General features: G+C 40.5%; 12 protein-coding genes across 21 annotated transcripts; 6 read left to right on the forward strand and 6 right to left on the reverse strand.

Annotated features, from left to right (window-relative positions):
• Positions 1 to 1,873: 1,873 nt before the first annotated feature.
• Positions 1,874 to 7,975, reverse strand: LOC143877186 (TRIGALACTOSYLDIACYLGLYCEROL-like protein). The gene is made up of 5 exons (XM_077379078.1): positions 7,642 to 7,975; positions 6,291 to 6,540; positions 4,904 to 5,285; positions 3,457 to 3,800; positions 1,874 to 2,208 (listed from the first exon to the last, which is right to left on the reverse strand). The coding sequence occupies exons 1-5, from the start codon at positions 7,911 to 7,913 to the stop codon at positions 2,011 to 2,013; spliced, it is 1,446 nt and encodes a 481-aa protein (XP_077235193.1). The 5' UTR covers positions 7,914 to 7,975; the 3' UTR covers positions 1,874 to 2,010.
• A 9,361-nt stretch (positions 7,976 to 17,336) lies between these two features.
• LOC143877187 (vesicle transport protein GOT1-like) lies at positions 17,337 to 22,927 on the reverse strand. Of its 2 annotated transcripts, none has more exons than XM_077379080.1 (7): positions 22,850 to 22,927; positions 21,339 to 21,419; positions 18,224 to 18,315; positions 18,030 to 18,110; positions 17,837 to 17,934; positions 17,675 to 17,756; positions 17,337 to 17,588 (listed from the first exon to the last, which is right to left on the reverse strand). In XM_077379080.1, exons 2-7 carry the CDS (start codon positions 21,367 to 21,369, stop codon positions 17,550 to 17,552), a joined length of 423 nt encoding a protein of 140 aa, XP_077235195.1. In that variant the 5' UTR covers positions 21,370 to 21,419; positions 22,850 to 22,927; the 3' UTR covers positions 17,337 to 17,549. The 2 variants fall into 2 exon arrangements, with proteins under 2 accessions (XP_077235195.1, XP_077235196.1); XM_077379081.1 differs by lacking the exon at positions 22,850 to 22,927 and adding an exon at positions 22,772 to 22,830.
• A 1,723-nt stretch (positions 22,928 to 24,650) lies between these two features.
• On the forward strand, positions 24,651 to 32,895 carry LOC143877188 (SH2 domain-containing protein B-like). The gene is made up of 12 exons (XM_077379082.1): positions 24,651 to 24,933; positions 25,969 to 26,160; positions 27,065 to 27,274; positions 27,401 to 27,499; positions 29,760 to 29,837; positions 29,939 to 30,106; positions 30,248 to 30,643; positions 30,750 to 31,033; positions 31,132 to 31,294; positions 31,391 to 31,734; positions 32,432 to 32,497; positions 32,603 to 32,895. Exons 1-12 carry the CDS (start codon positions 24,742 to 24,744, stop codon positions 32,643 to 32,645), a joined length of 2,235 nt encoding a protein of 744 aa, XP_077235197.1. The 5' UTR covers positions 24,651 to 24,741; the 3' UTR covers positions 32,646 to 32,895.
• Positions 32,896 to 35,483: 2,588 nt separating this feature from the next.
• LOC143877189 (Intron maturase, type II family protein) lies at positions 35,484 to 38,393 on the reverse strand. The gene has a single exon (XM_077379083.1). The coding sequence runs from the start codon at positions 38,064 to 38,066 to the stop codon at positions 35,889 to 35,891; it is 2,178 nt and encodes a 725-aa protein (XP_077235198.1). The 5' UTR covers positions 38,067 to 38,393; the 3' UTR covers positions 35,484 to 35,888.
• A 9,680-nt stretch (positions 38,394 to 48,073) lies between these two features.
• On the reverse strand, positions 48,074 to 48,803 carry LOC143877190 (large ribosomal subunit protein eL27y-like). Its single transcript, XM_077379084.1, has one exon. It carries the CDS (start codon positions 48,718 to 48,720, stop codon positions 48,313 to 48,315), a length of 408 nt encoding a protein of 135 aa, XP_077235199.1. The 5' UTR covers positions 48,721 to 48,803; the 3' UTR covers positions 48,074 to 48,312.
• A 1,882-nt stretch (positions 48,804 to 50,685) lies between these two features.
• Positions 50,686 to 54,969, forward strand: LOC143877191 (putative purine permease 11). Of its 2 annotated transcripts, XM_077379086.1 has the most exons (3): positions 50,723 to 50,830; positions 51,493 to 51,643; positions 53,702 to 54,969. In XM_077379086.1, the coding sequence occupies exon 3, from the start codon at positions 53,884 to 53,886 to the stop codon at positions 54,781 to 54,783; it is 900 nt and encodes a 299-aa protein (XP_077235201.1). In that variant the 5' UTR covers positions 50,723 to 50,830; positions 51,493 to 51,643; positions 53,702 to 53,883; the 3' UTR covers positions 54,784 to 54,969. The 2 variants fall into 2 exon arrangements, with proteins under 2 accessions (XP_077235200.1, XP_077235201.1); XM_077379085.1 differs by lacking the exon at positions 51,493 to 51,643 and having other exon boundaries at positions 50,686 to 50,830.
• A 1,429-nt stretch (positions 54,970 to 56,398) lies between these two features.
• On the forward strand, positions 56,399 to 58,749 carry LOC143876504 (putative purine permease 11). Its single transcript, XM_077378207.1, has 2 exons — positions 56,399 to 56,576; positions 57,531 to 58,749. Exons 1-2 carry the CDS (start codon positions 56,540 to 56,542, stop codon positions 58,619 to 58,621), a joined length of 1,128 nt encoding a protein of 375 aa, XP_077234322.1. The 5' UTR covers positions 56,399 to 56,539; the 3' UTR covers positions 58,622 to 58,749.
• Positions 58,750 to 67,756: 9,007 nt separating this feature from the next.
• Positions 67,757 to 69,286, reverse strand: LOC143876944 (uncharacterized). The gene has a single exon (XM_077378621.1). The coding sequence runs from the start codon at positions 69,284 to 69,286 to the stop codon at positions 67,757 to 67,759; it is 1,530 nt and encodes a 509-aa protein (XP_077234736.1).
• An 8,013-nt stretch (positions 69,287 to 77,299) lies between these two features.
• On the forward strand, positions 77,300 to 82,159 carry LOC143877192 (putative purine permease 11). Of its 2 annotated transcripts, none has more exons than XM_077379089.1 (2): positions 77,300 to 77,521; positions 80,973 to 82,159. In XM_077379089.1, the coding sequence occupies exons 1-2, from the start codon at positions 77,485 to 77,487 to the stop codon at positions 82,070 to 82,072; spliced, it is 1,137 nt and encodes a 378-aa protein (XP_077235204.1). In that variant the 5' UTR covers positions 77,300 to 77,484; the 3' UTR covers positions 82,073 to 82,159. The 2 variants fall into 2 exon arrangements, with proteins under 2 accessions (XP_077235204.1, XP_077235202.1); XM_077379087.1 differs by having other exon boundaries at positions 77,302 to 77,521; positions 80,970 to 82,159.
• Positions 82,160 to 88,698: 6,539 nt separating this feature from the next.
• Positions 88,699 to 95,919, forward strand: LOC143877193 (putative purine permease 11). 3 transcript variants are annotated; one of them, XM_077379092.1, is made up of 4 exons: positions 88,701 to 88,905; positions 92,817 to 93,661; positions 94,443 to 94,845; positions 95,700 to 95,919. In XM_077379092.1, exons 1-3 carry the CDS (start codon positions 88,869 to 88,871, stop codon positions 94,524 to 94,526), a joined length of 966 nt encoding a protein of 321 aa, XP_077235207.1. In that variant the 5' UTR covers positions 88,701 to 88,868; the 3' UTR covers positions 94,527 to 94,845; positions 95,700 to 95,919. The 3 variants fall into 3 exon arrangements, with proteins under 3 accessions (XP_077235206.1, XP_077235205.1, XP_077235207.1); XM_077379091.1 differs by lacking the exons at positions 94,443 to 94,845; positions 95,700 to 95,919 and having other exon boundaries at positions 88,699 to 88,905; positions 92,820 to 93,953; XM_077379090.1 differs by lacking the exons at positions 94,443 to 94,845; positions 95,700 to 95,919 and having other exon boundaries at positions 88,700 to 88,905; positions 92,817 to 93,953.
• A 3,300-nt stretch (positions 95,920 to 99,219) lies between these two features.
• Positions 99,220 to 102,619, forward strand: LOC143877194 (putative purine permease 11). The gene is made up of 2 exons (XM_077379093.1): positions 99,220 to 99,467; positions 101,056 to 102,619. Exons 1-2 carry the CDS (start codon positions 99,431 to 99,433, stop codon positions 102,150 to 102,152), a joined length of 1,134 nt encoding a protein of 377 aa, XP_077235208.1. The 5' UTR covers positions 99,220 to 99,430; the 3' UTR covers positions 102,153 to 102,619.
• LOC143877195 (UDP-N-acetylglucosamine transferase subunit ALG14-like protein) lies at positions 100,805 to 111,895 on the reverse strand. Of its 5 annotated transcripts, none has more exons than XM_077379098.1 (9): positions 111,082 to 111,895; positions 110,284 to 110,567; positions 110,062 to 110,201; positions 105,971 to 106,120; positions 105,796 to 105,855; positions 104,880 to 105,080; positions 104,708 to 104,753; positions 104,446 to 104,557; positions 100,805 to 102,099 (listed from the first exon to the last, which is right to left on the reverse strand). In XM_077379098.1, exons 2-6 carry the CDS (start codon positions 110,450 to 110,452, stop codon positions 104,904 to 104,906), a joined length of 696 nt encoding a protein of 231 aa, XP_077235213.1. In that variant the 5' UTR covers positions 110,453 to 110,567; positions 111,082 to 111,895; the 3' UTR covers positions 100,805 to 102,099; positions 104,446 to 104,557; positions 104,708 to 104,753; positions 104,880 to 104,903. The 5 variants fall into 5 exon arrangements, with proteins under 5 accessions (XP_077235213.1, XP_077235209.1, XP_077235210.1 ...); XM_077379094.1 differs by lacking the exons at positions 100,805 to 102,099; positions 104,446 to 104,557 and adding an exon at positions 104,136 to 104,445 and having other exon boundaries at positions 111,082 to 111,334; positions 111,411 to 111,893; XM_077379095.1 differs by lacking the exon at positions 100,805 to 102,099 and having other exon boundaries at positions 104,136 to 104,557.
• Positions 111,896 to 135,921: the final 24,026 nt, after the last annotated feature.

Below are 135,921 nucleotides of genomic sequence, written 5' to 3' on the forward strand. Positions count from 1 at the left end.
CGATTTGTTTCTTAAGACAGATCTAATCCGAATCTAGTTCTAGGATTCAATTAATTGAATTGTACCCAATTCGATTTGAAGAGAGTGAGGGCCTAGAAAACTAAGGAGAGAAACTAATCTTAGTTCTTAAAACCTTTTCCACGCTCATTTAAGCAGTGCTAATGAAAATCTGGTCCAATTTCTGGTAAACATGGAAAATACATTAGTTTATCAAATTCTCTATCTAGCCGTGAAAAAGAATCGGTTTAGATCTCAATTAGCGGAAAAAAGATGAATTTTCTCTACTTAATGTAAGGTCACACGGTTGTCTTCCAAGCAGCTTCCAAGCAGAAGTATAAGAATTCTAAGCTCAAATCTTTCCAAAGTAGAAAGTTTATTCAACAGATGCAACTTAACTAGACCTATGATTGAAGGGGACGTGGCCACACCAAAGTGGCTCTGGGAAGAGTCATCTTGTGATGGATCGCTGAAGCCAACTTGAGTAAATAGGCCTCGTGATCCATGAGTAAACCTGGTAACCAAGTGCATGGAGAAAGAGATCTTTGCGATCTTGTTTAGTTTTAGTACATATTGTAGTAATTTCTTTTTGAAAAATATAATTTGCATTCATGGTAGCCAAACGTGCCCTAGACTTATATCACTAGCATTCCCGGGGCATGCTTGAGATGGCAAGCCCCACCCAATGCAAGGGTTGGGTGGAGATCATAGGCCCAGGACATCGAAACGTGAGCTGTAAAATGGTGGGCCTCGCCTATGCTATAGGTGGTGTAAAATGGGGGGCCATGCCCCATGAAAATATGGTGTAAATTAGTGGGCCCCGACCATGCTATGCATGAGGTGTAAAAAATCCATTGAAAAAATATTCCATGGAAAAATCCCAGATCAATTGTCAAGCAAAAAATGCTTAGCAACTTCCAGTGGCTGGATACAGCCAATGCCGAGTAGAGCTTGCGCCAGGCCAATAAGGAGTTAGAGGAAAGTCTAGATGGCAAAAAGGCAGTGCCATTGGCAGAAAAAGAGAACTAAAATCTAATAAAATATTTGGCTGATTACCAACCTTTTGCCCCCAATCAAGCATTTTTTGCACAAGGCGACTGATGACAAGTTTGGTAGATATGACATTAATTTGAAAATTTAGGCCTTAAACAAGGGTATTTTGATCATTTACAATTACGATCCTAGTTTTTATTTTTCCAGAGTGGAGAGCGCTCTAATTAGAAAACTGTAAAGAGGAGGAATGATAGATGCAAGGGCCGTCTTTATGCAAGGGCTAAAGAAGGGCCCTCGAATAGATCCACATCATTAAGTGCAACCAAATTCAGTTTCTCAACCGACTTTAAAAATGACGTGGATCTATTCAAGGGCCCTTCTCCGGCCCTTGCATCTATCATTCCTCTCCTCTAATTAGTTGTTACGATTTCGGAAAGCTATTAACGTCCAATCAGAAAAAACTTTCCTTGAGTCGTGGCATGTATTTTCCTAGTTACTTGGAAAAAACTGCACCTATTTTCACGCCTTGTCGTTGAGGAATCAATGAAACCGCAACTGCTATTCAAATCACTCCAATTTGAAAACATGTGGGAGAGACTCAAAAAATGGAACCAATAACAAAGAAAATGAAGACCAGTTTCACAAGTTCTCAAATTATAAAGAGGGAGTAATAGGAAAAAACATGAGATATGAAGATGATTTAGTAATGACTCTCCCGAGGAAGAGCAGAGGAAAGCTGGGTTTTCATCAAGATAACACTTTGATTTTGTACCTAAGAAATGACTATCCAGGAACTAGTTACAATTTCACCAGAGAATGAACTGAACAAAACCATATTTGCAGTTCAACAAAAGAACTCTAAAAATAACAAAGAACTTGGAAAAACTTCAAATTTCTACTCTATTTTAAATGGGTAATTAAATGAAGATTGAATTGTTCTGATCAAAATAGAAACAGAAGCTGCAAAATATTCCCGCTTGATTTCATACTTTGTTCACCTAACTGAAAGTTTCACAAGAGTCAGAACTCAAAAAGGCGAAGCTCTACCATTCCCTCTTTTCTCTTTGGTGAATACCAAAATAAGACTTTCCCGGACTTTAAGAGCCTCAGCGAGTAACTCAAGCTGTATACAATATCCTCGACATGAGGAACGTGCCTCCCAGATGGGGAAGCAAATGAAAGCCCTGAATCCACTCGAAAGACAATCGGCCCAGCAACCTGTAAAACAAAGGATAGTATATCCACATTAAAAGAAAGAACTGGCTAAATGGGTTGAAGAAGGTTGCAACATTGAGGGCACAGATTCAATGGCAACTTACCTGCCCACCAAAATAAGTAAACTGAAGAACTAATGAGCTAAATATAATATTTCAGCAATAAATTGCAGTACTAGTAGCAACCACACTTGAGAGTAGCAAAAGCAATGTTGAATTCTCATGCTGCAGTCTTTCACTCTTTGGTTCAATTCTTTTCGGATAATCCCGATTAAGGTTTATGCATGACCTATGTTTTAAGAGATTTAAATCCTAGGATTTGATTTGACTGGCCAAGGATTCAACTAGACTCCGACTTTTTGACAACGGGCATGAATCTTACAATTCACTTGAAAATGGAACTTTAATGCATAGTTGCCAGGGTGGGAAACGGATTCAGGAAGTGAAACGGGAAACGGAAATGGGAAACAAAAGAAATAAAATAAAGGGGAAACGAGAAATGAGAAAACAATAAAAAAAATTACGAGAAACATCTTAGGAAGCACATTAGAAACGTTTCAGAAACGATAGAGAAACGTTAATGAAAACGCATGTGAAACACACATGGAAAGCATGAAATATATGATTTTGTAGATTTAAATTTTGTTAAGTTCAAATTTCTACTTGGATATTTCTTACTTTTAGTTTTCATTACGGTATACGTTGTTGTTTTCCTTTTCAATATCCATTCCACAATTTTTTGTGTGTTTTCTTTAAAATGATTTTCGGAAGTTCCACACATATTTTCCACACGTTTTACATAGATTTTCTACAGGTTTTCCATATGTTTCTCATGTGTTTCACTTTCATATAAGTTTCTTATATGTTTCTCATGCATATCGGAAACGAGTTTCCCACCTTTCCGAAATGCGTTTTAGGGGAAACGAGTTTCCCACCTGCCCACGGAGTTTCTGGCTACTATGTTTAACGTACTAACTTCTTCCCAATGTCTGATTAGTGTGGATACACTACATGTATTTTTACATATACCACAGAACATTGTAATACATTAATATTTACCTTCTTTTTCTCACATTCACATTTTTTATATTTTTATAAAATCTTATTATTTAAGATCTGGTTTTTAGGATTTGTAGCCCTCGGTGTTTTAAGAACCAACTCGAAGTTTTAAAAAAAAAACAAAAAAACAAAAACTGCATATGAGGAATGCATTTTGCAAAATAATGACATGGGAAGCATATAATAGAAATACCTGCTGCTGAAGGATCACATTAAGCCTCGGGGATGCAAGTGGATTCATCTCTCGCTTCCCTGGTCTTTTGAAAACATCCATAACCAGATGTGAGGCACCCTTGACAAATGCTGAAGCCGAAGAGATATCTAGCCGTGCATCTATTCGTGTCAGGTCGAGAAAATCTTTTCTGAATTTCCCATGTTGAAGTGTATAGCCCACAGAGCCAAACAAATCGGCATTATATGGATATCGCTTCTTCGAATTAGAAGTGGGAATGGAAGCAACCTCCTCGTTTCCCAATTCAGCTTTGGAATCCGCACCTGAGTTCACTCCGCCTCCAAGCCAGGCAGTACATGTACCACCTAATGAGAAAGGAAAAAACCAATCAAATGAAGCTCTATACAGGTGTACATAGCGTACAGACAACTGAGCATGGTCAGTAGAATGGTTCGAGAGAGCAGAGAATTTAACTAATGGCTTTTTCAGTCACTTTCCAAGAAACTCTGCACATTTGAAAGATAATGTAAACATAAGCACCACATCTGATTGTAATATCAAAATTTTTTATAAACAGTTTAACTTTTATGTGGATCATTGCTCTCAATTGAACTCATTCTCACCAAAATGGAACCGATGTGATGCAAGGAATGCACTACAATCAACTGTATCCGTCACTATTAAGGTTATTGTGAGAACCCTGGACATATCATTCTAGTTGTTACTATGAGCCTCAAGTATGGGGCTTTTCTTCGAAGAATGGTTATGAGCAAGATCAGTTTCCAACGCATTATCTCCAAGGGGTCCTCAAATGACCACCAGAGAAATTGAATGACCGCCTCTGGCCTACCCATGTGTAATTTGACAGATATAAAGATTTTTTTTAATGGTAGACAGAAATAAAAACAAATTAACATATTTTAATGGTCAACATAAAACCATCATTGAGGTATCGACTATGGACAATGGATTTATAGAAATCTAAAAAAAGGTAACTATCTTAACTTACCCCAAATTTTTATCGATTCAAATCCACTTAGCAAATTTTTTTACCACTCGCTCTGTTTTAAAACACAGACATGTACATTTACTAGACTACTCCTACAGCATTTAAGTAACAATTATAGGTTCAGTACTTACATGAATGTGCAAAATTGCACATGTAAACCTATCCATACAAATTATAAGAGGATACAATCTAATAAAATCAATAGATAGATAGGCATCAAATTGTAGGAGAGGATTACATGATGAGCAAAGCTGTTAATGTTTATCGCTGAAAATAGGTGATGCGGTAATGCCCACTTGACAAAAGAAAATGCACCAGAGTGCGTATTTGAACTTACAATATACATGCTGAAGTAAAAAGTAATCAACAAAATGGCAAAAAACATACTAGAAAAATATTAAATGAAGATATAGGCAGTAGAGTAGATGGATGACTAATCCAGTAATACAGCAAAGTTACCAACAAGTCCTGATATTGCTGCATGAGGTTCTTGGAGGCGCGTGTCATATGATAACCACCAAGCCCGACCCTTGGCAGTTTCTACTATCATATCCTTTTTCTTCTCCTTTTGTCTCCATATGTCCCTGCTCTTCTCATAAGAGAAAGCAGCTTTGGCACATAATCCAGGCATCAGAGTTAAAGGTATGTCACCACATGAGGCATTAAGAGCCCGAGGATGGCCACTATTTTTGTGTATACCAAAACGATACCTTAACCCAGATTCAGAAACAAGAGATGCCAAATCTAATGATACTGACACAGGCACATCCCAGTATGTTCCTTTACTGTCAATGAATAGATCCGGCCATGCCGCTTCCAGTGTAAGATCATGGTGACGGAGCTGCATGTATCCAATAAATTTTTAAGCTATAGCTAAATGAATAATCATGCAACATTACTAGAGAAAGCAAAAAAGACTGCAAAGTGCAGCCACATCAGATGAATTAAATGAAAAAGAAAAAATCTGAGCCTATGTCGTTGTCGCTGCTCTCACATGCAACAGCCCAGGCGCACAATGCCTTCTGCGATGGTTCCTAGCAAATCCCTACTATATACATAACATTCTAAAAGATGTCGCATTGTTGCTATACACACACACACACACACACACACACACACGCACACACACACGTGTTTACCATTTTATATATACATTGTGTGTGTATGCATTGCATATAAAGTTCAGCGAATTTATATACATAAACTTGTATGTGTAATATTATCATAGATGCATATGAATCTAATATATCTATCTTACTATATGTTACTAAAAGTTTAAAATGGTTCTTAAGGAATAAAATGTATAATAATTATATTGAAAGTCTGTTACTCTTTTTATATATCTTTCAGCATTCAAATGTCTCTGTGCTACGAGGAATGTGAGACCATAGGTCCAGTTGTTCTGTTTTTTTTTTTTTTTTTGACCAGCTGATTCTGGCTCCCTCACATTGCTGGACACTGGCACTAATGTCTGTTGTTGTAGCACGAGTCAATATGCAACTCTATATTAATTCAGGATGACATGAAAAATATAACTAGCATCACTAGACGAGCTGAATTACAATGTCATCTTGGAAGCAACAAATGAAATTTGTGTGTTGCTCTGCATTAACTCAAGATTAAAATAACATCATAGTTAACAGGGGTTAACTTTCAATACCACCATTAGAGTTTCATTACAATATGATTATGGAAGTAACGACTGGAAAAGAAAGGCACTAGAGTTTACAATATGATTATGGAAGCAACAACCGGGAAAAAAAATGGCACTGGATTTTTTTTTCAACTAATTCAAAATAGCTACGATCCAAATTCTAGAGGATGAGAGAGATGTTTGAAGGCTTGCCTTATGAAAGAACATTGCCTTAGAGCGGCGACTCTCCTTCTCACCATGTGCTTCTGTGCTAAAAAATAAGGATGAAGCAGGCGTCAGAGAAATTTGCGAGCACAAACCAAGTGAATATAGTGACTTGTCCAAGAAATGCTTTCCGATGTCTTTAAATGCAGGCAATTCCAGCTCATCACCACCTACCACTTCCGCTTTAATAGAAGATATCAATTTCTTCGGACGCAACTGCCCAACTAATCCAACCCACCTACATAACATTCGAACAAAATGAATTAGTTGGCAAGCAATCCTGGCTCGCTCCTCCAGACGGTATGTTAAAAATAAATTTTGATGGTTCGTCTTTTGGTAATCCTGGCGATGCAGGGATTGGGGGGTTATGCAGAGATTCCAAGGGGGATGTCCTTTGGGCTTTCTCGGGCCTCATTGGAGTAGCAGATGCTAATGAAGCGAAAGTGAGAGCCGTCCATCGTGGGATTAAGTTTTTGGATATTTCTTTGTTAGAAAAGGTGATAGTGGAAGGGGACTCCTCTAATGTTGTCCGATGGCTTCTCCTCCGTGACGTTTTCTATCTTTCTTCGGGGAAATTGATGATATAGTTCTTGACTCGTTTATAATGTTTAAGCATGTGAGGAGATCTGCTAATTCAGAGGCAGACTCCCTAGCAAGGGTTGGTGTTTCTAGGTCTAGCTTGGAGTGGTTTGATTATCTCCCACCTTGATTTTGTATTTTGGTTTTTTTTTTTTCTGTAATTTGCTAGAACCATCTTGGTTCGTCTTTTAATATATTCTCAGTTTTACCGTCCAAAAAAAAAAAAAAAAAAACATTCGAACAAAACAATAAAAGATCCATACAGCATGGAGAACATTTAACACACCAATGGAAATGGTGAGACAGACTAGATTTAAAAAAGCATTTCTGATGAAATAAATGTCAATGTAAAGCTCCCATTAGGGAACAGATATTTATAGACCATAATACCCACTATTCAAAAAAAATTGACCATAATACCATTGGTGCTGTACCAGCATTCTACCTTAAGAAGGTGAGAAGATAAAGCAGTCTAACTTAAACCATCCAATCCACATTGAATTGAAACAGAAAATCATAGAATTCAACATAATGCATTGTGGTACTTAAACTTTTGCTTATTGATATTTATTGGAATTTTATTTTTTTATTCTTTCACATTTTATTTGCATTTTCTTCAATTTTTTCTTTTATTATAGTTTCCTAGTTTGAACTTCAATTTACACCTTCCAACCCATTACAAAAAAAAAAAAAAAAAAAGAGTATCAAAACCCTAGAATGTTAGGGTTTTGGTCCTCTTCTTTTTTGTACTTATTCTTACCATTTGGGTGTTGCGTATTTAACGAGGAGGGATTGAAGAGAGAATGATCCGAGTTCTTTGGGAGAAGTGGGAGATATAGAAGGGATGAGTCCGAGTGGGAAACCATTTCCCAATAGTGAGAGCTGTTGTGGGCGGAGGGTCCTACGGACTGAGGAAGCGCCAAGCGGGACGGGTTCTCCAGGAATGGACCGGGCCGACCCGTCTAGGGTTTGAGTGCTCGGCACATTCAGATCCCAAAACCCAGCATCCATGGCCAATCTCAGATTCCCCATTTTCCTTTCTTCCTTATCTGCGTTGTAAGAAAATGGGTTGAGTTTTTTTTGTGTGTGTGTGTGTTTTAGGCGGCTTTTTAAAGAATCTTTCGCATGTTGCGCACATTAGAAAATGAATGACTCGTATTGCTATCTTGTATCGTATTACGTTTTGGTTTTGGTACCGAGTACTTTACTTCCTGTTTAAAATATGGGACAAAGTGGAGGTAGATCTACCAATCTCTACCGTACAAGTGGTGTGTGTTTGGTGATCAGAACCTTTCATCTGGTAGGGGCCCTACGCCTACGCTTGGCATGGTCCAAAATTCACATATAAGATGGATCCTAGCCATACATTCAATTTACATTTAGCTAATGAATATGAATCGTTGATCATGTTTGTTAATCTGCCTCCTTCATTGGCAATTAGGACGTAAGGCCATTCAATTATGCAGTTCCTCTACAGATTGGAGGGTTTGGATCATCCTATAGAAATGATATTTTGGGCATAGCCTATTTACGTTGTGGCCCATCACATGGACGGTTTGGATCATCCTATAGTGTGGTCCGTACAGTACTTTTTGAAAAATCCGGGGCTATAAGGGCTTGCACCATATAATTTCTCTTTCTTTTGTATGTTTTAAATTAGGCAACTGATATTGGCACTACCATGTTTTGATAATTACTCCAAATTCTTGCTATTTTAACCGGCTTCTCCGAGCTTTTATGGGAACTCTAATAATACCCTTTGACAGCTGTTTAAATAATAAACGACAATTTGAGTTTGTGCAATTATCACAGCAAGGTAGTGTCAATATCAATTTCCTTTAAATTATTTTGATAAAACATATTAGTGGAACGTTTTCCTAACACAACAAAAGTTTGAAGAAAAATATGTTGTAATTACTCTTTCAAAAGAAATTTAGAAAAACTTTGGAATGGAGGAGTTACTCTCTCAAGATTTGTTTTTCTCCCACCCTTTTTACTCTTTTCTTCTATGTCTATCTATTTTCTTTTTTACTGAACTGGACTTTTGTGGGTTCTTAGATAAAATTTGTGATGTGTTGTTGAATTGAGGTCTAGTGTTGGATTTTTTACTTCTTATAAATAATCTAATTTGATTATATGGTAATGAGCTCCAAGTACATCTTCTGATTTGAACTACAAAAATAGGTTTCTTGTGAAGGTCCTTCTAAGCAAATATTGATTAGGGTTGTTTAAAATTATCTTTTTTTGTGCATAAAAAAATAGGATGATTTAGAAAAAAAAAAATCTCTTTCCAAACTTTCTAGAAAATTCCTTCAATCCAAAGAGGGACCAAGTGTAAAAACATTTTATTAGTTAGTTAAATATAGGGTATTTTGATGATGGCACTCCTCACTTTATTAAAAGTACCGTATGGCCCACACTATAGGATGATCCAAACCGTCCATTAGATGGGCCACAGCCTAAATAGGGTGTGGCCCAAAAATTATTTCAATAGTTTGATCCTAACCCTTCGATCTATAGTGGGTTCAGATCAACCCTCTAACATTCAGATCGGAGGGTTAGGATCAACCTATGGAAGTGATTTTTGGGGCACAACCTATTTAGGCTGTGGTCCATCTAATGGACAATTTCGATCATCCTATGGTGCGGTCCATACCGTACTTTTAATAAAGTGAGGAGTGCCCTCATCAAAATATAAGCAGAAGTTGTTATTGACGACTTTAGAATTTGATAGCATGCATTATGTATGGACAAGTATTTAGAATTTTGGATGTATAAAATCAATTTTTTATATTAAATGGCATATGTTCAAACTCATTTTCTTCACCCACCATTTTCTGTAGTCGTTCTCTAATATTATTCCGCTCAGCCTTACTAAGGTGTTGTTCGGCAACCATTCTCGGTCCTCTTCCTTTCATGTGGTGAATGTGAAATCCTGAAAATCTCTAAAAATGAAGTTCGGCAACTGGGCCATTCTGCCCGTTTCAATCTTTTCCATTTTTTTATGCGGCTAAATAATGCGGATGAATGAGATTTTCGACTCTGAGCAGCTTCAGAAGATTTTCATTACCCCGTTTCCACCCGTTTATTCAGGAGAGAATGAGAAGCATTGTTGAACAAGCCTGAAGACATAGGAAAATGCTTAAAAGAAAGCCATCTTTAAGCACCTGCCTCGAAGAGACTTATTTGGCCCCACTTCCTAAACATCTATTTGATCAGATCCGTTGATCCGAACAGAAACTATAAGGTTGGCCGGATGCCAATGAAAACACCTTGATCGGATGATCCTAAGCCCTCGATCCACGAGGCTTATGTCAGGCCTTATTCAGTGTTCTCCTAAGAAAAGCTAAACCGTAGATCTTTGTATTATTTTTTCATTCTAGTTCATTCCCCCTCCTCTCTTCTCTTCCTCTTCATCTATCATCACACCTTCAAACAGAGACAAAATAAATTCGTCAACTACTTTTCCAAATGTCCATGCTAGAGTAAATACATTAGAGGGGGCTCTCCCAAGTAAAAAAGAGGTGAATGTATCACTTCCCTGCTTTTATACAGCGACCATTCATTTACTGGACTTTCGCCTAGTGAAAATGGGCAAAGGAGTTCCACGATCCGCCATTCCACCCCAACGACAAAATTATCCAGGTAGTGCAACTAAAGGCGATCTGCCTTCTATCTAACTAGAAAGGCAAGATTTATAAAACTAGTATTATTTCTCTATCCAGGATCAATGCATTATTCGTGTACGACCAATTAAGCTTTCCACCACGACCGATTACTCCAATACTATAAATAAATACAAGGAAAAAACACACAAACGCACACACATTCAAGGAAAAATAAAAATAAAGAGACATGAGGCATTTCATGTCTATCTTCTCCTATCGCCTCTTCTTCTTTTTCAACCTCTTCTTATGTTTTGAAGCCTCAACCATCCAACTCATCCAAAAAACCTGTAAAAAATCAGCACAAAGTGATCCCAGTATTGGCTATGACTTTTGTGTGACCACTCTCCAGTCTGACCCAAGAAGCCGCAAAGCAAACCTACATGGACTAGGCATAATCTCAGTGGAGTTGGCTATAGCCAATACCACTTACACACGCTCATACATAAAAGTTCTGCTAAAGAAGAAGAAATCCGATCCGTTCATCAAGGAATGCTTAAGGTCATGTCTTGATCTCTACTCTGATTCAATCCCTAACCTTAAAGACGCAGACAAACCCATCAAATCGAACTGTTACAGCAATGAACGGCGCTACGACTTGCGAAGATGGGTTCAATGAGAAGAAAGGTTATGTGTCACCATTGACAAAGGAGAATAACAATCTCTTCGAATTGAGTGTCATTGCTCTGGCCATTATGTGTCTTCTTAAGTGATTTTCGTGGTTTTGTTTTTGTTTTTTATTTATCTTGTTAGTTAAGCTGATTTTTTTCCCTTTGGGAGGGTAAGCTCGGGTTTGGCATGATTTAATAATGTCTGGTTAGTTTAATAAGATGATATTTCCGCTCCCTTTTGTTTGTCTTTTCCTTAAAATGACTTTAATGTTCAGAAAAGAAAAAGAAGAGGGTCGGAAATAGTGGGAAAAGGGGATGTAAATGTCATTCACTGTTTTAGCAATATGAAAAAATAAACTTTTAGAATATTTATAGCTATTCTCTTTCCCTTGTTGGCTATGCTTTGTTTGTTAAACTATAAAAGATAAATAACGCCTTTCTCCAATAGCTTAAGCTTCTGGAGAAGTTGGTAAGTTAACATGGTATCAGAACTAAAGGTCTCGAGTTCGAACCTCCCGGATAGGAAAAATCCACATGCGATGGCCAGCCCAAAGTGGGACCACATGTGCCACATATTTGCCAAGTGAGCCACACGTGCGGGGAACATACACAGCAATCATGCCTTTGTTGTTTGTATTTTTACCATTTTGCCCGTTCACTTTCTTTGATTCTTTTCTTTTTTTGGAAAATGAATCAGGATGATAAAAATCCATGTGGCGAATGTGGTCCGCAATTGGGACCATTGATCTGATGAGTCATCACAAGGCAACCCAGTGAGTCCAGGTCGATCTGATGCCAGACGGAGATCCCATCCGTAGGATTGAGGTGTGCTTGATCCATGGCTGATGCACCAATTCAATCATGAAATTGATTATAACAATTTAAACTAGACAACTAGATCGATGGTAAAATTGAATTTTTTCGCCTCACAAGGGGACATGTTTATGGAATCAAGACCATTGATCTAGTAGAACATCATCAGGTGGCCCACGTGGTCTTGGTCCCATCCCTAACAGATTTCCCATATGTATAAGCTAAAGGGCTAGATCAAGGCTTGATGGATCAAGCGTTTTTTAAGCATTTAACAATCCCAAACCGAATACCATGGTCTGAATAGGATAATCAAGCCGGGCTCAGGCCCATTACTTCTTTTTTTTTTCATGTGGATGGCCCCTTCCGACGGAAAAAAAAACCGTTACAAGGACAAAGCTTCAGTTGTTCCCGCACCTTCCGCGGTCATCTCTTAAATACCGATTCAAACAATGTCTCGGTTGACCGGACCCCCCCTAAAATCATGCTATCCCAAGTCTCCCCATCAGATGATCCCAACCGTTCATCCAACCACCTCGAGGCCCCAAACCATATGACACTAGTATAAAAAAATCAATTGGAAGAAGAGGAGAGACACCCAAAACATAGAAAATTTTAAAAAAAAATGAGGCATTTCATCTCCCTACTCTTAGTCTTCCTCTCTCTCCATTATCAAACCTTGCCTTGTAATGGCGAGGATAATTTCATCAAACAAATATGCAGGAAAGCGGGCCAAAGCAACCCGTTATTGGACGTCCCATTTTGTGTACACTCTTTATACGGGGATCCCAACAGCAATAATTCGGATGTTCGCGGGCTCGGAGTCATCACGACCCAATTAGCCCTAGCCAATGCCACACAAACATTGGCCTACATAGAAGAGTTAGTGAACAAATCCAGTCCCGATCCAGCTTACAAGAGCTGCCTACAAGATTGTAAGGAACACTACGAAAATGTCATTCCCGTGCTAAAAGACTCAGTTTCGGCATTTCTAGACGGACGTTATTATGATGTAAATATATGGGTTTCTTCTGTCTTGGACGATTCTTCAGATTGCGAAGATGGATTTAAAGAGAAGAAGCTTTTCACTTCACCATTAACGAAGCAGAACAATGATCTCCACCAATTATCTGCCATTGCTCTCGCCCTTACCCATCTCGTGGCTTCTTGATTTTATTTTTGTTGCTGTTTTTCCTTTATTTAATTTGTTGTTTCTAGAACGTAAATAAGTACGCATGCATTAAAGAACATTGTAGAACATATAATTAATTGCAGGGGGTCTGTGAGGCCTTGTAACTGTGAGATTTATCCAATAATTGCTTCATTTTTTTTATGGTCTGTGTGGGCCTTGTAACCATGAGATTTATCTAATCAGTGTTGTTTTATTTTGGGATTTGCTAGGGACCATTGCAAAAAGGAATTTTGCAGCTGGCCGTTGCATGAGAGAGCAGCTACGTACGCTCACTTTTCAGCAGGTTTTGTCTTATTCATTTAATTCATCTGAGATGGCTGCTCTCTCATGCAACGGCCATCCGAGGAATGCCTGTATGCGATGGTTCCTAGCAAACCCCCCTTTTATTTCTTATCTATATTTTGCATCATGTCAATTTATTTATTTATTTATTTTTTGTGTCTGTGTGTGAAACCATTACAATATATGAGGTATCCAAACGGGCAAGATTTAGATTTAGATTTGGATTTAGTTGATATTTTGAACTAGATCAGATCCTTAGAATTTCCAAATAAGTTACAACAGTGCAAAAACTCTTTATAAAACGGATCAAGACACTCTCATCCCACCGAATTTGAAACGAGATTTCTTTCCCCTGGAAGAGAATTTGAAGACCTCTAATTGGAAGAAATTTCACCACTTTCAGAATTAAAATGAGATAATTGTGGAGGTTTTAATTTTAGGTGACGTTTCTCACACTCTATTTGTAACGGACTAACACACTCTCATCCCCCTGAATTTAGAACGAGATTTCTTTTCCCTGAAAGAGAATTTGAAGACCTCCGATTGGTAGAAATTTCACTACTTTTCGACGTAAAATGAGAGAGTTATGGAGGTTTTAATTTTTGCTGACGTTTCACACACTCTTTATAAAATGGATCAAGACACTCTCATCCGACCGAATTTTGAATCGAGATTTCTTTCCCCTCAAAGAGAATTTGAAGACCTCTAATTGGAATCCTCTAAGCCGTGGTGGTGCCACGTGGCAATCCCTCTCCATCCCGTATCTATCTACAAGGTATTTACTCAAAATTTAAAACCGTGTATGCAGGGAACAAAATCGGTTTTCTCCCAAAAAACGTTTATAAAGAAACTCTCTATCTCTATCAATATGCGAATTAAATGGAAAAAGCAACCCCTATTATCTTCCCCAAACGACAGCTATGGAATCTCTTCCCATTCTACAATTAGCAGCTTCTTTTAATTAAAACGCCCCCTTCTATATAATAGATATTACTGGATATTAATGAATCTAAATGAATTCATTCCTAAATGCAAACCTCCCGTTTCGAAGACCAGAGATTTATTTGTTAAAGCAATTCCATTTTAAGTCTCCATACTATATTTGTAGAAACTATGGGTGGTTTGTAGTTTACATCAACCCCTCAAAACCTTATCGGAGAAGGCCACTACTATTTCAGGCAATGCTGCTAAATCTAAATCAACCTGTAAATTTCTTTTCCCTTCCTTTTCTCTGTGTACTGAAGTTTTCAATACTAGCATTTTTTACTTCCAACAAAAAGAAGCCATTAACCCTGATAAAAAAGAGCATGAACTCTCTCCATTAATTTGTTTGCATAGAGTGTTCAATTCTTCCAATCCAAAGAAAAATCATTTTCTTTTCTCATTCTTATGACCACATGAGTTTCTTTATTTTTGTATATATATATCTGTTATCTATTATGTTATATATTATATGAAACTGTATTGCCGAAATAAGAAAATAGCGACGAAAATAGAACTTCATATTCTATGTAAAATCCATAACATTGATTCACGCATCTATTTTGTTCTTGAATCAACTTACAATTATTTATTTTTGGGTCTCCCATGCATTTTTAATTCACTCAATTGAAAAGGGTGTAAGACAAGGAAGAATTTATGGAACTAATGCACTTCATCCTTGGGCTGCAGTCTATGACCAACTTTCTGACATCTCTATCAGTCATAATAATATGTATGAAATCTGATAATTAGTTTTCTTTTTCTACTACATGCTTCACACAATTTTTTTATGTGAAAGAAGATAATAATGGACCACATGATTGGTTTCATGGTATTGGTAGCACCGGGGCATCATTTTTATTACATTTTTTTTTATTTTTGTATATTAATCATACATGTTCTCTTCAATTCAAAAGATATTTCAACTTTTATTTTATTGACTTTTCTGAATTAATTTGATTTTTGTCCACTATCACTTTCACGCCGCGGCACGGGTCTGCAACTAGTCTAAGTAAAAACTGAATAGGGATGGTTCCAGTTTTCGTGTGTAAAAAAAAGAAGGAAATTTAAAAATAAAAAAAATTCCTTTCCAAAGTTTTTCGGAAAATTCCTGCAATCTAAGCATACCCTAGTCTATGTAAGGCACACGTCTCTTAGCGGACTTGTAACATACTAAGAACGAGATTTATCTAATAATTGTTTCATATTTTATCAAAATTTTGCATCATTTCCTTTCCTTTTCCCTTTTTTTTTTTTTTTTTGTTTGAAACCATCAGTCACACATAAGGGACGAGTCTCTGTTTGGGGCCAATGTAACAATGAGATTTATTTAATAATTGTTTCATTGTTTATCTTCTTTTTTTGCAGTTCATTTTTTTACATCATCTCCTTTTTGTTTTTCCCGAAACCATTATTAGTCTACCTAAGGGACATGTGAAACACTCGGGCATCATTATGATCTGAACAGTTCATCTGCGATGACTTGCACCAAGGAGATGGCATGTGTTTTTTTTAAATTGGGATCTTTGGATGATCCTACAACTCCAATCAGAGAATCTGAACAGCTTTTCCCTCAGTTGTTCTTAAACATATTCAATTGGAAGCCATGCTTTGGATGGTTAGGATCGTTGGATGAGTGCAATTTTTAGGCTATGGCATCCGTACAGTGGGGTCCATCAGGATATTGATCCGGATCATGTTGATGTCATGTGGGTACAGATCAAATCATCAAGATATAGATGGATGGTGAGTCTAATGATCCAAATCAATCAATTGGTGCCCTAGTTGTTGTGTGGATTGGTCATTGCTTTATAATCACTTTCGCATGACAATTCACACGATTAAATGAATGAATTCAATAAATGGTCATTCATCCAACAGGAAAGATGTCCATTGATTTAACGATCAGGACTTGATCAATGTGAATTTTGAACCATGGCCAATCTACAATGGTCCCTACCAACATGAATAATTTTGACCGTAGCATCACTCAATTGTGTTTGTTAATTTGCCGGTTCAAAATCGTAGTGGCCCAAGTAATGGGATCCACATTTTTTTATTTTTTTGTCTCCATCAATTCTTGTATTTTTCTCTCCCCGAACATCAGCATTTTCAAGATTTTGTCTTTCATCGTCTTTGCACACATTTCATCGATCGATGTGCTGATTTTGTTCTAAGCCATTTTACAAATTGTCAATGTCCCTCCATCAATTTCAAAATAAGTGCTTTGTTCTTGCGAAAATCGTCACGTATGGAATCCAAAATCTCCTAAGACATAGTCCCTCCTGACATACGACCATCCGTTTTAATACAACTTGTTAATACCATAACACACATAAACAAAGAAAAAAGACAGCAAAGTAGAGAAATAGTTGATTCGAGGCAACCGGATCTCCAACAGGTTCAATTCGAGAGAACCATGACTCTCCTAAATAAGATTTATTTCTTGTAAACTTCTTCATTTCCATTGTAATACAACTACTTAAATACAACTACAACGGCAGTGCAACATCACAAGCACATTTACCCACTTACAAGACAATTAATAGCTAACACCCACAATCCTAAAACACATAACCCATAACCACATAATAACTACATTCTAACTAACCCCATACACACCACCGATATGCACATATCATATTTCCATGGTAGCCACCTGCATAAGTGAGGATATCAAAGTCATGAAAGCCTCGGCTTGCCTTGCATACCTCTCATTTCCAACCCTCTTTCTATTTTCTCTCTGTTACTTTGATTATTTGCGTCTCCACGGCTCCACCATTTGATTATTCACAGTACCAATTTGTCCCAGTCCAGAATACAAAATTTCTTGGAAACATTTTTCCTTGAAAAATAAGGTTTCAAAGGTTGCTAAGAAATTTGTGACGAAGACAATGGGAGACAGAAAAGAACATCATTGAAATTGGCATGACAAAAAAGCTGAATTATACAAATATAAGGTCATCCATATCTCTATCTTTAAAAAAAAGGGTCCAACATCTATCATGTAGAACATTTTCTAAATGACACCAAAAAAAATTCAAGAGTTCAAATCTTGGTCAGATACTATCTTACAGGAGATTCGTCCCATGTGTTGGATCGTTGGGTCCACACTGATTTGGAATTGTCACACAGGTACTCGTCTACTTCTGTAGCGGTCGAAGAACTGCAAAACATAATAACGAAATCTCAACCACCATGCAGAGATGAAGAGACTTTTCTTGGTATGAAATATTTGTTAAGTTTCCTTACCGATGTTACAAATGGTTGCTGGAATATCCAACCAAGAATTGGTATCCTCTGCAGAAATACTGCCAGAGTCGGCCAAAAGCCACTGTCCAATAGACCAAATCAGCAAGCAAATATATGAAACATCAATAGATGGGTCAAAACTTGGGAAGAAATTTCTCAGACCTGAAGAGTACAAGGAACCCATATGACTCCAAGATCATGCCCATGACAGGCCATCCCACGAGGACCAGAAAGAAACCAGCACCAAATGAAATCGTACCCTGTCCAATCATCGGAAGTGCATAAATGACAAGAGAATATGAAAATATAATCGTTCAATAAGTATGCAAAAGTAGGCTTGAAAAGATTATCACACTTTGTAGTTCTGGCGCTTCATGAAGAATTGCATGGTAGATTTCAATCCGATGGTTAACATCACCCCTGATAAGAACAGGATCTGATAAGTGCCACACAAATAAGCCAATCGTTAAAATCAGCACAGGAAGAGTGAATTTGAAAAGGAAAAGGGAACCTAAAACAAATAAGCATGAAACAGAAATGCTAACTTACATTTCCCATGGCAAGAAGCCCCTTGTCAAAGAAGAATATAATTCCCAAAAACGAGAAAAATACACCAAAGCCCGTCAGCCCAAGTCCAATCTCTGTTTCATTTTAGATCTCACACAGTTAGAGAAAAAGTACATACTGGAGATCGTGATGAGTGGTGAAAAGACTAAGGAAAAAAGTGGTTAAGTTGAAAAAGTACATACTGGAGATGGGGATGACTGATGAAAAAACTAAAGAAAAAAGTGGTTATGTTTACGGTCTTCTTAAACATTAAGGCCATGTTAGGCAACCATGAATTTTTTTCCATGGAATAGTAGTTTACCAAGTGGTGAGAGAGTAGGGAGAGTGGGAGAATTGAGAGAGTAGGGAGAGTGGGAGAATTGAGAGGGCATGATTGAGGAGATGGTTCGAAGTGGATGAGAAATAGGGAAATAATTTGAGTATTCAATCTCCCTTGGTTTTCAGTCACTTCTCACCCTCTCCTCACTCATGCATGCCCTTTCAATTCTCTCCCTCTCCCACCCTCCTTGCCTCTCTCCCACCACTGGATAAACTAATATTTCATGGCTGCCAAACATGGCCTACAAGTATCATTTATCAAAAGAGAGTATGCAAGAAACGGGTAAAGCAGGGGAAAATAATAGCACTAAGAATAATAATAGTAATAAAATGAATTATTCAAAAAAAAAAAAAAAAGTAATAAAATGAGTGTGTGAACACATGCATGAAGAAAAGGATTCAAGAGACTACAATAAGTTAACATTTAGACTCAAAGAAAACTAGAAAGCACTGTGGAATGCAGAATCCTACAGATTTCTATAAAGTATAAACTATGCATGGAGAAAAGGATTCTACAGACTTCTATAATTTACCATTCAGAGTCAAAGAAGCTAACACTTTTAAGCATGAACTGTGACTGTGGAATGCAGTAGAAGCGGCTATTCTCTTGTTAGAGAACATTTTGGCTTCTTATGTGATGAGTGAAGTCAACCTTATCAACCAGAGCTATCAGTTACGACTCAGAAACCTTTAGGTTAATATTAGACAGCCCGACTCCAACAAGCCTCAAGCGGACAGGCCAATTGTGCAAATTTATGCTGAATGGACGACGGCCCATCTGCTTGTTTGCTTACTTCTTAAATTACAGTAATTTTGGCCAAGGATCTTTCAGAGCTTTTGAACCTCTAAGAATTAAAGCTCCCTCGTATTGCATCTTAAACGTTCACTCAAAAACTGAAAAGGATTTCCGGACATGAAAAAGACCAGAGCTTAGGGAGGTCAATATCATCTGTATCAATGCATGGGCTGTATTTACATAATTAAGATGAAAGCTCCATTTAAATGATTAAAGCAACAACTTGGATATGTTTCCCTTAGGATGCTTTCCCTCTGAACTCAACTTCTACAAAGACTAGCAAAAATCGGATGTGGTTATCAAATTCAGCAAAATGATGGCAACAGCTAGTGAAAGTCGGAAACATGTTCAGCTCAAGCATCTTAGGGAAATTCATATTGTCACTAGTGAAGTTATGGTTGTCAATACTCTTGGTTTCGTCGTATAAAGTCTCTGTTGATTTCCAGTAGCCATAGTCCAATTCTTCTTCCTTTCTCGGGCTTAGCATGTCCCTCCACTAAAACGCCTGCATGCCTACTTCTATGCAGGGTAGATGCGCTATTCGGCAATATGGGAAGCACCTGCATAACTTCTTGAAGTATTTCCCACATAATTGGTTCTTTTCCCAAATTTTACTTTTTGCAATCACTGTGTTGGAAGCAATATGTTATTTGATTAGACCACAAATTACAAATGTTTGGAAAAGTTCTATTGGTATTTCTCAAGGCAATCCACATCGATGTAATGAAAGCGAAGGGCCCACGACAATGATGGAATGCCCGGAATAATCGACCTGTTTACCGAGTCTCACAAAATCTTCCCTCTGCCTTCACTTACATCTGAAATTGACTTTTAAATTTTATTATGACCATCCCTAATTGGTTGCCCGTGGGATCCCATTATAAAGAAGTGTACCCACGGCTTCTTGAAGCAATTTCTCCTGACACTATTGATTCCCCTAGCAGTAGATCTATCTACTTTTTGTTAATGAATCGTTAAGAGTATTTTTATCATAGACATGGTTTTAAATTTCCACCCACAAAACGACTAAAATGTTTATGTTTTCATCCCCACTGAAACCGAAATCGAAACGGTCAAAATACGTACGAAAATCAAAACGCATACCAAAATCAAAATTGTAAACGTAATAGTGGTATACTATATTAGTATGTGTTACAAAATTATATTTATATGAATTACATGTGAAATGTGGTGCATATATTATGTATAAATATTTATATGAATTGCAAGTAAGATTTGGTAAGTACTGAATTCTCAGACATGCACGACATTACATGTTACTAGGTGTTCAATGTTGTTAAATCAATATGGATGATTCCCAAGCTTATGTGAGAGTTCATAATTGTGTATGTGTTTATTCTAGCATTTGCTGAAGTTTCATCTTTAAATTATATCATTTGCATATGTTTCCAAAATTTCAAACTCCAAGAAGTGGCCCTAAATTGACGAAGTGTGAACATATCTAAAAATATCAACTGTTGAGCGTATCCATTCAATTATTTTAGGGAAGGGAAGAGGACCAAAGTGTGGGCATACATAAAATATCGTGTTGAGTGCATCCATTCAATTATTTCTAGGGAAGAGGACCAATCTCAGAAAGAAAACAGTGAAATGTGATCGTTACAAAATTTGGCTTATACTTGAAATAAGAGCTGGCATGCGACACAAGTGCTAAACTAAATAAGTCTCAAAAGAAAAAGGAAGATACAATTACCAAGACAGCATGTACCTATTAAAAGATGCTACTAAGAAATATTGACCCTGGTCAAGAGCATGTTTCATACTAAACAGATAAGTAAAGTTCAGGAAACATAAAAACAGTTTGGCCATCTCATATCCACTATGTCAGGAGAAAAATAAATAAATAAACGTGAAAGAACTGCATAACTTCAAGAGTGAATTCAATTTCAACAGGATTATGTCATTTATAAAATATTAATCATTGTGGGAAAGAGTAAGAACATGCTACGCGAGACTGCATACTTTTCCTGTCATTCATCTCAAAAGAAACCATTGTGCTGATTTTTAGACAGGGCTGGTAACGTCACACGTGAAAATTCTTAACTGCAGAAGAACAAGTAATCAAAGTTAAGCTTATGTTTCACAAGGGGGTTAAAATATCAATAAATAAAAAGCATCAATTTGGACATTATTTGTGTGTCTGACTCTCGCTACATGAAAGATGAACTGTTCAGAACGAGGAAATTGGCAACAGTAAAAGCCAACAGCAGTCAAGAAACCAAAATATTAAAATCCTTCAGCCGGCCTTTAGCCAGAAGTGATAAACAGTATGTGGATATACATTGCAGAACCCACCGTAACTTGTCCAGCCTTAGCAATGAAGGGAAATGAAAGCAGAATTAGTTTGGATTCCTCACACATGTTCAATCAATTTTTGGTGGTTTCCTCCAGACATTTTTACCATTACTTAACCAGCTGAGCTAACAAGGGCTCTCTCTCTCTCTCTCTCTCTCTCTCTCTCTCTCTCTCTCTCTCTCTCTCTCCTTAAAGAAAGACCATCAATTTTATGTAACCCTCCAGAGGCTACAACCATCTAGGCTATATTCTAACATCTGGACACTGTTTCGTCAACCTATGCTGATCAATTCATGGAGAATGTTTTCAGGATCACCATGTCACTGTGTAAAATCAATAGGCGAGAAGAAGAAGGCCATGTCCGTTTAAGATTATAACAACCGATTGTGAGTGCTAAACCGATTATTGGACTCAAATTTAAATGTAATTATGAGTTCAATAATAGGCTTAACACTCAAAGTCAGTTGTCATAATCTTAAACGAACAGGACAGAAGAAAGAAAGAAAGATAAACCAATCTCGAGAAAATCATTTCATAAATAAATATAAGATTTTAGCATCGAATATAAAATTGGAAGAAATATATTCAAGAATTGAAATAAAATACGACAAAGAAAGCAAAAAACTAGAACAAATACGAAAATCCAAGTATTAAGAAAAGAAAATACGAAAAGGCAATTTCTTGAAAACGATTACAGTTTCAAGGTTACAGAAGACCTATCATGCCATTGATTACCTCGGTGAACTAGGAATTAAAAAGATAAAAGAACATTGAATAAATACAATCACCATCAAAAGTAAATACTGCTAATCGAATAGAAGAGGCATCATAAGGATTGCAAATCCCAACATCTAATAAGCGAAGAGCCTTTGAAATACCAAATCAGTCCGTCTAGGGTTTAGGGTTTCGAATCGGAGATTTTACACAACATAATTCGTTCGATCTACCAAGAATTGCAACATGCGAAACAGAATCAAAACAGGCAAATGAAATAGAAAAGGAACTGCGTAACAAATTACGATTATCCATTCAAGAAATTCAAGTTCTTCTACATAAAAAATGAAAAAGAAGAGGTAAAAAAATAAGAGAGAGATTTTGACCTGTTTCAGAGAAAAGAAACGCGACTAGAGAGAGAGAGAGAATTGTAGAAGAAATAATAAATGTTTTATGGTGCGTACCTGCTAAGTAACGAGGGTTTCCGCGAACTGCAACGGAAGTGTTGAAGAAATCGGAAATGTTAGCTATATTATATTAGATTTTTTAGTCAAATAATAAATAGCTATTTATTGTGAAGTAAAAAAAATAAAAAAAATAATGCATTGCAATCGAAACCGTTCATCTGGCAATCCACACTGAAAATGATATTATCTTATATGCAAATGGAATAATAATCCTTATTTATACTATTTGTATGGAAGATTATATGCAAATAATGTTAGTCTCTCTTTCATTGGCTGTGACAACTCATCACAAACCGTAATAACCAACTAAAGAAATTTAAAAGCAAATAGTGGGGTGATTAATCGTACTAAAAGAAGGGATCTTGATATTACCTAAGATGAAACAAAGCCCTTTGGCACTGTTTGGATTGCAGGAATTTTCTAGAAAAGTTTGGAGGGGGAAAAATATTTCATACAAAAAGATGATTTCAACTAGCCCTATTTAGTGGGAGCTCCAATTTATGTTGATACCCCTCTAGATTAAACATAATTATGTGCGTGTTTGGCGTACCGTTTAAAACACCGTCTGGCGTTTGAAACACCGTTTTGAACTCATTTTTACATATATGCGTGCGACTTTATGCTTTACGTCAAATACAAAAAAAGTAGGGGTATTAATATCATTCTTGATGACACAAATTTGTTAAATTGTTAATATTTAATTCAAAACAATGGGGCTGCTGATATCATTATATGATATCTTAATTTTGATTTTTTAAAGATAAAAGAATTAAAAGAAACCCTAATTTCTTACTTTCTTCATATACTTTGCAAAGTTGCAAAACCACTCGTCTGCCTCAGCGCCTCCACTCATCCGTCAAATCCGGCCGTTAAGAAGAAGGAGAAGAACCCCAAATGTATAGCCATTTTTATTTTATTTTTTGGCAATGATGTTTAATTTTAATAGTGTTTGAATGAGATCCTAATGACCTTTTAATATTGGGCCTAATGAGAGAGTAGTTGAGTTACATTGAGGCCAACCAAACAATGCCCTTTTTGGTCATTTTACCACTAAAACTCCGTTTTGGGGCATTTGCAACCAAACACACAATATCTCCGTTTGCCGTTTAAAATGTCGTTTTGATCTAGCGAACCAAACATGAAAACGCCGTTTGGCAAAATGCCATTTTGAACAAAAACATTGTTTTGCAAAACGGCGTTTTAAACGCTATTTCAAACGGTACGCCAAACACACCTTATGTCTTTTCCCTCTTAATTGTGGAAAGTTCTTCCATCAGTTAGGTTTTTTTTTTTTTTTTTTTTTTGGGGGTCAAAGTTTTGGGGAAAAAAGTTTTCAATAATTTTTGGGGCACAACCTATTTAGGCTGTGGCCCATCTAATGGACGGTTTAGATCATCCTATGGTGCAGCCCGTACCGTACTTTTAATAAAGTGAGAGTGCTCACATCAAAATACAGTAGTGTTGATAACATTTCCCTAGATCGCATATATGTATTTTTAGGAGATTTTATATGGTACGTAGCCGTATAGTCCAGTATTTTTAATAAAGTACTGTGCATCCCACTCCATAGGTTCATCCAAACCGTCCATTTGTTATGACACAACATATATATAGGTTGTGCCCCAGAAATAATTTCCATAGGATGATCCTAACCTTACGATCTTGATCTCTCCATACTATTTACTCGTATTTTTTATAGTATCTGACGAGCTACGTATTTCTACCGTACATGGGGAAGGAAAGACAACACCAACCGTTTATTAACGGCCGTCAAGGTCAAAACAAAGGGTAAAGAAATGTTAAAACCCTCTCAACGAAAAGTCCCCCCAAAAACCTCCGTCCTTGGACAGGGTGTGAGGGTTAAGCTTTCTCACAGAGGTTTGTAAGCTATGATCCCTAACTCGATTGAACTACCTACTAGAAAGCCCATGGCAGCTCAAGTCTCCGTTATAGATGATGACGATTACTCATTACTGAAAGACCTTCGAATAGACATCGATCATGAAGAAGGTGGTTTCTCTCTATGCCTTTGGATTTATTTGTTGAGCTCCACACGCTATCCCTCCACGATCATTTCTCAGGTCTCTTTTCTCATCTCTCTATTCATTTTTCATCATCAAAGACAATACCCATTTACCCTTTTTTCTTATTTCCTCGTCTGATCAGTCAATTTGAGAAAATGATTGTTTTGTGTTTTTTTTGGGTATCCAAACGCATTTGATTTCAAAATGTAATTTTTTTCCCTTTGCTCTGGTCATTTTGTAATCAATTTTCGCCACAGATTGTTTTGTGTTTTGTGTTTTGTGTTTTTTTTTTTTTTTTGGGTATCCAAATGCATTACGATTGAAAAATGTAATATTTTCCCCCCTTCTCTTGTCATTTTTGTAATCAATTTTCACCACAAAAGGATACCCACTTGCTGATTTCATGATTTTTTTTTTCTCAGACTCTCAGTTCCATTGTCTGGAAAAAAAAATGACGTTTTATATTTTTTCTTGGTTTTATAGAAGGATTCTGAGGACTAGAGGATTTATCTTCCTTTCGGCATTCTTTCTGCTCATTTTACATCATAAACTTCTCTTTCTTTCTGTCTCTTGGTATTGTTGGTTGCTGAAAATTTGATCAATTTGGGGTTTCTTAGGGGTGCACAAATGCATTTCAATCATAGGGCTATTCATTAGCCTCTCTGCATATCTATCCATTTTTCACCACCAGATGCAGTTGTCATTTTCTAGTTTTGTGTTTTTTTGCTGTTTATTTTGGCCTTTTTTCGTCATGAACCGCAATACCCATTTTCCATTTGTCCAGATTTTTGTGTTTTCTCCAAAATTAGTTGCAGATATATGAACGAGTTTGCATTTATTTTGTTGTTAACCGGATGGATTCCAATACCGAAGGCGATATCTAACCTTCTATACCTGTATCTCTGCTAGTCTTTCAATCATCATCGACACTTCACGGGGATCATGTTTTTCTGGGTACCAGATTCATTCAGGCACCAAATACGACATCTCTCCCTACTCCATTTTCATAATTTAGAAAAGTCTTATTTCCTGCTTTAGTTTATTTTTTAATCATGCAATGGTGAATGAATTTACATTTTTCTGATTACCCAGACGCATCCTAGTATTGAAGGCAATGTTCCTTTTCTTCTATTGAACGATGAGAAGAAAATGACATTGTTTCCGTTCCTGTTCCTGCACGAAGAAGCTCCCCATCCCAACACATCTGCTTCCTGTGGTGACTTGTCATGCATATCTGCGGGGATCGAGTTTCCACTAGAGAAATGGGTCCATGTCGGATGTGAGGTTCGTTGTTATAAACTTATAATGCAAGTGTTTTGGTTATTTAAATGGGAGAACCAATTGGTATTGTTATGGGGTTTTTTCCTTTAGTCAAGAGTTATGTGTCAGAAACCTCTTCTGATTATCAAATACTTAAAAAGGATCTAGGTATGCCAATAGTTTTCTTAGTTGTAGTGGTTTCATGACATGGGTAATACCATGATCTTATCATCAGAAACCTGTTCTGATCATCAAATACTTAAAAGAGATCTAGTTATGTGATATCCTTCCTAATTGTAGTGGTTCCATGACATGGGTAATAGCATATCTCATTCATGAGTTCACAAGCTTTATTTCTTTATATTCTATTGAATTTGAAAGATTAGAATCGATGGGAATCATGAGGAATTCTTTTTTTTTTTAAAGAAACTATGCAACAGTTTATATGCTTAATGAAATTGCATTTCATCTTTTATCAGATTGGATAAATATCCATAACCATAATGGGAAGGCAGATATAGAATACATAATGCCCTTCTCAAAGTCTGAGAGCTGAAACACCTTCTAGAACGTGAAGTTCTCTGCAACAGTGAATGGTACTTTCAAGGGGTTTCAGGGACCTATTTAACCTTTTCTGGAATGAAAAGTTACAGTGTTTCACCAAGGAGTTTCCAAGCTCCTCTTGAACTCTTAAGTAGAAGTTTTTGGGGGATTTCAAGGTTTTTATTTTTTGTTTCTTTTCTTTTTCATATACTCTGATCATGTTTTGAGCTGGCAAACTGTTATCATCAAACGGCAAAATGTAGTTTGGCTTGTGGGCCCAAAATCCAGCTCAATATACTATGCTCCGAATTCCGCATGTAGTTTGAGATAATTTTATGTTCTCTTGTTGAGTAACTTGTAGAATTGATCAGTGTGCTTACATTAGGTGGCTACAAATTTTATGCACCTTCATATTGATGGAGTAATGGTTAGAGAGAAGACCCTATCATCCTCAGCAAAGAATGATTCTGAACAGGACAATTTTCAGCAAGTAATTTTGGTCGGTAATGACGGAGTTGATGGACGGCTACAGGGCTATGTCCATTATGTTCGAGTCTTGTCTCTATCATCATCTGCTACAGACCACTTTCTCAAGGTATGTAATAAGGAGAGGACCTGTTTTCAAACATGATATCACTTGAGCGTAGTTTCAAACTTCCTAAGTTCATTATAGAGTCATATTGTACCTTCATATCTAAGAAACACATTCATTTGATTGCAGAACCCACCTCTAGAATTATCTCTTGATGGTTCATGTGTCTCTGAAAATCATGAAGTTGAGGAAGGTGGTGATGGTGTTTGGAGCGTAGTAGGTGGAAAGGTTAGAGATTTTTTCCATTCCAAGAAGCATCTTTTTTTCCTGCCGTACCGTATCTTAGCGTTTTGTGGTTGGCAAAAATCATAAGCATAGAAAAGGAAAGGACCATCAAATAATGAGCTAGAATGAAAAAAAAAGAAAAAAATTTGAAGTGTAAAAGCATAATTCTCTTGAGGTAATAATTTTTCCTGTAATTCTCATTAGCCTTCATGTTTGAAATGCCGTACTTATTGCTACCCATCTTTACTATGAACCCAAAATGGTATCATGATGAGGCAATGCCATTTTTATAGTTGCAAACATCCCAGCCTCATCCGTGAACATTGCACAGAAATCTATTAGTAGTCTCTAATTTCCATAGACAAAATCAATCCATATGATACAATTGGGTATGTGAGGTATGTGTGTGTGTGTGGGATTTGCTAGGGACCATCGCATAAGGCATGTCGCGGAACGTCTGTTGCATGAATGAGAAGCCACCTCATTAATAATGACAAGATCTGTTGAAAAGTGAGCCTATGTGGCTTCTGTCTCATGCAACAGCCATTCCACGAAATGCCTTATGCGACGGTCCCTAACAAATCTCTCTCTCTCTCTCTCTATATATATATTATATATATATATATATATATATATATATGGGATTTGCTAGGGACCATTGCAGAAGGCATTTCACGGGCGGGCTGTTGCATAAGAGAGCAGCCACCTCAGATGAATTAAATGAATATTTATTAGAATAGAGTACATCTTCAATAGGTTAATTTTCCTTTTTCCTTATAGATTGCTATGCAAGATTCTGCATGTTAGGATCGTTCCATACAAGTTTGCCTGGTTGAAGCATTTCCTATCCGGCCGGTTGGATCCGAGAAGATGTTGACCAAATAAAATCTCCTTACGGATTCTTGGTTGATGAAGTGAGTGTTATCTTTTAATCCTTATATGAATGACCAAATAAAATCCAAAGTATCCTTTTTTTTGGAATCCATTTTCTTATAGTCTGTACTCTGTACCAGACTACCAGTTAAAGCAATTTTATTTAGGGCTCGTTTGGATACCTCATATTTTGTATTTGGATTTGGAATTGAGTTTTGAATACAAAATGAATAGATCCGCCAGCTCATGTTGAGGGAGACAGAGAGGAAAGGGGGTACTTCCTAATAGAGGGGAGAGGTTGAGGAGCAAAGAGGGTCGTGGAAACTGCCAGATCTGTGGATTTCCAATTACTTATTTCCACAGCATATTTGGAATATGATTTTTTTCACTGTCAGCCGCTGATTTGAAAATCCAAGGATTTGATCCAAATCACAATGCAAAAAGGGCTGCAAATATGAGAAATCCAAATCAAAATCTTCTCGGCATCCAACATTGAAAAAAGAAAAAAAGAAAAAAAACTTCTCGGCATCCGAACGGGACCTTATTTATTTCTCTCTTCCTAGTCAGGTGATGTTTTCATTTGGTAACCAACATCTATCATCTCTGGAACACCTGGGATAATAACTACATGGTAGAAATTTTTTTTGTCTGGGAAAGTAATGTTGACAGAAAATACCGTAGTTACTTTCTCCTATCAATTGGATTTCTATTCTGTCCAAAAAACTGCAAAATGATAATCATCCTTATTCATGCACAAATGTTTTGTTGTAGCTGTTAACCTCTCTTCCCAGCAATTGGCCAAAATCTCTTTATCATATGAGGGAAATAATATTTCAACCAGGTTTAGTCTCCTCTGCAGTTTTGGGGGTATTGCCAATTTAGTTCAGAAAGAAAACTTTTATATATCCTGTGTTTCTCTTTATCATGTAAAGGAAATGATATTTTAACGAGGTTTAGTCACATCTGCATTTTTTTTGGGGTATGGCCAATTTAGTTCAGAAAGAAAACTTTTATGTATCCTGTGTTACCATATAGACTCATCAACTTGTAGGTTTCATGGAAGGCTACTGATATTCGGATGACCTTGTTTTGATAATGGGAAGAACTTGTTTTTCATTCTCTTATTGGCTGCTAATAACTTTTTGGTACTTGTAATAGCCTTCGACAGATGGTTAACACATGTAAAACAAAATGAGTCCGTCCCATTATGAAAACATGGGCACACATATCAGTTGCCTTCTTCGAATCTTTTATATTCATGCAAAAGAAAAAGGCCATGTATTTGGCCTTCACTACTACATATTCTAATGTTCATGACGTACAAGAGAAGCCAATTGGTTGCACTTATTTCCATTCTATTTTCTGAACTGATAGTTTCACTGAATTACAGGCATCTTGTCGCAGAAATTTTTCTCTTGATGTTGTTTTAGTTGATGCCCTTGGCCGCTCAGTAGACAAGGAAATGGAGGTTATTGTCTTTAGTTTATGTCTCACAAATTTTCTGTTGACCCTGAACTTTGACTGGGACTAGATATTTCATCTAATTATGATGGGTTGGTTTGTTTTCAGCTAGTTGCTTCACTTGTATATGCTGATAATGGAGCACCTGTTGAGAAACCAAAAGACAATGCAGAAGCCCCTCTTTTGACAAGCTACGATGGAGTTGAATTTCCTTCTACTGATAGACCAATTAAACTTCTTAATGGTCGTGCATCCTTTAAACTTAAAATTTCTCAGGTGTTTATTACAATAAACCTTGTCTAATTCAAATCCATTTAGTCGATAAGCAACAATTTGCAGAATATACTGTGAGCATATACTATTTTGTAGTTATTTTTAGCAAACTTCATTAATGACTTGCTGCTTTTGCCATTTCAGCTTTCTTCCAAATGTGAGAATAGACTATTCCGTGTACGTTTTGACTCCCCAGGAACTCGAAAATATCCTTTTCTTGAGGCGTACTCCCGTCCAATTCGTTGTATCTCACGCAATCGCAACAACCGACCATCGTCCATCATGTGGAAAAAGCCGAGTTCCACTTCTCAGCAACTTGATGGACCCCAGTCATCAGGAGCAGATGAGGGATCACCCGAAATTCAGCATAATAATGGAGATGCTAATTTACAGACTCCGATTCAACGTGAATCGAAGTACAGCCACTCTCCCAAACGTGCTAAATTAGCACCTGAAAAATCGTCAATGAGAACCTATGCTAACACTACCTCAGAACATCCAAATGATGGGTCTAACCCTCATGCCTTTACTACCCATGATGTATGCATCCAATTTTCTGAACTAATTTAACTATTCATAGCTATTTTTGTTTCACCATGATTTATTTCTTTTCCATTGGTGTCTCACTTGTTCAACATTAACATAGGATGAGACTACCTTAGAAACAAATTTGGAGGACAAATTAGAAAATGTCAAAGGAGCAGACGATATTCCATCCGATTCCGAGAGTGTTCATGCCAGAAACTCTGCCTTCAAAAGGATGGCTGATCCTAGAAATCCAATTTCAGACTTGACCCTTTTCAAATATTGCCTAGAAGGCATACATGGGCGCTCTATATTACTCAGAGAGGTTGTAACTTCTTCTACTGACCTAGATATCGCTGAGTTTGCAGAGCAGGTTTCCTTATACACAGGGTGTTCTCATCACCGGTAATGTTAAACAGATTTTATCTTGAAACTCTTGGTGCACTGCAACTTTAGTTTCTCTCTTTCAGAATGCATAGTGACTTTAAAGCTACTCTTTTCAGGTACCAAATATTGATCGCAAAGCAATTGGTCCAAGAGGGGGCTGATATTTGGAAATTGGTCTCACAGAACAATCACCATATTCTTTGGAAAAATGCAGCTCGGGAAATTGAGAAGAGATTCAGGAAGATCTCTCGTTGCTCTGGTAGAGGTCTATCAGGACAGGTTGCATCTGAGTTTTCATTTTTTTTTTCTCTCATATGGATACATAGCTGATTCAAAGTTATTTCTTCTAAGTATTAATCTCACCCATTATTTCAGGACATGGATCTTTTACGTAGAATAGCTGGATCCTGTGACAATATAACTCGTGAGGAGTTTGATAAGATGTGGCATTGGTTATATCCTGTAGCTCATTCCTTGTCAAGGGATCAAATAAATACGATCTGGGAATGCATTTCACCCAAGTGGATAGAAGGATTAATTACGAAGGAAGAAGCAGAAGCTTCACTTCGAGGGCCTATAGGACTCCAAAAACCAGGAACCTTCATATTGAGGTTCCCTACCTCGCGGAGCTGGCCTCACCCAGATGCTGGCAGTCTGATTGTCACCTATGTTGGTGCCGATTACACACTCCACCATAAGCTGCTTTCTCTTCATGATAGGTGTGTTCTTCATTTTCTTATTGGATTTGAGCATTTTTATCTCACTAGCATTGTGTTTTCTCCACATACAGTTACAGAATTGTGATTTTAGACTCATTATACTTCTCTCTTGAGATGATACCATTCAAAAAAAAAAAAAAAAATTCTTGATGATGTGTGATCTTTATTTTCTTATTGGATTTGAGCATTTTTATCTCACTAGCGTTGTGTTTTCTCCACATATAGTTACAGAATTGTGATTTTAGACTCGCCATATAGTCCATTATTATACCAAGTGTAGTCTCATATAGTCATATTAGAACTCTAATTATTCCATATATTGTCTTACTATGTTGAATTTGAGCCATTCTTCGCCACAAAAAAAAAATCATTTTTAGTAACTAATGCTTATCATTATGGAAAAATTCATTGAAAGTTATCATGACGGTGCAAGTAATTAGCTATTGATTATAATTTCTGGTGATTTTTCATTCAAAAAATAATAATTTCTGGTGATTTTCTATATTCTCTGATGCTGGAGCTAAACACTTTTAGAGGCTGCTTCGTCGGTTCTTTTATTGTCAAGATTGGAGTTCCAGCATATGATCAGACTCTAATTCTAACCCTATTATGCTTCCAATATGCTACAAAAATATGGTGCAGAATCCTGACTCAAATCTTAATCCACCCTATTCCTTTTTTTCTCTGGTGGTAACAGGGAAATTAATCAAAAACCACTCCACCAGTTGCTATTGGCGGAACCCGAACTCTCCCAATTGGGAAGGCAAGCTGACTTTGATAAATACATTGATCTCTATGTGATGCTTAAATATGTCATTATTTGTTCATTTCTTCTAATGCTTTTGTGATTTGACAACTCTTATTGCAGGGTAACAAGACTAGTAACTCAGTGCGCTGGAAATGTAGTCTAAATACTCCTTTCCACTTGGCAAAGATGATTGACCTTTGTGTTATAGTTTTATTTTTTAAATGTAACCTTTTCTATTTTGTTTATTTGTAGTCTGTTCCATGTATTCTAGTGCCAGACTGAAGAGTGTATTGTTTCCAATTTGAAGTTATTGGCTATAAGCCATTTACATCCAAAAATATCAAACAAACCATTTCTCCTACTGGTTGGGTTCAACCCAAACAAAAGAAATTGAGCGTGGTTATCATTCTTTCCTTCTGTTGTGACGACTGAAATGGAAATCAGGTTAATTTTTAAAACCCAAATCAAGGTAGATGAGCTCTAAAAGCTGTCATCACCCGGACTGTTAGTCCTTATTTGCATCTCTCTCTCTCTCTCTCTCACTCTCTCTCTCTCTCACTTTTAGTCCTTATTTGCATCTCTCTCTCTCTTTGCGTCTCTCTTAAGGTGGAGAATTTCTTGCCGAGGACGTAGAAGATGGCCTATAGGTATAATTTCCTGCCACATAGAAGATGGCCTCACGCTATTGCATGGGCCACAAATAGATGCCCGGGTCCATGGAGATTAGCCGGCAAGACGCATGAGATCCGTGATCTGGTTAGTCTAATCTGCCGCTGTTATAAGGCGGGCACCACCTTGATATTCTATTAAATTGTTGTTATTCTGACCGCTTGCTCGGTCTATGTTTTATCGGGGACAGCTCGTCCCTTTATACTCTTTTCTTTTATTAACTCAAGTTCCGTTATCTTTCAAAAAAAAATAATAGAGGATAGAATTATATACATGTGAATGGGATTATGGGACTATGGGAGGATTCAATGCTAAAACAATTTTTATCTGAGATCAAATGAGCAATCATTTAGCATTCTATCTCTCAGAGTAGTGGTATTACATCCATCGTTTTAACTTTTAACAAGTAAAATTTTATTACATCCTTCGTTTCAACTCTTGCAAAGTATTGACCTCTGAGAGTAGTGGTATAAGTAGTCAACAAGGATACAAGTTTCGGATTTGCACTTACCTTGTAAAATAGTGGTAAGAGGGTTTGGTTGTCAATCTCGTAGTGGTAGGGAGTGTCATTACCAATATGAGAGAGAGAGAGAGAGAGAGAGAGAGAGAGAGAGAGAGAGAGAGAGAGAGAGAGATTCTACCTTTTTAGTTTTAGGCTTGAATTTCTTTGGGAGGATGCAAAGTTGACGTATGAATGGACATGCAATGATTAAGCAGGAGATATCCCTTGTAGTCTCCAGAGATTTCAATGCTATATTAGCAACCAAAAGAGGAGTTTTGCTGATGTGGCACTTAAGTGCCAAGCAAAACCCCTAAGCCATTCTAGCTTTTGTGCAACCAATCATAGGTTGTAATAGGCTGAAAATGTAACACAAGTTTAATAGGCTGAAAAAACTAACATAGGTGCAAAAATCTGTGTAATTAACACAATCAAGTAACTTGAAGAGTCTAGCCAGGATGTCAGTTTGGATTTGCTTATCATTATATATTTCTGTAACTACAATATGAAATTCAGTAATAAAACCTACCCATGTGATCAAAATGTATGAGCAGAACCGATTTCCAAGCAATTCTTGAAGCTACTTTTAGAATGTCCGATCAAAAGACTAACTTGCACAGGAAGCATTCCTTCCACATAGTAGGTTTTCAGTCTCAAATTATCAGATTAGAGTTCATTTCTGCTGTCAAGTCCTTCTACGGGTTAGCTCTGTCATTGTATAGCAAGAGAACGAAACAGTAACACTAGCATGAAGCCTTGCTAAATTGATAAACGTTTCTCATTTCAATTAATAACAAATAAAACCATTAGACACTGCAGCCTGCACAACAAGTTTACCAAGTTACCTTTTTGAAACAGTAGAAAATTGTACTTCAAACAGTAGAAAATACCGAGTTACTCATGAAGGCGCAGGAGATTGCCCCACAAAAAGCAAGGTCTAGAGACACCCCATTAGCAAGGGAGTCCGCACTGTCATTACAGCTGAAATGGATATGGAAAAAATACAAGGGTTGAGGACATCCATTCAGAATTCCCATGATCTCATCAATTACAGCAGCAAGTCTGCATTGGCCCCTGGTCTCTCTTTGCCCAAGAGATGACTTTGGAGAAGTCACCGTCCATAAGTAGGTGATAGGTGCTTGAGGTTGGTAGGGAAGAGGTAAAGACTCGTCAAGAGCTAGTGAGCCTCCACTTCATTCCAAAGAATCCTAATCAACGGTAAGCTTAAGCGTATTTGGAGGAATAGTGTTTCTACCTGGGCCAACTCTTCTCTTCCTAGCTTTATCTCTAATGATCATCTTCCAGTTGCGATATAGGTCTAGTGCTCAGAAAAAGAAAGCATTTAATCTCCATAACAATCCAATGTTTGGAATTCTCATTTCCTTAAAAGTTCTACTCTCTGCCAACCCAAACAAACCCAAAAAATGCGCCCTTTATCTCCGAGATCTGTGCGATGCAATCTTAAGGGGCTGTTAGGATAGACTGATCATGCTTTTGCTGAAAGTTTCAAATTCACTAGTTTTTAAATCCTGGATTATAACAAATATTGTTTGGATGGCATCCTGTAATTTTCAAGGATGCAGTTTTACCCTGTTTGGATGAAACCCTGGATTCTAAAAAACACTGATTTTGAATAAGTGTTTAATTTCTTGAACATTATCAGTATAAACCCAACTTGTCTGTGATTCTAATTCAGAGAAATTCCCATTCCAATCCCAATAAAGTAAAAATAATTCCTGAAACAATACATTTTTAAGTGAAAACTTTCAGATAAATATGAAAGTAAAACCTACAGAGCATATAAATAAAACTTAGTGTGTGCATATATATGAATTCAAGCAAACAAAAAAGATTATTTATAAGTTAAAACTTACAGAAGCACAAAAAACAGGAACTCAAAAGCAATAAATAAATTACCCTACTCAAACAACATCATGAATGACACAGGCTTTGTTGAGTTGAGTTGAGTTGAGAAACAGCTTCATGAATGACACATATAGAAGTTTTGGAGAGAAGTGGATAAATATCTAGCAAGCAGCAATTGCAGCAAATATGATGAAGCTCATTTGAGGTATAAAGTCTGAACAATACATATTGGGATTTTACAAGCTACCCTTTGTTCGCTCTAGGGTAGTTTCTGAAGTTGTTAATCAGGCCATCATGATAGATGTAACCTGCTAACTCCTCTCCTAAGATCTAGCACACTTTTGCTTCAAGCATATAATAAACACATGCTTCTCACATTTGTGCTGCCTGTATAATGCTTTCTCCACTTTCTTCATCATCTCCAATCCTGCTTTTAGAGTCCTCTCCACTCGGTCCCAAGAGAAATTCTTTAGCTCTCTGGGCATTATTAGCCTCTAACAGCGGCATCTGATCTGCAAAGCTGGCATTCCTTTTATAATTCCAAACAAGCATTGAAATGTAATCCTGTGGTGTGATAAGACCCTGTTCCCTAAGACACTGCCTTTGCTCCTCTAGAGTCTTTGTATCCTCAAGCCTTATATATTCAAGCAAAACCTTTTCATGTTCGGGCCTCCAACCACTTGGGAAAGGCGTATAATCAGTCTCAGGCACAAGAGACATCCGTGTATACTGGAGACCGTCAATGGAATCCACAAGACCCATCCTCAATAGATTATGGTACTCTGGAGACTGCCCCTTTTTCTCCTTCAAAGGCCGACTGAGATTCCGTGACGCGATCTTATAAACCTTTGCTCGAGAGCGGAGCTTGTACTTGGCAGCATAAAGCTTAGCCAAAGAGCCCCTTAGGATGTATGAACAAAAATTGACAACTTTCTTACGGTTGTCGGCATATCTGTACCATTCCACCATGGTTGACAAAAACTTGTTCATCTGTGCATTGGTATGTGCCTGTGTCGCATGAAACATTCGGAAACAAGGCTGCGGGTCAGGATCTCTATCCCCCTTGAGAAAATCCAACTTTCTAAACTGCTTAATGCATTGTTTCAAGCTAGCTGTAACCGACAAAAGGGTGCCCACACCTTTCTCGCTAATGATCTTTCCCCCCGTTGCAGTGTAACGAAGTGTCGGATAAACAACTCTGCGACACAAGACATGGTCTAGAAACATTATACCTTTTGTAATGTGCTCTATGGGGAGACACTCATTGTATAGCTTGAGAAGATACTTCTGCTCACAAAATTCAATCAATTGTTTCCTCAATGTTGCAGCATCGGCTCGTGGGCCCCTGACCCCAATCAATATGTGACCACCATAACGAATGTAATCCATTTTCCGGGTCTTATCTGGCCCACTTGTTGGGACGAACTCAGGCCACGACGTGTTGCCCTGTTCATCTTCCCCATCTGGACTATTCCAAATGACGTCCGACTTAGAAGGATGGAAAAACTCCTTGATCTTACCTTCCATCCAATGGTCTAATTCATCCAAACAGACATTTGCAAGAAGAGGACTCAAAATCCCACAATGGCCCCATGAAGGGAGCTTCTCCGCCTCCTCAGGTGCAAACCCAAAAAATGTCTGCAACCAATACGGGTCGGGCTTTGGCTCATCATCTGCAAGCACCCTCTTCTTCTGATACTTTCTCTTCTTCTTCTTCTTTTCCCCTTCCACAACACGGCTCGTAATCACTGGTGACACAAGCGCGGATTTTATCAAATCAATCACCTTCTTATCCCTAACATCCCTCAAAAGAGCATTGATCACCATACCCACCTTGACACCATCTAAAATGGTACTCACATCTCCCTTTAAATACCATAAATAACCCGCAAAACTCCTCCGAATCACTCGCAAAACCGTATGTGCATTCCTCCCAGGCCTAAACGCAAATGACTTTTGCGAAAACCTAGACTCATAAATAGGCTCCAGAATCATAAACAAAACTTCCTGAACTATTCGATCCTGAAATGCAGTCGGCTGTGTGGTCGTCAACAGAGCCTTAATTTTCCGCTTTGATAACGATTCAAGGTCAATCTTATCCTTCGGAGACCTAATGTAGAATTCTAATCTAGAACCCCATTTAAACCTAGAATCAAGAACCGCGTTTCTGAGTGCCAACAAATCTTCCAATGCTGATTTCTGGATTGCACTCCTAGGCATGTAAGAGCCCATCTCATCAGCACAAACTTTCTGATAAGCAATAACCCAAAGCTCGAATCTTCGCAGAGAGGTCGTGAGATTCGTAACCGTCTTGTTAGGTTCTCGAAAGCTCTCAATCCACATCGCAGAGCAGGTGGCAATGCCATCTTCTTTCATTAGGGAGGATGGATCATCAGGGTCTGGATTTCGATGTGGATTCGCCATTGTTGAGAGGAAACGGGAGAGGAAAAACCCATTTTTTCTAGGGTTTGGGGGATTTAAGGGTTTGGAAGGAAATGAGACGAAACAAGTGAAAATCCTCCGTCGAATGACAGAGAGATGTCGATGCATCTGGCGTATGAGAATTCACTTATTTAGGCCATTTTCGAACTAGATGAGGAGAAACTAGTGAGTATATAAACCCTAAAATGTGTTTATTTGGTTCCTTTCTGGTAGAGAATTAAATAGAGGAGAGGAAGCCCTAGGAACACTTAAAGAACCCTAGAAACAGTTCATCTCGTGAGTTTTGAGAGGAAACGGCACATAGAGAGAGAAACCCCCGCTAAAACCCCAGAATCGATTCAGCCGTCTGGCAGAGGGAAATGCTCGGAGGCCAAAAACCCTAGAATCGAATTCAGTCGAGATTTAGATTAGATTTTGCCCTACTTGGAAGATAGAGGTCATAAGTCATAACTACACTAGATAGGGCTGTCCTAAGTAGAAAAAGGGTGCCGAATATCACTTCACTTTACATCTTTGGAAAGCTGGACCCACCATAGCTTTAAAAAAAATACATACATCTACATGCTGATATACGACACAGTTTGTTCGAAATCCAAACTATACAACTAGGCCTTGCATGAAAAATCATCTCCATAGGATTATCCTAACCCTCCAATCTATTCATGGACAACACCATATATAAACCTCTATAGATTGAAGAGTCAGGATCATCCTAATAACTCATACTTTCAAAAAGTAATATACAGGCCACACCATCAGATGATCCAAATCATCCAAATGGGCCACAATGTAGATATGTTGTGGCCCCAAAATCATTTCCATAGGATGATCCCAACCCTCTCATCGATGGAGGCTCTAAAGATCAGAGGGTTGGGATTATCCTATGGAAATGATTTTTGGGCCACAACCTATGTTGTGGCCCCTTAAATGGACGATTTGGATTATCCGATGGTGTGGCCCGTATAGTAATTTTTGAGAAATACTGTATAAAAGGGGCTTATACCATATAAAAACCTTGTACCCCCATTTATCATATAATTTCTCTGGCTCGTCCTATGGTTTGTGCCGGACAGTATTGTTTGAAAAATACTGAACAATAGGGGCTTCTCAGCTCAAAACTCAACTCAACTCAACTAAGTCTTTGTCCTAAGCTAGTTGGAGTCGGCTAATGAATCCTTTAGAAAATTTTTATAAAGAACAATAGGGGCTCAAACTGTTTAGTGTTCCACCTTCTTCCAAAAGATTAAGGATTTAATTTTCTGGAATGTCTCCTCTCGCCTAAGTGCTAGCTGCCCAAATAAAAGTACAAGCTGGTTGTTACTCGTTAGGGAGCGTTTGATCACTTTTTTTGAAATTTGTTCGGAAGATCCGATTAGAATAATTTTATCTGATTGTTTTAGGTCTAGAATGCTTCATTTTAGTCTAGTCAGCTGCAATTTATTTTGTTTCGTGCATTCTTATGCATTATGGATGAAATTTAGGCCATGTCTAGAAGCCAGGAATTACTTTTCATGATAAATCGGTGTTCCCAAGTGGTGAGAGAGAGGTAGGGCATTGGGAGAAGGAGAGAAATTTGGGAGGGAACGATTGGGATGAGCTTGAGAACTGAGAAGTCTAAAAAACAGGAACAAGTCATTCCTATAGTGTAGTTTTTTGTTTCCTGATTTTTAGCCACTTTCATTACTTGGGGACAGCAGTTTCCTGTTTTTTGTCTCCTGATTTATAGCCACTTCACCCTCATCTCCACTTCGAGACACCGATATATGGTGAAAAAATATGGGTAATGATAAATTCCCACCCATTTAGGGGGTGCGAATTATCCTACATGGGATGCAAATTTATCTTCACCAATAAATTCCCAGCCCATTTAAACCTGTCCTATTATAGTAGGCTGCTAAGTCCCACCTAGTCCGCATCCATGGTCCTTAACTGCCCACAACGTAACAGCTTTCACTCTAGCTTTCCTGATATTTAGCCACTTTCGTCACTTGGTGACAGTAGTTTCTTGATTTTTAGCCATTTTACCCTCATCTCTCCATGGACATGGGACATGATGGCTGTCAGATACCAAATGTTGGGTACCTAACCAATACGTCAAAAGCTTAAGAGTTGATGGAATGTGTACGGCTAAGCCCTTTAGACCTGCCCCATACCAAGCTGGGTCCAACCTAATCCCATACCTAGACAGGGCCCCACTCAGGACCATAATAGGTGGCTGGATCTCTTTTATCTGGAAACGGATGGATTCGGCAATTTATGCTGCAACATCTAGTCCATGGCCTGCTTATGGCAGTTTTTTATGTTTAGTAAAATAAGGGCAGTGATAAATCGACTCCCAAATATCTTAAATTGACCCCCCATGTGTCTTTCTGGAGGGATCGAGAAAGACACATCTCTCGAGAAAGACACATGGGGGTGATTTAAGATATTTGGGAGTCGATTTATCACTGCCCTAAAGTAAATATCACAAATTTTAAATAAACTGTTTTTTTTTGTTTTGTTTTTTGTTTTTTGTTTTGGACAGTAATATTTCTACCCCTCCTTGGGGATGCGTGGCAGAAGCAGCCAAAGGAACTTGAATGGAGATCGTATGAAAATTCCAAGGGAGCAAAACACTTTTAATTTTATCACGAGGCATATTTCATAACTAAGAATGTGGACCATAAGTCGGGCCAACGGCGTTCAGAACCCCTTGATCGAATGAGATCCTTGAACCCATCATGCATCCTTTCAAACACCAAGGGCCGCCTCATGATGTTCTACAAGATCAACGGTTGTGATTGCAAAAAAGGACATTTTCACTAGTTCATAATTTTCAATGAACAACTTGAAAGTCTTTTCCAGATTTAGTAGGCAAAAATCCAAAAAAAAATAAAAATAAATTGCCCCCTTTCCGATTCAAGATATGCTAGAACTTCCAACCAATCCAGATAAATGAAACATCAAATTTTAGAACTCCTTAACTAAATACAGGAGTTATATTTGCATATTTAGCCTTTCTGATCCATGATCCATCCCTCGTCATTGTAAGTATTGCCATGTGCTTTTATTAGAAGGGTTCGCACAATAAAGAGACCTAACAACTATTTCAAACTGAGCTGCTACAAACTTTCCAAATTCAAATCCCAATTATGGGTTGTGAGAGTTGTTGACAAAGCAAAAAGATCAGAAGGCAAACCAACAACTTAACCCACAAATAAGCTGACGAATAAATGAATAAGAGCGGGTTCATGACCCCAGGGAATGCAAGTGAACGAAATCCAGCTAACCCAGGTTCAGTTTGGTTGCACATAGTTGCCTCGTAGACTGGTCGAGAATTAGAACGTAAGTAGTCAATAGGTGTCATAGCAAGGAAGTAGTCTCCTCGTAGTGGTAAGTAGTGTTTGGTTGTCAATTGAAGTAGTTTCATGGAGCGGTGAGGAGTGTCTTTACCAAAACAAATGGGCAGTAGTGGTGTCATTACCAAAATAGACGGCAATGAGAGGGAAGGAGAGGAGTGCTAAATCCCAAGACTCTACTAGCCAAAAAAAAATCATCTAATTTCAATTACTTTGGAGGGGACAAAAGTCATGGCGCACATGGGCAGACAAGGGAGAAAGAAGGCTAGAAGTCTTCTAGCAGTTTGAATCAAGGCATGCAACAAAACACCACTAGTAGATGACGTGACACCTTAAAACCAGTCATAACACATGGTAAGCCCCATAAATTGTGAAACCAAACAGCCCAAGAGTAGAGGTAAATGAGTTATCAGGTCAGCTGAACTGACTACTCGATCAAAATGAAGAATCATAATAAACAAGTCCTTCTAGAATGTTACATGGGCCATCAAAATACACTTAAATTTCAAAAAGTTCTGTCAAGAAATTATGTATGGACGGGTAAAACCCTCAAAATCATTCCTATCAATCGCTTGCACAGATGCTAGGCTACAACATGTTTCCAGCGAGAAAATTCACCAACCTCTAATCCAACCACCTTCATAATTGGCAGATTTGCAGCTTCTCTGCCACCAAGTGACCCAAAGAAAGAAAGCAAGATAAGATCTTAAACTGTCAAGTTACACTTTGAATTTCCAAAAGTTCTGTTAAGGAAAACGTAAAACAGGGCACAGCTTTCTGTTCACTTGTCATCCCAAAAAGAGTTTAGAAAATAAACCCACTAAAAGTCACGCCCTCCCTCTAATCTAATCTTCATACCTTGGTACAATCAAACATACAACAGAAGGGTTTTCATTCATTTAAGGGAAAAAACATTTAAGAAAGCAAAAATGAGTTCTTATAACATTCCAATATGAACTTTGTGTTCCCTGTTCTTCATATGCCAGAGGTTGCAACAAGGTCTGTCCTTTCCTCTTCCCTTCTCTCCTTGTTTGGTCTATCTTTTCCCTCCACCAATAGAATTGTTGTATCTTTGCTATTTTTCTTTTCAATAGATTTCTCTTACCAAGCCAAATAATTTAAAAAAAGACCACCCCTTCTCAAGTCTCCTCATTCTCCAAAAAGAATACAAGATGGGTTTTTAATACACTTTCCCCGTTATTTTATCTCCTTTCCTGAAGCGCTTCGAAATCTCTTTCAAACTTTCATCATTCTCAATGTTTTCAGCAATCAAAGAAAAGCCACTAATTTTCATTCACTTTCCAAAAGAAATAAGTCCTACACTAATATAGCACTTTCCTCAACGATTCCCCCAAACCAATCCCTCATCCCTTTTAAGCTTCTACTAATAAAAGATAGGGCATGACTTTTCATCAATCTTCCAGTGAGAAGAAGACATGGTTTCTCATCCACAATCACCTTGTCCAATAGCTTGGGTGACCAATCCTAGAAAACCTTTGTGATTCTCATCACTCACTAGCTTCCCCGAAAAAAAAGAAAACCCCTTTTCATATCTTCTTAGGAACATCCTCTTGGAAATAGCTCAACTATACCTACATTAATTGATTACTTAATCAATAAAACCCTAGTATATTACTGTATTATGATCTGAATTTTCTTAACCTGTGAACGGTTTACAAGTCATAGCTACCCGAGTATCATGTGGCAAGAAGAGTGTCAACCTCTTGGGTAAACCTTGATTAGTTAATGGCAATGTCCTCTTTTCACTCCCACGGTTTAAAGTTGCCTCAATTCCCAAGCGGGGGAATTTGGAGGCTGAAATAGGGCCCTAGAAGCTTAAGCAACATGCTAACTTGACTAGTGTGTCATGAGATAAATTTATAGGAGAGTTCCCATGAGAAATGCAGTGTTTTGGGCCCACCCACCTGGTATCAACATGGTTCGGATGGGTCATTTAGTTAGCCCGCCATGAAGATGCCATAGCCTAAAACCCATCTGAATTGGACAATTCTAAGCATTTGATTGGAGAATTTTTCACACTATGGATCATTGCTCCATTTCTTTCCTCAAACTCACTATCTGCAGGCTACTATCCAAGTGGGAGACCAATTCTACATAGGAGGTTGGTGTTTCTCAGCATGGTGTATAGCATGAAAAACTGTTCGATACAAGATAGGGCAGTTTGCATGAAAGAAGAGACTCAACTCCTTTCTTCTTTTTTCTCTTTCTCGAAAGAGGAGGAGAGGGGGTGGGGGTGGGATGCTTTGGCCTACCTATCCCGATAGGACCCCATAAAGGAACGGGAGCAGTTGCGAGGTTCCATATTGCCGAGCCGAGACAAGTAAATTAAAAAGAATGGAAATTTGCCAGGAGTTTGAGACACAAGTCCAAAGGCAAAGGGTCAGAAGCCACTGTTGGAATGAATCCTCTTCAAAGTGGTTTTTTTTTTAAAAAAGGAATCGAGAATTTCATGAACAAAGATAGAGTCCCATGACCTCATGGGTTCACTTTTGCATTCTACTGAGAGATGCGGAAAGCTCTAAGGGCAGAGATTATGAAGGTAGTGTAGGAATTTTCACCAAGACTTGAGAGTCTGATTCAATCCAAATCTTTTTGAAGCCTCGAGCCAAGGCAATCCGGAGACCAGTACGGAAAATGGAACACACTCTGCAACTCTTTCACCGTGAAATGTCTTCTAAACTTCGGAGACCTATACTCTTTTGTTTTGTCCCATTTCTAACAAACTGAGAGGCCACAGTGGCTTTCTTATTCCAACAAAACTGGAAATCTGTGAGCTGAAGGCATATTCTCAATCCAGATATCTGTCGATCTCCGATTCTTTAGGTAGGGATCGATACACCTACCCTTGTGATAATAGTCGGGGGGAATCGATCTATCGATCTTTATTCTCTCCAGTTGTTGTGGCGATACGAGATTCCACTTCTAATACAATAGAGGGCTCCCACAACCACTTCGCTTCTCTTTGGATCTAAAGCCGGCACCATATTCAAAGAACTCCGAAAGGTCGGGGCTACCTACTGGAGCTTCGACCAACCACCACCGGTCAATTCCGCTTTGGGGCCACCCCTTACTCTACCATTATTATAGGGGGGTATGGGGTCCGAGACAAAGAAAGATCAAGGCAGCATATCAGTTTTTCCTATATACTTCACTTGGACCTGTTTTTATGCTATTAGCTATTCCGTTGATTCTTCTCCAAACAGGTCCGTAAGGAGACTTTCTTTGAAAAAGAAAGTAGAAAGATCACACTTACTTACTGATCTTTTAAAGCTAGCCACTAGTAACACCATAGCCAGTCCTAAAGACCGCAAGTCACCCCATGGCAAGTAATTACCTTCCAGCTATTTCATCTTTCATTGCTGGTCAGCTCTCTCATCTTTCACTGAGCTACTACTCTCTTTTCTTCCCGATTTAGTTGCTTCAGCTGTGGGAAAGCTTTACTTAGGCATTTTAGGGAGGGGTTATTTATTAGCTGCGGATGAAGCACATTACTATTACTATATTTCATTGATCTGGGGAGACCATTATGATAGTTGAGGGCGGGAGATGCAAGAATTGCTGCCTCTCATTTAGCTCTATTCATATGTACAAATACATTTCCAGACCTGACTGTTACTACACTGATACTGACTCCGCAATTCTAGGAAGTAAAGAAAGACATTGATATGGATGTGAATGATTTTTGCCGAATTAGTTTGGTAGGCAGCATTTACAAAATAATTGCCAAACATAGGTTTTCAACTCCTCACTAATTACAGCCCACTATACCATGTGGTTAGCTTTTTTCAGTGAGAAATGATTGGGCAACACAGAATATACTCCCAATGATGTAGTGTTTCTTAAAGAAGGATTCTCAAAAACCCATAGGTGACCACAAGATTTAACAAATGTAAGGAAATTCAGAGATTGCACAAATAAATCTAGTTCCTAAAGGTAACCAAAATAGAATTAGAATCAAAACAGAATTTGACCAAACAAGAAGACAACTCAGATCGGTGAGTGGACATCAACCTTCGGATTATAAGAAATGAGTTTAAGTCAACGTACAAGGAGATATTCTGCTGTACACAGACGTGTACAACACAGTTTTCTGTTGGGATAAAGATTGTACGATTAAAACTGTAGCAGGAGCTTAAGAGAACACATCAGTTGTCTTTCAAAACGCAGATGCAGGTCAAAGCGCGGTTGAAGAAAATCCTAGTCAACTTGGCCCAACCCAGTCGAGTACTTGGTTGACGCGGCCACAAATAGGGAGAGTCAAAGGAGTTTTATTGACTCTGTAGGGCAAAACACGGAACGCGACCAAGGGAAAATGGAGTCGAATCAGAGGACTCCATGATGATGCGGGAGAGTTTTAAAACTATGCACATAGATATCCCACTGATGTAAACAGCAACTGAGAAACAAAATAAACTGGAATAAAAATAGAGATAGAGTATATGGAAACTGCAGGGTGACAATAAAAGATAGAAAGAAGGTAAACACTCTTGGAAGAAACTAAAATCGTAGGATCTTGAAGAAAACAAGAACCGATCAAGAATGTGTGTGTGTGTGTGTGTGTGTAAAGAATTAAAATTGATGAACAGGATTTAATTAGTTAGAGAAACCGTATAGGGATTTAACTTGCAAGGAAAACATGCCACAAGTCCATAAAACACAGGGATTTGGGAAAATAAAGAGGGAGGTTCAAGAAAGAAGACACAGAAAAGAAACAAGGGGTTTAATGTAGAATGCAGTAAAGGTAAGTAAGATGAACCAAGTGATGAAGGTGAAAACGAATGAGAAGAGATAACCAATGAATTCACCTCGGGTTTCCTGAGAATCCACCTAGGAGAAGAAAGTTAAGAATCCACTTGACTATTTGGGCAGGCTTTCAAAGCATTCATTCATAAAAGATTTTTTTCTTTTTTTCTCGTATGCGTACAAAACTACAAACCCTTGCCTTTATAAAAGAAAAGTAAAGTGACTCCTTCCAAAATAAATCTTTTAATACTATTGAGACTAACTCTTTCATCTTTAAACTGAACTAATCTTACTACATCCATTGCCATTAAAATAAAAGACTTTTTCATAACTAGGTATGCAATGCTAAAGACCAGGTGACTCTTTCCTTACAGATTGTTCCAAAACTGGTGGCATGAGCTTGTCCCCTACTATCAAATGTATTGATTTCATAGATTGAGATCATATGAGTCAGTTTTTCCTTGTACTTCAGAAGGTATAGCTTGAATCAACCAAACTGCAGCTTCATTTGGTTCCCGGGATTTTAACCATGCATCAATAATGACAATGGAAATTGCATTCCCTAATCTCTCATAAAAAGTAAATAATACTAATTATATGAGCTACATCTTGCCTCTTCTCTAACAAAAGCAGTTCTAACCTAAAGATGTTGCATCTATTAGTTGGGAATCTTAGTAAAAACCTGCCTGAACGTTACCGCCACCACACACACATGCATGCACGCACAAAAAGTAGTAATAATAAATCAAATTAAATCAAAGAAATAGGCACCCTTTTATGAAAGTAACCAGTTGGTATACTAATTTCCCAAGGCAACCCATTTGTCAAGGACCATTACCACATTGTCCAGTTTGGACTGTTCCTTGTAGTGTATGTTGTCAAAGGCTCAAAGGAGCTCACTTAGGGGGTGGAAGCTATCGCACCTCCAAGGCCAAAATACTCATTTCTGAAGGCAACCACTCCTACTGTAGATTAGTGATTATGGAGAAATTATATGGTGCCTGACCGTCAAGTAGCGTGAAGGTGGTACTTCAAAAGTACCACCCTTGATATTTGATCCAACAGCAGCCTATTAAAAAGTGGGCTGCTGTTGGATCAAATATCAAGGGCGGTACCTTTTTTACGGTACTTGACGGTCGGGCATCATATAAAAACTCGTGATTATAAACCCATTTAGACACAAAAGACACGAACTTTGTTGTTGAGTAATTGCTACAGTTGGGTTTTAATGATTTGATTATACCTCAAACAGTCTCTTTAGTGTCGTACTCATATTTACTTTCTACATAGCCACTGCTTTCAACTATCCACGTTAAATAAAAAGTTCTTTATCTGGTAAGTAATAAAGTAGTTCATTGACATTATTCATTTAATTTGCTTAAGTACTGAAGTTTCTCAACTACACACTCTTTACCCCTCTTTTTACATCTAGTTATTAAGCTCTCAAGTTCAACCTCCCTCAACAATACATGTAAACCATCAATGACTCAGCACAGGATGTTGCCTTTCTTTGTTTCATTTCTATCATCCTAATTTCTCCCAGTAAATAACGCTCATTTCTACGTGATCTTAATAAAAGAAAAAACAACAGAACCATTTTCCCTAGGACTATGAAGAATGCCAGGTAATACAAAAATTGAAAGGCTAAACACCAGAGATACACTATTTTGTGTTGTTACAAATTCATACTAATAGAATTTCAAAGCTTGGAAAGAACCTAATGAAACTATCAAACTCAAATTGTACCTCACTAGAAATGAAACCTCATTCTAGCCTAATGAAATAAAATTTAAACTAAACAACGCAAACCCACAAAGACCAGTCTATGTTTTATATGACAACGCCACAAAATAGGCCCCCACCTACCTTCCACCATTCCTAGTCAAATAATTCCTAAATGGTCATTTCTTCATAAATACTAATACGAAAAATGAACACGCAAAAAAAAAAAAAAACAACAATAACAACAATCTATAATCAGAATAAATTTACTAAAACAACCAGAAAATAAAATGAAGACAAACAAATGGAACTAATTATAGGTAACAATTGCGTCCAAAACCACAATTCATTTGAGAAATTTCGCATCCAAATTAAACAGATAAAATCCAACATCAAAACTAGAAAATAACACACACCCATTTCACTCCTCCATCAATCCGATCCAAATATCCCACCCAACAACCTCAAACAAAAAACCCAACAAAGAAACATCAAAACAGAGCTAAATAAAAGACCTCCATCAGCATAGTCTAGAACCTGAGCTTGGTGAAGAACCACCTGTTCTTTCCAGTCTTAAAACGCTCCTGGAATCGAGCCTTTGTCTCCTTAGCAGCAGTCACCTTCTTGTCACGTGATTGAAGGGCATCAACAGTAACAACATCCTTCAAATCCACGTCTAGGGTATAGCGAGTGGGCATTATGTGGTTGTAGTTCACAAGCTTTATGAAAGCTTTCACGCGAGATTTCTTCGCGGTCTTTTTGGCAGAGTCCTTACGGATTACCTTCTTGGGATATTTGGCCACGCCGGCCACCAGACAGTGACCGTAACGACGGTCTCGCGTCCCTTCGTCGAAGGAACGAACGATGACTGCCTTCCGTCCGGCGAACCGGCCTTGAAGGACGAGCACCGCTTTGTTTGGTTTCAAAAACTTCACCATTTTTTCTTCTCTCCGCCTCTTCCTCCTAGTCCTAGCAGTCGCACACCTTTGCTCGGAGGCTATCTACAGAGGAGAAAGTTAGAAACCCTAGAATTCGTTTATAAATAGTTATAGGCTACTGATATTGGCACTATCATGTCTTTTGTTAATAGAACGAACTCATCTTGTCTTCTGTTATTGAAACAGCTGCCTTTCGTTATTGCAGGGAGTCCTTCGAAACTAATTAAAAATGAAAAGACAAGCTGATTTTGTGTAGCTATTAAAACATGGTAGTGTCGATGACATCAATAGCCTACTTATCACATCATTGATGGGCCATCACCCATAATTAGGTATGTATATGGACCGTCGACGGACCATCCGAATCCGAAATTAAACGACAAGACCCGGATACATTACAGTATCCATGGACACATTTGGGGACCCTATCATAAGATCAGAAATTATTACCCATTACAAGCCCGAGGGATTGTCCTAAATCCACTTTACTATACTCTGTTATGAAAGACCCTCTAATTTTTTATAACTTCAAGTAATATTATAGGAGTATTTTAGTATAAAGGGAAATGATAATTTCGCCCCTTTTCATCACATGGGACACCCAACTGCACTATATGTGGCAATCAAATTCGTATAATCCTTCTTACGTGAAGTACATCAGCCCCTCTCCAATCATTGATACAGGGTGTCCCTAGTGACGAAAAGGGGCCCATTTATCATTTCCCTAGTAGAAATAAGCCATATGCATCTGTTAATCTCTCTCAAGTTTTAAGTCACCCTCTTCTCTTCCTTCTCTAACAATTGACCTTAAGTCTATAGCCCACTGAATCACAGCTCACTCTCGCAACTATCTGTCACGTTTGCATTTAACATCTCATGAGAATTTTAACTGTGTAAAATACAAGTAGAAACCTACTAAGACATTCCAATGGAAAACAATCCGATTTGAAATGGATCGTAACCAAGACAAGGATGTAGGATCCAAAGAATACTCCGAATCCGATCTGACTGATAAGAGATTTGAATGGATTGTGACTAAGACATAGGTGGATCCGTTGATATCCTTAATGATAGGAGGCAATTTTTTGGCCCGGCAAAGAAACACGTATGTGAAATCAAAATCATTGATCTTGTAAAACTTCATTATCCAAAAGTCTACCAATTAAAAAGGAGCTCCTTATGTTTTGATCGCAACCATTGTCAATCTGTGATCGAACGATCATGATCATGGTCATCCATTTAGTATGGCAGTATCATGATCATGATATCCCTCGATCACAATACATCTGTGCAATGTTTCATCAATTCGGAGATACAATGGACGCCTTCCTACTCACGAAAAACACGAGAAGACAAGGATACCAACTTTGCCGTATTGGCTGACTTGAAAGAGAAGCCGCCTCAAATGACTTCACTTAGTCTCTAAACCAACAACTTCCTTGGCACAAGATGGCGACTTTTTATGCAGGCTCGGAATTATCAAGTCTGCACGCCTCTTGTTCGATGAAATTCCCCACTTGGCTCTTATTCTTTACAATGTGCATTTACTAAAGTAAAAATCACTGAGGATGAAAAAGAAAAGGAGGAATATGTGAAATCAAGATATTAATCTTGTAGAACATATATAGCGACCCGGCCTATTTTAGCTTTTCTGTTTGGCCAAAATAAAGGGTCAATGCATCCAATCATGTAAACAAGGCAGAAGTGGAGCCGAATAAGTATAATTTTTATGAAGAATTGTAAAGGTGACTTTCTTCATGTGATGATATTTTCACCCACTGAATTACTTGCACGCTCTCCTGATAACGTGATTTGACATAAAGTACCTACTTTTGATGTCAAATCAGGTTATAATGGGTTTGCACGTAATGCAATGCAGGGTGAAAATATCATCTCCCGTTTCTTCTAATATTTACTTTTTTAAAAAGATAATGAGATATTGCACCAATGGAAGTCTTTAAACTAGGGGCTCCTGCTTCTCAAGGGATCAGATCAACTATTACTCTGACCAGAACATAATCTCTCTCTCTCTCTCTCTGCTTATCAAGGGATCAGACCAACTCTCTCTCTCTCATGGAGGAGGTTCAAGAGGGACATCTCCACAATAATGGTAAGTAGCTACCCTCCTCAATTAGATAGAAAAAACCAAGGAATGAAATTGGTTTTTGAGCCCAAAAAAAATCCAAGAAACCCAGTAAGTGCTGAAAGCCCACTTACTTCCATCTTCTCAACCATTGAGAGGAGGAAGTTTTGAAATATGATTCTGATAACCACCTATATTAGTTTCCTGATTCTTGTCCTTCTGATATCAAAGGTTGCCAAACAACAGTAACTTTAAACAGGGCAAAACATTATATTCACTTTTGTCTTAATCTATTGCTGTCTCAAAAAGAGTTTACAAAAGAAACCCAGCTAAAAAATTCTCAATTTATTGGTTTTCCAAGAAACCCAAAAGTTCTGAGAGCCCATTTAACTTTAACCATTGAAAAGAGAAAGTTTTTGATATATGATTCTGATACCCTATATTCCTTTCCTGATTCTTCTCCTTCTGTATCAAAGCTTGCCAAACAACAATAAAGTAAAGGGTGATGATAAATTTGCACCCCCTGTAGGATAATTCGCCCCCCCCCCCCTTTGACGTGAATTGACGTCAAAAAGCGTTAAAGTCTGCGCATACCCTCCTTTAAAGGGGTGCGAATTATCCTACAGGGGTGCAAATTTATCATCGCCCTAACGTAAAACAGGTCATGACTTTATATTCACTTGGTCCAGGTCTAATGAAGCCCCAAGAGGAGTTTACAAAAGAAACACAATCAAACATATAACAGATGGGATTTCACTATTTTTTGATCAACAAAGACATAGAGGGGAGACAAATGTTCTTGTCCTCTGTTGTTCTTCATATGTCAGAGGTTTCACCAAGGTCTATCTTTTCCTCTTCTCGGCCCTCCTTTGTTGGTCTATGTTTTCCCTCCATGTATAGAATTGTTGCATCTTTTCTCCTTTTCTTTTCAATAGATTTTTCTTACCAAGCCCAAAAAACAAAACAAAAACCCACACCTTCTCCAGCTCCTCATGCTCCAAAAAGAATTAAAAGATGGATTTTAATCCACTAGGTTAATAGTTTACTGCTTTCCTTTACGATGCCCAATAACTTATATCTGATACCACTTTTAAGCTTCTACTAATCAAATAGAGAGCATTAGTTTCCATCCATCTTCCAATGAGATTGTGACATGGGTGCTCATCTACAATCACCTTGCCCTATTGCTTGGCTAACAAATCCCAGAAAACCTTAGTGACTCACCACTAACAAGCTTCCACCAATCAAAGAGAAAAAACCTTTTTTTTTATCTCCTTGGAACATTCTCTTGGAAATAGCTGACCTGTACTCACATTAATTAACCACTAATTAATCAACAGAACGCTATTATCTTATGTTCCTATTTCTTGGCTAACAAATCCCAGAAGACCTTAGTGACTCACCACTAACAAGCTTCCACCAATCAAAGAGAAAAAACCTTTTTTTTATCTCCTTGGAACATTCTTTTGGAAATAGCTGACCTGTACTTACATTAATTAACCACTAATTAATCAACAGAACGCTATTATCTTATGTTCCTATTGCTTGGCTAACAAATCCCAGAAGACCTTAGTGACTCACCACTAACAAGCTTCCACCAATCAAAGAGAAAAAACCTTTTTTTAATCTCCTTGGAACATTCTCTTGGAAATAGCTGACCTGTACTTACATTAATTAACCACTAATTAATCAACAGAACGCTATTATCTTATGTTCCTATTGCTTGTCTAACAAATCCCAGAAAACCTTAGTGACTCACCACTAACAAGCTTCCACCAATCAATGAGAAAAAACCTTTTTTTTATCTCCTTGGAACATTCTCTTGGAAATAGCTGACCTGTACTTACATTAATTAACCGCTAATTAATCAACAGAACGCTATTATCTTATGTTCAGAAATCTGAATTTCCTTAACCTGTGAATGTTTACAATTTACAACTTCTCAAACTGTGACAATAAGACTGTCAGAGCTCTTGGGTTGAAATTTAACTTGAGCTGCAATATGTAGTTCCATCAAAGGGTTCAATAAGCCTTGATTAGTTAATTGTAAATTTAATTGCCTAAATTCTCAAGTGGGGGAATTTGGTGGCTGTAAGTACTAAGCACCACACCCTAAAAGCTTCATGATCATGTTGTTTTGATTAGTGATACCATGAGATACTCTTACAGGAGAGTTCCCATGAGAAATGTAGGGTTTTGGACCCATCTGCTTAACTCCAGCACGATCTGGACAGTTCATATAGTTAGTCTGCCGTGGAGATGCCGTAGCCCAAAACCCACTCGAATTGGACAATCCTAACCGAGTGGAGAAATTTTACACTCTCTGGACCATTGCTCTATTGCTTTTCTAAACTCATCATCCGTGGACGACCTATCCAACGGTTAAGGTTTTTTTATAACAGTGATTTCAGTCCATGCCATCTCCACAGTGGTGGCTATTGGATGCTCTGTTTGGGTCTTGCTGATGTCAACACCCACTTTCAATATCATCAATAGTCTTACATAACTACATCCCATAGTAACATCATCTTATCTTTATTTCTGTTATATCAGTTTTGTGCTCTGATCTTCTTCTTGTCTCAAGTCCAATGCATCCACCCACAAACTTAGGACTACATATACTCTCGATGTGATAAGGAGAGGCCATTTCTAATCACGCACAAAACATCAAAGTTTTCAAGATATTGTATCCGGATGGTCTGCCCAATTAATCTCTAATTGATTCATTACTTATTTGATCTGTTATATTTTTTGAAATCCGTATGTGTATGATTTCTCCTTTTCTTACAATTAATGTATTGTACAGTTTCTTCTTTACATTACACTAGTAAGGGCCTCATTATCTGATCTTAAAGACCGTAATCCTCTCTTATTTCTTTATGTTATTGCCACTGCTAGATGCCCAAGAACCAAGCTCACCCAAAGATGGAACTGTCATTAACCAGCCATTGCCCGGTAGACTGAAACACTGGAAATGGTGGCTCTTGGTGATCATCAACATCGTCTTTCTTCTCGTCGGCCAATCCGTAGCAACTCTACTTGGGAGATTCTACTATGACAAAGGCGGAAATAGCAAATGGATGGCGACACTTGTCCAATCTGCAGCATTTCCACTCCTCCTCCTCCCCCTCTTCGCCTTTCGTTCCTCCACCCCTTCCATAACCCCACCACCTGTAGCCAAAGTTGCATTCATCTATATCTCCCTTGGCCTAATTGTCGGAGGCGACAACCTGATGTATTCATATGGGCTCTTATACCTCCCCGTCTCGACATATTCTCTCATATGTGCAAGCCAATTGGCCTTTAATGTGTTCTTCTCCTACTTCCTCAATTCTCAGAAGTTCACCTCCCTCATACTCAACTCTGTAGTACTGCTCACCTTCTCCACTATCCTCCTTGCAGTCCATTCCGAGTCAGCGGGTCCTACCGGATTGTCCAAGGGCAAGTACGTGGTTGGATTTCTATGCACCCTAGGGGCATCTGCTACATACTCCTTGTTGCTTTCACTTATCCAGCTTTCATTCCAGAAGGTTTTGAAGAAGGAGACCTTTTCTGTGGTCTTGGAAATGCAAATCTACACGTCGGCAGTTGCCACTTGTGTGTGTGTGGTAGGCCTTTTTTCCAGCGGGGAATGGAGGGGTTTGGGGGAGGAGATGGATGGATTTGCAAAGGGGAGGGTGTCTTATTTGATGACTTTGATTTGGACGGCTGTCGCTTGGCAGATTGCTGCAGTGGGTGTTGTGGGGTTGATTTTTCTGGTTTCATCCCTATTTTCCAATGTCATTAGCACCTTAGCTTTGCCTGTTGTTCCAGTTTTTGCTGTGATCTTTTTCCATGACAAGATGGATGGGGTGAAGATAGTCTCTATGATGTTGGCTATTTGGGGGTTTGTTTCATACATTTATCAGCATTATCTTGATGATTCTAAGTCAAAGCTGTCAAGAAGTGATGCCAATGAAGTCTTTAATGTTACTGTTTGAGGGAGCTTAGGGAATGAACTTTGTAAGAAAATTGGTTTTGGGTTTACGTTTTGCAATTTTGGATTTCAATGGGAAAGAAAGATAAACAAGCATTTGAGCTTGAATAAAACCACCATCTTCCTGCTTGTTCTTATTGTTCTTTCTTTTTTGTCACAGTGAATGCCATTTTACTCTCTGTTTTATGCATATTGTTATAAACCATAAGCTGTAAACTATAAGCATCCACCACATTGAACGACATCCAATGCAACATCCCTGACCCCAACAAAATTCTAACCGCCCTCCTCTCTCTTCAGCATCACTCCCACCTCTTTTGTCAGCTAGCCAGAGCACCCGCTTCAAGTCATGATGACTAATCAACCAATCTTGGGGTAAACAGTTTCCACCGCTTATCTTTACTTACACTTTCCTCTCGTACATAGGGAATGAGCCTCGTCGAGGCTATGGACTTAGGAAGAACTTTGATTCTTTATCTGAATCAAGGTTGCAATAATAGTAAAGATGGGTATTATGAAGGATAGCTATTAGTATGTGGGTTTTGAGAGAAAAGGACATTTGGGTTTTGGAGGAATGGTTCGAGGATTATGCCAATCAACAACTTGTTCAGATTCATGATCTACAAAAACAGTCTGATGAGAGGTGGGGAGAGCTGGGATGATTTGAAGAAGAAATAAGACAGTTCAATGGCAAGGGGATTCCATTTCTTTGATATTGTTCAGTGGGGGAGAGTGGGGGAGAGAGGATTTTGAACCACATTTGAGTGAATACAGCAGGTGTATAGCGTTTGTATCTTACTATCTTTAGAGAATGGCATTGTTAGGTACCTATCCAACACCAAAAGCTCCAGAGCTGATGGAACGCTTTAGGCTAGGTCCTTTAAACATGTCCCATACCATGTTGGGTCCCACCCAATCCCATACCTAGGCAGGCCCCCACTCAGGACCGTAACATTCCACCATGCTTCCGCATCCGCTGTCCTCGGCGGCCCCACTCTGTGACATTCACTATGACCTTTTTTTCCAAGTAGCCCTTTGTACAGGTCGCCCCTTCCGCGGTGGCCCACTTTGTGCCAACTTCAATAAGGCGGTTTCTCTCTGTTTTTTTACTAAGTAGCCATTTTCCACAAGTTGCCCCTTCTGTGACTCGAACACGGGATGTGGTGGCTGCTATCATACCAAATGTTAGATACTTAACCAAAACGTCGAAAGCCCCAAATATGATAGAATGCATTAGGCTGGGTCCTTTAAACCTGTCCCATACCAGGCTGGGTCCCAGCCAGTCCGATACCTAGGCGGCCCCCACTCAGGACCGTAACAGACATGTTAAAAAAACACGAGGACCTTCTCTAGTCAAAATAACATGCTTATCAGCGGTTTTTTTCTTACTATCTTTAGAGAGTGGCATATTAGAAAAAGACAAGGACTTTCTAGTTTTTCTTTGACAATTGAAACCATGGTGTGGGGATACCCTATGTCATTAAAAAAAAAATATGACACCATGTTGTCTGTTAGTGGAGAAGTCATGTTACTTTGAAAATCCTCAAACATATTTTCACCAAAATATAATAAAAGAATCAGCCCATTCAAAATAATAATAATAATAATAATAATAATAATAACAACAACAACAACAACAACAACAATAATAAAAGAATCAGATCTCGGACTTCTCTGGCCTCCCCTAAAAAATACAATAGAAAAATCACACCTTACTGTTATATCACCTAACAAAGGCTCTTCTTCCTCTCATCTTCTCCATGGGCGAGCTTCAAGAATTCCATCTTCAAATCAAAGGTTAGTTACTCGCCAACATCCCTCTTCTTATTACAATGAATAAAGAAAAGAAACTGGAACTGCATTCCCTTGTTTTGAAAAGGCACTCCTTCCTTTATTTTACACATGCTCTATTAGCTATAAAGATTTAGCCTATAGTACTCAAAGCCATTTTCACTTTCAGGTTTCACCTCTTTAACCATAAAAAAGAAATAAACAAGAATGAGGCTCTTTTGCTTGTTATGGTTATATCACAGCACTGCCCCTCTCCAATTTCTAAATGTAGTAAAGATAACTCATCCACTTCCATCATTTTTGTTGCAGTCCTTTTAATTATCATTTTCAACACTCTAACTGAAAGAACAATCTAATTATGATTTGATCATCTCGATCTCCGGGCTGATCCCCCGGTTTCTCATTCTTTTTAATCTAATTCTCTTTCTTTCTTTTTTGAAAAGGTAACAAATTTTATTCCATAAGTTGTCAATTACAGGGGAGAAGAGTTCCCGAGGGAGAGGTAAACAGACCCACTGTTAATCTAATTCTTTATCATTCAAAAAAAAAAATCCAACCGAAAGATGGAAGAAACAGACTGGGAGAAAAAGAAATTGGTTTTCATTGAATTTCACAGCTCTTGCTACCAATTTACTTCACAGTGTCTATAAACAGCAATACATCTATTTCAAATTAGCTTATGGCTTTCTTAGAAAATCCCTAAAACCTTTCTAATTCTCACCATATCATATTGAATTTAGATTTGAATATGGGAAACAAAATGACCACTCCCTTACTTGGTTAATGACACTTTTTTTAAAAATTTCACTTTCCTAATTGGATGTCGACAGCTTTTGGGGAATTTTAACAGCATGAACCAGTTGATTAGAAAAGTGTAAATCAAAGAATGGAATGCCAATTATCAAAACAAAGGCTCTCCCTATGACACTAATCTTTCTACTTGATCTTCCCCCCTCCAAGAAGTCCAAGCACCAAACTCATCCAAAGATGCAACTCCCATCAACCAACAACTACAGCCAAATCTCAGACACTCACAATGGTGGATCCTAGTGGCCCTTAACATTGCCTTTCTTATCTCCGGTCAATCCGCAGGCACTCTCCTCGGGAGATTCTACTACGACAAGGGTGGAAATAGCATATGGATGGCCACACTCGTCCAAACCGCAGGCTTCCCAATTCTCCTCCTCCCTCTCTTCCTTTTCCGCTCCCCCACCACATCAACTACAATCACCACCACTCCTTCTGTCACCACTCTCGCCTTCCTCTACGTCTCCCTTGGCCTACTCATGGCTGGAGACAATGTTATGTATTCATATGGCCTCTTGTACCTCCCTGTCTCTACATACTCACTTCTCTGCGCGACGCAATTGGCCTTTAACGCGTTCTTCTCCTACTACTTCAATTCCCAGAAGTTCACACCTCTCATACTCAATTCTGTAGTTCTCCTCTCCTTATCTGCCTCCCTCCTAGCCATCCAATCGGACTCTGCAGACCCCACCGGAGCCTCTACAGGAAAGCATGTGGCGGGATTCTTATTCACCTTAGGTGCATCAGCTACATACTCTCTATGGCTCTCACTCACACAGCTTTCCTTCCAAAAGGTTCTCAAGAAGGAGACCTTTTATGTGATCTTTGTAATGCAATTCTACACATCCGCCGTCGCCTCTTGTGCTTGTGTGGTGGGTCTTTTCGCCAGCCGCGAATGGAGGAGTTTGAAAGGTGAGATGGAGGGGTTTGAGAAGGGGAAGGTGTCTTATATAATGACCTTGGTATGGACTGCTGTGTCTTGGCAGGTTTGCACTGTTAGTTCTGTGGTACTAGTTTTTATGATTTCTTCTCTCTTTACTAATGTCATTAGCACATTGGCTTTGCCTGTTGTTCCTATTTTTGCTGTGATCTTTTTTCATGAAAAGATGGATGGCGTCAAAGTAGTGGCTATGTTGCTGGCTATTTGGGGATTTCTTTCTTACTTCTTTCAGCATTATCTTGATGGTTACAAGCCCAACACAACTAGAACTGATGTCAATGAAGTATCTGGTGCTTCTTCTTGAGATAGAAGTTGGTTGATAAGCATTGTTGTAAAAATGGAGTCTCAATTGAATTTAATAGAAAAGAAGAGATGCAAGCTTCTTATCTTGTTGATATATACAGTCATACTCTTCATTAACTTTTTCCTTCTTGTCATAGGTAAATGATATCTGATCCCTTTTTAGTAAACATATTCTGATTGGCTGTTGATAACTAAATTTGTTACAGCTTTTAACAACTAATTAAAGAAGGATAAAATAAAGAGGGGTGTCTTTTTCCTTTGTTATGTTGTATGGCTGACCTTTTACTTTTCTATGTCTTGCATTTCTTTTATAGACCGTTCAATCCCTTAGTGAAGTTAATTTTTTGGCCTATATAAAGTTCCAAGTCATGGATTTTTAGCACATCATTTTCCACCGCATGGCCATTAACTCTATGAGTTGTGTTAATCTGATCGAAGTTAGGGGTGCAACTCGGGTCAGGTTCAACCTGGGAAAAAGTCGGGTCATATTTGGATTGAGTTGTCCCAACCCGGGTTTGTTCAGGTCGGGTTCGGGTTGAGGGTTTGCGCAACCCGACCCAAGTGAAACCGGACTTTTTTATTATTATTTTTGTAAGCATAAAAACTCATGTGAACTCAAGTCCTGAGTCGGCTCAGTTGTCTTTCTATCGAGGGACCGCACATTAGAGCATTGATCCTAACCCTCTATAGATCATATGGTTAAGATCAACCTAAGGAAATGATTTTTGGGGCACAACCTATTTATGTTGTGTCCCATTTTATGGACGGTTTGGATCATCCTATTGTGTGGGCCGTACGGTATTGTTTGAAAAAGGGAAAATTGTTAAAAAAATGCAAACATTTGCCGAAATTGTCAATCAAAGGTAACTTTTGAAAAATTGTAAAAGAAGGGTTGTCCTGTACTTTTATAGAGCTGTTAGGACAAGAATACCCACCTTCATTTTCCCTCCACCCTTTACCTTCTTCTTCCCCAAGCTATCCCAAACGTGAGAAACTTCATGAAACTCCATTGAAGCTTGCCAATCCATACGTTAAAAACTCCATTGCCATTGCCATTGCCATTGCCATTTGAAAAGAAAAAAAAATCCATTGGTTCTCTTTAGTTTGATTTGGGTGCTCCGGTAGGTTCATTCTCCTCCATTTGCTTAGGTTTTAGATGTTCTTTTTATGTTTTTATGTTTTTATGTTTTTTGTGATTTTGTTTATTTTCATCCTATTTACAATGGTGTCTTTGTTTGGTTACCTGTATGTTTTGACCTCTCTCTCTCTCTCTCTCTCAATGGTTCAATGGTTATAAACATTATCAAAGATAGAGTACTCTAATTTGACACTAAGAACAACCAATTTATACAGTTTGAGCCATTATGTAGACATTAGAACCACAATTTAGTGGTTTCGAAGGTTGCAAAAGTGATAATGTGTGTATTAATAGTGGCTTGGGACAGTATGTATACAATTGAAACCATTATGTAGACCTCGGAACCACAATTTAGTGGTTTCGATTGATTAAATAGTGGTTCCAAGAGTATAAATTATGGTTCCAACAATGTAATTAGGGGTTCATACATTGTAATAGTATTTTATTGGTTCCAAAAGTGATCATAAGTGTATTAATAGTGGTTTAGGTATTCATAATCAGTATGCATACAATCAGAAACATTATGTAGACCTCGGAACCACAATTTATTGGTTTCGAAGGTTGCAAAAGTGATAATGTGTGTATTAATAGTAACTCAGGTACTCATAATCAGTATGTATACAATCGGAACCATTATTTAGACATCAGAACCACAATTTAGTGGTTTCGATTGATTAAATAGTGGTTCCAAGAGTGTAAATAGGGGTTGTAATAGTATTTCAGTAGTTCCAAAAGTGATTATAAGTGTATTAATAGTGGTTTAGGTACTCATAATCAGTATGTATACAATCAGATGTAAACCTCGGAACCACAATTTAGTGATTTCAATTGATTAAATAGTGGTTCCAAGTGTGTAAATAAGGGTTGTAATAGTATTTTATTGGTTTCAAAAGTGATCATAAGTGTATTAATAGTGGTTTAGGTACTCATAATCAATATGTATACAATCGGAACCACAATTTAGTGGTTTCGATTGATTAAATAGTGGTTCCAAGAGTCTAAATTATGGTTCCAAGTGTATAAATAGCGGTTTCGATTGTTTTAGACTTTTATTTAGATTTGAACAGCTTTTACAATAATACTTATGCTGCTATGCAGTGCAATTATCAAACCATGGTGGTGTAGAAATCAACTTCGTGTGTGTGTGTATGAATGTATATGTATTCTCTAGATACTTAACTTTCACTCTCTCTCTCAATAAAGTATACTCTGCATATTTATATACATTATAATGAAATGACATGTACCCTTCCTTGATCTGATAATGGCATTCCTTACCGTAACTTGCGTTTGACTATTGTGATGTCATAGGCTGTTATAATTCCCTGCTATCTACAACCAATCAAAAAAGTGCTTGATAAGGTATTGAGTCTCATTATCATGACCGAGAGGAAATATTATTTCTCACGTGTATACAAATAAAGTGTACATGATGCGATGAGAAAGTATTGTCCATGTATAAGTGGGCATTCGTGCCTCTCCCTCTTCTATAGAAAGAAAGAGAAAGAGAGAGTGTGGATACATGTAAAATCGTAGATTTAATAGGCTAAAACTTAGATTTTATGAGTTTTTATATGGTGTCAGCCCTTATAGTACCATGTTTTTCACAAAGTACTGTACAGACAACATCATAGGATGATCCAAACCGTCCATGTGATGGAACTCAACGTAAATAGGTTGTGGCACAAGAATAATTTATGTAGGATGATCCTAGCCCTCCGATAAACATAGGTTTCCATATTATGCAGTTCCTCTATAGATCAGAGGGTTGGGATCATCCTACATAAATGATATTTTGGACACAACTTATTTACGTTATGGCCCATCACATGGACAGCTTGGATCATCCTATAGTGTTGTCCGTACAGTACTTTGTGGAAGATATGGTACTATAAGGGCTTACACCATATAAAAACTCAGATTTTATAAGATAAAACCTGGACTCTATAAGATAAAATTTGAATTTTACAATCCTGTAAATGTACTTAATCTAGGTTTTAGCTTGGGTAGGTGAAAAGTCCTTCAATGGAGTTTTTTACGTTTGGATGGCTTGGGCTTTGGGGAAGAAAAAGGTAAAAGGTGAAAAGGGGTAGGTGAAAAGTGCATGGGATCAGAGCTAAAAGGTGGAGGGAAAAGCAAGAGGGTATTCTTGTCCTAAAAGCACTATAAAAGTGCCTGACAACCCCTTTTTTACAATTTTACAACTCTACCCTTGATTGACAATTTAAGCAAATGTTTGTATATTTTTAACAATTTTCCCTTTGAAAAATAATGGACTATAAAATGTTTGCATATTTTTAACAATCTTCCCTTTGAAAAATAATGGACTATAAGGCCTTTCATCATATAAAAACTTTTGATAGCTGTTGGCTTTCCATTCTCCATGGCAAGTGACACCCACGTACCAATTTTTAGGTCCCATACCCTTTTTTTGCCTTTACCAGATTGGTCGTGTCCTCACAGTATGTCAACTTCAAATACTATATTTTAGCTCCTTAAAATGAGCGTAAAAACAAAATTTACACTAAAAAATGAGAATAAAATTTGTTTTAGGCCACTTCCAAAACGGGATTTCCAAGTGAACGCACTCCCTTTCCAGAGGATGATCCTAGCCCTCCAATCTACAGAAGAACTGCATATTATGGAAACTTTATGAGTGTTGGGATCATTCTATGGAAATGATTTTTGGGGCACAACGTATTTATGTTGTGGCCCAACAAATGAATGGTCTGGATCATCTTATGGTCTAAGCCGTACAATACTTTTTGAAAAAAATACTAGACCACATGGGCTTATTCTATATAAGGACTCTTTTTGCACTGTCATACCTTTTCTTTCCAAGAAATTTTTTTATTGGAAAACCCTTTACACGGAGAATGTTTAATGGAATTTTTTCTATGGTAAATTTTTTTATACTTAATGCATAGCATGAGTAGGGTCCATCATTTTACAACACATGTTTTGATAAGGTGAGGCCTATCACTTTACACCTGTACATAGCATGGGTAGGGCTCACCATTTTACATCTAATGTTTCGTTTTTTTAGGACCCACCATCTTCAACCATACCCATGCATATGCTCGAGCCCACCATTTTATTACCTTGAGTGGACCCCTCATCTCCACCCATGTTTTGATAGTGGGTCCACCAACTTCTGCCAAACTCATATATAAGGTGGGCCCACCATTTTACCTCATCTCCACCCAAGCTCATGTATAAGGTGGGCCCACTATTTTACACTTCATTTTTTATGGGTAGGGCCCATTATTTTATACCCATGCATAGCATGGGCCAAGAATGCTAGTATTTATATAAACTTTTTTGGTTGGTTATGTAAACCAATGTTCACGGAAGCTTCCTAGTTGGGAAGAAGGTTCACTTTCGAAAGTTAAATTCTTCTTCCTTCCAAAATTTAGTGAAAGGGTTGTTAATGGAAGCTTCCTATGGTTTGAATATTAATGGCATTTTTGATATTTTAAATTGAATAGAGAAAAAAAAGGAGAAAAAGGGAAAAAATAGAGAGGAGATTGAGGTTAAGTTTCAGCTTTTGAATCTCAATTAATTGAATATCCTACTCAAAGCATTCTTCCTAGATATTCTATATGAAAGCTTCTTCAATTTGGACTTATTGCCATTGATCTGATGATCCTCATATGTCGCAATCAACATACATGTGATTAGAAAAATTAATCATCAATTAAAGAAACAATGAAAGAGAGAGTTGCAGTGACCCTCACGTAATGTAAGTGTTGTTGCCAATGAAAGTGTTACGTATACGTAAAGAGAGGAGTGCCAATATAAAAAAACGAGCATAGGGATCATTTCTGTGAGTTGGAAGGGCCACATATCTTTAGGCCAAAATAAAGACTAACCTTTTTTTTGTTTTTTGATTAGTAATAAAGACAACTTTTTGATAAGAAAGACATTATCATGCCAGGTATTATTTCATATTGTCTATGATTTTCTTGTCATTATATAGTTAAATTATCTGACAAAGGTGCACAAGAGTCTCTTTGGTATCTGATCCCACCGTGGACTCTGAAAAAAGTTGGCCGTTGTTGGATCAAAAATCATAGTCAAAGGTGTTGCTGCAACAATGTGCCGACCACCACATGGAAACTATATGATATACATATACGTGGGGAAATGATATATTGTCCCTTTTTAAACTTTGGAGAGCCCCGCCGTCTTTTGGTTGCTAGTAAAAAACAAAAATCCAAGGTAACATCAGCTTTACCTTGGAAGTCTCCCATATAATTTTTTAGGGAATTGTGCTCTCTCTTCTCTCACTCTCAACTCATAATGACACCATTGTCTAATAAATGCTTGTCTCCTCCCTTTTTTCACAAAAATTCAATAGAATTTGTTTTTTTCCTAGCAACCAAACGAATACACTAGAGGAGGCTGTCCAAACTAATAAAAAGGAGGAATATATCAGTTACGTATACATGCACACATGGTTGTTACTCAAAAAACAATTGCTTTCCCTTTCTAATACTTTCCCAACTCCCAAGGACATTTTGGATTCCTAAACAAAACCCAACAAAATGATATAATAACTCCCATTATATCTCTAGAGATTTTATATGATGTGTGCGCGTGAAGTCCAATATTTTTTAGAAGGGCCACAACGTAAATAAATGGTACACAACGGTAAATAGGTCTAAACCGTTCATTAATTGATGTGCGCGCGTGATGTGTCCAAATACGTAGGATGGTCCAAACCGTCGATTTGATGGGCAGCAATGAAAATAGGCTGTACACTCTAAAATAGAACTTTACATTACATAAACCTAGACAGATTGGAGAGTTAGAATCATCTTACGGGGATGATTTATGGTGTACAGACTATTTACATTGCGGCCCATCAAATCAATGGTTTGGGTCATCCTAAGAAGTGGCCCCACCGTAATTTCTGGAAAATACGGAACTTCATGTTGGTAATAGGGACTACCAAATGAAGAATTTGGATGACACTAGGGCACGTTTGGTTTCCATGAATTTGTTTTGGTAGCTTACACAAACGTTACGAAGGGTGGTATTGGAATTTTTTTCCTAGAATACGAGAGGGACTCAGTGAGGAGAAGGCAAAAAAAGACTGAAAAACCTGGAAACAAAAACTCTACTCAACACACGATTTACTTATTCCTTGGTTTCTAGCCACTTCTCACTCCCTAATCAACCGTGCCCTCTCAAGTCTCTCCCTCTCGCACCTGCCCTACCCTCTCTCACCACTTGGAGAAACTAACTTATCATGAAAAAAAATTCTTGGTTGCCGCAAGTGGTGAGAGAGGGTAGGGCAGGTGGGAGAGGCAAAGACTTGAGAGGGCACGATTGAGTAGCAGTGGCTAAAAACCAAGGAAAAAGTCACATATTTTGAGTACAGTTTTTTGTTTCCTAATTTTTTAAGGCTTTTCTTATGCTCTCCTCACTGAGTCCCTCGTATTCTAGGAAAACAAATCCGTCTCCCACCCTTCCTCCCCTTTGTGTAAGCTAGTATTCCAGGAAAACAAATTCATGGTAGCCAAATGTGCCCTAAAGTCTTGTTTGTTTTGGATTTTGCATGAGAATTGATATTTTGTCCAAAATTGAATATGAAACTCAAAATCACATTTAATTTTGAGTATGGCACTCGGTTCTGGGTTCAAAATTGATTCTCAAAATCCAAAACAAACAGAGCCTAAAGGCATGTTTGGCAACATAAAAAAATATTCCATTGAATATTAACAGGGCCAGTTGTGAGACATGGGCGGAGAGGGAGACTTGAGAAGGTGAGAGCAACGAAAGCATAAAAAGCCTGTATAAAACAGGAAAAAAAAACCCAGTTTAAAATAGTGTAATTTTTTTTTTCACCGGTTTTTAGGGATTTCTCAGTGCCCTTTTCATGGTTGCAACTTGCAACAAGCCCTGAGGCTAGTGCCATATGTAAGGTAGGCTTCTTTTGCACTACGAAGCCTACCTTTGCACATAGGTGCAAGTATTTAAAAAAATACAGTAGGACCCATATGATTCGATAATCCTAACCCTCTGATCTATGGGGTTTTATAATGGTTTGTACCTCAATAGATCAGAGGATCGATCAGGATCATGGAGATGATTTTCAGAGCACGTCCTATCTAAGTCGAAGCCCAACAAACAAATGGTTTGAATTGTCGAACCACGTGGGCCCGACCTAGCTAAGTGGAAGCCCAACAAATAAATGGTTTGGATTGTCGAACCATATGGGCCCCTCTATGTTTTAAAAAATACTTGCATCCAGATGTTGACATCATACATAAAGATCATATTAATGCTTCTCATATGAGCTCTTACCCAACCAGTTCTCAAAAAACATAAAAAAATTAATTAAAAAAAGAGCTCTTACACTGACTTTAAACACCCGCAAGTCGCAACATAAAAGTACAAGTGGGCTCCAGATATTAGGTGATCGAAACTGTTCATCTGCTGGACCCTACAATGGATGAGTAATGGATTAAAATTCACCTACATAAGCGAGAGAAAAGTACGGAATGTGGGCACATGTTTCGAGGAATTACAGATTTGGGGCACCTTTTAAAACAAGAATGAAACACGGGATAATCTCCAAAATTGGGTGATAAAAAGACCCCGACACTCTTCTGACATCGATAGAATCCTCATTTTTCATTACTGCCTATTAAATTGGAGCTCTTCACGAGAATTCTTTTGGTTCGTTTGAATGTGTATTTGAACCGATAGAATCTTGGGTTCGTTTCTATCTTGGCCGTCGAAAATAACTAGAGACGGATGGATGCTTGACACGTTTTGGAAAACTTTTTGGAACGCTGACGTTATTGAATACTTTTTGGAATGTTGAAGTTATCTTTTCTCACTTTTCTTTTGGCTTAGAACGGTAACGTTATTGAATACGTCTCTTTTGGCTTAGAATCTTCTCCCGTCTCTTTTGGTCCTCGTTATTTACGCCGGCGTACCCCATTATTTACGCCTGCGTACCCATGAATTCAGCCAGCTTACACCCTATTTCCGCCAGCGTACCCATGAATTCCGCATGCGTACCCATGAATTATTTTTCCCTTCTCTTTTGGTCATCATTATTTACGCTGGCGTACCCCATTATTTACGCCGGCGCACACCCTATTTCCGCTTACACTCTATTTTCGCCGGTGTACCCATGAATTCTTTTTTCCTTCTCTTTTGGTCTTCATTATTTACGCCGGCATACCCCATTATTTACGCCGGCGTACCCATGAATTTCACCGGCGTACACCCTATTTCCACAGGCGTACCCCTTAATATTCCGGTGGCGTACTCAAGAATCTGGCGGCGTTCTCAGCCAAAAGAGACGCAAGCAATAATAAAGTACTCAATAACGTCACCGTTCTTAACCAAAAGAGACGTATTCAATAACGTTACCGTTATAAGGCAAAAGAGAAGTGATGACCAAAAGAGAAGTGAAAAGATTCTAAGCCAAAAGAGACGCAATAACGTTACCGTTCTAAGCCAAAAGAGAAGTGAGAAAAGATAATGATTGACTTTGGGTTGTCAACGTTCCAAAAAGTTTTCCAACACGTGTCAAGCATCCATCCGTCTCTAGTTATTTCAGACAGCCAAGATAGAAACGAACCCAAGGTTCTGTCGGTTCAAATACACATTCAGACGAACCAAAAGAAGACTCGTGAAACGTGCTAATTTAATGGCAACAATGAAAAAGGAAGCTGAATGACGCGTCAGTTGATGTCAGAAGGGTATCAGGGTCTTTTTCCACCCGATTTTGAAGAATAGCCCGTGTTTCATTCTTGTTTTAAAATGTGCTCGTAATCCTTAATTCCTCGAAGCATGTGCCCATATTCCGTACTTTTCTGTCACAGTAAATACGTTTCCCTGTTTTTTCATTTGTTTATTCAACTCAATTATACGATGCAACTTGTGCGAACCAATGAAACAATTATTTCCTTTTTTTTTTATTGGTAATTTGGGGTTAGGCAGACCCCCACCAGAATTTATTCAAAAGAAAAATGATTACATACGGTTATAAATGGCTCCAGAGGAGTCTTCCAGAAGGATTACATTCAATTCATGAGGAATAACAGAAGGGGGGATTGGAAGACCCTTACAAGGGCAAGAGATCTTAGATAAGAAATCAGCAGCCATGTTTCCTTCTCGCCAAATATGAGTAATAGACCAGTTGTCAAAACCAGAAAGGCGCTTCGCAAGATGTTCAAGATCAGGCATTTTCTTCCAAGGACATGGAGAGGAGTTTTGGACCACTTTGACAGCTGTCAAGGAATCTGATTCTATCCAAAGATTTTTTATGTTCATAGATTCAGCAAGGAGAACGCCGTTGATTATAGCATCAATCTCGAGAAGATGAATGGGAGCTGGAGCACAATTCAGTGAGAACATAGCAGAAGACAGGCCCAGGTCGTTCCTGAGGATGCCCCCAATTTCTCCATCGCCACCAGTTAAAGATGCATCTGTGTTTAGCTTGCTGAACAGAGAAGAAGGGGGGATCCATGAGCAAGTCTGTGGAGATGCTGAATTATGGAAAAGAGGGATGTTCCATATGCGAGTAATTCTAACATTTTCATCGGATAAAGAATCATCAAGTTTGAGAAACAGAATTCTGTCTCTCGCTGCGGAGAGGATTGATTTCAGAATGTAATGCTTGTGCTTCTTCTGATTTTCATGCACTCTTCGGTTCCTTTCGAGCCAGATGAAGTGGATTGAAGCTGTGAATAGGATTCGGGCGAGGGTTGCAGTTTGGCCTTTCATTTTGAATTTGCCTCTGATCCAATCTTCCTCCTCACCGATGGATTTTTTTTGCTTCTTCCGATTGGAGATGCGCCATAGAATTTGCTGCCAGATCCAGGCGGAGTAGCTGCACGAAAAGAAAAGGTGATTGTGGGACTCAGAATCCACATTACAAAGAGAGCAGAGAGTATCTCTCAAAGGACCTTGGAAGGAAAGCCTATCTCTAGTGCTAAGCTTCCCTTGGATGGCTAACCAAGAGGTAGTACTGAACTTGGGAATATGCCCAGGGAACCAAATAGACGAGGACCAATTTTGATGATGGTTTTTGGTTCTTATGGTGTTCCAAGCACTGGAGAGGGAAAAGAGCCCATTTGAGTCAGGTTTCCAAATAACTTTGGAAGGCAGCTTTGAAGTGAGGAGGGCGGAATCAGTGAGAGCTTTAAGCTCAGAGAAGTGAGGTAAGAGTTGGATCATATTCCACCACCCCTTCTCAAAGGTCTCCTGGATGGTGGCATTTGGAGGAATGAAATTTATTATGGAGCCAAAGGAGGGTTGGGAAGAAATAGGGACATTTGGGAGCCAAGGATAGGACCAGAATTTCAGATTAGAGGTTGGACTAACAAGGTAGCAGGTGTGAGGCATTGCAAGGGATCGAGCTTTGATAATACTCCGGGCGGCCCAGGAGGGGCTGCAAGGTATCGGCAAGCTCCAGATGCTCCTGTTCCTGATGTGTTTGAGATTGAACCATTTCACCCAAGGAGTACTTTTCCTAATCAAAATGTTCCACAATTGTTTCATTTGAGCGGCTTTGTTGAGGTCGAATAGGCTCCTGATTCCCAAACCCCCCTCTTTCTTAGGTTTACAAATTGCATCCCAAGAGATATTGTGGTAATTTTTCTTCCCACTTCCTCCCGACCAAAAGAAATCCCTGAGAATTTTCTCAATTTTCTCCACAGTATTTGAGGAATGTGAAACGCAGCCGACCAGAAAACCTGGTAGGAGGTGAGAATCGATCTTATCAGCTCAGCTCTCCCAGCTCTAGATAGGGTGTTATTGGACCAAGAGGATATTCTGCATCTGACTTTGTCAATGATTGGCTGACAGTCAAGAGAGGTAAGTCTAGAGGTTATGAGGGGGAGCCCAAGGAATTTGATGGGGAAGGATCCCTCACCAATCTTTAGGATATTGCAAATGGCTCTCTTGGAATTTCTTTCAACACCTGAGAAGAATATTTCACTCTTAGCAGGATTAAAATCGAGCCCAGAGCATTCCTTGAAGAGATTTAGGCAGTTTATGATTCCGGAAGCAACAGAGGGGGAGGGATTTGCAAAGATCATAACATCATCTGCGAAGAAAGTGTGGGAGATAGAGAGATCTTTGCGACAAAAGGGGGTAGAAATTTCGCCTGAGGAAAGGGAAGAATGGAGGAGACAAGATAGCATTTCCATTACAAAACAGAAGAGAAGGGGGGAGAGAGGATCACCTTGACAAAGCCCATTTGACGATTTGAAAAAACCATGGGGGACTCCATTTATGAGGATAGAAAAGGAAGGGGGTAGTGATGCATTGGGAAAGCCAATTACACCAAGTGTCTGGAAGCCCAATTTTTCTAAGAAATATTATCATGGAGGAGTGTTTTACACTATCAAAAGCTTTCAATAGGTCCATTTTGATACACATAGCCTTGAGGGAGTTGGGTTTATGGAAGTTGTGACAAAGATCATGGGTCAAAAGAATATTGTCTTGAATTATTCTTCCTCTGATGAAAGCTGATTGGAATGGGCTGATCAAAGAGTCCATGAGGGGTTTAAGCCTGTTTGCCATTAGCTTTGTGATTGTTTTGTAGATATAATTGCAAAGGGAAATGGGCCTGTATTTTTCAGGGGAGGAGGCATCAGGGCATTTGGGAATCAAAGCAATAAAAGTATGGTTCATTTCAGGGAGTAGCCTACCTTTTGAGAAGAAGGAGAGGATTGCTTTGGTTATATCATCTTTCACCAGGTACCAGAAGGCCTTGAAAAAATCCCCATTGAATCCATCAGGGCCAGTGGCTTTGTTTCCATCAGAAGAGAAAATAGTTTTCTTGATTTCCTCTTCAGTGAAAGGCAATTGGAGGATATCGATCTCGTCATGAGAGAGGGAGAGCATCGGGTCAGGAACAGAACAGGGATCATCAGATGGATTCTGTCTTTCAGAGTTGAGAAGCTTTGAGAAAAAGGAGACCATGGTGTTGGAAATGATTTCAGGGTCAGATGAGAATGAACCATCAGGGGTAGAGGTACCTTGAATGCTGTTTTGGTTCCTACGAGCCATCATCGCTGAGTGAAAAAAAGCAGAATTTGAGTCGCCAAGATTTAGCCACTGGTTTCTGGACTTCTGTTTGAAGAAGATTTCTTCCTTTCTTGCCATTTTGATATAAGAATCCTTTATAGACTCTTCAGAGTTTCTCAAGATCCTATCTGCAGGGTTAAGGGCGATTTGGCTCTGAATTGTGTCTAGCTGTTGGCGGATGAGAGGAGCTTGAATGTCGATTCTGCCAAACACGTTTGTATTCCAGACCTTTAAAGCCTTTTTTACTTCTTTGAGTTTCTGGGTAATTTGATAGAGGTTGGATCCTTTAACCTCTGTGAGCCAAGCTCTTTCAACAATTTCGAAAACTGATGTTTCTTCTAGCGACATTGATTGGAAGTGAAAGGGTTTCCTGTTATTCAGAGCGGGGTTATCAAATTGAATTATCAAAGGAGAGTGATCAGAGAAGCCATGGTGGTGATAAGTGTTGAACGATCTGGGGAAGTTTAGAAGCCATTCCATGTTTACAAGGGCTCTATCTAACCTCCGGAGCTTCCAATCTCCAGTTCTTGAACTATTGTTCCATGAGAGGGTTTGACCATGGGATCTGAGATCAGAAAGAGAGCAAGAGTCGATCCAGTTGTTGAATTCTTCCATATCAGTAGCAACTGGATTAGCACCCCCCATCCTTTCATCAGCATATCTAGTGATGTTGAAGTCGCCAATGACGATCCAAGGAAGGGTTATGCCAGGGAGATGACAGAAAGTTGGTTCCAAAGGGGGCGCCTATCAATGCCTCTGTTTCTGGCATAGACACTAGTGAGGTTGAAAGAAATTTGGGTTTGGAGAAATCTGACTTCACAATGGATGAATTGGTCAGATGAAAGATGAGGGTGAACCTGCAGTAGGAGTGGGTTCCAGATCAGCCAGATTCTGCCTTGATCAGAGAAGTTGAAGTTAGAAATGTAATCCCAAGGGCCACATATTTCATGGATGTATTTGAGCATTTTCTGCTGGGGAGCATGGGTTTCAAGGATACTAAAAAGGGGAAGGTTATGTTTACTAATGAGATCTCGTACTTCCTTTCTTTTTGTGCTGGTACCAAGACCTCTTATATTCCAGACACCAAAGTTTAACATGATGGAGATGGGAGGGTGTGGACCCTGATCCGAGGACGGTGAGGGAACGGGTCCCTAACACCCTCCTCTGGATCATCCACAACGTGAAGGAGAGCTCTGCTAGGGAACTCTCGAAACTATTGCCACCCTCACAGCATAGCATGAGTGGCGCTATAAAAAGAAAGAGATACATCCTGATCCGGAGCCAGGGCTCGAAACCAAGATATATCTAAAAATAACTCAGAGTCGCCATCCATGGACACGCCATGGAACCAAAACAAATGCTCTGTTTGCAATGGATAACCAGAGATACAAAAGGTCCGTGCCTGATGACGAATGAAGAAGGTCCGAAGAGCGCCCCCAATTCACCCGAGTGCGGACACTTGGTCTCTTATGCCATTTATTATTAACCTCGAAGAGTTTTGGGCAAAAATCATGTGAAATGGGAACAATCCTCTGGAGTCATCTATCTAAGCATGCATTTCCTGAGAATAGAAATAATAAGCACACAAAAAAATAAACGAAAGAGGTGCCACCTAAATATTGCTAGATTATGAGTGACATACCTAACTGGTGTCTAAGTTCTGATGGACAAACACATGCAAGCTACAGTTAAAGGTATAGGATCAGTACAAGAAAGTAAGAGAACATAATAAAACACACAACATAACAAATCCTAAGACTCTAAATGATTTAGCCCGAGTCCTCGGATGGCCTGGTATTCATCCAAAGAAGCCTACGTATCCCCGCCTCCACGAGAATCAAGGCAACGTAGTTCTTCGCGCCTATTCTAAGCTATGATGCCTAAGACACCTAGACCTCTATCTTAGACTTGATCTAAAAGACCAGACTAGTTATTAAAGCTTCTTGAACGATTATTTAAATTCCAGTGAATTGTAGATTTTAGGACACCCTATATGCCCTAACTAAATGCAGGTTAGCCCTAAGCTAATGCAGGTGGTTCCTACAACCTATGTGTAACTAGGCTGTATGTCCTAAGGAAAACAATGGGATCACCAACGCATCTTAGACCTAGTCATCAGTCGGCGATGTGAATCGCCAACCGACCGGACGGAGGCGCTCCTAGCTAGGACAAACTCCTAACTCTAACACAAATACACAAATGCACAACAAGCACACAACAAAAGACAAACTCCTAACTCTAAAACTCTCTATCTAGGACAAACTCCTAACTATAGAGGAAGATCTTTGGAAAACAAGGTTTTCAAAGGTTTTTGAAAGATTTTCAAAGTTTATTCACAAAAGTTTGGCTGGACTTGGGATAAAGATCCCAAGCTGCACTGCGTACCTCGTGAGAGAGGATCAAGCCAATGTAGTTCGAAAATCGAACTTTCCTAATACGCTTCTAAAAGAAACACTCAACACTTTAGATGATTTTGATTTTTTCTGGTTTTCAAATGTTTTTTGATGTTTTTATATTTTGGTGATTAAAAGTGTGTTAACACCCTTCAGCTACAGGGGATCCGATAGAAGAGCCTCCTTACCCACCATATCGCGGTAGAGTAATTAGAGGGAAACGGGATCCCTAAAGCCTAAGGGGAGAGAAATCAAAATAGGGGGGACTAAAATCCCAAAGAAAGAGCAATCTCGAAGATACGAGAACAAAACTAACGGGCCCTAATCAATCTCTAAAGGAGACAATATCTAACCCGCGAGGGAAAACCCTAAACAAACGATAGATGAAAAGCTTCTAACCCTAAGGGTAGACTTCTAAACAAAAGGGACAGACGAAAACTCTATAAGAAGAACTACTAAATCGATAGAATCCCGAAACTCGAAAAGGATCCCGAGGAACGTGCAAAGAATACTCCCGAAAATAAAGGAAATCCCTCAAACACTGCGAACACCCTAAGACGGAAAAAATTATAAGAAGAGCAAGGGGTTGGCTCAAGAAATATTTCGTCATCGCCATAACCGACTGAAATTTTCCGAAATCAATGACAGTACCAAACATTGGAGATAAACCTGAACTCCGATGAGAACCCCAAAGACATGCGACTCAACCAACTATGACAACTATGCGACTCGCTGATTTCATATAAAGCCTTTCCCAAAACCCAAAGCGAAGAAAGTGGTGTGTGGATTCAACCAAAATGAAATAAATGTTCAAAAACACAGATAGCTTGAATTCAATTATAAACTGAAAATCTCAACGGCATTACAACTATCTAAAACACACCTGAATTCACATGAACTGCAGAGAAACATGTCCAAACATATGAAGAGATGAAATCCCAATTGCTTTGTAGATACCATATTTTACTAACATGTCATGGAATTATCACTTCCTACTAATGATCGTTATGCAATCCCGACCCTGATTACTCCAAGAAAAACAAAACCCAATAGAAGGCAAAGAACCAATAATCATTGCATTCCTTATACTACGCCAGAAATATGTATCATATCTGTAACCTCAAAAGTTCATCTTCTTGGGTACTAAACAAAAGAAATAAGCAATAATAAGAATGGGCAATGAATGTTAAGAGCAATGTCCTATCCGAATTTTATTTGATCATAGCAGCAAGGTCCAACCTCAAAACAGATTATACAATAGTCATTAGAATGGTCATGACACAATTTTCTAAGTGTTTGAACATAAACCACTAATCAGAGGAAGAGAATCAATTTCTTGAAAGCTTAGGATGAAAAAACAATGAAGAATACAAAGATCTTCTTATAGGCACTTGATCAAACAGATTATGGGCCTATGTAAGCACAAATCAGACACCAAGACCGTAACTGCATAGCACAGTGCTGAGATCATAAGGAAGTACGAGAAACAGAATATTGACAAAGAATGGAAGGAAGAGAATGAGAAAATTATTTGGGATTATAGACCTGTGTGTTCGAATTCTTGTTTCTTCTTCTTCTTTTTCTTCTAGCACTCTGTAAATCCTTTCGATGGAAATGGGTTGATGAAGAACGGCGATGATCAGCATTGGTACTCGCAAACCCTCTTCATTTTCCTCTTTTCCTCCTCCTTTCTTACCCTTAAACACTAAAAATGAGAGAGAGATGAGGGTTTTAGCTAGGGAAAATGGTGATGAGGAAAAATATGGGCGGCTCCGTTGGGATGTGGTGGTGGCTGAGAGAGTCGAGGTCGGGATCGACCGACGAGATGGCCGGAATTTGGAGGCAAGGGTGGATGCGGTAGTAGAAGAAGGGTGGTCGGAGGTGGAGATTTGGTTGGGTAATGTGGTCGGTGGAAAATGGAGGTGGGTGAGGTGGAGGTAGCAGCAGATCTTAGGGGAAAATGAAAGGGGTTTGGGGTTTTGGATTTTTGCAGAGAAGAGGAGATGGGTTTGGGAGTGGTGATTTCTCACTGAAGAAGACAAGGATCAGAGGTGGTGGTGGCTGGAATTTGGTGGTGGGGATGTGGCAGAAATGGAGAAAATGAAGTGGGTTTGGGTGATAAAAAAAAGAAAAATAAAAGAAAATGGTGGAAATAGGGCTGCTGGGGAGATGGACGGCCTAGATGGTGGAGATGGAGGGAGATTGAAATGGGAAAAATGGGGGTGGGTTTGATGGGGGTTGCAAGCCCGGTTCGAGATGGTGGTGGGATTCGGCCGGAGCTCCGGTGGGAGTGAGGTAGGAGGTGGGGAAAAAGAAGAAGAAGAAGAACAAGGTGGAGGTGGCTGTTAATGGAGGGGGTCGGCCGGAGAAGATGGTGGGGTTGGCCAGAGTTGTAGGGAAATGGGGTTTGTGGCCGGAAGAAGAAAAATAAGAAGAAGAAGATAGAAGAGGCTGGAGCTCCGGCTTGCCGGCCGAAGGAGATGGTCGGAGATGGGGAGATGGAGAAGCACCAACACCTCACCCTCCTCTCTCTCTCCCTCTCTCTGCTTCTCTGCCCTTTTTCCCCCTCTTTTTTTTTTGTTTCGGTGGATGGATGCGGTTGCAAAGGAGAAGAAGGTGGATTTAATGGAGGTCGGATTTAATGGGGTTTGCCGGAGATTGTGAGTTTGGGTTTTGAAGTGGGTTTGGCTTGAGTAGAAGGAGAGGGGAAGATGATGGTGGTGGTGGCTGTTGGGGAGACTTGAAAAGAGGGTTTAATGTTAGCCCAAATGGAGGAGAAGATAGGTGGCTGGCCGGACTCCGGTGAACGTCTCACCGGAGAAGAAGGGTGGTGGTAGAGAGGTTTGGGTAAAATGGGTTCTAAATTGAAAATGAAGAAGAAGAAGAAGAAAAGGGTGGTGGTTGACCAGTGGTGGGAAGATGAGACCGGCCGGGGTTGGTGCCGGAGAAGAAGGCCGGCCAAAATCCCTCTCCCTCTCTTTCTGTTATTTCTCTCTTGCGAATGATCTCCTCCCCTCCTTTTTTTTTTTTTTTTTTTCATTTCAACCTTTATTCGTTTCTTAATGGCTAAGAAAACAAAATTTTTGCCCCCCCCTCCTTTGCTCTCAGGACAGCCATCCTAGTGCATTTATAATTACTTTTTACCAACAGGGGGGATCAAGCAGAAACAGGGGGAAATATTTTTGAGAAAATATCTTCTCCTCCCCTTTTGATCCTAGCCCTTCAAATCAACTTTTTGTTTAGGGGCTGGGATCAAAGCAAGCGTAACCACCTAGGAAGCTTCTAAAGATTCTCCCTAACTAATTTTGCTACACACTAATCTGTATACCCCCGTATCTCCCTGGACAACCCATTATAGCAAATTTGAACTGGCTTTTTAGGTTTCAGAGCACCCCCTTTTCAGGCTAAATCGCTACCCTTATGAACTTGCCCCACGACACTGCCCTAACTCGTTCGCTAGGCGAACGGGCTCGGATCGCGACGAAATTTTACAGGGACCTTGGTGGGATCTTACGCTAACTTGGTAAGAAATTTGGGGTCCTATCTCATTCATTTGATGTGGTTTTGCTCCAACAGGGAGGGATTAGGACACGCTCAAAATGGGGTGTCTACAGAGGGGGTTTGGGAGCACAGGGTCAGTGGAATCTGACAGAATTTGGAATTGGGAGGGGGAGACTATGGAGGCATCTTGGTGCCAACTAAAGTGAGAATTTTTAACTTCTTTTTAACCAGCAGCCAATCAGATTAGTCCCAACTAAAGTGAGTCGTGCATCCTATTATCAAAACAAGATCATGCACTCTATAGCGAGTTGTCCAATTTTCAAAACATTGTCGTGCGAATTAGTAACTTCATTAAGCCCCTGTTTGTTTTGGATTTTGAGGACCGATTGTGGATCTAAAACTGGCTATTGGACTCAAATTTATGTTCAATTTTGAGTCCAATAATCAGTTTTTGACTCAAAATCGATTCTCAAAATCTAAAACAAACAAACCCAAATAATGCAATAATTTGTCATGGTTTACATCAGCCCCACCTAAAATAAATTCATTCATTGTGACTTAGATATAATAGCGTAGAGAAAGATAAGAGAAGAGAAGCTGACGTTATGTTGAGAGGTAGTTTTGTCTAGAAAACAGTAAAAACAAAAAACATGAGATTGAGGAGCGCATTGGAATCTCCTATCCATTTGGCGGACTTAAACATGGCAATGACTTTTTGCCGGCCTTTCCAAACAGCACACCAAGAAGAGCTCTCACTCTCTCTTCTTCTCCATGGCCGATGTTCAACAACTCCAGCTCCACATTACAGGTCAGTTATGTCTTCTTATTAAACAAAAAAAAGGTGTAGAGTGTAAAAAGAAGGATTAAGTAATTGGGTTTTGAACCTCTTTATTTGTTGAATTTTTGTTGGTTTTCTAGGCCATGTTTGGCAGCCATGAGAGCTCTTGTTGGTTTTCTTGTTGGTTTTCTAAGCCATAAGCTTATCAAGTTGTGGGAGAGGGTTAAGGAGAGGAAGAAAGGGCACGATTGAGAAGTGGCTTAAAAACAAGGGAAAGAAAAACTATACTCAAAATAGAGTTTTTTCTTTCCTTAATTTTCAGCCACAAGGAACCAGCTCCTCATTTATGCACTCTCAATTAGGGGTGCAACTTGGGCGGGTTGGGTTCGGGTTGGCCTCAACCCGAACCCGACCCGAGCAACCATGTACTAAACCCGACCCGACCCGACCCAAGTTGCAACCCGAAGAGGTTCAACCCGACCCGACCCGAACAGCCCTTTTTGCCAACCCGAACCTGACCCCGACCCAACCCGAAATTTTAAGCTTAAAAACTAAAAGAATTATTAAAAAATTCGGGTTGAACTCGGGTCGGGTTGCCCAAGCCCTCAACCCGGGTTGAGAAAACCCAACCCGAACCCGACTTGAACTCAACCCAACCGGAGTTTTCCCCGGGTTCGGGTTGAGCCCGCCCGAGTTGCACCTGAGTTCGGGTCGGGTTCAGGTTGAGGACTTGGGCAACCCGATCCGAGTCAACCCGACATTTTTAATAATTTTTTTATTTTTTAAGCTTAACATCTCGGGTTGAGTCGGGTTGAACTCGGTTCGGGTCGGGTCCGGGTTGGCAAAAAGGGTTCCTCGGGTCGGGTCGGGTTGGAACTAGGGTCGGGTCGGGTTTGGGTTGAGCAATTGGTTGGTCGGGTCAAGGTCGGGTTGGCCTCAACCCGACCCAACCAGACCCGAGTTGCATCCCTACTCTCAATTCCCTTCCTCCACCCGCTCTCCCTATCCCTCTCTCACCACTTGGTGAACATAAAAAAAAAATTCATGGTTGCCAAACTTGGCCCTGAGAAACCAAAGAAAGTGTTTAAAACCATTTTCCTTTCTTCCCATTTAGAAATCAAGAGAAAGGGAATCCAATGAACCAAGCAACGTAAGGTCTAGCCAGTCATGCTTGATCAATAAGTCGCCCAAAATGAAATTTGGTGAGTTAAAAATGAGTCAATGATTAATACCACTAAAAATTATTTGAATCTCATTATTTGCATATAATCAATCTTATACGAGATTTTATGCAAATAATCAAATAAGTGTTATAGATAATTTTATCTTTCTTAATGGCTTTTAAAGTAGACTTAATATCCCATTCAAAGATATGATTAACTTAAGATAATCTCATTTGTAAATAAGGACCAGTGGTATCTTAAGAGGCCATAAGTTTTCTATTAAATCGGATTTTGATTGACTTGATGGGATTATTATCTGGCTTACCTCGGCAAATCAATGAATGACCGAAGTGATTCTAGGCACTGGTTCCAACCATCAAACATTAAAAAAGAGTTAAAAAACAGGTGAAGATCTGGATCCTTCACCAAAGGTCTCTTGTTATTGTAAACATAATGTGAAAGGAAAATTATATCAGCACCAGAGTGTTTTGATAAACATGCGCTCCACTTGTCTGTCGTGTAGTATTTGAAGAGCTTTTTGAGAACCCTAATATCCTCTGACATCTCTTCAAATACTACACAATAGACAAGTGGAGCGCATGTTTATCAAACCACTTTGGTACATATATCATTTCCCAATGTCAAAGTATTATTTTATTGAAAGATTTATAACCGTTTTATCATGGAACTTAGAATATGGGGTGGTTGCTTTTTCCAAGAAGTCCATGTTCAATCCACTGATCTGACTTTGGGATGATCCAAAGAGTGTCAGTATGGCAAGTCAATGATTGATGCCGTTAGCTTTTCTTTGATTAGTGATTAGTGATTAGTGAAAAGAGTTGTCATTGACATGGAGGACAAAACTCAAGACTAGACAAGAACTTGGCCGAGGTAGACCCAGGAGTTTAATTTTCAAGTAATGATTTAAACTAAACCTACATATATAGGGGCTCAACTATGGCTAGGTTTGTAGGGTTGAGGCCAACCCTAGCCCAACCCGAGGTAGCTCTACTTTAGCACTACTCCCACCCTAACCTGACCCAACCCAAACCTCAACCAGAGAAGGGTTAACCCTAACCTAGTGCACCGCTAAATCACTCAGGTCCAACCCGACCTGATGAACCCAATTTTCTAAACCAGGCTGGAATGGTCGGTTGGGATTTGGAATGGCCCGAGGTATTCACACAGTACAGTTATCCATTTATTTCACATTTTCACGTACTATTTCAACCCAGTACCCTTGCATAATGCCAAACCATACAATCATGTTCTGGTCCTTCACTGCATAGCCACAGGTAGTCTTGGTTCAAGTTGGTGCTGTGCGCTATCCCTGTATCATGATAAAACAACAACCAATTTCACATTTTCACCTATACCAGAATGGTAACCCTGCTGAATAATGACAAAACAACTTTTTTTTTGGTCCTTCGCAATCAATGCAAAGGGATAGTCTTGGGTCAAGTGTCCTCTTATCCATTGGATGTACACAGAAGAGTGTCATGCAAATGTCCGATGTACAGTAACAAATTAGGTTCACTTTTCACTTCACTTCATCCATGATTGGCACCATTACCAATGTAGAATGGTTACTCAACTAGATATCACTAAAAATGGACTTAGGGGATTGGTTCCGGTGGGTTGGAAGGGTTGTCCCATGCCTCAACTTTAACCCAACATGACATAAAATCCGGTTGGCTCCCCCACCCCCTCCTGCGAAAGTAAGCATGCGTCCCCCTTATAACGTGACTCGACGTTAGTAGTGGGCAACTTTAATGCGTTTTTTGACATCAAATCATGTTAAAAGGGGACACATGCGTACTGCAAGGGGGTGAAAATATCATTGCCCTTCCAATCCTAACCCAGTGAAACAAAAAATCAATCCAAAAACTTAAGCTATTAGTGATGGTGTTATATAATCATTTGTACTTCAACACTCCACTCACGTGTGGCCCATCTTTTTTAGGGTCGGCTGTACACGTGGATTTTTAATATGAAGGAGTTGTTAGGTTTTGAACTCAGTAAGACAATAGATCTATATCATTTGAAACAACCAATTACTCCAAAAAGCTTAGATCGATACCATCTGAAACAACCAATTACTCCAAAAAGCTTAAGCTTTCCAAAAAGCTTAAGCTTTTAGAGTTGGTGTTATTTAATCATTTATACTTCACCAAACCCTACCCGAGATTCTGAAAGCACAACTCAACCCGAGCCAAAATGGGTTGAATCAGATGGATTGCACCCCTACACACATTCACACTAATTCATGTTATTACAAGCAATGCCACTGATCCTCTCAATTTTCTACCTTGAAGAAGACCAACATCTAAACACACCAAAACATGCAACTGGTGTCAATCAACCACCACCCAAGCGAAAAAGACACTTGCAATGGTGGATCTTGGTAGCCATCAACATACTTTTCCTTCTCGCCGGCCAATCCGTAGGCACTCTCCTTGGCAATTTCTACTACGAACAAGGAGGAAATAGCAAATGGATGGCAGCACTTGTTATAACCGCGGGCTTTCCAATCTTTCTTCCTCCCCTCATATTCTATCACACCTCTCACACCAAGCCTTCCATTGATGCAAAATTCATGACTGCTCCTACTGTCCCCACCCTCGCCGTTGCCTACATTTCTATTGGGATAGTTGTAGGCCTCAATAGCGTGATGTATTCATATGGTCTCTTATACCTCCCAGTCTCTACATTTTCACTTATTTGTGCAACCCAATTGGCCTTTAATGCGCTCTTCTCCTACTTCCTAAATTCACAAAAAATCACTCCTCTCATACTCAATTCTATCCTTCTCCTCACCTTCTCCGCCTCGCTCCTTGCGGTACACTCACAGTCCACGGACTCGAAGAGACTCTTCCCCGGAAAGTACATATTTGGGTTCTTATGCACCCTCTGTGCATCAGCCATGTACGCCCTAGTGCTTGCATTAACACAACTTTTCTTTGAGAAAGTGATGAAGAAGGAGTCCCTTTATGTGGTCTTGGAAATGCAATTTTACCCTTCTTTGTTTGCGACTGGAGTTTGTGTTGTGGGCCTTTTCGCAAGTGGGGATTGGAAGGGATTGAAGGGAGAGATGGAGGGGTTTGGGAAGGGGAGAGTGTCATATGTGATGACATTGGTTTGGACTGCTGTGTCGTGGCAGGTATTCTCAATTGGATGTCTGGCTTTGATTTATGAGGTGTCTTCTTTATTTTCCAATGTGATTAGCACCTTGGGCTTGCCTGTTGTTCCTGTTCTTGCTGTGTTCTTTTTCCATGAAAAGATGGATGGGGTGAAGATTGTGGCTATGTTGTTGGCTTTGTGGGGGTTTATGTCTTATGTGTATCAGCACTACCTTGATGATTCTAAGTCCAAGGTGACAAGGGACAATGTCAATGAAGTGTCCCATGCGTCTGCTTGAGAGGGTAGTTGATGAACTTCAGCTTTTTAGTGAAGTGTTGTTGAATTAAGTAGAAACGAAATAAAGAAACGTTGATTACAATCACAACTGTATGTATAATATCTATCTATAATCAATCTATAATATGGCGCAGAAGGCATTTCACGGAACTGCTGTTGCATGAGAGAGCAGCCACATAGGCTCACTTTTAAACAGATTTTGTCCTTATTCATTTAATTCATCTGAGGTTGCCATGCTCTCATGCAACTGCCCCGTGAAATGCCTTATGCGATGGTCCTTGGCAAATCCTCTATAATATATACTAGGCATGTTTCTTTTCATTGTCATTAGCTTTTTTTCATTGTCATTAGCTTTCTTTCCAAGAAATTTTTTTATTGAAAAACCTTTTCTTTATACCATATGTTTTGATAGGGTGAGGCTTAGGCCCAGGCATAGCAAGGGTGGGGAGTAGATTAGGATTATCGTTCCCTAATCTCAACCTTTTCTTTCCCTAATCTCAACCTTATCTTATATTTCACGATGGTTATCTGTAAAGGTCTGTTCAGTTGCAGCTTAGAAACGGAAACGGAAAGGAAATGGGGCTTATTTTCCGTGGAAAGCATGCAAAATGGTTGTTTTGTTGGTCGGATAAAGAAAGCGTGAGGAAAGCGCCCTCCTGACGTGGAGTCCTTTTTTTCCAACGTGTCCACTCCATTTCCGCCCCTCTAATTCCGACCAAAAGGCTTGGATTCGAGGTATTTTTCCCTTAGGCTCTGTTCACTTGCGTTCCCAGGAAAGCAAATCCCTGGAAAACTGGCTTATTTTTTCACTGACAAGACCTTGATAAGACAGAATTATGGTGTTCACTTGCTTTCCAGGGAAAATAGAATTACACATGTGGAATATTTGCAAAAAAACAAAAAATGACATGTAAAAGCCCATTTTTCCACCCTTTAGGGATTTCATTTCCGACCAAAAACACACGGATTTCATTTCCCTGTAAAACGAATGCAAAAAGAAGGGCAAGCAGTTTCCCTGGAAACCTTTTCCAACGCAAGTGAACAGTCTAGGGAAACTTTTTCCTGCACAAATTCTCTGGATTTCTTTTCCTAATGTCACGTCAGATTCTCGAGAAACATTTTCTTTTTCTTTCCCGGGAAAACAAGTGAACAGAGCCTTATCTCCGTCGAAGTCGCGTTTCATCGGAAAAAAAGAAGACAAAAGTCACGCGTGAACGAGACACGAGACTCAAAACATAAGGCTTAAAAAGCAAAACCTCTTCTTCTTCCTCTCGTCGGCAACAGCGGCTGCGATCTCCACGCTCTCGCACGGCGGCGATCTCCACTCCCCGTGCTCGTCCTCTTTCCTCAACAAGTATTCATCGTTCCTTTCTCCTCTTTCCCTCTTTTTTTATATTTTTTTGATGAAACTTCTTCTTAGATGTCTGTTCTTATGCTGGATCTTTGTTTTTTGAGGCTGAATCTTTGTTTTTTTTTTGTTTTTTTTTGTTTTGGCTTGGATCTTATCCCTATTTATGGTTGAAGCTTAGATCCTATTTTTTTACCCTAAATCTAGGGTATTCCTTCGTGGTTTTTCGGCTTTTTTCCTATAACAGTATGGTTTTTTGGTGGTTTGGATCTAAGTTTTTCTGTTTGGATCTGAGATTTTCTGATTGGCTTGGATGTGAGTTTTTTTTTTTACCGAATTTTTTTGTTGGGGTTTGGATGTGAGTTTTTCAGTTTTTCTGGTTTGAAACCTTCAACTATGGTTTTGCATATGATGATTGTGATATTAAGTTGTTGTAATCCACTCAAGTTATTGGTCATTTGATTGGGATCTGTGAGCATTGGAAGGTCTGATGGTTGTTTGTGATGGTGATCCATGATAAATCTGTGACAGTGAATGTGATATCTTCTAATGATGGTTGTTATCTTCTTCAGTGTTGTTGTGGTAGCATTGTTTGGTTATGTTGTGGTGGACTATTGACATGTGGGTGTTAATGTTGGTTTGTTGGAGAATTTAGTGGTGTTGTTTGGGTTTGAAGTGTTTTCATTCAAAATTTTGGAAGGTTTTTTCGGTGGGTTTAATTGGAGATTTTGATGGTGTTGATGGTGGTATATAATTTTGGGCTTGGATCTGTCTATATTTTGTGGGGTTGGATCCATAAACCACCCTCTTTTTCATGTTAATCGTTTCATTTATTTTTGCTCTTCTTTGTCTTGCAGGCTGTTGGTGTCCTCATCTGAGCTTCCTTTTCAAGAACTTTTCTTAAGTTTTTAAAATTTGCTTCTTAAGTTTTTTTTGAGTATTTATTTGTGTTAGTAGACTATTTGGTAGGGCTTAGGGGGCGTAACTTGCTTAGTATGTGGTAAATAACATATTCTGTGATGTTTCTTTTCCGTTTCCTGGCAACTGAATGAACATTCCTGCTGTTTCTTTGTTGTTTCTTTTCTGTTTCCTGGCAACTGAGTGCGCACTCTTACTGCTTTCTTAGCAGTGTCTTTTCCTTTCCATTTCCTTCTGCCACGTCATTTTCTTTTATTTTCCGTTTCCTTCGCGCAACTGAACAGACCCTAAGTGCTTATATAAGTGTTAATGAAAATCATCTGAGATTAGTGGAAACCTTAAACTCTTTGGAGAGCACTATTTTACACTTGCCCTGGTGGGCCCACAATTTTACACCACATGCTATGATGGGTGGGCCCCACCATTCTACATCTCGTGCTTTGATGTGGTGGGCCCACCATCTCCACCCAAACCCATGCATTGGATGGGTTCTAGCACTTTACATCTCATGTTATTGATGGGAGGGGCCAACATTTTACACCTCAAGTTTTGGTGGGTCAGGCCACCATCTCTACCCATACCTATGCATAGAGTGGAGCCCCTCATTTTACGCCTAATGTTATCAGTGATGTGGGGTCCACACATCTCTATTAAAACCTATGCATTAGGGTGGGCCCCACAATTCTTCACATTATGTTTTGATGGACGGTGTGTGACCCATCATTTTTCCCCTTGCATTTAAAGCCCTCGATCATGTGTTCTTTGCCGGGAATTCTGCTCAAACGTGCACATACAGGCGCAAGCACACCGGTTGAATTCAGTTAGTAAAAAAGAATGTCAATAATCCACATTTAAAATCTAAAATTCTAAAGCGGTTTTATGAGGAATGCCATCTATAATGGGGCCCACCAGGTGAACGGTTCAGATTGCGTACACAAATTACCACATGTACGGGATTAGAATTGCCACCCATAAATTGAGGCATTTCCAGCCATCTCAATTTGTCTCATTTGATTTAGGTTTAACTTTCACGTATAGGACAAACCGCCTGGCCACGTATAATAGGACAAACCGCACGCCAGCATTTCACCACTTTCAATACGAGGTGGGCCAGGCTCAGTGGTATCTTATCTCTGCTGTATCAAAATCAGCCTTCCACTTGGGATTCGATAATGATGTTGGCACTACCATGTTCTGATAATGAGACGAACTCACCTTGTCCTTTCTTTTTAATTGGTCATTTATATTGAGAATAATAATGATATGGTTAGAGTTGGAACCTAACAAAGAGTCTCCTCTATCCCCTCTTGTGGTGATGTGGCATGTTGGGATTTGCTCAGTTCCCACTCTCGGTCAGGCACCAGCACATTTTGGGAATTGTAACAGCTTTCAACATTTGGTTAAACAAGAAAAGACAAGGTGAGTTCGTCTTATTATCAAATGTGGTCGTGAGAATATAGCTTGCCTTAATTTTTGTCACAAGACTCACAACGGAGTTAGTCACGCTAGAGTATCAATCATGTGTTGCAAAATTCATTTTTGCCTTTTTGGAGCACGCCCTATCTATTGTGGGATCAATAAATGAGAGGTTTAGATAATCCATTCACATGGACCCTATTGCACCTTTTGGCTTGCCTGTTCATGCATTTCTTTGGGGATATGTACGTGGATTAAAGTGTATGTTCGGCTCACTTTATTGAATGATCCAAACCGTTCATCTTGAATATTGCCCTTGACCTAGAGATCTATCTCATCGGACTATCCTAGCCTGAAGGCTGTCTGATAAATGTGAATCATTACTTTTTTCTTTATTTCTAACTGAATGTTCATACGTCATGGCCCACCTAGTAAGGGCCCCCACCAGATATGGATGATCAGAATAATTGGAAAAGTGGTCCGCACCTCTACACTTATCTGCCCTTATTTTTCTTTGCAAAAGTGAAGTCCGAGTCAGGGTCCAGGATCCGGGGTCCGGGTCCAGGGTCTGGAGTCTGAGGCTGGAAAGCCCGCAATTCGATAATCCTAACCCTCGGATCTAAGGGGTTTTATAATGGTTTGTACCTCAATAGATCAAAGGATCGATCAGGATCATGGAGATGATTTTCAGAGCACGTCCTATCTAAGTCGAAGCCCAACAAATAAATGGTTTGAATTGTCGAACCACGTGGGCCCGACCTAGCTAAGTGGAAGCCCAACAAATAAACAAATAAATGGTTTGGATTGTCGAACCATATGGGCCCCTCTATGTTTTAATAAATACTTGCATCCAGATGTTGACATCATATATAAATATCATATTATTGCTTCTCATATGAGCTCTTACCCAACCAGTTCTCAAAAAACATAAAAAAATTAATTAAAAAAAAGAGCTCTTACACTGACTTTAAACACCCGCAAGTCGCAACATAAGTACAAGTGGGCTCCAGATATTAGGTGATCGAAACTGTTCATCTGCTGGACCCTACAATGGATGAGTGATGAATTAAAATTCACCTATATAAACGAGAGAAAAGTACGGAATGTGGGCACATGTTTCGAGGAATTACAGATTACGGGCACCTTTTAAAACAAGAATGAAACACGGGATAATCTCCAAAATTGGGTGATAAAAAGACCCCGACACTCTTCTGACATCAATAGAATCCTCCTTTTTCATTACTCCCTATTAAATTGGAGCTCTTCACGAGGCTCTTTTGGTTCGTTTGAATGTGTATTTGAACCGATAGAATCTTGGGTTCGTTTCTATCTTGGCCGTCGGAAATAACTAGAGATGGATGGATGCTTGACACGTTTTGGAAAACTTTTTGGAACGCTGACGTTATTGAATATTTTTTGGAATGTTGAAGTTATCTTTTCTCACTTTTCTTTTGGCTTAGAACAGTAACGTTATTGAATACTCTTTTGGCTTAGAATCTTCTCCCGTCTGTTTTGGTCCTCGTTATTTACGCCGGCGTACCCCATTATTTACGCCTGCGTACCCATGAATTCAGCCGGCTTACACCCTATTTTCGCCTGCGTACCCATGAATTCTTTTTCCCTTCTCTTTTGGTCCTCATTATTTACGCCGGCGTACCTATGAATTCTTTTTCCCTTCTCTTTTGGTCATCACTATTTACGCTGGCATACCCCATTATTTACGCCGGCGTACACCATATTTTCGCTTACACTCTATTTTCGCCGGTGTACCCATGAATTCTTTTTTCCTTCTCTTTTGGTCTTCATTATTTACGCCGGCATACCCCATTATTTACGCCGGCGTACACCCTATTTCCATCTGCGTACCCCTTAATATTCCGGTGGCATACTCAAGAATCTGGCGGCGTTCTCAGCCAAAAGAGACGCGAGAAATAATAAAGTATTCAATAACGTCACCGTTCTTAACCAAAAGAGACGTATTCAATAACGTTACCGTTATAAGGCAAAAGAGAAGTGAGAACCAAAAGAGAAGTGAAAAGATTCTAAGCCAAAAGAGACGCAATAACGTTACCATTCTAAGCCAAAAGAGAAGTGAGAAAAGATAATGATTGACTTTAGGTTGTCAACGTTCCAAAAAGTTTTCTAACACGTGTCAAGCATCCATCCATCTCTAGTTATTTCAGACAGCCAAGATAGAAACGAACCCAATGTTCTGTCGGTACAAATACACATTCAGACAAACCAAAAGAAGCCTCGTGAAACGTGCTAATTTAATGGCAGTAATGAAAAAGGAAGCTGAATGACGCGTCAGTTGATGTCAGAAGGGTATCAGGGTCTTTTTCCACCCGATTTTGAAGAATAGCCCGTGTTTCATTCTTGTTTTAAAATGTGCTCGTAATCCTTAATTCCTCGAAGCATGTGCCCATATTCCGTACTTTTCGGTCACAGTAAATACGTTTCCCTGTTTTTTCATTTGTTTTTTCAACTCAATTATACGATGCAACTTGTGCGAACCAATGAAACAATTATTTCCGGGGAATTAACTTCTTTTTTTGAGAATTTTTAACCAGCAGCCAATCAGATTAGTGCCAACTAGAGTGAGTCACGCATCCTATTATCAAAACAAGATCATGCACTCTATAGCGAGTTGTCCAATTATCAAAACATTGTCGTGCGAATTAGTAACTTCACTAAGTCCCTGTTTGTTTTGGATTTTGAGGACCGATTGTGGATCTAAAACTGGCTATTGGACTCAAATTTATGTTCAATTTTGAGTCCAATAATCAGTTTTGGACTCACAATCGATTCTCAAAATCTAAAACAAACAAACCCAAATAATGCAATAATTTGTCATGGTTTACATCAGCCCCCCCTAAAATAAATTCATTCAATGTGACTTAGATATAATAGCGTAGAGAAAGAGAAGAGAAGAGGAGAGGAGCTGACGTTATGTTGAGAGGTAGTTTTGTCTAGAAAACAGTAAAAACAAAAAACATGAGATTGAGGAGCGCATTGGAATCTCCTATCCATTTGGCGGACTTAAACATGGCAATGACTTTTTGCCGGCCTTTCCAAACAGCACACCAAGAAGAGCTCTCACTCTCTCTTCTTCTCCATGGCCGATGTTCAACAACTCCAGCTCCACATTACAGGTCAGTTATGTCTTCTTATTAAACAAAAAAAAGGTGTAGAGTGTAAAAAAAAGGATTAAGTAATTGGGTTTTGAACCTCTTTATTTGTTGAATTTTTGTTGGTTTTCTAGGCCATGTTTGGCAGCCATGAGAGCTCTTGTTGGTTTTCTTGTTGGTTTTCTAAGCCATAAGCTTATCAAGTTGTGGGAGAGGGTCAAGGAGAGGAAGAAAGGGCACGATTGAGAAGTGGCTTAAAAACAAGGGAAAGAAAAACTACACTCAAAATAGAGTTTTTTCTTTCCTTAATTTTCAGCCACAAGGAACCAGCTCCTCATTTATGCACTCTCAATTAGGGGTGCAACTCGGGCGGGTTGGGTTCGGGTTGGCCTTAACCTGACCCCGACCCGAGCAACCATGTACTAAACCCGAACCCGACCCGACCCGACCCGAGTTGCAACCCGAAGAGGTTCAACCCAACCCGACCCGAAGAGCCCTTTTTGCCAACCCGAACCTGACCCCGACCCAACCCGAAATTTTAAGCTTAAAAACTAAAAGAATTATTAAAAAATTCGGGTTGAACTCGGGTCGGGTTGCCCAAGCCCTCAACCCGGGTTGAGAAAACCCAACCCGAACCCGACTTGAACTCAACCCAACCGGAGTTTTCCCCGGGTTCGGGTTGAGCCCGCCCGAGTTGCACCTGAGTTCGGGTCGGGTTCAGGTTGAGGACTTGGGCAACCCGATCCGAGTCAACCCGACATTTTTAATAATTTTTTTATTTTTTAAGCTTAACATCTCGGGTTGAGTCGGGTTGAACTCGGTTCGGGTCGGGTCCGGGTTGGCAAAAAGGGTTCCTCGGGTCGGGTCGGGTTGGAACTAGGGTCGGGTCGGGTTTGGGTTGAGCAATTGGTTGGTCGGGTCAAGGTCGGGTTGGCCTCAACCCGACCCAACCAGACCCGAGTTGCATCCCTACTCTCAATTCCCTTCCTCCACCCGCTCTCCCTATCCCTCTCTCACCACTTGGTGAACATAAAAAAAAAATTCATGGTTGCCAAACTTGGCCCTGAGAAACCAAAGAAAGTGTTTAAAACCATTTTCCTTTCTTCCCATTTAGAAATCAAGAGAAAGGGAATCCAATGAACCAAGCAACGTAAGGTCTAGCCAGTCATGCTTGATCAATAAGTCGCCCAAAATGAAATTTGGTGAGTTAAAAATGAGTCAATGATTAATACCACTAAAAATTATTTGAATCTCATTATTTGCATATAATCAATCTTATACGAGATTTTATGCAAATAATCAAATAAGTGTTATAGATAATTTTATCTTTCTTAATGGCTTTTAAAGTAGACTTAATATCCCATTCAAAGATATGATTAACTTAAGATAATCTCATTTGTAAATAAGGACCAGTGGTATCTTAAGAGGCCATAAGTTTTCTATTAAATCGGATTTTGATTGACTTGATGGGATTATTATCTGGCTTACCTCGGCAAATCAATGAATGACCGAAGTGATTCTAGGCACTGGTTCCAACCATCAAACATTAAAAAAGAGTTAAAAAACAGGTGAAGATCTGGATCCTTCACCAAAGGTCTCTTGTTATTGTAAACATAATGTGAAAGGAAAATTATATCAGCACCAGAGTGTTTTGATAAACATGCGCTCCACTTGTCTGTCGTGTAGTATTTAAAGAGCTTTTTGAGAACCCTAATATCCTCTGACATCTCTTCAAATACTACACAATAGACAAGTGGAGCGCATGTTTATCAAACCACTTTGGTACATATATCATTTCCCAATGTCAAAGTATTATTTTATTGAAAGATTTATAACCGTTTTATCATAGAACTTAGAATATGGGGTGGTTGCTTTTTCCAAGAAGTCCATGTTCAATCCACTGATCTGACTTTGGGATGATCCAAAGAGTGTCAGTATGGCAAGTCAATGATTGATGCCGTTAGCTTTTCTTTGATTAGTGATTAGTGATTAGTGATTAGTGAAAAGAGCTGTCATTGACATGGAGGACAAAACTCAAGACTAGGACAAGAACTTGGCCGAGGCAGACCCAGGAGTTTAATTTTCAAGTAATGATTTAAACTAAACCTACATATACAGGGGCTCAACTCTGGCTAGGTTTGTAGGGTTGAGGCCAACCCTAGCCCAACCCGAGGTAGCTCTACTTTAGCACTACTCCCACCCTAACCTGACCCAACCCAAACCTCAACCCGAGAAGGGTTAACCCTAACCTAGTGCACCGCTAAATCACTCAGGTCCAACCCGACCTGATGAACCCAATTTTCTAAACCAGGCTGGAATGGTCGGTTGGGATTTGGAATGGCCCGAGGTATTCACACAGTACAGTTATCCATTTATTTCATATTTTCACGTACTATTTCAACCCAATACCCTTGCATAATGCCAAACCATACAATCATGTTCTGCTCCTTCACTGCATAGCCACGGGTAGTCTTGGTTCAAGTTGGTGCTGTGCACTATCCCTGTATCATGATAAAACAACCGATTTCATATTTTCATCTATACCAAAAAGGTAACCCTGCTGTATAATGACAAAACAACTTTTTTTTTTTTGTCCTTCGCAATCAATGCAAAGGGGTAGTCTTGGGTCAAGTGTCCTCTTATCCATTGGATGTACAAACAAGAGTGTCATGCAAATGTCCGATGTTCAGTAACAAATTAGGTTCACTTTTCACTTCACTTCATCCATGATTGGCACCATTACCAATGTAGAATGGTTACTCTACTTAGATATCACTAAAAATGGATTTAGGGGATTGGTTCCGGTTGGGTTGGAAGGGTTGTCCCATGCCTAAGGGTGTCAATTTTGGCTCGGGCTCAGAGGCTCGCTCGAGCTCGGCTCGAATCCTTAACGAGCCGAGCCGAGCCGAGCCGGCTCACTAGACTCGTTAAGTTTAACGAGCCGAGCCTAATTTAGGTCAGGCTCGGCTCGGCTCGTTAAGAATTTAATATATTTAAATATATATATTATATATTAATTTATACATTAAAAGGGTTGTTCAGGGAGTGAAAGGAGGGGGCAAAATATGTCACTTCATTTTTGGAACCCCATTTGTTACTAGGACCACCCCTCATAGTGTAAAAAAAGTAGTCAAATTACACTAGTAGGGTTGTCCAGGGAAGATGAAGGGTGTGAACATAATATAACTTGAGCTCGGTAAGGCTCGCGAGCCTAGCCGAGCCGAGCTGAGCCCGAGCCTGGTTCGAGCCCGAGCCGAGCTTTTGAGCTTAACGAGCCGAGCCGAGCCGAGCCTGGCCAAGCTCGGCTCGGCTCGGCTCGGCTCGTTTACACCCCTACCCATGCCTCAACTTTAACCCAACATGACATAAAATCCGGTTGGCTCCCCCCACCCAAAGTACGCATGCGTCCCCCTTATAACGTGATTTGACGTGAGCAGTGGGCAACTTTAATGCGCTTTTTTATATCAAATCATGTTAAATGGGGGCGCATGCATACTGCAAGTAGGTGAAAATATCATTGCCCTTTCAATACTAACCCAATGAAACAAAAAATTACTCCAAAAGCTTAAGCTATTAGTGATGGTGTTATATAATCATTTGTACTTCAACACTCCCCTCACGTGTGACCTGTCTTTTTAGGGTTGGCTATACACGTGGATTTTTAATATGAAGGAGTTGTTGGGTTTTGAACCCGGTAAGACAATAGATGTATACCATCTGAAACAACCAATTACTCCAAAAAGCTTAAGCTGTTAGCTAGAGTTGGTGTTATTTAATCATTTATACTTCACCAAACCCTACCCGAGATTCTGAAAGCACAACTCAACCCGAGCCAAAATGGGTTGAATCAGATGGATTGCACCCCTACACACATTCACACTAATTCATGTTATTACAAGCAATGCCACTGATCCTCTCAATTTTCTACCTTGAAGAAGACCAACATCTAAACACACCAAAACATGCAACTGGTGTCAATCAACCACCACCCAAGCGAAAAAGACACTTGCAATGGTGGATCTTGGTGGCCATCAACATATTTTTCCTTCTCGCCGGCCAATCCGTAGGCACTCTCCTTGGCAATTTCTACTACGAAAAAGGAGGAAATAGCAAATGGATGGCAGCACTTGTTATAACCGCGGGCTTTCCAATCTTTCTTCCTCCCCTCCTATTCTATCACACCTCTCACACCAAGCCTTCCACTGATGCAAAATTCATGACTGCTCCTACTGTCCCCACCCTCGCCATTGCCTACATTTCTATTGGGATAGTTGTAGGCATCAATAGCGTGATGTATTCATATGGTCTCTTATACCTCCCAGTCTCAACATTTTCACTTATTTGTGCAACCCAATTGGCCTTTAACGCGCTCTTCTCCTACTTCCTAAATTCACAAAAAATCACTCCTCTCATACTCAATTCTATCCTTCTCCTCACCTTCTCCGCCTCGCTCCTTGCGGTACACTCAGAGTCCACGGACTCGAGGAGACTCTCCCCTGGAAAGTACATATTTGGGTTCTTATGCACCCTCGGTGCATCGGCCATGTACGCCCTAGTGCTTGCATTAACACAACTTTTCTTTGAGAAAGTGATGAAGAAGGAGTCCCTTTATGTGGTCTTGGAAATGCAATTTTACCCGGCAGCGGTCGCGACCGGAGTTTGTGTTGTGGGCCTTTTCGCAAGTGGGGATTGGAAGGGATTGAAGGGAGAGATGGAGGGGTTTGGGAAGGGGAGAGTGTCATATGTGATGACTTTGGTTTGGACTGCTGTGTCGTGGCAGGTATGCTCAATTGGATGTCTGGCTTTGATTTATGAGGTGTCTTCTTTATTTTCCAATGTGATTAGCACCTTGGGCTTGCCTATTGTTCCTGTTCTTGCTGTGTTCTTTTTCCATGAAAAGATGGATGGGGTGAAGATTGTGGCTATGTTGTTGGCTTTGTGGGGGTTTATGTCTTATGTGTATCAGCACTATCTTGATGATTCTAAGTCCAAGGTGACAAGGGACAATGTCAATGAAGTGTCCCATGCCTCTGCTTGAGAGGGTAGTTGATGAACTTCAGCTTTTTAGTGAAGTGTTGTTGAATAAAGTAGAAACGAAATAAAGAAACGTTGTTTACAATCACAACTGTTAGTATAATATCTATCTATAATAAATCTATAATATGGCGCAGAAGGCATTTCGCGGAACTGCTGTTGCATGAGAGAGCAGCCACGTAGGCTCACTTTTAAACAGATTTTGTCCTTATTCATTTAATTCATCTGAGGTTGACATGCTCTCATGCAACTGCCCCGTAAAATGCCTTCTGCGATGGTCCTTGGCAAATCCTCTATAATATATACTAGGCATGTTTCTTTTCATTGTCATTAGCTTTTTTTCATTGTCATTAGCTTTCTTTCCAAGAATTTTTTTTATTGAAAAACCTTTTCTTTATACCTTATGTTTTGATAGGGTGAGGCTTAGGCCCAAGCATAGCATGGGTGGGGAGTAGATTAGGAATATCTTTCCCTAATCTCAACCTTATCTTATATTTCACGATGGTTATCTCTAAGGGTCTGTTCAGTTGCAGCTTAGAAACGGAAACGGAAACGGAAAGGAAATGTGGCTTATTTTCCGTGGAAAGCATGCAAAATGGTTGTTTTGTTGATCGGATAAAGAAAGCGCGAGGAAAGCGCCCTCCTGACATGGAGTCCTTTTTTTCCTACTTGTCCACTCCATTTCCGCCCCTCTAAATCCGACTAAAAGCCTCGGATTCGAGGCATTTTTCCCTTATCTCAGTCGAAGTCGCGTTTCATCGGGAAAAAAAAGGACAAAAGTCACGCGTGAACGAGACACGAGACTCAAAACAGAAGGCTTAAAAAACAAAACCTCTTCTTCTTCCTCTCGTCGGCAACAACGGCTGCGATCTCCACGCTCTCGCACGGCGGCGATCTCCACTCCTCGTGCTCGTCCTCTTTTCCCAACAGGTATTCATTGTTCCTTTCTCCTCTTTCCCTCTTTTTTTATATTTTTTTTATGAAACTTCTTCTTAAATCTCTGTTCTTATGCTGGAGCTTTGTTTTTTGAGGTTGAATCTTTGTTTTTTTTTTGTTTTTTTTTGTTTTGGCTTGGATCTAATCCCTATTTGTTTAACCCTAAATCTAAGGTTATCCTTCGTCGTTTTTCGATTTTTTTCCTATAACGGTATGGTTTTTTTCTGGCTTGGATCTGAGTTTTTCTGTTTGGATTTGAGATTTTCTATTTGGTTTGGATGTGAGTTTTTTTTTTCCCCCGAATTTCTTTGTTGGGGTTTGGATCTGAGTTTTTCAGTTTTTCTGGTTTGAAACCTACAACTATGGTTTTGCATATGATGATTGTGATATTAAGTTGTTGTAATCCACTCAAGTTATTGGTCATTTGATTGGGATTTGTGAGCATTGGAAGGTCTGATGGTTGTTTGTGATGGTGATCCATGATAAATCTGTGACAATGAATGTGATATTTTCTAATGATGGATAGTATCTCCTTAAGTGTTGCTATGGTAGCATTGTTTGGTTATGTTGGGGTGGACTATTGACATGAGGGTGTTAATCTTGGTTTATTGGAGATTTTAGTGGTGTTGTTTGGGTTTGGAGTGTTTTCATTCAAATTTATGGAAGGTTTTTTCAGTGGGTTTAATTGAAGATTTTGGTGGTGTTGATGGTGGTACATAATTTTGGGCTTGGATCTGTCTATATTTTGTGAGGGTGGATCCATAAACCACCCTCTTGTTGATGTTAATCCTTTTACCTCTTGTTTATGTTAATCCTTTTATTTATGTTTGCTCTTCTTTGTCTTGCAGGTTGTTGGTGTCCTCATCTGAGCTTCCTTTTCAAGAACTTTTCTTAAGTTTTTAAAATATGCTTCTTAAGTTTTTTTTGTGTATTTATTTGTGTCAGTGAACTATGTAGTAGGGCTTAGGGGGCGTAACTTGCTTTATATGTGGTAAATAACATATTCTGTGATGTTTCTTTTCTGTTTCCTGGCAACTGAATGAACATTCATGTTGTTTCTTTTCTGTTTCCTGGCAACTGAGTGCGCACTCTTACTGCTTTCTTAGCAGTGTCTTTTCCTTTCCATTTCCTTCTGCCACGTCATTTTCTTTTATTTTCCGTTTCCTTCGCGCAACTGAACAGACCCTAAGTGCTTATATAAGTGTTAATGAAAATCATCTGAGATTAGTGGAAACCTTAAACTCTTTGGAGAGCACTATTTTACACTTGCCCTGGTGGGCCCACAATTTTACACCACATGCTATGATGGGTGGGCCCCACCATTCTACATCTCGTGCTTTGATGTGGTGGGCCCACCATCTCCACCCAAACCCATGCATTGGATGGGTTCTAGCACTTTACATCTCATGTTATTGATGGGAGGGGCCAACATTTTACACCTCAAGTTTTGGTGGGTCAGGCCACCATCTCTACCCATACCTATGCATAGAGTGGAGCCCCTCATTTTACGCCTAATGTTATCAGTGATGTGGGGTCCACACATCTCTATTAAAACCTATGCATTAGGGTGGGCCCCACAATTCTTCACATTATGTTTTGATGGACGGTGTGTGACCCATCATTTTTCCCCTTGCATTTAAAGCCCTCGATCATGTGTTCTTTGCCGGGAATTCTGCTCAAACGTGCACATACAGGCGCAAGCACACCGGTTGAATTCAGTTAGTAAAAAAGAATGTCAATAATCCACATTTAAAATCTAAAATTCTAAAGCGGTTTTATGAGGAATGCCATCTATAATGGGGCCCACCAGGTGAACGGTTCAGATTGCGTACACAAATTACCACATGTACGGGATTAGAATTGCCACCCATAAATTGAGGCATTTCCAGCCATCTCAATTTGTCTCATTTGATTTAGGTTTAACTTTCACGTATAGGACAAACCGCCTGGCCACGTATAATAGGACAAACCGCACGCCAGCATTTCACCACTTTCAATACGAGGTGGGCCAGGCTCAGTGGTATCTTATCTCTGCTGTATCAAAATCAGCCTTCCACTTGGGATTCGATAATGATGTTGGCACTACCATGTTCTGATAATGAGACGAACTCACCTTGTCCTTTCTTTTTAATTGGTCATTTATATTGAGAATAATAATGATATGGTTAGAGTTGGGAACTGGGAATGGAACCTAACAGAGAGTCTCCTCTATCCCCTCCTGTGGTGATGTGGCATGTTGGGATTTGCTCAGTTCCCACTCTCGGTCAGGCACCAGCACATATTGGGAATTGTAACAGCTTTCAACATTTGGTTAAACAAGAAAAGGCAAGGTGAGTTCGTCTTATTATCAAATGTGGTAGTGAGAATATAGCTTGACTTAATTTTTGTCACAAGACTCACAACGGAGTTAGTCACGCTATGAGTATCAATCATGTATTGCAAAATTCATTTTTGCCTTTTTGGAGCACGCCCTATCTATTGTGGGATCAATAAATGAAAGGTTTAGATAATCCATTCACATGGACCCTATTGCACCTTTTGGCTTGGTGTTCATGCATTTCTTTGGGGATATGTAAGTGGATTAAAGTGTACGTTGGGCTCACTTTATTGAATGATCCAAACCGTTCATCTGCTGGGCCTTTTGAATATTGCCCTTGACCTACAGATCTATCTCATCGGACTATCCTAGCCTTCTGATATGTGGAAGGCTGTCTAATAAATGTGACTCATTACTTTTTCTTTATTTCTAACTGAATGTTCATACGTCATGGCCCACCTAGTAAGGGGCCCCACCAGATATGGATGATCAGAATAATTGGAAAAGTGGTCCGCACCTCAACACTTATCTGCCCTTATTTTTCTTTGCAAAAGTGAAGTCCGGGTCTGGGACCAGGATCCGGGGTCGGGTCCAGGGTCTGGAGTCTGAGGCTGGAAAGCCCGCAATTGGTTGGTTTTCATAAATACGAAATACAAGAAAAAACCTAAAGAGATCTTTTTTGGTCCCATGTGTCGTGTGGATGTGATCGGATCCATTGATCCAATTGGGGACCGCAAGTTTGTCATGTGGATGTGATCGGATCCATTGATCCAACTGGGGACCGCAAGTTTGTCGTGTGGATGTGATCGGATCCATTGATCCAACTGGAGACCGCAAGTTTGATCTATTTTATCGACCCCACCTTGATCGGACAATCCTAGCTCTTTGATCAAACAAGCCCTGTTTATGACTTCACGTAGAAAAGCCAAACCATTTTTTTCTAGGCCTTTATCTTATGGATGGATGCCAGGTCAGCATGATCAACGGTCTTCAATACAATTACGTGTTGCTAGTGGGCCCCGCAAATTGATGTTTGCATTGATCCTGATTATGATTGTTCCCTTAGTCTGTCCTGAAATATAAACACCACAATATTATATGTAAATATATAACAAGAAAGCCCACCTTAAATTGGAATTTGCTAGGCAATATCACATAGAGCCATCTCGCAGCTCATTTTTTTAAGAGAACAGCCACCTCAGATGAATTAACTGAATAAGACAAAATCTTCTAAACAGTGACCCTTTGCTGCTGTTCTCTCCTCCAAAAGTGACCTGCGAAAATGGCTTTCCACGAAACTGATTAACAAACCCCTCATTAGGGCTGGCAACGGGGCAGACAGGGGCCGGATGTTGCATTCCCCGTCCCCGCTTCGGAGTGGAGAATCCCCGTCCCTACCCCGCAGGGAATATCTAATCCCCATCCCTTCCCCGCACAAAAAAATCCTCACCTCAAAAATGCTTTTTAACGCCCATAAAAAAGAAAAAGACAAGCCGTGTTTGTACACTTATCAAAATATGGTAGTGCCAAACTGCCAATATCACTAGCCTAAAAGAAATATTTACTGTTAACAAAAATTACTAAAACATTACTAAAATAAGAGGATATTGATAATGGCTTGCGTATTAAAATGGGGGCGGGGCGGGTCCCCACCCCATCCCCGCTTCGAGGAATTTTTTAAGTCCCCGTCCCCGCCACATCCCCCGCCCCGTGTGGGTGCGGGGCGGGGCAGATCCCTATTTTCACGGGTGAAATTGCCAGCCCTATCCCCCATTAATTTTTTGTAAAAATGGATGTTTACGGTGCTCCCGGGGCCCCACACCACTTGTTCACGCAATAAAGCCTAACTTGGAGACAAAATGAAAATGTCATTTCTTGCAATTTTTCTCATTGATTATATAATCCATTGGCGTTATCCTTAGTATAGTATATACATAACAAGAAGGTGATTGATTACCTCATAAAAGAACTATTTCCCTTCCTGCATGCAGGGTTTATCAATGCTATAAAAGAAACCTTACAATATGATAAGAACACCCGATGTTATGATCTCATGTAACAATCACAATCTCTCTCGATGGTAGCTTTCTTCCATTTGTTTTTGCTTCCATAAAGTCCATCAATCCCACGTAGAAGCAACTGACTTTTCAGGAGGTGATGTGTGTATATTAAAGAAAGAGATGCAAGGGCTCCTCAAAAGATCAGTCCCACTTCCCTACGTCAACCTCTTTATTTGCTTCTTCCTCTCTTTACTATTTTTCCATGGATGAGGTTCCACAAATGCAGCTCCATGTCAAAGGTCTCTCTCTCTCTCTCTCTCTCTCACACACACACACACACACACACTTGCCACCGGAACTGTGTACCTTCATGTTGACACATTATTTCCCGGGTGATGATATTTTCACACCCCCCTCCCAGCAGTACACATTCGCCCCCCTTTAAACGTGATTTTGACGTCAAAAAGCATTAAAGTTGCCCACTATTCATGTTATAAGGGGGGCGTACTGCAGAGGGGATGAAAATATCATCTCCCTTTTCCCCCGCAAAAGGGAAGTTATATATTCGCCCCCTTTTCTTCTCATTGAGAAAACGAGCTAATGCTCTTGGAAACATCAATTTACACATGTTTTGAGACTCTTTTTTATCAAAAAAATGTGTAAAATGATGTTTCCAAGAGCATTCAAATGTTCCTTGAGGACACTCGTTAGCAAAACCCAAAAGAAAAAAACGGCAGATGTACAAGTGGGGGCTACTTGCTCAATGATCCACTCTCATTGGACAATTCTAACCATCCAATTTGTTGTAGAAGCTTTCTAGATGAAAATAGAGCGCTAATTTTTTTATTTTTTTTACCATAAATGGAGGCTTAAGGCTGACTAATGGCCTGGGGTTTCGCTTGACAGCATGCCGTAAAATCATTGAACTCAAGAGAACACAGCGATTTGCACGTGAAGAATATAATATTTTTCCATCAGGACCATGATTAAATAGATTCAATGTGATCAGGAGTCTAGTGCCGAGCAATCCACTGAATAGTTGAAGTGTTAAAGGGTAAATATGAGCGGGTTAGAGCAGTCAGTAAGAAAACAAAGAAGCAACATATTTGAATTCACGGCCACAAATTAGAGGTTCAGCATCCCCCGATGGAAGTGAATTTTGCTGCATCACTCATCTATAACAACTTCTAACAGATAAATGGGTTGGATCATTGAACAGGTGGGCTACGATTAGTACTTCTATACTCGTTTTTAGAGCTTTTTTCGCAAAGAATCCATGAAGAAAGAAGAATGCTAAGAAGGCATTTGGAGGATGGGAAATGAAAGTACGACGAATAAAATTATCATAAATTATCCATGAAAAGTTCATGGAAAATAAGTTCCAGGTCTTGTAGGTTTGTAATTTCATGAAAAATAGTTTGCAAAAAATCCGAAGTGGATTGCACTGATTTTCTGTAAAAGTTTGGAAAAGAAAAAAAAATTCCTAGACTTCTCTGCTTTTTCGTTGTTTGATTACAAATGCAAAACAGTAAATTGCACCACCCTAGTTCAAGTTTTATCTTGAGTCACATTCAGTTTATAATTATAACCATACCATTTCCACCAAAATTGTGGAAATGAAAAAAAAAATCAGCAAGAGAAGTTTTTCCTACATTCCAAACAGAGCCTACGGTAATGAAAAAAAAAACAATGGAAATAAATTTTCATGAATTTCCAGCACTTGGTTCACTCTTTTTTCAGTATGTTTTTCCCAGAATTAAAACTTTCCCAGTTTTCTATGAAAATTTAAACCCTGCTAGACCTCTAGCAAACGCTTGAATGCTTTCCCAAACTCCATCCTATCCCAATGACGCTATTAATCCTCTGAACTTTCTGTATTCTGTTCAGTTGAAGAAGCACAGGAACCAACCTCACCCAACAGTGCAAATAACATCAGCCAATCACTACTCCCGAGTCGGGGACACTGGCAATGGCGGATCCTAGTGGCCCTCAGCATCGCCTTTTTTCTCTCCGGCAATTCCACAGGCACTCTCCTTGGGAGATTCTACTACAACAAAGGAGGAAACAGTAAATGGATGGCTACGCTCGTTCAATCAGCAGGCTTTCCAATTCTACTACTACCCTTATTACTCTCCCACTCCTCCCCCATCCCTTCTACAACCACCACCACCAAAACCCCACTTGTCACCATTGCCTTTCTCTACGTCTCTCTCGGAATAGTCATGACGTTTGACAATTTGATGTATTCATATGGACTTTTATACCTCCCTGTCTCTACCTATTCACTCATCTGCGCCACCCAATTGGCCTTCAACACGCTCTTCTCCTTCTTACTCAATTCTCAAAAGCTAACTCCCCTCACACTCAATTCTGTAGTCCTCCTCACCTTCTCTGCCTCCCTCCTTGTTGTTCATGCCAATCCAGCGGACCCCACAAGCACCTCTTCGAGGAACCACGCAATTGGATTCATGTGCACATTGGGTGCGTCTGCTACGTACTCGCTATTGCTTTCCCTCATACAGCTTTCCTTCCAAAAGATCCTCAAGAAGGAGACCTTGGTAGTGGTCTTAGAAATGCAAATTTACACTGCGGCTGTCGCCACTTTTGCTTGTGTAGTGGGGATTTTCGCCAGTGGCGAGTGGAAGAGTTTAAGGGGAGAGATGGGGAGGTTTGAGAAGGGTAGGTTGTCTTATGTGATGACTCTGGTTTGGACGGCGGTGGCTTGGCAGATTTCATCCATAGGTTGTTTGGGTTTGATTTTTGTGGTTTCATCTCTCTTCTCCACTGTCATCAGCACCTTGGCAACGCCCTTTGTTCCTATTCTGGCTGTGGTATTTTTCCATGACAAGATGGATGGGTTGAAGGTTGTGGCTATGCTATTGGCTCTTTGGGGGTTTCTTTCTTTTATCTATCAGCATTATCTTGACAGTTCTGAGATCAAGACAACAAAAATTGATGTTAATGACTCTAGTACCTCTACTTGAAGGTTGAATGATGAGCTTTCAAGTGAAATTGGTTTCAGGATTTTGTTTGGATCATCAAATTTAGTTACAGAAAAAGAAGAGATGCAGCCTCTGAACTTGGAGATTACTCTATGTTATAGTTGTTACTTATGTTGGATGACGTTGCCTTTGATTCTATTTGCAATTCTTATTCTGACTTTTTTGTCTTCACAGTAATTTGATTTAGGGTTTTTTAGTTTGATCTTTTTTCCTTTTTCTTTTTTTTTTTGAACGGGGGGTTTGCTAGTTTGATTGAAGTTTGTTAGATCTATGAGGAACGGAACTCAGAGTGATTGTCATGAATAAAATAAAAATACCATCTCTTACTGAGAACACCACAAGTACAATCGAATTCTCTGATTTTAGTTTCTCGTTTTCTTTATTTTTTTGGGTTGGAATATCCTCAGAATAGCAATTCAGGCAGTCAACCCCTACCTACACCATATGAGTGGAAGGTCTCAAGTGATTGGAACTAGGCACCTGGTGGGGCGCACAGAGGATAGTACAGTCAAGTATATCTCACTGATGGACAATTATTGGCATCTGACCAGTAGCCCGCAAATGGACCCAAAGGTTCAGCTGCAACAGAAGAAATTCCACAGATAGGACAGTAAATATAATTCAGCTGGTCCGACATTTCAGTGGCAGACCATCCAGATTGGAGACCACCTTCGCCAGCATTGAAGGATGGTGGGTAGGGAGGGGTTGAAGTATAAACTATGAAGACAATTCTCATTTGATATGGTTACATCAAACAAATTTCCACAGGAACGATAGTACTAAGTGTGCAAAATCCTTAATGCCACCCTCTACTTTAAGCTATGTTACTGGGATCAAATGCCAGAGGAACATGGATACAATATGCCTCAACTAACAGCCCCCACCCCTCATACAGCCTGCTCTGGTATGTTCTCTCACCGACTTTGGATGACAATAATAAAAAGTTTTGGCCTAGAGTGCCTAGAGTGAACATTTTAAAGTTCTATCAAAATAATATTACTAGAGCAGAATGGTGGACCATTCTGCGGAGTAGGACGGCATTGTGGAGGTTAGTGCCGTACGTGATTATTTGGCACCTTTAGAAAGAAAGAAATAACCACATTTTCAAAGAACAAAAGCACAGTTGTGGACAATTATTGCTCGATATCAAAGCATATCTAATAACATGGAACAGTAGAGGTAAGGATGCACCTAGTTATAATGTGGGCGAGAAACTAAGGAATTGGAAGGTATTTATTTTTGAAAAAAAGAAGCAAAAATTGGTGCAAAGATGAAGTCCGCGTCCTCCCGGGTAGACTAAATTGAACTTTGATGGATGTGCAAAAGGGAATCTGGGTCGGGCAGATATAGGTGGCCTCTTCCGGGATTCAAGTGGGAGTATCCTCTTATCATTTTCTGGACCAGCTGGTGTATTTGATGCCAATGAATCTGAAATAAAGGAACTCTGTGGGGTTTGATGTGGTTTGCGGCCAATGGATCCAGACGGCTAACTATTGTAGAGGAATCGACAAATGCCATAGCATGGCTAAGTAACAAGGCTGCTGGTCTGTGGACGGTAGCAGATATCATTAATGAAATTAGGGATTTAGTAGCATTAGTGGCACCAAAATTTCAGCAAAAACTAAGGTCAGCGAATGAAGACGCCGACAAATTGGCCAAAGAAGGGACTGAAAGGGAGCTCTTTATAACAGGGGCCGATCATGTAACTATCATTGTTAGGATTCGAAATCTACAAGGCAGAGTGGGGTTAGTTACCGGTTTTGGCAGCATTATGGAACTGCATAGGGGATTAATGTAGATGTTGGGTGTTGTCAGGGGCATCTTGTCCCCGTATTTCTGTAACAGGGTTGAATTACAAATAAAAGTGAACTTTCATAAAAAAGAGTGCATTCATTTAGGTGTTCAAAAATTTCGCTGTCAAGGGACATGATAAGAAACTTCAGCAGCCAAGATATCAAAAACTGATAACAGAAACTTTCAAATCAACATGAATTATTAATTTTCTATGCAAGATAATGTCTGCCACAATCAATAAGGCCATTAGACAACCGAAAAAGTTAGATTATCCAGGATCATGGTTTTACAATTAGTGGTCTTACCACTACACCAATAAATCAGTTGGCAATGAAAGCAAAATTTGAAAAACCCCACCTCTAGGGTTTCTCTTTGTCAAGATGGAGTGGCTTTGAGGTCCCACACAAAACATTCATCATTTAATCTTTAGAAGAGGACCATTGATAGAAATTCTAATGTCGGATGGTAGATGACCACCTACCTGATAGAATATCATATGGCCAATTAGTGATTTGCTTTTATCAAGATGTCCCAAAGCCAAGCCAATGGTCATGTGCGTGAACTGGCTTGTGGTAGTTTGGGGTTGCTCACACCTACCAAGACATGAAGAGATAAAGCTTAATCTATGCATGGCAAGCATTAGGGTATTGACTTAAAAACGACACTGAAAATATAATTTTACTTTGAAACCAAAAGCAAAACTTATTTGAGTGTAATTGAAGAAAAATATCTCACGAGGTTACCTGTTGGCCAACTCATGTTCCTGCATGTGTACTACTGTATAATATACTGTACACACACAAAATCAATGAATTGTCAGAAATATATTTGCTGAAAGGAGAGCCACTCAAAGATACTGATAAGTGATAATACTAAAAAATTGTGCCAGCAACTCGATGGACAAGAGAGAATTACCCATGTCAGCAAGAGCACAGTCAACTACATGAGACAACCAACATAATGAGCTCTAGGATATTTCCTTTGTAGTTGCGGCCATTGAACGAAGAACTGGTCAGCTAGGTGTGACTTGTATAGCAGCAGGCCACTGAGAGAGAGTTTCCTCACTCTCGCTATACTCTCAACATAAAAAATGGATGACCATCTAATACCAGCTACCTGCAGTTTAAGGAAGTTAAACATTAGGAAATGAGTTTCTAGTTCGTATTAAAAGATAAATATAATATGGTATTGGAACCAAATCAACCAATCAAAGATAGAAACATATTAAAGTTTCTAATATTAATTTCCATCCTCTTTTTCTATTGGGAAAAAGATTATACGCCTAAAAAATTCCAAACATTCATATTCATCAATTATAAGCAGGGATCCAGACTCGAACGAAACATTTTTTTTCATTGTTACCATAACAAATAAATAAAAGAGCGAGTATCCTTCAAATTTCGTGATTGAGCCATCCCAATAAACTCCTGGAATCCTTCTTCTTTTTTGATAAATGAACTACTGGAATCAAATCTGAATTGCCAATAATCATTCAACAGTAACAGGATACTGGAGCAGGAGAGGGAACAACATATAGAAAAGAATCTAAGCACCCTGCAATTGTGAAGTTCTAGATATTCATGGAACTATATTGGAAACACCTAAGGTTCACATCATGCAGGCCAAGGCATTCATACAGCAATCACTTAGAAGGAAGATCCATTTCTTGGAAAAATCAAACTGAATATCTAAATCTAGCAAAAATAGTGGTACTCTAGTGCTCTTATTAATATGGTGAATGAACTGTTTCATTTGGAATGAATAAGTCATCTTCATCCAATGGAAAAAAGACATACAATGTGAAATGAATTCCAACACATTGAATGCTAACCTTAAAAAGGAATGCAGCTACACAGAGCGGAATGCAAGTGCCAGGGCCATTGCAGACAATCTGACAAATTTGACAAGCACCCAACATCATCTCAATTGAGTAAAGAATGCTGTAACTTAAATTCCAATTGAAATAATTAAACGATGAAGCAAGAGTAACAAGACAGCACCAATACCACTTGAGGTCTGATTTTAAATGTTAGCCACAGGGCATGAACCATAGCAATTAGAGTTGTCCAGATAGAAGTCAAATAAGATTGACCCACTTCGCGGCTTCGATAAATCTGCAAGAACTGATCAACCTTTATCATCTTCTCTGCACCTGTCTGCATCAAAAATTGATTTCTGAAGATAAGCCAGAAAACTAGAGGTATTGCAAATTTCAGGTTTATTAGATCAGAAGTAAAGTAACAAGCAACATTGACATGTAACCATAGCTAGAGGTGTCTCATTCAGAAAGAATTTCCAATTCCAATTGAGAATTAACAAAATGAAGCAGAGGATCATGGGAAGAAATCAGTCTCTTTTATTGGGAAGTGTTGCAAGATGCTGCAGGTCTAAGCAGTGTTCTTGGCATTTGTATTTACATTAGGGAAATGATATCTCCCCCCCCCCCCCCCCCCCTGGGTTAGCGGTTTCTGTGAGAATGGTTCACTGCTTGAGGATAAATCCACCCCCTTTAACATGTTTCTTTGCCTCTAAAACTTAACGGATAAAATTAAAGGGGAAGATTTTATCTGTCAGAGAGGGGGGGGGGATATCATTCCCCTTTACATTATCATTACTTACTGTTAATTCTGATTAGAGATTGTCTGCTTCACTGGTGAATCTTTTGTGATTTAAATTACATGTTTTGCATTAGAGACAATTATCTCTTGGCTTTCAAGACTGCTGACAGCATGGAGGCACAATATAAAGGTGTTTAGCAATAGTTGGGACATACATGGTAGTAGACCCTAGTAGAGGCAGAATACGTCCTCCACAAGTCAGGTAGTGATGGTTGAAACAAAACAACAGATGTAAATTGAATGACATTTTTTTAGCTATTGTACAAAACTGAAAAGTAAGCCTTGTTTTGTAATGCATATTGAGTGGTCTATTTGTTGATCAAAGTTGACACAGTATAAAGCTTTTGCATTCTTACATAGTGATATTTAGTTTACTTATTCGTGCATGTCTGTTACTTATACTGGTGCAATGAATGAGACTTTATAAATAAACGCAAAAAACAACAACAACAACAATTCCAAAGGGGAAAAATTCAGCCCTCAAGCAAAAGTGGGCAGAGGTCCACATCACAGCATATAGGATTCTACCATAGGCAACCAAACCGGTGCACATGCCATTGGAAATTCATATTGGGAAGTCGACACATTGGTGCTGCTTGAAATGACGGACACTTGGTCTATATACGATTCAAAAAAACTGTCCATATTGCCCACAAGATGACAAATAAATTTGGATTTATGTGTGAAAAATGGTAACAGATTGAGGTCAGAAAGTCGTCAGCTCACAGTGGCACCATGGTAGAATATGGAAATCATGTAAAATAAAGATCAAAATCCTTCATGGGAATGATGTTGATGGTTTGAAAATTGTAAGTGGACATGTGCAGAATAAACCCAGAAGGTACTACAATCAGATTTTCTAGTGAGAGAAGGTTGGGCATCATGTGCTTAATGTCTGAACCAACACCTTGGAGCCCGAACGGCAGTGGAATTATAAAGACTCATAATATGCAAAGGTCACATAAAGGCTTGACTCATCCCCCAGCCACCCCCCCCCCCCCCCCCCCCCCCCCCCCCCCCACCCCGAAAAAATAAACCACTACTGTTGGGTTGAAATCAGTATATCTAGTTGCAGAAAGCAGGTATTGGAGCGCGAGCAATTTCAGAAGTGGGGGTGAAAAAAATGGTTGTTGTGAAAAAAATCAAAATAGAAGAGATTTGGAAGCAAGAGAATATTTCAGTATAAGATCCCAGCAATTAAACCAGTATCCCAAACGATTAAGGTTTCAAAGCAGAGCTACCGTGATTAAGTCTTTCTCACTAACTAAGAACTCAGTGACGATTCAGGACATAACTAAAGATTGTAACCTCAAACAATGAAGCATTCTGACACAGATATCCAATTACACATCAGATTCCAGAGCAGCAGAGCTGGAGTTCCTATCTACAGTTTGGGATGAGGGCTCATTCCAAACTTTCCTTATATCCGTGGAAGAGTTCTTACACAGTTTTTAAATCTACTATTATGAGGATAAAAACTTTGTGCAAGAATGCTTCCGCCACAGATATGATTGGATTGACCAATTATGAAGACAGAAACAGTGTGTAAGAAATATTCCATAGATGATAGATGTCATTCAAAAAAAAAATTCCATAGATATGACTGATATGAGTTTTGAGAGTTCTAGTCTTACTTAGATGAGTTAAAGTTATCCATAAAGCTTCACACAATGCTGAGGCAAAATTACATTCTTCTATAGGAAAGGTGGATTGAACCTGGAATATACTAAATTAGAATGGAGATCTCGATCTAGTAAGAAAATAGAAACTCAGAGCATAATTTTTTGGAAAAGTGAACACTTGGAATATGCTTTTGAAAAGTTCAAGTCTGCCCTTTGTTTACCTTGGGGGTTGGTTTTGAGAAACTCTTACCATACATCATCTTGCAAGAGATGCAACAAATTCGTCCAACATACACGTCCATAAAATTTCAAGGCATTTCCGATGTAACAAATTTTTATAAATCAACAGAGATGAAAAATCAAGCAAAGTATAAGCTTATTGCAATTTCCAGTTTTGAGCTCTTTTCGCACATGTCTGGCATCTCAGCATCTCTGGACAAAAGAACCTGGATTTTCTTCATTGTTACTTTGTTGGAATGTTGACTTGATTTCAATCATATCATACATGTGGTTTTGTAAGCTGTGGTTATGTAATGATGGCAAAAATGGTCAAAGTTTAGAAACCTACTGCCGTGTGCCGATAACTAAAAGAAATTAAAGAATTCAAAAAAGTAAACTGCCACTGCAGATTTTGCATTAGGCTCTCTAAAAGGACCAATGAGGCTAAGGATTACAGGATAACATAAGTGCATGCGTGTATGCACTTGTGCGTGCTCAATAAAATAGATTGAAAGGGGGTCTTTAATGAATAGCCACTAGTTTTCAGTACCAAAAAAACTGATTGAAGGCAACTCACAAGATGCCATTCAGAAATGAAACCTAAGTATCCAAGCCAAACAGTTGTGGTGCAGCAAAATCAAAGCAATCAAATCTCAAGGTTTTGGAGCAAGGACCTGGACTAAGATTTGAGGTATCCAACATAAAGGTAGTGGGCTATATGATAAACTAGCTAAATTTTATTTGGTTGTCTCGCTGAGGAGTACTGAAATCCATTTCCATTGAAGAGAAGGAACGGGTTTCTACTCACAAAGAATATTATGATCATGGTTTGAATTTTCACCGAAACCAACACGAAACGATCGAAATGTTTCTGTTTCTGTCCCCACTGATACAATACCGAAACCAAAACGTATATCGAAACCAAAATCAGAAGTGCATTAGCAGTATATTGTATCAATATATGTTATACATTTATATGAATAGCATGTGAAATGTGGTGTATGTATTACAAATATTTATATGAATTACAAGTGAAATGTGGTGTCTATTACATTAGCAGGTATGTACGACAATGCATTTCAGTAGGTGTTCAATGTTATTAAACCATTATGGGTGTCTGTCTCACTTATGTGATGGTTTCTAAGAGTATGCGTGCTTATTCTAGCATTTCCTGAAGTTTCATCTTAAAATTATATCATTTGCATATGTTTCCATATATTTTCGTGATTTTATAGGATTTCCATCTAAATTTCTAACCAAAACCAAAATGTTTCCATTTCCGTGGCACCAAAACCAAAGCTGAAACCGAGATTTATAACCTTGATTATGGCTTCTTTTGCACAAACAATAAAAATAGAGCCCAAGTAAAGGCAAGAGATTTCTCACAAGCATAAAAAAGACTCCAAAAGTCCAGTCACTAGTTACCTATGCAACAGGTAAGTTACATGATTTCATGCGAGGAGTAATAAAACCTTTATCCACTTTATCATACAAATAGACAGGTAAGCAGACTCATAATTATCATGGAGCTAGAAAAAAGAACAAAACTGGCAAGAAAAGTGTAATGCTTTTCACCAAAGATTCAAGAAACAAATAAGCATACAAAATCAAGATATTCAGGAATGAAATGAAATGGACCTGAGGAATCAAGGATTCTTCCAACAGCTGAGCTTTCTGAAGACTCATACTATCAGTTGCAGCAGCAACATAAAATCTTGGTGTAAACCTGTCCTTTTGAAGCACGTTTATAAGATTAAGCATCTCAGCCGTGTGACCCCCTGCTTCATCCAAAAGGATGGAGATGATGAGAACTACAATTAATATGATGATGATGATGATATGAAAGATGAACGAACATACCAGAGCCAAGTATAATGAGAGTCCTAACGGGTTGTGGAGATGAAGTGCGAAGAGGCTTCCCACTATGGTATAATACATAAGCAAGACGAATCATGATAACGATGAAGATGCTTGTGAAAATGATTGGAAGCATCAATTTAGGGAAGCAATGTCCATTGCCCTTCTCCATGGCAACTAGGGATAGTTTCAAACAGCGCTCTTTGCTAATTTGGAGTTAAATTCAAATAAATATTTCTTCAACTAACAATAATTTGCAGGTCCTTCACCTCCCAAAATATCTGCATATGTAATCTCCACATAAAACTAATAAAAAAATCTACTAAAACCCCAAAATTAAGAAGGAAAACAAAGATCATGCTTCTAGTGAGTGGAACTAGTAAAATTAAGAACAAGGAAGTTACCAAAAATGGAAAATTCTAGAAAAATAACTATTGCGATAGAAGCTACGGATTATATCAAAAGAATGCAAGCCCTCCACTTGGAATAAATTATTTCTAACACAACAAAATTCAAGGAGATAAAATAGAAAAGGAATACAATTAATCCTCATCATCTTGAACAAATAAAATGCAATTGTCAATAAATTCAATCGTGATTTCGCAAGTTCGTTGATTCCTTCATCGTTGTTACGAGATAAAAAAAATCTCTAAATGAAATCCGTGTATAAATAGGCCTTGACATACCGAGAAATCGGATTCTTAGATTTACTAGGGTTTGAATGGTTTCAAATATTCATTTAGTTATAAATATTGAGAGAGAGAGAGAGAGAGAGAGAGAGAGAGAGAAATTTTGGCATACCTTGCCTGAGAATAGACAGAGTAACCGGGATCGGTACCGGAAAACCCCCTCTGTCGCCGGAATTCTTTCCTCCTAAAAATCTAAAGCAGCTCCAATTCTACTATGATCTGAGAAGCAGCACATCAAACCCTGATGGCTTTGTTTTTCGATGGGCTCCCCCGGCGCAAGTTAGAAAATTTTCGAATCTAATAGGTGCAACCTGCTGGACCCCACTCCATAGATGAACGGTTCCGATCATGGAACATGGGAGCTTCTGTAGACGAACGGAAAGAAAGTGATATGTGATATTTCCACCCTCTATTACTACTGGAGTTCTGGTATCCAGTTACCTTATGGTGCCAAGATGCACGCATTTTCAAGATAGGACAAATAAATTTGAGTGGAATGGACGAAATAATCATGCGGTGTTAAGCAATCCTAGCCCTTCAATAGCGTCACCACGGCATAAGATTTTGTGACATTGGCCCATATAATGAATACTCTGAATCAGGGACGGACTTTTATGAAAACCAAACCAAAATGTACAACACCCATCCACCCACATATCACCAACACCCAATAACCAAGCCATTATATCAGAACCACCAATGTAAAAAGCCATAATCTTTAAAATCAGTGCAATAACCCATAACCTGCAAGTCCATTGTAAAAAGCCCAAAAAATCCAAACCCAAATCTACAAAAAGACCCAAAAAATACTTCAAAATCAATGAAATAACCCCAAAATGTGCAACTTCATTGCAAATATCCCAACAAATCCTAACCCAGTGTAGAAAAAGACCCAAAAAAACTTCAAAATCAGTAAAATAGCTCATAATTTGCAACTCCAGTCTAAAAACCCCAAAAATCCGAACCCTAGTGTAGAAAAACACCCAAAAAAAATCAAACTGAGTGAAATAACCCAAAATCTGCAACCCGTTGCAAATACCCAAAAAATCTGAACCTAAATGTACAAAAAGATCCCAAAAAACTTATAAAAAAGTGCAATATCCCATAATCTGCTACTCCATTGCAAAAAGCCCAAAAAGCAGAACCCTACTGTACAAGAACACCCAAATAAACTTCAAAATCATAGCAGTAACCCAAAATCTGCAAACCCATTTCAAATACCCCAAATTTCCGAACCCATCGATACAAAAAAAACCCCAAAAAAGTCACAAACTCAAGCCAATAATCTAAAATCAGCAACCCTAAACTGAGAAGCAACAAACAAAAAAAAGATTCAAAGAGTATACCAGAAGATCCGAAGAGTATGAGAGAGAGAGAGACAGAAAGAGAGAGAAGAAAAACGAGCTACTGGAGATGATTGTCTGCAAAAAATCAAAAGAAAAAATGAGAGAGAGAGAGAGAGAGAGAGAGAGAGAGACGGAGCGTAAGAGAGCTGGAGGGAGAGAGGTACCTTGCGTTGCTAGAGAACGGTTTGCCGGATAAGAACGTCTAACCGGAGAAGATGAGTTGAAGAGGGAGGGTTTCTTGCTTCGTGACTTGTGAAAAGTGAGGCCCGATGAATTTTCTCGCGCTGGAAAAAAACGAATCTCGCAGTTTTTTATGGGAAAGTAAAACGCGTATTTGCGAGAAACCAACGTTTCCACGTATTTTTTTATTTAATGCCACGTGGGTATTTACTTTTTCTCAAGCAACCAAGTGAACACCCACAAATCATGTTTCTCGGGAAAAAAACCCTATTTTCCTTTCCTTTCTCGTATTGGGAAAGCAAGTGAACATGGTGGTTAAGACCATCTTATGACGATGATTTAGGCATTGAAACCTATTTACGTTTTCGCCCAACAAATGAACGTTTTGGATCATCATATGAAGTGGGCCCCATAGTTTTCTTTTAAAATACTAGACTTCATTAGGGAATTATTGGGATTCTCAAACTAGAAAGCAATACTTTTTTCCCGGGGCTGGAATTTATTAAATCACTACGAATCTTAGGGCCACACTGTGCATGGGTCTAAAATGGTGGGCCCCACGCATCGAACATGAGGTGTAAATAGTGGGCCCCACTGCATTCAAATATAAGGTGTAAATTGTGGGCTCTACTGTATGCATGATTTGGGAGGAGATCGTGTGCCCCATCTATCAAAACACGAAGTGTCAAATGGTGGGCCCCAACATGCTATAACAACCATTCTCTGCCCCTTCTAGACCAAAATCTTGGCTCCGCCATTGCTCTGAATTCTGCTCCGACTTCCAATACATTTAGGGGCCGTTTAGAATCTTTAGATACACGGATTTTAGAATCTTAGATTTCCTCAAAATTGTAGATGGGAGACAAGAGAAGAAAGAGACCAGCCATCGTTTTTTGTTTTCTTGCCCTTCTTTCCTACAGGAAGAGAGCAGGAGATTGCACCATGTTTCTAGGTTTTAGAAATCTCATCATGGGGAGAGATTTCTAAAACCTGGATTTCTTCCTTAAATCCAAGAAACAATGTCAGGACAACATACAACAAACTGATCATTAACCTTCTTTTACACTATTTTCAAACTAAAACCAGGATTCTAAAATCAGCATATCCAAACGGCCGCTTATAAGTCTTCTCCCATCCCCCTTCCTCTCACTCTCTACCTCTTTCTAAACTGGATTACGTTTTAAGCTTTAGGAAGTATATCGAACCCCCTCATTTAACCCTTAGGGGCCGTTTGGATACGTGGATTTTGGAATCTAGGGTTTCTTCAAAATTGTAGCTAAGAGACGAGAAGAAGCGGACCAGCCGTCGTTTTTGACTCGTTTTTTACTTCTCGCCCTTCTTCCGTCAGCAAGAGAGTAGCAGCTCCTACCATATTTCCAGATTTTAGAAATCTCAAGATGCAGGAGAGATTTCTAAAATCTGATTTCCTTACTTAAAATCCAAGAAAAGCTCTCAGAACAGCAACATCAGCTTAATCATGAACCTGCTTTTACACTGTTTTCAAACTAAAAGCCAGGATTCTAAAACTGAGTATCCAAACAGGCCCGTTTGGATACGCGGATTTTAGAATACATGTTTTTAGTTTGAAAACAATGTAAAAGCGGGTTCATGATCAAGTTGTTGTATGCTATCCTGACAGTGTTTCTTGGATATTAAGTAAGAAATTCCGGTTTTAGAAATCTCTCTCTGCATCCTGAGATTTCTAAAACTTGGAAATATGGGAGGAGCTGCTACTCCTGTGCTGACGGAAAGAAGGCCGATAAGTAAAAAAGAGTAAAAAATGACAGCTGGTCCGCTTCTTCTCTTGTCTCTTAGCTATAATTTTGAAGAAATCCCGGAATTCTAAAATCCGCGTATCCAAACGGCCCTTTAAAATCAATCCCTCTCCTATTTACTATGCTACCCCTACTTAAGTAATTCTAATTAGGGATTTGCTAGGGAACATCACAGAAGGCATTTTGCAGACAGGCTGTTGCATGCGAGAGTAGCCACATGGGCTCACTTTTCAACAAATTTTGACTTATTTATTTAATGGATGGCATGAGAAAGGATGACAGCTTTTGCGATGGTGATATTTGTTTGTAAATTTAACACTTAAGGGTATTTTGGTCATTTTATTTCTACAATGTAGCTTTGAAATCCATCACTCTCTGATGCATACGCTCTCCAATTAGCACTAATATTAAGTCGTAGACAATTAATCCAATCTTGATCTCATAAGCCATGCTATATATGGGCCAATATGTAGATTTATGTCACTCCTCCGATATGCCAATATAGGGTCCAATATGGAGGATATATCGGGGCCTTCAAATCTTGATCTCACTACCATTCCTTTTACAAGGAAGGGCCCCGCTTGTGCCTTATGTATGCTATCAGATCCGTCGATCAGACCAGCCACCATAAGTTCAGCAAAAAACCTCCGAGAACACTTTCACCAGACGGTCCAGTCGGTCCTATTTAGTTTCTGCCAAAAAAAAGCTAAACCAATGATTTGCTTTGTTTTTCTGGCCCTTTGGAAGAAAAGGAATCACTTGTTTGTTCAAAACCTTCGCCAAAAGAAAGCTAAATCATTGACATCATTGTTAGGCCTAAAATCGGTAACAGGTTATGGTAGGGCTGGGTGGTCCGAGCTAACAAGCCACAACTGAGGGGCTGGTTGAGTCCTGCGCTGCACAAGAGTACAGACAAGAAAGAAAAGGGTCAGAGGGCCAACCCGGAGTGATACTCCGGACGGGCGCTTCGACACTCAAGTCAGTATGAGCAGGAGTGCAGAGCAATGTCAGAGCAAAAGCTTAGAGTTTTGGTTCTCAGATTTCCAGGACCCTCACCTTAGCACAAGTGAAGGCTATTTATAGTGATTCTGAGCCACCTGTCTAGGACAGGTGGTAATTCTGAGCCACCTGTCCAAGACAGGTGGTGGGCTCTGTATGGACCAGGTCTCATACCTAAGAAGGGCAGGTGGAGGTCCCTGATTGGTCCAGGTGCCACACCTCGTGGAGACAGGTGTTGGCCTTCCAACGGTCCTTGTGAGGGCCACGTGCCAGCAGCTAGTTGGATGCTGAGTTCGGACCCCTCAGTGCTGAGTCCGGATTCCCTCAGTGCTGAGTCCGGACCCCATCAGTTGCCCCCTGGTTCTTCAAGCCATGAAAGTGGCTAGAAGAAGCAAAGAGAAGGTAAAGACAGCGTCGGGCCGGCCTTAAGGCCTCCAGGCAGCTTAGGCCGGGCCCAGACTCAGCTAGGAGAAATAGTGGCCGGACAGGAGACTCCGGGCGCCCTGGCCTGGCCTTGGAGTTTGGCCTGAAGGAGTAAGGCCGGGCAGAAGGCTTTCGGCTATCCAGTACGGCTAAATTTTTGACCAGAGGTCTGGGCGACCAGGCTTCCTGGACGTCCTTGGTTCAGGAGGTTATGCGGTCCTGTCCGGCTAAGGCCGTGAACGGCCAGCCGGACAGGTCTTTGCTTGTAGCGCTTTTTGTCGTCTAGCGCTTTTGTCGTCTTGCTTGTAGCGCTTTTTGTCGTCTAGCGCTTTTGTCGTCTAGCGAACGCGCCATATCCTGTCTGGACAGCCGGACAGGTCTTTTGTCTTCTAAATGCGCCATATCCTGTCCGGACAGCCGGACAGGTCTTTTGTCTTCTAAATGCGCCATATCCTGTCCGGACAGCCGGACAGGTCTTTTGTCCGCTAGCGCTTTTGTCGTCTAGCGAACACGCCATATCCTGTCCGGACAGCCGGACAGGTCTTTTGTCTTCTAAATGCGCCATATCCTGTCCGGACAGCCGGACAGGTCTTTTGTCTTCTAGCGCTTTTGTCGTCTAGCGAACGCGCCGTATCCTGTCCGGACAGCCGGACAGGTCTTTTGTCTTCTGAATGCGCCATATCCTGTCCGGACAGCCGGACAGGTCTTTTGTCTTCTAAATGCGCCATATCCTGTCCGGACAGCCGGACAGGTCTTTTGTCTTCTGAATGCGCCATATCCTGTCCGGACAGCCGGACAGGTCTTTTGTCTTCTGAATGCGCCATATCCTGTCCGGACAGCCGGACAGGTCTTTTGTCCGCTAGCGCTTTTGTCGTCTAGCGAACGCGCCATATCCTGTCCGGACAGCCGGACAGGTCTTTTGTCCGCTAGCGCTTTTGTCGTCTAGCGAACGCGCCATATCCTGTCCGGACAGCCGGACAGGTCTTTTGTCCGCTAGCGCTTTTGTCGTCTAGCGAACGCGCCATATCCTGTCCGGACAGCCGGACAGGTCTTTTGTCCGCTAGCGCTTTTGTCGTCTAGCGAACGCGCCGTATCCTGTCCGGACAGCCGGACAGGTCTTTTGTCTTCTAGCGCTTTTGTCGTCTAGCGAACGCGCCATATCCTGTCCGGACAGCCGGACAGGTCTTTTGTCTTCTAGCGCTTTTGTCGTCTAGCGAACGCGCCATATCCTGTCCGGACAGCCGGACAGGTCTTTTGTCTTCTCTAGCGAATGCGCTTTGGGACCTGTGCCTTGTATTTAATGCAGACGGCGCATTTAATGCGGCAGGCGACGTGGCGCACTCCGGCTGGCGGAAAAGGGGCGGGATTTTTCCCGCTCTTCCCAGCCTCTCTATAAATACTGAAGTTTACTCTTCATTTCTTACTTTTCATCTTTTACTCTCCTCCTCTTCTGTTCGGTATTCAAGTTTTCTGCCCGCTTAGGATCAGTGAGCCCGGAGGTCCTCGTCCAACACTTCAGTTCGGTAATCTTTTTTTAGCTTTTCTTTTCTTCCCTTTTTTATGTCTAGCACTAGTTCGGAGACGGACTCCAGCTCAAAGGAGTCCGGTTCGACCAGTACCACCACGGGGTCCGGGGCGTCGGAGAGGGCGGTGCCGGCCTCACCTATAGTGGAGGCCGGTATTGAGGGCGAAGAGCTAGTAATCGTAATAGACGAGGAGAGCGGTGAGGAAATGAGTGTGGACTTAGACACAATCCCGGCCTGTGGGGACGGACCGGACCGGGTAGAAACCAGCGACGATGAAGAGGACGTCGAAGCGGCAGTTCCTCGATCGTCGCGCATGCCAGTCGAGGTGATAGCGGAGGCACAGATGGAAGCCAACCCACAGTATAACATCGGGGCCCTATACGAGGTGAACCATCTGTGGCCGAGCAGGCTTCAGATCGTCAGGGACAAATACTGTATTCCTAGCCGGTACATTCTGAGGGCGGCTGTCGAAGGGGATCGGGCCAGCAACGATAGTGCAGACCTCTGCGAATATGAAGAGGCCTTACGGGCTGGGCTTAGGCTCCCCTTCCACCCCTTTTTTGCGGACGTACTGAATTATTACGGGCTGGCAGTTACACAGGTCGTCCCAAACTCTTGGAGAACGCTGATCGGCTTCTTGTACCTTCTTGAAGTCCGGCTCCGTAGGAACCCCACCGTGCCCGTCTTCAGGATGTGTGCGCACCTGAAGAGGCATAAGGACGGCGGCTGGATCTACATTAGCCAGAGGCCTGAAATGAGGATGATCACTGGGATACCTTCTTCCATTCACACATGGAAGAACAGGTTCTTCTACGTAAAAGACACCGTGTTGGGCTCGCACTGGTCGTTCTCATTACAATGGAGAACGCCGGACACTCGCCGCCTTAGTAAGAAACCAGCCCTCGAGGACTATGACCATATGACCTTCGCTCTGATCAAAGAAGAGCTCAAGCGAGGTCCAATACACTGCTCAGAGTTCGAAGAGGAGGCCGAGCTGGTCGCACTCGGGGTCAGTCGTGCGACGCCGGCACGTACGTAGATTTTTTAGGCCAACATTTTGTTTTTCTGAAGTGTTCTTCAATTTTCATAGTTCTGACTGTACTCCGTTCTCTTTTGCAGAAATGGTGAAGCAGATGTCCCTTTTGGACAGAATCAAGCAGACCTCTGGCGCGTCCCCAGCGCAGGAGCAGCCCCAAACAAAGGGCAAGAAGAGGAAGGTGTCGGAGTCGACTCCACCGATGGTCGCACTGGCTAAGCCTCTGAAAAGCAGCCGGGCGACGCATAAGCTTGCCCTATCGAGCCGGGCAGATACCCCGGGTCAGAGCTCCAAGTCCGGAGCGGCGACAGGGCCAAAACACGGTGGGGCAGTACTGGGTATTCCGGCCGCCGCATCGGTTGGAGGCGACAACGTCTTCCGCCCGAACTGGGCCGTGCAGAAAACGGACACCGGTCTGGGGGATACCCGGGTGGCCACAGAGTTGATGTACAAGGGCGTCCTCCCACGCGACCGGTTAGAAGTCGAAAAAGAGGTGCCGGAGACCTGCGAAGCGGCAATCAGCTCCGCCCTCTATCAACTCCAGGTCTACTCAAGGGATATGGCTAAGAAGCGATATCTCTTCTCTGAGACGATCACAAGGATCGAGTCTGAAAAGGCCCAGCTCCAGAAGGAGAACGGCGAGCTCACTGAAGCCGTCCAGATCAAAGAAGCCGAACTCAACAGCTTACAGGACGAACTGCAGAGGGTCAAAAACCAGGCCGTGCAGGATCTCCTAAGTTCGGCAGAGAGGGCCGGAAGGAAAGAGAAGGCGGCCGTGGAGAAGGCCGTGAAGGAAACCGAGGAGAGGAAGGAGGCTCAGCACTTCGACTTAGGCCTCCAGGCTTACAGGGCGGGTTTCCTTCTCTGCTCCGAGCAGGTGAAGAGGCTTCACCCCGGCATCTCCTTGGACGGGCTGACCGTTCCGTATGCACCTCCGGAGGAGGAAGATGAAGAGGAAGACGAACCGGACTCCTCCCGGCCTATTGAGGTGGATGCGGAAGTGACTGTGGCCGCAGTCTCCTCTGCTGAGGGCGGCGAGCTGGCAACCCTCACTCCCACAGAGGTCGTCACCGAGGTGGTGGCCGACGAGGAGGCCTGAGTAGCAGCCTTCTTTCTTTTTGGTGATATGTTTTTTTGCACAGTTTGTAATGCCCATTCTTTGTAAGCCAGCTCGGCGAAGAGAGCAATTTTGTAATATGAATACTGAATACAAATACACTTTTGTTCAACTGTCTGTACGGCATTCTTATTTTTTGTACACATTATTTCTGTGCTGCGTCGTTGACCGAGTCTGGGAACTAAGTATGCAAACACATAGATTCTTTAGAAGTGGTTTCCACTGCGGGCGTCCTGGCTGGAACTGATCTCCAAGCCACTAGGATGAGCCGGAGTGCACCACTACTGCTCGTCCTAGGTCTGCGAGAACCGAGCTGGAAGCTTGGTACTCAAACACTTAGGAAATATTTGAAGGTGGTTTCCACTGCGGGCGTCCTGGCTGGAACTGATCTCCAAGCCACTAGGATGAGCCGGAGTGCACCACTACTGCTCGTCCTAGGTCTGCGAGAACCGAGCTGGAAGCTTGGTACTCAAACACTTAGGAAATATTTGAAGGTGGTTTCCACTGCGGGCGTCCTGGCTGGAACTGATCTCCAAGCCACTAGGATGAGCCGGAGTGCACCACTACTGCTCGTCCTAGGTCTGCGAGAACCGAGCTGGAAGCTTGGTACTCAAACACTTAGAAAATATTTGAAGGTGGTTTCCACTGCGGGCGTCCTGGCTGGAACTGATCTCCAAGCCACTAGGATGAGCCGGAGTGCACCACTGCTGCTCGTCCTAGGTCTGCGAGAACCGAGCTGGAAGCTTGGTACTTGTAACGACCCGATTTCCCAGAACCAAGCCGTTACACCTATTTGACAAATTCACCTGATTTTCTTTATGAGCAGCGGAAGCATTCTCAATACTGAAATCCATTTAAAAGTTTTAAACTCACTCTGTTCCAAATTAAGGACCTAGCATTCCAAATAAAATTTATTACAGTCCGAAATTTAAATATTTAAACTGAGTCTAAATACGACAGGTGACCCATCTGTCACTCAACCCTCTCTATTTATTTCCCATTCCCGCTTTATTTATATGTCTTCGTTTGCGAAGGCTCCCTCTTCTACTAATCCTGTGGAGGAAATGTAGCAACGTAAGAGCAAGGAAAAAGGCTCACGACATAAAAGAAACAGTACAATAACCATAAACATTTTCAATGATCAATATCAGAATCCATTTTTAACTATACAGTTTTTCTCAAATAAATCAAATTTGGAAATAAATCAACTTTGTATGAACTCTCATCCTCACTGTGATTCCCAATATGTTCTCTCCCCCAATAGTCATACGGTCATTATGGCCATTATGGCAATTCCCCAATTACCCTGACTCTGGCCGGCAACTATTGACCATCAAGGAACCCCCGTCCCCCTAATGAGACGTGCTCCTTTCTAGGATTTCCTTTGGGTCACCATATGGTTCCACCCGAATATGCATTGTTAGCCAGGTGTCGTACGCTCTCAGCCTGGGTAACTTTTGGCTTTGCTCAAAGACGGATCGTAAGGGTCTGCCTTAGTCCTTTATTGGATCTTAAGGGTCTGCCTTAGTCCTTTCTTGGATCTTAAGGGTCTGCCTTAGTCCTTTATTGGATCTTAAGGGTCTGCCTTAGTCCTAACTTTTGGCTTTTGCCCAAGGACGGATCATAAGGGTCTGCCTTAGTCCTTTCTTGGATCTTAAGGGTCTGCCTTAGTCCTCTCACGGATCTTAAGGGTCTGCCTTAGTCCTATCTCGGATCATAAGGGTCTGCCTTAGTCCTCCCTCCCTTCATTTCAACCTAGAATGGCATGCAGGATTTATGCAATGTTGTTTTCTGAAATGAATATGCAAATTTTGCTTTCTGAAATGAAAGTTTAAAGCAATATGGTATTGAAGATGCTTTTTCCTTTGAAGATACTTTTACCTTCTAACACAGTCACATATCAAATAATCATAGGAATTACACTGAATTACCGTTATGAAGTGAGTCCATATTCACTTGCCTGAATGTACGTGGAAAGGATCGTGCAGATGAGAATTTCACGAAAGCAACGTGAGAAGTACCCTTTTCAAATTCTGATGTTCCCTGTGTTCAGTGTTCTTTCTATCAAATTCCTTTCTGATAATATTCCCTGTGTTCTTTCTATCAAATTTAAGATCATGTGGGCCCCGCATGTTACTATTCATGTGGGCCCCGCATGTTACTATTCATGTGGGCCCTGTATGTTACTTTACGGTTACTATGCGAGCATTTCACCGTTCAAATATGATGATAAAGTTTGCATAATCGATAGCGAGTTATCGCCTCATATGCATGCTTTATCCTAAGATGATAAAACTTGCATAATCTATAGCGAGTTATCGCCTCATATGCACGCTTTATCCATAGGTGGTAGAACCAACCATATCACCGTTATTTCACTGTTTAAATAAATAACTATTGACAGACTTACCTGGATAGTGGATTTCCTTTTTCCTTCTCTCTCTTTTTCCCCCTCTCTCTCTTTTACTCTTTCTTCACTCTTCTTTTCTTTTTCTTCTTCTTCTTCTTCTCTTCCTCTCTCTCCTTTTCTTCTTCTTCTCTTCCTCTCTCTTTCTCTTTTCTTTTTCTTCTTCTTCTCTTCCTCTATTTATAGGCATTTTTGTGCATAGTAAAGGCTATTATTTAATTATTTATGAATAGTAGAAGGCTGCTGCGTGAATAGTAAAGACTATTTAATAATAATTAAGTATATTTAATTATTTTCAATAGTACCTTAAATAGTAAAATAATACTATTTAATTATTATTTAATTATTATTTAAATTTATTTTCGTTGTTGGTGGGCTTGACTCGTAACGGCGTGCTTGACTGGTGTTGGGTCCCGCTTGTGTTGGGTCCCGCTTGTGTGGGGCCCGCTGATGTGGGACCTACTTGTGTGGGGCCCGCTGATGTGGGACCTACTGATGTGGGGCCCGCTGATGTGGGACCCGCTGATGTGAATAGTACTTGGTGGGTCCTACTATGAATAGTAGTTTTGAATAGTATTCTGAATAGTATTTCTGCATAGTATTTCTGCATAGTAATCTTGCATAGTGACTATATATATATATATTTTTACCGGTTATTACATTCTACCCCCCTTAATGAAAATTTCGTCCCCGAAATTTACTATTCGCATAGTAATCTGAGCTGAATATGGGATTTTCTTGATCTCTGAAGGTTCACTCTCGGAGTCACTATCTTCTATTATGATGACCTCAAGTTCCTGCCTTCCTGCCTTTTTATCCTGAGTGACTCCTGAACAGATGTCTCAAAGATTTGCCTCCTATTTCCCCCTTACAAATCCTACCATCTCATATCTAACTTTTCGCAGGCTTACTTTTAGTTATACGAATAATAAAATTGTAAGGAGAATAGTAATTAAAATCCTGACCTTCAGTTATCGCAGTAGATGTCTTAGCACTGTCGTTAACGAGTGCAAAGAAACGATTTCCTGACCCTCCTTGCGCTTTCTCATCTTGACTCAGAGGGCGATATTGGTTTCTCTTCTCTTGATTTTGCGGCTGGTTCTGATTACCCCTCCACTGATTCTGATTACCCCTCCACTGGTTCTGCTGAGGGGCAGACTGTCTCAGAGTTTGAGGCTGATGTTGGGATGCCTACAATTAATTTACATTTCCAGGGTGTGTTGGAAGATTTTAACTCGAATATCTTAACGATCTATGTTGGTGTGTGTTTTCCTTTAAGTTTGTTCCGAGGTAATAGGAAGATGTCATAACTTTTAATTATTAAGACGTACCCAAGACTCGTTCACCAGGTTCCTCACAGCTTAAACCTGGTGCAGCTCTGATACCATAACTGTAACGACCCGATTTCCCAGAACCAAGCCGTTACACCTATTTGACAAATTCACCTGATTTTCTTTATGAGCAGCGGAAGCATTCTCAATACTGAAATCCATTTAAAAGTTTTAAACTCACTCTGTTCCAAATTAAGGACCTAGCATTCCAAATAAAATTTATTACAGTCCGAAATTTAAATATTTAAACTGAGTCTAAATACGACAGGTGACCCATCTGTCACTCAACCCTCTCTATTTATTTCCCATTCCCGCTTTATTTATATGTCTTCGTTTGCGAAGGCTCCCTCTTCTACTAATCCTGTGGAGGAAATGTAGCAACGTAAGAGCAAGGAAAAAGGCTCACGACATAAAAGAAACAGTACAATAACCATAAACATTTTCAATGATCAATATCAGAATCCATTTTTAACTATACAGTTTTTCTCAAATAAATCAAATTTGGAAATAAATCAACTTTGTATGAACTCTCATCCTCACTGTGATTCCCAATATGTTCTCTCCCCCAATAGTCATACGGTCATTATGGCCATTATGGCAATTCCCCAATTACCCTGACTCTGGCCGGCAACTATTGACCATCAAGGAACCCCCGTCCCCCTAATGAGACGTGCTCCTTTCTAGGATTTCCTTTGGGTCACCATATGGTTCCACCCGAATATGCATTGTTAGCCAGGTGTCGTATGCTCTCAGCCTGGGTAACTTTTGGCTTTGCTCAAAGACGGATCGTAAGGGTCTGCCTTAGTCCTTTATTGGATCTTAAGGGTCTGCCTTAGTCCTTTCTTGGATCTTAAGGGTCTGCCTTAGTCCTTTATTGGATCTTAAGGGTCTGCCTTAGTCCTAACTTTTGGCTTTTGCCCAAGGACGGATCATAAGGGTCTGCCTTAGTCCTTTCTTGGATCTTAAGGGTCTGCCTTAGTCCTCTCACGGATCTTAAGGGTCTGCCTTAGTCCTATCTCAGATCATAAGGGTCTGCCTTAGTCCTCCCTCCCTTCATTTCAACCTAGAATGGCATGCAGGATTTATGCAATGTTGTTTTCTGAAATGAATATGCAAATTTTGCTTTCTGAAATGAAAGTTTAAAGCAATATGGTATTGAAGATGCTTTTTCCTTTGAAGATACTTTTACCTTCTAACACAGTCACATATCAAATAATCATAGGAATTACACTGAATTACCGTTATGAAGTGAGTCCATATTCACTTGCCTGAATGTACGTGGAAAGGATCGTGCAGATGAGAATTTCACGAAAGCAACGTGAGAAGTACCCTTTTCAAATTCTGATGTTCCCTGTGTTCAGTGTTCTTTCTATCAAATTCCTTTCTGATAATATTCCCTGTGTTCTTTCTATCAAATTTAAGATCATGTGGGCCCCGCATGTTACTATTCATGTGGGCCCCGCATGTTACTTTACGGTTACTATGCGAGCATTTCACCGTTCAAATATGATGATAAAGTTTGCATAATCGATAGCGAGTTATCGCCTCATATGCATGCTTTATCCTAAGATGATAAAACTTGCATAATCTATAGCGAGTTATCGCCTCATATGCACGCTTTATCCATAGGTGGTAGAACCAACCATATCACCGTTATTTCACTGTTTAAATAAATAACTATTGACAGACTTACCTGGATAGTGGATTTCCTTTTTCCTTCTCTCTCTTTTTCCCCCTCTCTCTCTTTTACTCTTTCTTCACTCTTCTTTTCTTTTTCTTCTTCTTCTTCTTCTCTTCATCTCTCTCCTTTTCTTCTTCTTCTCTTCCTCTCTCTTTCTCTTTTCTTTTTCTTCTTCTTCTCTTCCTCTATTTATAGGCATTTTTGTGCATAGTAAAGGCTATTATTTAATTATTTATGAATAGTAGAAGGCTGCTGCGTGAATAGTAAAGACTATTTAATAATAATTAAGTATATTTAATTATTTTCAATAGTACCTTAAATAGTAAAATAATACTATTTAATTATTATTTAATTATTATTTAAATTTATTTTCGTTGTTGGTGGGCTTGACTCGTAACGGCGTGCTTGACTGGTGTTGGGTCCCGCTTGTGTTGGGTCCCGCTTGTGTGGGGCCCGCTGATGTGGGACCTACTTGTGTGGGGCCCGCTGATGTGGGACCTACTGATGTGGGGCCCGCTGATGTGGGACCCGCTGATGTGAATAGTACTTGGTGGGTCCTACTATGAATAGTAGTTTTGAATAGTATTCTGAATAGTAATTCTGCATAGTATTTCTGCATAGTAATCTTGCATAGTGACTATATATATATATATTTTTACCGGTTATTACAGTACTCAAACACTTAGGAAATATTTGAAGGTGGTTTCCACTGCGGGCGTCCTGGCTGGAACTGATCTCCAAGCCACTAGGATGAGCCGGAGTGCACCACTACTGCTCGTCCTAGGTCTGCGAGAACCGAGCTGGAAGCTTGGTACTCAAACACTTAGGAAATATTTAAAGGTGGTTTCCACTGCGGGCGTCCTGGCTGGAACTGATCTCCAAGCCACTAGGATGAGCCGGAGTGCACCACTACTGTATGTCGATGTTTATATAAGTGACTCAAAGAGGGACACTTGTTCGGGAAACTTATTTTATTCATTCCAGAACTTGGATGATTACAGCAGTTCTTTACAAGCCTATGAAGGCAAACAAAATTACTGATAGTAGATCCGAAGATTTCTAGAATTCCAGGCGTGTGGTAGCATCTGTTCGTCAAGGGATCTAACCGATAGCTTCCTGGGCGGATGACTTCTTTGATTCGGTACGGTCCTTCCCAGGTCGGAGAGAGCTTGCCCACGCTTCTTGGCTGGGAAACGGAGGCCTTCCTCAGGACTAGGTGGCCGGCACGGAATTCTCTTGGTCGGATCTTGACGTCATGATATCTGGATACTTTCTGCTTATAAGCCGCCGCCCTGATCTAAGATTCCTCACGGACTTCTTCAAGCAAGACAAGGTTGGCACGGAGTCCGTCCCCGTTGAGCTGCTCACTGAAATGGACGATCCTTGGGGAGGGGACGCCGATGTCAACCGGGATCACTGCTTCTGTTCCGAAGGAGAGATTGAAGGGTGACTCGCCTGTGGCCGTACGCGGAGTAGTCCGATACGCCCAGAGCACATGATACAGTTCGTCTGCCCAACGCCCGGCCTTGCCATCCAGTCTTTTCTTTATCCCCTGCAAGAGGGTCCTGTTCGTCACCTCTGTTTGCCCATTCGTCTGAGGATGTGCCACAGATGTGAATCGCTGCTCTATGTGCAGGTCAGAACAAAACTTTCGGAAGTTCCTCGAGTCGAACTGCTTGCCATTGTCCGTTATGAGGACCCGGGGGATTCCGAACCTGCACACCACTGATTTCCAGAAGAAGTTCTGTACATTCTGCTCTGTGATCTTGGCCAGAGGCTCTGCTTCTACCCATTTGGTGAAATAATCAATGGTGACAACGACGAACTCACGGCCTCCTGAGGCCGGCGGAAAGGGGCCCAGAATATCCATTCCCTATACTGCGAAGGGAAGAGGACTGATGATCGGGGCCATCGGAACGGGTGGCTGGTGGACGGTCGGAGAGAACTTCTGGCACTTCTCACACTTTTTCACAAGGCTCAGCGCGTCCTTCCTCAATGTAGGCCAGTACAGACCTCTCAGGAGGATTTTAATGGCGAGGGCCTTGCCCCCGAGGTGCTCTCCGCAGATTCCTTCATGGGTTTCCTGCAGGGCTAACAAGGCATCACTGGGGCGAAGACACTTTAGATACGGGAGGGTATACGACCTCTTGTATAGAGTCCCGCCATCCAGTGAAAACCTCGCTGCCCGCTGCGTGACCTTGCGGGCCTCCTTTCTCTCTCCCGGGAGCTCCCCGCTGCGCAGATACCTGATTATCTCATCCATCCAGCACGGCTCATCGTCAATCTGCATCACCACGACGGACTGGGCATCGATACTGGACCTCTTCAGAAACTCCATGCGAATTTCTCTGAGGGCGGTGTAACCTGATGCTGCAAGCTTTGATAGCACATCTGCCTTTACATTCTCTGATCGGGGGATTCTGACGACCTCAAAGCTCTTGAAATGAACGGCCAGACTGCGAACCCTTCCCAAGTACTTGATCATTCGCTCTTCACGGGCTTCATATACTCCCTGGATCTGACAGACGACCAGCTGTGAATCGCAGTACGCCCTTAACCTCTGAGCACGGGTCTGCACAGCGAGATTCATCCCGGCTATGAGCGCTTCATATTCTGCTTCATTGTTGGACGCACGGAAGCCAAACCTCAGGGCATAGTTCAGGACGAAGTCCTCTGGTCCAGTGAGAACTAGTCCTGCACCACACCCTGTCTTGTTCGATGACCCGTCCACATAAACTTCCCAGAGCGGCTCTTCGTCAAAAACTGGGTGCGCGATGACGGACTCACTCCCGGGGGGCGGTGATGCTCTGGAAGCGACTCGTGGCTCCGGTACAGCCAGCTCTGCTTCTGGAGACGGAACTGCTACCAGCCCGGGGTCTGGGTCCGGAACTGTGCACTCGGCTATGAAGTCAGCGAGAATCTGAGCTTTGATCGCCGGCCTGGGTAGATACTTGATATCAAACTCACTGAGCTCCACGGCCCACTTGACAAGTCGGCCCGAAGTGTCTGGTCGGTGGAGGATCTGTCTGAGAGGCTGCCCTGTCAAGACCTTGATCGTGTGCGCCTGGAAGTACGGCCTTAGCTTCCGGGCCGCCATAATGAGGGTGCACACGAGCTTCTCTACTCGCTGATATCTGGTCTCTGCATCGTGGAGGACCTTGCTGACATAGTAGATCGGCTTTTGCTGGTTAGACTCTTCTTTGATCAGTACCGCTGCAACTGCCAAGGGTCCCGCTGAGAGGTACAGAATCAGCTCTTCTCCTGGCTCCGGCGTGGACAACAAGGGGGGGGAGGATAAGTACTGCTTCAGCTCCTCGAACGCTGCTTGACATTCCGGAGTCCAGGGCGCGGTTTTTATACCTTTGATCGCATTGAAGAACGGGAGGCATCTCTCGGCGGATTTAGAAATAAACCGCCCCAGAGCTGCCACCAGTCCGGTCAGCCGCTGTACTTCTCTGATAGTGTTGGGAGGAGTCAGCTCCATTACTGCCTTGATCTTCTCCGGATTCGCCTCTATTCCTCTCTGGCTTACCATGAAGCCCAGGAATTTGCCTGCTCCGACGCCAAACGTACATTTGGTCGGATTAAGCTTCATGTTGTGTTCCCTCAAGACTTGGAAGGCCTCTTCGAGGTCGGAGACGTGGTTGGAAGCACTTCTGCTCTTCACTAGCATATCATCAACGTAGACCTCCATGTTCCGACCGATCTGATTTCTGAACAGCTTGTTGACGAGACGCTGGTAAGTGGCTCCTGCATTCTTCAGTCCGAAAGGCATCACCCGATAGCAATAAGTCCCCTGGTTGGTAACGAATGATGTCTTCGGGATGTCTGACTCATACATTCTGATTTGATTGTATCCTGAGAAAGCATCCATGAAACTGAGCAGCTCGTGACCTGCTGTAGCATCAATGAGCTGGTCTATTTTTGGGAGTGGGTAGCTGTCCTTTGGGCAGGCCTTATTGAGGTCCGTAAAGTCTATACAGGTCCTCCACTTCCCGTTGGACTTTTTCACCATCACCACATTCGCGAGCCAGTCCGGATACTGGATCTCACGGATGAAATCGGCCTTCAAAAGCCTCTCCACCTCTTCTCTGATGGCTCTCCGCCTTTCTGGTGCAAAGTGTCTCCGCTTCTGCTTCACGGGCTTGCAGGTCTGATCGACACTGAGCTCGTGGGTGCTAATCGACGGGTCAATGCCGGGCATGTCTGAAGGAGTCCAGGCAAAGACATCTGCATTGGCTCTGAGGAACTGAGCGAGATCCTGCTGCGCGGCCTCTGGCAGGGCAGAGCCGATCTGGACAACCCTCTGCTCGTCACCGTTGTTCAATTGAATAGAGATGAGGTCCTCTGCGGGCTCGTTGACCGTGACCTGCGCTTCGTCTCTCAGATTGTACAGCTCGATTGGAAGAGACTCAGACGCATTCTTCCCTCTCAGCGCTGCCGCATAGCATTGTCTTGATTGAGGCTGATCCCCTCTGACTTCACCTACGCCTCCTGGCGTAATGAACTTCATCTTCTGATGATAAGCGGAGGGAATAGCTCGGAGGAGGTTCTGGCCAGGGCGTCCTAGAATGGCATTATAGGCTGACTTGGCCTTAACCACCAGGAAGGTCACCATAGCGAAGGACTGGCGGGGCGGCTCCCCGATGAGAACTGGAAGCTCAATCTGCCCTTCGACCTTGACAACTTCTCCTGAGAACCCGAACAGATCTGAGTTGGCCGGCTTCAGGCGGTCAGCTCCGATCATCATCTGTTCGAAGGCGTGATAGTAGAGGATGTCGGCGGAGCTCCCGTTGTCGACCAGGATCTTCTTCATTTCCCAGTTCGCCACTAGCATGGTGACGACCAGGGCATCATCGTGCGGGAGGATCAGACCGTCAAGATCTGCCTCCGAAAAGGATATCTCATTTTTCGGTTCGGCCTTCTTGCTGCAGGTATGGACGGCGTTGACCTGCCGGGCATAGGTCCTGCGGGCCGATGAAGAGGTCCCTCCCGCGGTCGGCCCTCCTGAAATGGTACCAATAACACCATGAGGTTGAGGTTGAGGTTGCGGTACCTGAGGAGGGAGAACGGCCGGGGCAGGAGCTTGGATGCGGTCGCCCAGGGGTTGGGCGTCTCGAGGGCTTCTGTCTCTGGGCCTCGGGTTGTCCTGGCGCTCCTGTGGAACCAGATCCGGGACGGGCGTGAAGGGACGGGCCCCCGCGCGAGTCTCTCTAGATCGTCCACGTGAAGGAGAGCCCCACCAAGGAACTCTCGAAAGAGTGCCCCTCACAGCATGAGCGGCGATGTAAAGTGAGATACCTCTCGATTCGGGGACTAGCCCAGATTCGAGGCGTATCTTAAACAAAGAAGAGTCGCCATCCAAGGAAGTGGGCCCTGGATCCCATGCTGTGCTCTGTTGCAACGGATAACCAGAGATATAAAATAGGGTTCGTGCCTGATGACGAATGGGGAAGGGATTAGGCGCCCCAATTCGCCCAAGTGCTAGCACCTGGTCTCTTATGCCATTTATTATTAATTTTGAAGAGTTTTGGGCGAAAATCATGCGAAATGAGAACGAATATCTCCGAGATAACGTCTAGCTAATCATGCATGTCTCGGAGATGAATAAGAAGCACACACAAAAGAAATGAAAGATATGTCGCCTAAGAATAGCTAGGTTATGAGTGCCATGCCTAATTGGTGTCTAAGTTCTGGTGGACAAGCACATGCATGCTACAGCTAAAGGTATAGGATCTGTACATAAAAATAAGAAAACACAGCAAAACACACAACACAACACGACTCGACACATGACCCGACACGACAAACCCTAGACTCTAATGCAATACTTGACTCGGACCAGGATGGCCATCCATCCTAGCTGCACTACGTATCCCGGCCTCGGGAAGAATCAGAGCCAACGTAGTTCGGTGCCTTATTCTAAACTACGATGCCTAAAACTCTAGGACCGCTATCCTAGACTCGATCCACTAGACTCGACTGATGTTTAAAGCTTTTTGTGCGATTGCTTAAATTCAAGTGGATTGTAATTTTTAGGACTCTATATGCCCTAACTAATGCAAGTTGATTAGCCTTAAGCTAATGCAGGTGGGCCCTATATCCTATGTGTATCTAGGCTGTGCATTCTAAGGAAAACCATGGGTTGACTATATGCTTCCTAGTCTAGCCATCGGTTCGACTAAATGTCTAACCGATCGACTTGAGGCCTCCTAACTCTAGGGACACTCACACGACAGGACACACCATATCAATACAAATCAGGACCGACTCCTAACTCTAAAACACCCTAAATATCTAGGACAGACTCCTAACTCTAGGGGAAGATCTTTTTTGAAAATGTTTTGAAGTTTTTTTGTATTTTTTTGGAATATTTGAAATGTTTATTTTTAAAGGTTTGGCTGGACCTGGGATGTGGACCCCAAGCTGCACTACGTACCCTGTTGAAAGGGATCAAGCCAGCGTAGTTCGGACCAGAATTCCTAACTACTCTGCACATGACTCAAGATTTTTTTTTGAAATTTTGATTTTTAAAATGTTTTTGGATTTTGAATTGTTTTTGAGATGTTTTTGAATTTTCAAGTGTTTTTTGGAATGTTTTTGTTGTTAAGTATTTTTGAAATGTTTTTATTGTTTTTTGACACCAGAGAATAAAATCCTATCATCATACGGGTAGGGAGACTTCTGGAATCCCGCAAAGGTTGGATAGCATCCTATGCTTTGCGGGGGAACGAACAGGAAAATAACTCGGCAAGGGTTGGACAGCATCCTATACCTTGCAGGAGCGGGTAAAGATCACGACTTGATGAGAGGATGGACAGAATCCTAACCCCTATGATGATAGGAAAAACTTCTGGACTGACTGAAGGACTGACTCCTGTGCTGAAGACTGTTATAATTACTATTTATAATTACTATACAAGATTACTATTCAAAAATACTATTCATAATTACTATTTATAGGTACTATTCAAAACTACTATTCATAATTACTATTTATAAGTACTATTCAAAACTACTATTCATAATTACTATTTATAAGTACTATTCAAAACTACTATTCATAGTACGACCCGCTGATGTGGGACCCGCTGATGTGTGACCTGCTGTGGGACCCGCCGATGTGGGACCCGTTGTGGGACCCGCTGTGGGACCCGCTGATGTGGGACCCGCGGATGTGGGACCCTCTGTGGGACCCGCTTTGGGACCCGTTGTGGGACCCGCTGATGTGGGACCCGCTGTGGGACCCACGGATGTGGGACCCTCTGTGGGACCCGTTGATGTGGGACCCGCTGTGGGACCCTCTGCGGGACCCGCTGTGGGACCCTCTGCGGGACCCGCTGTTGTGGGACCCGTTGATGTGGGACCCGCTGATGTGGGACCCGCTGATGTGGGACCCGCTAATGTGGGACCCACTGCTGTGGGACCCACTGTTGTGGGACCCGTTGTGGGACCCGCTGTTGTGGGACCCGCTGGGACCCGCTGTGGGACCTACTGATGTGGGACCCGCTGTAGGACCCGTTGTGGGACCCACTGTGGGACCCATGTAGTGCAAAGAATGAATAATTAAAAAATAAAAAATAAAAAAAATGAACTTACGCCACAAGAGATCCAGGAAGGTGTTGACAGAGTCGTGCTTGTGTGGGGCCCGCTGATGTGGGACCCGCTGATGTGGGACCCGCTGGAGGTGGGGCCCGCTGGAGGTGGGGTGGAGGAGATGTGGATGCCGGTGGAGCTCCGGTGGTTGGTTGGGAGGATGTCGGAGAAGGTGGTGGTGATCGGTGGATGGCCGGTCGGAAATGGGTTTGGCCTCGCCGGATTCCGGCTGGGTTGCCGGAGGAGAAGACTCTCTCTCTCTCTCTCTCTCTCTCTACAGATCTCTCCTCTCTCTCTCCCCTCTGCAGATCTCCCTCTCTCTCCCTCTCCCCTCTGGTTTTTTCTTCTTTTTTTTTTTTTCTCTTCCCTCTGGTTTTTTTTCTTCTCTCCCTCCTCTCTTTTCTCCCCTGGTCTTTTGGTTTTTTCTCGCGAGAGAGAAAACAATCATGAGTCATCATGATTTTTTTTTCTTTTTTTTTTTTTTTTTTGTCAAATGGGAGGTGTGGGCCCAAGAAAAGAGAAAAAGGGGGGACAATGATGATGGGTTTTTATTTTATATTATATATATATATATATATATATATATAAAAGAAACCGACGATTCGCTTCTCTCTCTCTCTAAAAAAAACGGATTTTTTATTTTTTTTATTTTTTTTATTTTATAAAAACAGGGTGGTGATATTGGCACTACCAATATTGATGGGCGCACTATTGGCGGAAAAATTGATGGGCGCACCATCCAATCGTGTCTTATTCGAAATCTGCTCTGCACCGTTCCAGGATAATTCACCCCCCTTTTCTGGTTTACACTACGGTCCTTTCTCTGCTCGTTCGCTAGGCGAACGTACTCGGATTTTGACGAAATTTTGCGGGGACCTAGCTGGGACCCAAAGCTAGCCTAGGGTTAAGTTTGGGACCCTAGATCATTGATCTGATGGGGTTTTGCAAAAAATTGGAAGGTTTAGGGCACGGTCAAAATGGGGTGTCTACAGATGCCCCTCTTTGGCAGAGCGTGCTTGTCGCGCGAATGTCAAAGCTGAACAGACAACACATTTTGACTGGCCCAAAATCAGAGGTTTTTTTTTTTTTTTTTTGATTTTTGAAAATGATACTCACAAAGATAACATGGTGAAATAGCCTTTCACCGGACTCTGACTCTACAAACGCTGGTGAGATAGCCTCTCTTGAACTCGTAACTCAATAATGGATGTATGGATGAGATAGCCTCTCTTGCAGAACCTTAAAAGATTGATTTGGCTGCGAGAGAGCCGGGAAAGATATTGGCATGGTTGCGATTGAACCAGAAGCCTAGAATTGACTTGATTGCGAATGAGTCGGAAGGTCAAAAATTTGCTTGGTTGCGAGCGAACCGAGAAGCGAAGGGTTGACTTGACTGCAAAGGAGCAAAAATCAGGGATACTGGCCGAGTTGCGAATGAACTATGAGACCGAATAATTGACTTGGTTGCGAATGAACCAGAAAGTCAGGGATTGACTCGACTGCGAATGAGTCAGAGTTAGGGAGATTAGCTTGATTGCGAATGAGTCAAAGGAACGGGAACTGGCTTGGTTGCGAACGAACTGAAGCGAACGAACCGAAAAGCAAAGGGTTTGACTTGACTGCGAGGGAGCCAGAGTCAAGGATACTGGCCTAGTTGCGAATGAACTAGAAAGTGAGGGATTGACTCGACTGCGAATGAGTCAGAGTCAGGGAGATTAGCTTGATTGCGAATGAATCAAGAAATCAGCAAGAAACTTGGCAGCGAATGAGCCGAAGAGTCTAAGATTTTAGCTTGGTTGCGAATGAACCAAAAGGCTGGAATTTGGTTTTAGCTGTGAATGAGTTAAGAATTGAAAGATTGACTCGACTGCGAAGGAGTCGAAGTCAGGGAGATTATCTTGATTGCGAATGAATCAAGAAATCAGCGAGAACTTGGCAGCGAATGTGCCGAAGAGTCCGAGATTTTGACCCGGTTGCGAATGAACCAAAAGGCCAGAATTATGACTTGGCTGCGAACGAACCGAAGTCAAAGAGATTAACTTGACTGCGAATGAGTCAAGAAATTAGAAAACAGGCCTGACTGCGAATGAGTCGGAAACCTAAGATTTTGACCCGGTTGCGAATGAACCAAAAGGTCGAGGATATGAGCGAGACTGCGAATGAGTCAAAACTCAAAGGATTGACCTGGTTGCGAATGAACCGAAAGGTTGAAGATATGCAAACCTGAATTTGGATCTGAGAAGATAGCATCTTGGCAGATGATCAGGGCGGAATGATTAGACAGTTACCATGATCAAACCTATAACCTGGTTGTGAATGAACCGAAAGGTGGAGGTTATGAGCGAGACTGCGAATGAGTCAAAACTCAAGGATTGACCTGGTTGCGAATGAACCGAAAGGTCGAAGATATGCAAACCTGAATTTGGATCTGAGAAGATAGCATCTTGGCAGATGATCAGGGCGGAATGATTAGACAGTTATCATGATCAAACCTATGACCTGGTTGCGAATGAACCGAAAGGTCGAGGATATGAGCGAGACTGCGAATGAGTCAAAACTCAAGGATTGACCTGGTTGCGAATGAACCGAAAGGTCGAAGATATGCAAACCTGAATTTGGATCTGAGAAGATAGCATCTTGGCAGATGATCAGGGCGGAATGATTAGACAGTTATCATGATCAAACCTATGACCTGGTTGCGAATGAACCGAAAGGTCGAGGATATGAGCGAGACTGCGAATGAGTCAAAACTCAAAGGATTGACCTGGTTGCGAATGAACCGAAAGGTCGAAGATGTGCAAACCTGAATTTGGATCTGAGAAGATAGCATCTTGGCAGATGATCAGGGCGGAATGATTAGACAGTTATCATGATCAAACCTAAATTGGGATCTGGGAAGATAGCATCTTGACAGATCAACAGGGCGGAATGATTAGACAGCTATCATGATCAAACCTAAATTGGGATCTGGGAAGATAGCATCTTGACAGATCAACATCGTGGAATGATTAGACAGCTATCATGATCAAGCCTAAATTGAGATCTGGGAAGATAGCATCTTGACAGATCAACATGGCGGAATGATTAGACAGCTATCATGATCAAACCTAAATTGGGATCTGGGAAGATAGCATCTTGACAGATCAACATGGCGGAATGATTAGACAGCTATCATGATCAAACCTAAATTGGGATCTGGGAAGATAGCATCTTGACAGATCAACATGGTGGAATGATTAGACAGCTATCATGATCAAGCCTAAATCGAGATCTAGGAAGATAGCATCTTGACAGATCAACATGGCGGAATGATTAGACAGCTATCATGATCAAACCTAAATTGGGATCTGGGAAGATAGCATCTTGACAGATCAACATGGTGGAATGATTAGACAGCTATCATGATCAAACCTAAATTGGGATCTGGGAAGATAGCATCTTGACAGATCAACATGGTGGAATGATTAGACAGCTATCATGATCAAGCCTAAATTGAGATCTGGGAAGATAGCATCTTGACAGATCAACATGGTGG

This window comes from Tasmannia lanceolata, unplaced genomic scaffold (assembly GCF_043159265.1).
Source record: "Tasmannia lanceolata isolate RefF3 unplaced genomic scaffold, GAP_Taslan_0.1 ptg000005l, whole genome shotgun sequence".
NCBI lineage: Eukaryota > Viridiplantae > Streptophyta > Magnoliopsida > Canellales > Winteraceae > Tasmannia > Tasmannia lanceolata.

Coding starts and splice junctions, on each gene's coding strand:
- LOC143876944 (XM_077378621.1), bottom strand. CDS start 69,286: ATGAAACAATTGTGGAACATTTTGATTAGGAAAAGTACTCCTTGGGTG.
- LOC143877187 (XM_077379080.1), bottom strand. CDS start 21,369: ATGGTTTCTTTTGAGATGAATGACAGGAAAA. Junction 18,316..21,338: donor TGAGATGAATGACAGGAAAA/GTATGCAGTCTC, acceptor AAAATGAAACAG/AGATTGGACTTGGGCTGACG. Junction 17,589..17,674: donor AGCAACCATTTGTAACATCG/GTAAGGAAACTT, acceptor TATGTTTTGCAG/TTCTTCGACCGCTACAGAAG.
- LOC143876504 (XM_077378207.1), top strand. CDS start 56,540: ATGGGCGAGCTTCAAGAATTCCATCTTCAAATCAAAG. Junction 56,577..57,530: donor ATTCCATCTTCAAATCAAAG/GTTAGTTACTCG, acceptor CCCCCCTCCAAG/AAGTCCAAGCACCAAACTCA.
- LOC143877190 (XM_077379084.1), bottom strand. CDS start 48,720: ATGGTGAAGTTTTTGAAACCAAACAAAGCGGTGCTCGTCCTTCAAGGC.
- LOC143877186 (XM_077379078.1), bottom strand. CDS start 7,913: ATGGGGAATCTGAGATTGGCCATGGATGCTGGGTTTTGGGATCTGAAT. Junction 6,541..7,641: donor AAATACGCAACACCCAAATG/GTAAGAATAAGT, acceptor AATGTTATGTAG/GTGGGTTGGATTAGTTGGGC. Junction 5,286..6,290: donor AGGCAATGTTCTTTCATAAG/GCAAGCCTTCAA, acceptor GGATACATGCAG/CTCCGTCACCATGATCTTAC.
- LOC143877195 (XM_077379098.1), bottom strand. CDS start 110,452: ATGGAGAAGGGCAATGGACATTGCTTCCCTAAATTGATGCTTCCAATC. Junction 106,121..110,061: donor AAGAATCCTTGATTCCTCAG/GTCCATTTCATT, acceptor TTTTTGATGCAG/ACAGGTGCAGAGAAGATGAT. Junction 105,856..105,970: donor TTAAAATCAGACCTCAAGTG/GTATTGGTGCTG, acceptor CAAATTTGTCAG/ATTGTCTGCAATGGCCCTGG.
- LOC143877188 (XM_077379082.1), top strand. CDS start 24,742: ATGATCCCTAACTCGATTGAACTACCTACTAGAAAGCCCATGGCAGCT. Junction 24,934..25,968: donor CCTCCACGATCATTTCTCAG/GTCTCTTTTCTC, acceptor CTGATTACCCAG/ACGCATCCTAGTATTGAAGG. Junction 31,034..31,131: donor ACAGGGTGTTCTCATCACCG/GTAATGTTAAAC, acceptor TACTCTTTTCAG/GTACCAAATATTGATCGCAA.
- LOC143877194 (XM_077379093.1), top strand. CDS start 99,431: ATGGATGAGGTTCCACAAATGCAGCTCCATGTCAAAG. Junction 99,468..101,055: donor AATGCAGCTCCATGTCAAAG/GTCTCTCTCTCT, acceptor TATTCTGTTCAG/TTGAAGAAGCACAGGAACCA.
- LOC143877192 (XM_077379087.1), top strand. CDS start 77,485: ATGGCCGATGTTCAACAACTCCAGCTCCACATTACAG. Junction 77,522..80,969: donor ACTCCAGCTCCACATTACAG/GTCAGTTATGTC, acceptor TCTACCTTGAAG/AAGACCAACATCTAAACACA.
- LOC143877191 (XM_077379085.1), top strand. CDS start 50,794: ATGGAGGAGGTTCAAGAGGGACATCTCCACAATAATG. Junction 50,831..53,701: donor GGGACATCTCCACAATAATG/GTAAGTAGCTAC, acceptor TGCCACTGCTAG/ATGCCCAAGAACCAAGCTCA.
- LOC143877193 (XM_077379090.1), top strand. CDS start 88,869: ATGGCCGATGTTCAACAACTCCAGCTCCACATTACAG. Junction 88,906..92,816: donor ACTCCAGCTCCACATTACAG/GTCAGTTATGTC, acceptor TCTACCTTGAAG/AAGACCAACATCTAAACACA.
- LOC143877189 (XM_077379083.1), bottom strand. CDS start 38,066: ATGCATCGACATCTCTCTGTCATTCGACGGAGGATTTTCACTTGTTTC.